The 144,179-nt window shown below is 40.5% G+C and overlaps 1 protein-coding gene and 1 long non-coding RNA gene across 4 annotated transcripts; one reads left to right on the forward strand and one right to left on the reverse strand.

Annotated features, from left to right (window-relative positions):
• The first annotated feature begins 39,703 nt into the window (after positions 1 to 39,703).
• Positions 39,704 to 107,236, forward strand: TMEM196 (transmembrane protein 196). 3 transcript variants are annotated; one of them, XM_089673170.1, is made up of 5 exons: positions 39,704 to 40,698; positions 86,858 to 86,914; positions 88,299 to 88,541; positions 97,823 to 97,874; positions 103,676 to 107,236. In XM_089673170.1, the coding sequence occupies exons 1-4, from the start codon at positions 40,528 to 40,530 to the stop codon at positions 97,838 to 97,840; spliced, it is 489 nt and encodes a 162-aa protein (XP_089529296.1). In that variant the 5' UTR covers positions 39,704 to 40,527; the 3' UTR covers positions 97,841 to 97,874; positions 103,676 to 107,236. The 3 variants fall into 3 exon arrangements, with proteins under 3 accessions (XP_089529296.1, XP_089529294.1, XP_089529295.1); XM_089673168.1 differs by lacking the exon at positions 97,823 to 97,874 and having other exon boundaries at positions 39,709 to 40,698; XM_089673169.1 differs by lacking the exon at positions 97,823 to 97,874 and having other exon boundaries at positions 39,709 to 40,680.
• Positions 103,341 to 106,967, reverse strand: LOC149465941 (uncharacterized). The gene is made up of 3 exons (XR_016312188.1): positions 106,393 to 106,967; positions 104,454 to 104,535; positions 103,341 to 103,892 (listed from the first exon to the last, which is right to left on the reverse strand). It is a non-coding gene; the product is annotated as an uncharacterized LOC149465941 (long non-coding RNA).
• Positions 107,237 to 144,179: the final 36,943 nt, after the last annotated feature.

Raw genomic sequence — 144,179 nt, forward strand, 5'->3', positions numbered from 1 at the left:
ATTCTCAATAAGATTTATAATAGGTCCTGCAAATCCCAATTCCCTTAGTACTTTAAAAAGCCATTGTAGACTGATATTGTCAAAGGACTTTTCAGCATCTAATGTTATTATGGCTGTATCTAATTCAGTATGTGATCTAACAAATTCCAGTGCCATGATGTTTTTTCTAATATTTAAAGTTGCCGATCTGCCTCTAATAAATCCCGCCTGAGCAGAATGTACAAGTTTTGGGAGCACATCAGCCAATCTAGTTGCTATTATCTTAGACAATATCTCAGCATCCAAATTTACCAAAGAAATAGGTCTATATGAGGCTGGGTCAGTTGGATCTTTCCCCTTTTTTCTCAGTCAGTTTAATATAAGCTTGAAAAGCAGTTGGAAGATAAGGGCCTCCTTGCAAAATTGGTTGGAAGACTCTCAATAAGGTGTCTGTTATATAATTTTGTGAGATCTTAAAGAATTCCGCAGTGAATCCATCTGGACCAGGAGCTTTATTATTTGCCATATATTTATATTTCAATAATTTTTATTGAGTTTTTCAAGGGTAAACACGGGAAAAACAGGGAAAGGATAAATGATTCAGTCATATAATATTACAATAGACAAAATATGATTGATCTTTTTGTTGTAATTCCATTCTTGGATGGATGAGGTGTTGGTCTTGTTTTAGCAATATCATCACAGGTATTCGTGTATATTTGATGAGCTTTTTTGGTGAGATTTCGGGGGGGGGTATTGGAGGGGAGGTGGGGGAAGATAGGAACAAGGGGGGAAGGATCTAACTGGGAAATTGAGGAGATACCAGTCTTGGTATGGGATATGATTTCGTCTCTTGAAATGTCGTCAGGGTTGTATAGAACATTTTGGGTGTTTTAGCCATCGGGTCCACTGGGTGTTGAATTTGTGGTAGGAGGAAGTGTTAATTGCGGATAGTTTTTCCATATGACATTGGGTGTTAAGGTCTATAATTAATGAAGTGATTGAGGGGGTATTATTCGTATTCCATAATCTAGTAATATTATTTTTTGCTGCAAAGAGTATGTGGGTAATAATTGTTCTGGAATGGGTGGAGAGTTTCCCTATTCCAATGTGAAGTAGTGCCAATAAGGGGTTTGGGACTATCGGAGATTTGTTTATTTCAGATATTAATTGGAATGTAGTATTCCAGAAGGATCGAAGTGACTTGCATGACCATAAAATATGGATTGTTGAGCCTAGTTTGCCACAGTGTCTCCAGCATGTAGGAGCATGTTTCGGATAGTAAACCGAGAGTTTAATCGGGGTCAGGTACCATTGGTTGAGTATTTTTAGATATGACTCCCAGTGGGAGCTACATCAGGTAGCTTTATAAGTGATGTTGAAGGTATTTTCCCAGCATTTTAAGGTGGTTTGGGTTGAAAGGATTTTTTCCCAATTGGTTAGGGAGGTTGCTAGTAAAGTGAACTGTGAGTTGATGAGGTGCACATAGAAAGTGGAAATACCTTTACTCGGGTATTGGGGTCTGGTGAAAAGGTGTAAGCTGTGATTGGTAGTATGGTGTTGTGGGGTAATTTATTTGTATGTAAAAAATGAGCGATTCTTAAGTATGTAAAATTTTCAGTAGTAGGGATATTATATTTGGTTTGGAGAGATTGGAAGGAGTGTAAAGATTGGTTGAAATGGAGATCTGCTAAATTTATTATTCCTTGTTTTGTCCATTGACATAGGTCCAAAGAAGGGATGTAGAGGTGTAGTATATTGGTTGGAGTAGGTACATGTTTAATATCTTTAAATTTAGTGGATAGAAGGTCTCGCCAAGCTTGCAGGGAAGCTATAATGCAGGGATGTTTTAGGTGGGGTTCTATGATTTTGGACGGTGGGGACAAGAGTATATTTTGGGGTTTAAGTGGTTGGAAGGGAAGGGTTTCCATTATGGACCAGATTTTTTCCTTCAAAGGATTCCACCAAAAATATAGTTGGTCTAAGAGGGCAGTCGTGTAGTAAGATTCGAGGTGCAGGAGTCCTGCTCCTCCTTTAATTGTAGGTCTTATTAATAGATTGGTGGTATAGGAACTTTGTAAGGATTGATTGTAATTTAGAGAAGAATGAATTAAGGATTGGTAAGGGGAGTATACGGAATATGTATAAGATTTTGGGTAAAATATACATCTTTAGTGTTGCCACTCAGCCTAGTTTGGAGAGTTCTGAGGTGCGTAGAGTGCTTAGTTCTTGGGGTAAGTTTTCAAGCAGTATTTTGTGATTTGCTGTGTAAAGGTGGACTGTTGTTGGTGTACGTTTTATTCCCAGGTATGGGATGCTACTTTTTTCCCATGAAAATGGGAATTGTTTGGCTAGTTGGGTTTGGAGTTGGGCTGAGATGTGAAGGTTGAGTATGGAAGATTTGGTTTCGTTGAGTTTGTAGTATGAAACTGTTGAGTAAGTATGTAGATGTGAGCGAATCACATGGAGGGATTTTTTAGGGTTAGTCACCATTAATATTATATTATCTGCAAATAGGCTAATTTTGTGTTCCATGTTAAGATGTGTGATTCCTGTGAATGTTCTGTCCTCTCTGAGTTTGGAAGCTAGGGGTTCAATAAGGAGTGTAAATATTATCGGGGAGAGTGGACAGCCTTGTATTGTACCGTTAGAAATGTCGAAAGGATCGGATAGTGTGCCATCTGTCAGAACTCTAGCAGATGGTTGAGAATACAGTGACAAGATGGCTGTCAGCAACCAACCTGTGATACCAAATTTTTGAAGCATGAGGTGTAAGAATTGCCAGTGTATCCGGTCGAACGCTTTCTCTGCATCTAAGGATAAGAGTAAGGAGGGGGTGTTGGTTCTTTCTAAATTGTGTAGGAGGGATATGAGTCTTCTGGTAGCATCTGGTGCTTGGCGACCTGGAATGAAGCCTACTTGGTCCGGGTGTATTAGGGTGGGTAGGTAGGGGAGAATTCTTTGGGATATGATTTTAGCATATCATTTTATATCAGTATTAAGTAGCAAAATTGGCCTGAAGTTTTTGACTAGTTGGGGATCTTTGCCAGGCTTTGGGATGGTCATTATAATAGATTGCAACATGTCTTTGGGGAATGAGCCTGTGGAGGCAGCATGATTAAAGAGTTTGGACAGGTATGGTGATAATTCTGTGGCCATGAATTGATAGTATTCATTAGTGTATCCGTCGCTCCCTGGTGATTTATTAATTGGAAGTGTTTTAATGATCGTTTCTATTTCTTTGGGAGATATTGGACAAGAGATGGAGTCAAGTTGGTCTGAAGATAACCGGGGAGATTGATCGTTTGGAGAAATTGTTGTATGGATGTAGTTGTTGGTTGGATGGTGTTAAAGTCATTTTTGAGGTTGTAAAGATTTTGGTAGTATACTGCAAAGGCGTTTGCTATGTCTTGGGGATTAGTGTTCAGGGTATTCGTAGATGGGTGTTTAATTGAGGCTATTTTGGATTTCAGCTGTTTTTGTTTAACCGATTTGGCTAACAACGAGCTGGTTTTGTTACCAAGTGAGTAAAATTTTGCTTTCATTTTTTGGAGATTCAGATCATATTTATGGAGTAGGAGGGATCTTAATTTATTTCTATCTGCTGTCAAGGACGCAGAGGTTGTTGGGTCTGGAGATTTTTTTTTTTTTTTATTCATTTATTTTGATTGATGTTAGGAGATTATCTATTTGTTGGGATCTTTTTTTGTTGATGAGGGCAATTAGTTTTATCAGAATACCTCTCATGTATGCTTTATATGTTGACCAGAGAGTGGTTATGGATAAACTGGGGGTGTCGTTAAATTCGAAGAATGTTCTGTGTGCATCTATAATCTGTTGCTTGTAGTCTTGGTTTTTCAGCAGGAACGAGTTCAGTCGCCATAAACGGGGTATCGAGGAATGTTGTTTGCTGTCAAGAGAGATTGTGATCAGAGCATGGTCTGACCACGTGATAGTGCCGATCTCGGAGGAGGTGATGTGTTGCAATGTCCATTTATCAGTGATGAAGAAATCAATTCTAGAGTAGGTTGAGTGGGGTGGAGAATAGTAGGTATAGTCTTTTTCTGTACTATGTTGGCATCTCCAGATGTCATAGAGATCGTTGGAGTGGAGAAATTGGTTGAAGGATTGTTTTGAAGATCTTTTGGTGGATGAGGAATCCAGAAGAGGATTGCTGATGCTGTTAAAATCGCCTCCGATGAGTAGTCTGCCATTTCTGTGTCGATTAATGGTGGAGTTAAGTTTGTTGAAGAAGTGGATTTGATTGGTGTTAGGGCCATAGACATTCACTAATGTATATGTAGAGTCGTTGATTTTGCAGATTAGTATGTGGTAGCGACCTTGTGGATCCGCTATTTCCGCAATAAATTGAAACTTCAGGGAGTCTCTTATGGCTGTAATGACGCCGTTTTTCTTTTTGGGAATCGTTGCCATAAATACTGTAGAGAACTGAGGAATGTTGAATTTAGGAATTTTTGCAGAGGCGAAGTGGGTCTCTTGTCGGAATATGATATCAGGTTGAGTAGTGCGGATTTCTTTTGTGAGCAAGGATCTTTTGAAGGGGGAGTTGAGACCTCGGACATTTAGCGAGAATATAGTAATCATTTTGTTGATTGTAGATGGTTTGAATATTGTAGTTTTGGTGGTTCGGATGTCAGAAAGAGGAGTGGACGTCCTTGTATTGGAGACAATGGAACATCAGGTGTGCGGTTTTGTAAGCATGTGATTGCTGCTTTTGTTGATTGAGAGTTCAACTTTGTGAAGGGGGTTATTAAAAAGGGCAATTTTAGCGAACAATGACTGGTAGCTTGGGGTAAGAACCAGGGTAATACCAGGGGTAAAAAAGCCTTGCAAACAACGCAAGTAACATGCGTAGCAGTATCTGCTACTTTGTAAAGTGGGGTCATGAGAAAGCATGAGTCTTCCGAGAGCTCATGCTTGAAACAGACTTGGATGATCAGTATGTTCGATCGATCGGGGGCCGATTGCCAGCTACTGCTTTAGAGAGTTGTGTCCAGGGAATTGAACGTGGAGGTAATATGCTTGATTGAAGGCTATGATCTTCATGTTTCCATTTGTTGCAGTTGGTTGGATGTTGACTGATGGGAATCTGCTGGTATAATGTTCCATGTTTTCAGTAATTCGATGCCTGCCTCTAGGGAGTTGATTGTGAAGAATCTGCCTTGGTACTTGACTTTCAATTTCGTAGGGAAGCCCCATTGATATGCGATGTTGTGGTTTCGTAGTGCTTTGGTTATGCTAATGAGCTTCTTAGGATTGGTTAGTGTTGCTTTAGAGAGGTCTGCAAACAATTTAATGTTTGCTTGGGCTGGAGGAATGGAGGTCGGATGTCTGGCTGCAATCATTATTTTCTCCTTTACGTGGTAAAAGTGTATGCGCGCCAGTATATCTCTGGGAATCGTCACAGGTAAAAATGATGGTTTGGGGATTCGATGTGCCAATTCCACGTCAGTGAGGGTGGAAATGAGATTTTTCATATATTGTTGTATGAAAGGTACAATGGCGTCTGTGGCGATGGTTTCTGGGATCCCACGGAATTTAATGTTGTTCCGCCGGGAACGATCTTCTAAGTCTGCCAGTTTGAGCTTGATTTGTTTGATGTCTGTTGTATGATCTGTGTGTGCATCTATAAGATCGTTATGAGTGGTACACACTTCTCCCAGTTTGTTTTCGATATGGCGGATAGGTTTCTCTTGGTTTTGGACCGTATTAGAAATTTGGGATAATGAGGCAGTCAGATCAATATGTAGAGTCTGTCACAGAGAAAGGAGCATGTTCTTCATGGAAATCTCAGTGATAGGTTGGTCAGAGGCAGGATAGGAATCAATCAAAGATGGAGCAGAAGCAGATAGTGCAGTGATTGAGAGAGAAGGTACAAGGCTGTCAGGGGGTGATCCTGTGTCCAGCCTGGGTCTGGATTTTGCCGGGCTGCTAGTTGTGGGAGACGGGGGGGAGAGGACTCACCGGGGTCTCCGGGGTAGAGCTGTCCCTTCAACCTGGGGTCTGGATGGTATGCAGCCTGGTGGTCTGTATCCTCTCCTTGCTGCTGTTGCTGAGCAGACAAGCCTGTCAGCAGGGGCCGGCGCCATCTTGGCTGCAGGGTGCCAGTGCGGGATAAAAGCTGGTCATCTTTGTGGGGTGGCCCGGTGTTTTCCTCCTGCGAGTCATAGCCCATATGGATGGCAAGGGGTTAATGGCCCAATTGAGCTGTTAATCACTCCCTGGTGTCATAGTGTGCCGCGATCGTGCTGGCGGGTGGACGGAGTTCTCTTCACTGAGCGTCCATCCCCGGAGCCACCGCGCATACGCCCCCCATTTGCCATATATTTAATAGTATTCGTTATTTCTTCCAATTCAATAGGTGCATTTAATATCTGTAGCTATGGTCTTGTTAATATAAGAAATTCTATATTCTTTCAAAAATCAAATGCCAAGCCATCATCAATAGGATCTTCCTCATATAGCTTCCTATAATACACAGTTAATATATTATCAATTTCAGTGGGGGAATTAGTCAGGGAACCCAAAGAGTTTTTTTTTTTTTACTGCTTTTATATGTGTAGATTGGTAAGAACCTTTATATAACCTAGCAAGAAATTTGCCTGCTTTATTTCCAAATTGTGAAAGAACAATGAAGAATGTGAATTCCTCACAGGTTCCTGTTGCTCTGCCCATAAATAGAACTGTCTTTTTGCCTCATGCCAACGTTTTTTGTTTTCCATATTGCGTGATTTTAATAATTCTGCGTGTGCCTTTCTGAGGTTGTCATTGGCCTTGTTATATTCCCACATTGTATGTTTTTTTTAATTTAGACATATATGCTATAATCCTGCCTCTCAAGAAAGATTTGCCTGTTTCCCAAAACAAATTCGGATTTAATACATATGCTGCATTTGTCAACTCAAATTTACTCCATCCTTCCCTAAGATATGACTGAAAATCTTCATTCTTAATCATAAATGATGGGAATCTCCACTGCCTAAAATTTCCCATATGTTGTCTGATTTCCAATCGTAATGATATAGGGTTATAATCAGATATAACCATGTCTTTTATCTCATCTGATTTTACTAAAAGTAATAAAGAAGACGAACCAAGAAAATAATTAATCCTAGAAAAGGAATTATGCGGGTGTGAGTGGAAAGTGAAATCTTTATCTAAAGGATGTGTTAATCACCATATGTCTGAAAAGACTAAAGAGATAGTCTGCTTTAAAAGCGAGGGAGCCATTTGTCCTGAATTAAAATTTTTCTGTAAACCTGCTTGGGACAGTGACCTATCTTCCATAACATCCATCACAGAATTGAAGTCTCCCCCAACAATATGTTCTCAGGAACTTTCAATAAGCACTCAATTTCTGTTTTCCAGGGGAAATGTTTTCCAGGGGAGTTGGGAGCATAAACATTCATTATAGCAAATTGATAAGAAGATATGGATAAATGGGCTGTCAATAGACATCCCGTAGCATCCACTTAGTATGAATGTAGTTTGTAAGCGAGATTTTTATATAGTAGTATTGCTACTCCTGTCTTCAGGCTAGATGTAGAGGTACCTATGACCTCTCCCACCCATAGCGTCTTCATGCGTTCTATATCTGAATCTAAAAGATTTGTTTCCTGTAACAAAACTATATCTGCACGAAGACATTTTAAATGTCACAAGACTTTCATTCTCTTATTAGGAGATCTCAATCCCTTGACATTCCATGATAATATCTGCATACTGTTAGAGAATAGTGAAAAACTTTTTCAATAGAGGACTTCCACCTACCATTAGCAACATAAGCATATATAATGTTAAACAACATATATCCCTGTAAGTTTTAAAATTTATAAATAGCAAGTATATCAATGACTTGATCATAAATACTATCCAAAAATAGACTGCATCCTGTGACATATAATAAAAAAAAGATAAAAAAATTGATGTAAACTGAGAAAGAAAACCAGAACCTTTAAGGCACTTCACTTTTTTCTGCATGGAAAAAATGAAAAAAAAACTGCTTACAGATCTAACCTCTCCAAAGCTACCACTGAATCAAAATAACATTATGTCACGTTGAATTTGGAGACACAGAGAACACAACTTTATCTCAATATTAGTGTAATGTTGATAAATGTTTATCTGGCTTTTGATTGTCCTGTCAGCCCAACAGGGCGAAAACGCTTAGCTGGAGTTTTCCAAGGACTGCAATGCTGTTTAGGTGAACATGTTATGCTTGGTAAAGGAGAATCTCCAATATTCTTAGAAGAATGAGATGGACTTTGAGGTTCACTTGTGAGTGATTCAATATAATCTTCAGCTTCAGATGGAGATTTAAAAGATAGATTATCACCTGTTAGGGATTGCACATATAATATAACCGGGTAAGCCAAAGTAAATTTTATACGATTTTGAAAAAGATTGGTGCATATTGGTGCAAAAGCTTTATGCTGACGCATAACTTCTACAGAAAAATCTGCAAACAGCAAAATGTTATGTCCATCCAATTGTAATGATTTATGTTTCCTGTAGTTTTGCAAAATGGACATTTTATCTATATAGTTAAGCAATTTCACCATCTAGGAGATGTACGGTCTTGTTGTTGATTGCCCACTCTATGTGCTCTTTCTATAGTACATGATTTATTGATTCCCAAGGCCTCAGGAATGCGTTTAGAACAGACGTCCAAAAGTAAATTTGATTTAAATGATTCTGGGAGACCAATTACTCTCAAATTATTCCTTCTGGAATGATCCTCAAGATCTTCCACTTTATCCAGAAGACATTGTTGAGTTTTATTTTGTTTAGATATAGTAAGATTAGCTTCTTGCAGCTCATCTTCTAGATTTGAAATTCTTTCCTCTGTTTTTGTGAGGCTTTGTGAATGCTCTGATATGTCTCTATGTGATTGCTCCAATCCCTGTGATACTGCTTTGTCCACTGCCTGTGTTATTTTTGGGGTTAACAGATCCACCACCACCTGGGCTATCTTATTGTGTGTTTTATCCTCACCCTTAGCCATTTTCAGTAGGGGCTCCCAGCACTTCCTCAGCTTTCTCTTTATCCAGCAGCCATCTTGGAATCTGTGTCAGCTGTTGTGTCTAAGAGCCGATGAGGGCGGGAATGAGATCTACCCCTCTTTCTAAATGAGAAACATTCCATCTATAGTCTGGGTGACTGCAGCATGGGGCGGTAAGTCAGCTGTGCATTAATCAGCTTGGTTCTTGTCTTGTAAGGGGCGGTATTCAGTGGTCTCTGGAGGAGCTGTGCAGATCACTTCCTATCCATGCAGCGCCGGAACCAGAAGTCTTTAAAGATGTTTTACATTTTCAGAAGAGACACATTATTTTACTTTAATTTACTGCAAATTTAGTTTTAAATCCATGAATGTGCAATGAGTGGACCACAGTAAGTTGTGTGATCACCTTTTGCTGGCCTCCATTTTAAAATGCTGGTTACTTGGTTGTCTTCTTGTCTTTAATAGTTTGAGACACTAACCTGGAACAAGCATGCAGGCCAGGAAAGTCACTGGATGAGCAGGGAACTAGTGGTTTTTGAAAGAAGACAACAATGGGAGATTTAAGTTAATGTTTACCAAATGCTTGGAACTCTATGGAAGTCTATACAGGTATGCATAACTCCACCTTTGCATATGTCAGGTTAGAGACAAGATATGTACTGTTGATGTTACTTGAAGACAGGTTTGAGAAACGCGAAGGGACCATTCAGATTTCTTGAATGCAGTTCACATCAAGAACAAGTATGTTACTGCAATGTTACATGCAATAGCGAGTTTTAATGCCATTCATTACCAATGGCACCCTAATGCTTCAATCCAATGCACCTCACATGTACATGTCTTGCATTGCAACACAACTCATATTAATGCACCACCATGCATTGTGGTCTGCTATGTCAGAAAAATATGATGGATGGATAAATGAAGTGAATAATTAATAAACTAATGACAGAGGTAGTGAGAGCTATCTTCTGATTAATTTGATAAGCCATTAAAGAGAGTACTGCCAATGTACAATCTGCACCAAACCAAACTGAAAATCCAAATGGTGGTATTGGGTGGCTGCTTTTTGCACTTGATCATTGATTTTTTCCTTAAGCCAGCTCATATAATGCCCGTCCTTTGCATTTTTAGAGTTGACCTGTTGTGGTGACCGATGTCTAACGTTACTGTTGAAGCTCATGCATCTTATGGTGCCTGCTAGTATCTGTGCATTTCTTTAAATCAGGTTCTTTAGTAAGTTAACACTTAAAGGTTGCAGAAGCTGCCTCTTTGAAAAGCTGCCAACCTTCAGCAGTATAACGGCAGTGTGCAGTTACCTATATAAAAGAATTCAATTCTTTTATACAGGGCTATGTCCCAGGGTCCAATCAATTTCCACTTTGCATCACTGGTAGGCATGCTTTACTTGTCCTCAAAATGTAGAATAGTCTTCCCAGTGTTATATTAAAACCTGGAATGCCAGTATCCTATGTGACTCACCTGCTGTCTACTCATATACAGTATTAGTTTATGTAGCTAATTGCATACAGGGCTTCTGTTAATTGTTTTGGTGTTTCTAATGGAAGAAATGAGGTAAAGGCTGATAAGCTACTCCTAAGAACTGCAAAATCTGAACTGCATTGATGCAGAGGTTGCAGAATACAATGTAACCATTCTTTTCACATTCTTCTGGTCAAACACTTAGTGCCCAGTCATACCGGTGCGATTTTAGGTGCAATTTGATACTTGAAATCACATCTAATGAATGTGAATGTCCGTGTCTTTACATGGTCAATTTGCTGCAGTGTGATTTCTTAAGTAGGTTTTGCATGATTTTTCTTCGTTTTTTTGCTATTTCTCCTACATAAAATATAATGTAAATCACACTGCAAATTGCAATAAATCATTGAAAATCCTAACAAGTAGCAATAAAGTCTTCAGAATCTGCAGCGGTGTGCCCAGTGACTTAAGTACACTTGGACATGCCTGACTAGGGTATATCTACTCATGATAGAGGAAATAAATGGATGTTGTGATTTGCTTGTAGTCACCCATGCTAAAGCACTCTATCTTCAACAAAATGTCTCAAATGCATTTGTACAATTTTGAGAACACTTATCAAAAGACTGTTCAGAAATTTCTCATGTTTGGTGAACTTAACATTGGCCATGATATTGTGAGTAAAGTGGGCTGGCCCAGAATGTACAATAACTGGCTTTCTGTAAAATACAGCATGTATAACTGAAATCACAAAGTACACTTTGAGTTGTCACCAAGAGCAACACTCTTAAGCTACTTGCATTCATTGACCCTAATGCACTCTTCTTCCCCTCAGTGGCATGTTTAGGATACAAAGTGATAATACTTTATGGATTAAATGTATTGATTATATTGATTTCTTTCACTGCTTATTTAGCTAACTTCCTGTGGATTACAAATGAATAACTGTGCACAACTGGATTATTAGATGTATAGTATTCAGTGCATTACAAAGCTACCTCAACATTTTCCTTTTTTGTAAATATATTTTTAGTGGATTACCTACACCTTTTCATTTTTATGTAGTTGTGCAACTGATGAAAATGTGTTCTTAGGTAATAAAGACTGTTCATTAATACCAATATAGATTTTTTGCTTAGAATACAAATATTGTCTTTTGAGAAATTGGTTCTGTGATTATGCTTTTTCACGTACTGCTTTTTGAATCATTTCTGCTAAAACATTAGGTCCACATCAACATTTGTGTATACAGTATACACAGTATACATACACTAGATTGCCAAAAGTATTGGGACACCTGCTTTCACACACACATGAACTTTAATGGCATCCCAGTCTTAGTCCATAGGGTTCAATATTGAGTTGGCCCCGCCCTTTGCTGCTATAACAGCTCCAATTCTTCTGAAAAGGCTGTCCACAAGGTTTAGGAGTGTGTCTATGGGAATGTTTGACCATTCTTTCAGAGACACGTTTGTGAGGTCATGCACTGATGTTGGACGAGAAGGCCTGGCTCGCAGTCTCTTAAGAGCTCCCTTTACTGGAATTGAGGGGTCAAGCCCAACCCCTGAAAAAAAAAACGCACATCATAACCCCCCTCCAACAAACTTTACACTTGGCACAATGCAGCCAGGTAAGTACCGTTCTCCTGGCAACCGCCAAATCCAGACACATCCATTGGATTGCCAGACAGAGAAGCGTGATTCGTCACTCCAGAGAACATGTCTCCACTACTCTAGAGTCCAGTGACGGCATGTTTTACACCACTGCAACTGAAGTTTTGCATTGCACTTGGTAAGGCTTGGATGCAACTGCTCGGCTATGGAAACCCATTCCATGAAGCTCTCTACGCATTGTTGTTGTGCTAATCTGAAGGCCACATGAAGTTTGGAGGTCTTTAGCTATTGGCTTTGCAGACAGTTGCGGACTTCTGTACACTGTGCGCTTCAGCATGCGCTGACCCCGATCTGTCATTTTACGTGGCCGATCACTTTGTGGCTGAGTTGATGTTGTTCCCAGTTGCTTCCACTTTGTTGTAATACCACTAACTGTTGACCTTGGAATATTTAGTGGCAAAGAAATTTCATGGATGGACTTATTGCACAGGTGGCAACCTATCATGGTACCACAACTGAACTCACTGAACTCCTGAGAGCGACCCATTCTTTCACAAATGTTTGTAGAAGCAGTCTGCATGCCTAGGTGCTTGATTTTATACACCTGTGGCTATGGAGGTGATTGGAACACCTGAATCCAATGATTTGAATGGGTGTCCCAATACGTTTGGCAATATAGTGTATATAGTCTGTAAGCTTTTTACTATTTACAACTTGCATAGCATTCCCTTGTACGTGCACAATTTTAAAGCTTAACATGTTGGGTATCTATTTACTCACCATAACATCATCTTTTATATTTTACAAAAAAATTATGTATTGTGTTTTTTCCCGAAAAATTGCGTTTGAAAAGCCATTACCTAAATACCGTGTGACATAAAAAGTTGAAAAACCCTCCAATTTATTCTCTAAAGCCTCTGCTTTAAAAATATATAATGTGTGGGGGTTGTAAGTAATTTTGTTGAAAAAAAAAAAGGATTGTTACATTTAAACAAAAAGTGCCAGAAAAAGTCTGGTCCTTCAAGCCCAGTAGACACAAGTGCGAGCCTTGCGGCCCGCATTTGCTCAGACACGGCAGCCTATTCATTTGAAAGGACTGCTGTGCTACGTGTCCCACACAAAAAAGGTTCATGCACCTTTTGAAAATGGCTGTGGGTGGTTTTGAGTGCAAGGACAGGTGCAAATCATGGGTTAGTGGATGTTTAGGGTTAGAGGAAATTTTTGAGAAACAGTTGTATTGTGATCTTTAGGAACTAGTTTAGTAATATTGGATTTGAGGTGAACTCACTACACTGTGTTTGCTGACATGTTTGCTCCTCCTTTTTTCTAATTAAGGATAATCTTTTCTCTGATTTGGAGTTCTGCCACAGCTCAATGATCTCATGCAGGCCAATGAGGCACACACCAGATTTGCAGGATAGGAAATGCAGTTGCAGTTATCTTGCCTTGCAGTATTTAGAAATATTATTATTTTATAAACTAAACTACATAAAAAATTATCAAAATAATTATGTTTCATCATAGAAAAATACAAAGCTTTGCTGTGTGCTGCTTGAAAATATATGTATATTTTGCAAGCCCTTTAAAAGCTAAGCAGTGATCTTGATGACTGACCTTCAAAACTGCAAAACTATAGTGTGTATTAAAAAGAAGGAATCAAGAGCACACTGATGCAAATGGACCGTCAACCTGCATGAATCTCTGCCACAGATAATATCTAATTACTGCTGGATACGTTGCCAGATTCGTTAAATTGCTTTCACTTTTTGGGCAACTTTACATTGACAATGTCAGAATTTAATGAATAGGTCCCTTTGTATGCTATAAAAAAGAATGTTCAACTGGGATTTTGTTTGCTGTATAACCAGCCTACAACCCACTTCTACAATCTTGAACAGCTGTCAGATCAACTGATCTCCAGCTGGGAAACCACTTTTACAGTGGTTTTCTTCCTCTTACACTCTGACAGCTTATTATGACTAGTGTGGAAATGTTATATAAAGGAATCTTCTTATGGAAATAGTGTTGATATCACAGAGTCACTACCCTGGCATGCAATAAAAAAAGCACAAGGTGCATGCGTACTATAAAATGGTCCGTGAGTCTGGGTGATCTTTTTTCTCTTAAAAATTGATGCATGTCCATTAAGAGGTTGTTACTTTATTATGAATCAATATACACGGGCCATTAAATGCTGGCTATGACCACTCTGGCTGAGACAGGTATTGTCAGTGCAGGGATATTGAGGATTTCAGACTCCATCACTCCAACTCCTCTTTTAAATCGATTTAGGACCATTTCTATACTTCAATGACATTCAGGTCTTGCTAGACTTCTGGCTCCTGCTTAAGAGCTAAAGGAAGGTCAGTATTTTTGAAACACAAAAGAATTTAATTCAACTACTTTTTGCTGACATCTTTGATTAAATGAAATGTCTATACAATTCATTTATGTCTTTGCTTACTTAGTAAAGAAAAGAGTGGCATATAATATTTCTATGAATGCATTCAATCCTATGTGAGCCCACAGGGATTTCTTATGTCACACACAACAGCATTTCTTTATTTCCCACTCTCTATCACAGATAGTAGCATGACATGGCTACCACAAAATACTACACCACAGCCCCCCCCCCCTTTTATAAATGTGCAGTTTCTTCAGAGTAGAGATTAAGATACAGAGAGAGAGAGAGATTATTTTAGAAGGCCCTTTTTATACTAAAGGATAGTACTGGCTAGCTCCAGAACTGCATTGGTGCTACCACTCTCTCCCTAGCTCCACTGACAGGACAAACAGGTAATGAGGAGAAGAGAGAGAATTAAAAGAGCTAAATCCAACAATGGATTTCAAATAATGCTTGTGGCTTGAGACTCTCCTGAGTTCAGATGCACAAAGTCAGATCCATAAAGTCATTGTTAAATGAGTTTGTTGAAGAGGAGCTTGAGTGGCCTTCACAGAGCCTTGAAATGGTAAGCCAATAATGAGGCATGTTTTTACATTCGACAATAGTACCTGAACTCACAAATGCTCTTTTTAGCTGAATGGGCACACAATGCCACAAAAAAAAAACACCCCATAATCTGGGAGAGCCTTTCTCAAAGAGTTGTATTGGAATATCCAACAAGCCTATATATGTAGGTGTGATGGTTAGCTGTCCCCAAACGTTTGACCATATAGTGTACATTTATATATTAAACCATGAATTTATGGTTTTAAAAAATACATACAAGTTCATATGTTAAACTACAATATATATTGGATTTTTACTTTGATCAAAATATTACAACATTCCTTTTTTTTAGATAAGAAAATAAAAAGAAAAAAAAGTCAGGATAATACTTCGCTCAGAAACAGCCAGTCTCCAATACTGAGTCCTGAACCATCATAACATGTAAATACACAACACTGTTAACTACACAACAAAACCACCTGGGTAGCTGCTGCTCAGTCAATATGAGAACATATCAGGCAGCTCCGGATGTGACAAAATGCAGGAACTTTCAATGCACAGGTCCGCACTGTGGAATGCACACTGGCTCCCATGCTGGTCTGGGTGGCGGTGATCTAAACTTAGCATTGTCAGGTGATTATGGACGCCAGGTTGGGCACTGAGTATTGCGAGCATGACATTTTTTTTTCTGTTTTAACAAATAATACTACACTATGAGGATTTTTTCTGCTTCATTCCTCTCCTACATGGGTATGAGATACTGACCTTATACTGACCCAGAGACTTTTCCAAAGACAGTGGGGCTGTGAAAGAGTGTTTTTTGACCTACCTTAGTATAAGCTTGAATGGTCAACATCTTTCATTGCGTTTGGTCCCAGAAGGGCACGAGCAACCATGAACGCAGTAAAGCGATTATAATTATTGTTGTGGAGTGGCTCAGATTGTTTTGCACATTATTTAAGAAGATAGTGAACACAAGATTTTTCTGGACCTTTTCTTTAAGCACTGGCAGTTTACAAGACACTGCTTAGCACTTTATTATCATTTTGAGTTTATTGATTAGATGGTACGATAGTATTGTGTGTGTTTAAATTCTTATGTTTACAAGGGGTAGGACTGGGGGAACACAGCTCTTATTTCTAATTCACATCATAGAGCGATGTGCAAACTGTTGGTGTTATATAAATCCTTTATAATAAGAATAATAATATGCATTTCAACTGCTCATTTATCTTTTTGCCTAGAGTATAACTTTAAATGGCTATATTAGGGATAAAACATGCCCTGTAAAATCTCTAGCTATAATAATGTATCAAGTTAAAAATCGAAAAAACAATGATGCTCCACAATAACATCTTTTAAACCATACAGTGGCATTTAATCAAAATGCAATCCTGATCTTTCAACTTCACTACTTGTTCCCTTTCATCAGTTCTTACTTGTGGCAACATATATTGATGTGGATATAAAATATAGTACTGCATTCTTTTCAAGAAAGGTTTACTGGGGAGAGGAGACATGAAAGCATGAGATGTGCTTATTTCTAACAGAAAAATGTTGTTTTATATACATATTTTATAACCCAATAATGTATATTGAGGCTACATATTCTAATGAGTTTTCATTCAAGTTTTTACATATGATTCATTCCATTCAAGGACCAAGACTACATCAGTCAATTTTTTTAATAAGGTTTTTTTTTCACAATGCCTCTAATATTGTTTGATAATGGAATTGTATTAGTTGAAAGGATATTTTTATAGTCCTGGTGTAAAGTTATTCAGAATTAAAAAGGCAAACATACAAACTTTATAGATCTTCATTGAGAATTATTTATTGAGAGTATTTAATAGGAGGTGACAGTAGGTATAGATATATAAATCTAGTCAAAAGGCCCAATCAAAAAATAGGATTTTTGTACTCACTGTAAAATGCTTTTCTTGGAGTCTATTGATGGACACAGCTTGATTGTACTAAGCAAACTAGGGTTTTTCTGCCACCCACAGGAAAACAGTAAGCATATAAAAACGTAAAGCCTGCCACTTTGAGACTATAACCCCTTGCGCCTTGACAGATGTAGCAAGCAGTTCAAAGAGGAAAAGCTAGAAAATGGGGGGGAAGAAGCTGTGTCCCTCTTTTGTACACACTGCAAGAGGAGGACTTTACAGTGTGTACAAAAATACCATTTTCTCTATTGTCCATTAAGGGACACAGCTTGAAGGTAGTAAGCAATGTAAGGATGTTCAAAAGCAGTCCAAAGGGGGGGGGGCACATCTAAACAACACAGATGAACCAGACCAACAAGAAAAAAACAAAACAATACAAAGGAAAAGAACATTCATTAAATAATCACTTGCAGAACCTTCTGTCTGAAACTACAGTAGTACACGTAAAAGAGGAATATTGATCTTGTAAAACAAAACGTGAATAGAAAACCTGGTCTACAGATCTGAGTCACAGAGGCTTGATGTGGAGTGAGCTTTAATGGGAAAAGGAGGCCCATTATCCTGAAACTCATAGGCCTGCACAACAGCCTACCAAATCCACTTAGAAATTGTTAAACTGATAGCCAAAGAACTTCTTTTAGATTAGCAAACAGAGATTCTGTTTGCCTAAAAGATGCTGTGACCAGGAGCCAAACCCTGACAGCTCTCGCAACATACAAATAATGAAGAAAAATATCCTTGGGATAAGCTGAAGCTGGACACAAAAAAAGTAACAAGTCTCTCATTAAGATGAAAAGCAGAGACCAATGTGGGCAAAAATGAGGTCCTTGGCCTGAAAAGAACCTTGTCCTTGTGTAAGATCAGATGTGGTGGCTTATAGGATAATGCTGATAATTTAGAGACCTGTCTAGCAGAAGTGATGGCCACAAGGAAAGCAACCTTTTGGGACAACAATCCCAAAGTTTACTGATGTACTGGTATGTAAGCACAAAAATGTATTTTATATATAGATTCTCTTTGTAGCAGATATTAATATAGGTAGACATTGTAACCACCCACAGAGTAACTGCCAAAATTCTAGGATAAGTCACTTAGAAAGTATGATGCATTTGTAAATTGGAGCAGACTTATATAATCATTGTGCAGCAGTATTAAGTAGGATGGTAACCATACCTACGCAACAAGCAAGATGGCAGTTCCTATGCACATTTTATTTACAGACAATACATAAAAATGCTATCTAAAATTTTATTGAACATATATAACTTTATTATACAAGGACAATGATTTTACATATAAATAAATAAGATCATGTTTAACAATAGATTCCATTTTACTGCAAAACAATAATGTATTCAAAAGATATGGAATAATTCTTGATTTTAAAAGACTTCTTTTTTGTATCTAATGTAAATTGTATATCTTTTCAGAAGAATTGGCTTAATTTTTGACTTGACTTTTTAATTGACTTTAAGCAAGTTCCAATACATTCACTCCCCTGCTTTTTACATTCAGGGACCCCAGTGGGCAGATTTCTCCATAATATCCTACTTCCAAATCTCCCATGTTACAGCTTTGGTTTGATCTTATGCTAACCACAATGACCTTGCAGATCAGCTTAGGATTTAGATCCAATTATTTCTATAAAATGTATATTAGGGGGCATGATTCAGATGAATGGCCACCAGGTCACTTTTAACATCCTGTTCAAAATAAGAGCTCTTTACTAAACATTCCAGCAGTCCATTTTTTGAAGCACCACTGCATTGTTTCTCCTCTAGCTGCAGCAAGTATTCAGCTGGTCAGATGGGTCAGATAGGTTGAGGACCTGCTACTCCCATCAACTTGTATGCCTTGTAGTGACGTAAAAGCCAGTGGAAAGAACCATACCGAGCATTGGGGGAGCAGATATTTTATGCACTCAAAGAGTGGAATGCCTGCTGTAGACAAGGAAGTAGCATAGCAGTGGCATTTCAGCAAGCAGGCCATTATAAAAGTAGTATAGAACCTTAGCTTTTACAGCATATGACTTGAATAAAGGTGACCCTGTGGAGACAGGGTCACTTTAAACACAACTGTACCTTCCCTGGATTAGGCAATAACAAGTTTGCTTTATAGCAGATGCCACTAAGAGTTAATAATGGCTTTCCTATGCTCGTGATCCACTGTCAGAGCTCATAGAAAATCTGGTACTTCAAGCAATGGGGAACATGTGCCCTCCCCTGATTCCCATGACTCGGTGTCTCAGGAACCAATTGCCCAGCCTGAGTGTTATCACATGGGGAGGTGGAACGTGGGCATAGCCCTGAGAACTTTTAACTTTGTGAAAGTCAAAACTTGCAGGGGATTTTTCAGTGGGAGTGGCAGATTGGAGCAATGGGACAGCATGGGAAAGGTAAATAAAGACTCAATGTGGAGCCTGCTGTCAGTAGATCCTGATTTTTATTCCTAGTCAAGGAAAAATAGAAGATTGCTTTAATACAAGTTGTACAAAGAAACACGTTAGGCATTCCAAGCCAAATGATATACACATATGCTAAACCTACATCTACTCTGCAGAACTCCATTAAATCACTGAAGCACTATGCTCCACAAACCATTTTGCAAAGTGCCCTCCGACAACCTTTCTTCCTAGATCTGTGAATTATTTAGTAAACACGGTGCATCTCATTAATTCCCCAAAGGAACAGTAGAAGCCACCATGTTGGAGTTATTTGTTGATAGTCACAACTCAGTGTAAACACTCACAGTTTAATAGCTCTCATGTTTAGGCTCATTTCAAGCCAATGCCATCAGGTGGCATTAGGTGGATTGTGTTTGGGTGGCACTAATTAGAGGGAATGGCAGAATATTTAATTGGCTTCATAAAACAGTAAGTTAAGAACAAAACATTTGTCAGTAATGTGAACACACTGACAGTCAGTCAATCAGATACTGACTACCAAACAATATTTTTAATAAGTGATGGTTTTGCATAATGTATATACACAATGGTTGAATTGTGGCTGTGAAAAGCTTTACCACTGCTTCCCAGTCTACTCCAGTTTGAGGTCTCAACACAAAAAAAGAGATTGTATGCATTACTGAGTGTTTTGTAGCCTCTAGGGTTTTGAAAATGCAATTTTTATATTGGTTATTTATGCCTGTTGGTGAATTTTGCTACTATTTTTATTTATGTATTTATTTATTTATTTACTTTAAGCATTTTTCATCTACTGAATATATTAGGTCGCACTTGCATACCTGCTAACTATTCCATTGGGTATTTCCAGTTTGGAAGTCAATAATGACTCCTTAGGTCAGCATAGATAATTATCACATTTTTCAAAGTAGATAATTGTGGCTTAGAATTTCATATTTTTATGGAATTTCAAAGAGTATGCAGAATAAAATCTATGCTAATTTAAACTTTCGGGTGTATACTTGAGTTGGAGAGAACTGTGCATGGTTCATGGCAAGCAAATCATAGTTTGGGTTGGGCTGCATTGAACAAAAAGTATATCATGGCTGCTTGGTAAGATTTTGACAGACATTGTCTGAAGCTGAACACTGCCTGTACTGGAAGTACCGTATTTCATGGGACTTTACGGGTGCTATCAACTGGTCCAAATTTCATTAATAATTGATATTTGGTATGATCCAATAAATAGTCAATTGTAAATTGTAATTATATTGTTTATGTGATTATTGGCCATATGGCCATCCAATTAGTTCTCTGTGCATAGGGGTAATCTCCTCTGGTCTCTTTGCATGTGCGCTGGCATGCTGGAAGTCCGCACCCAGCCGATGACGTCACATGCTGGCCGGGTGGAAGATCTAAAAGGTGGAAGTCTCCAGTGGCCATTTTGCTGGAGTCATGTGGGCAGCCAATGCTCAAACACACAGCCTAAGGGTAAGAACCTGCTTTTATGTGAACAGTAGAGATATTACTGATATTAGGTGTAATGCTGAACTTGATATTATTTCACTGCTTACTGGCACACTGACTTGTACACTGCACAGGCATCTCTCTAGTCCTGGGACGAATGTGTGTTTTTGGTGGATAACAATCAAATGAATATTAGTTTAATATATTTGAAGGCAGCTGTTATAAATAACTTAGTTGGGTAATTATTAATTCCTTCCGTTTCAGTGTTTATAAAGTCGGCTATTACAACCCAAGATAATTAGGTGATCCCCCGTGTGGTCTTATCTATTACTACACCATGTGAGAAATCATTAAGGAATTGATATTAGCAGTGAGGAATTTTTAATCAGATCTTACTAGGTGTTTTTCATATGTATACTTTATAATAGTATCATCCTACTATACCCTCTGTAATCACATTGAAGCTTGAGTCTTGATACCATCTTGCAATTTATATTTGTTTGCCAACTTAAGTTTATGTCAACTGAGGTAACATTCTGGATATTTTATTAATAATTGTACTATATGGATTCATGTGTTTAATATTGTACTGGTTACAATTTATTTTTTAAATGAATTCAGAATATTAGCAGTTATTGTTTTCTTTCCCCTGAAGAAGCCCGATTGGGGCGAAACATGTCATGAAAATACGTCTGTATAGCACTAGGCCAGCTATAGTATATAAGATAAGGAGTTTTACCATTCCCAATTAACAGATACATTAAAGGACTCCAATACATATGCCAGACTCCCGAACGACCCAACGTAAAAATATAAAAAAGAATTAGAGGAATTAATACAATGGGGTTTTAAATCCAGAATTTAAACTGAAAAGGAGAGGAGATATTTGATCCTGAGCTTCTGTAGATTACCTATTATATATACATTACCAAAAATTCACAAAAATGTCCAGTGTCCACCTGCAGAACCCATAGTTATTTGTATTTGTCAGTTACATCCAGCTTGGGGGAATATTTGGGTGGATTTCAAGTGAGTGTTGTTAACACTAAGGCCTATTTAATGTACACTAAGGATTTAGAACAGTCAATAAAACAGTTAGATCTTAAAGGAAATGTGAAATATTCTTAGTGACAGCAGATGTGGCATCACTTTACGTCAGTATAGAGCAGGGGTCTTGAATTAAAATTTACGGAGGTCCGGTCAGCAAAATTTCCTTCCAGCAGAGGTTTGAACCTCGTTCGCGATATAACACATCACAGTCCCCTGGTACACTATGAACTTTAGCATACCTTTCACACTGTAGTCACAGTCCTCTCTTTAAAAAAGTCCTACAGTGTCCTCTTTTCCTTTCACATCACTGCCCCCCTTTACATCACAGCGCCCCTTAACAAAACACAGCATCTCCTAACACAACACAGCACCCCTAAAATAACACAGAACCCCTTAACATGACACAGCACCCCTTAACACAACACAGCACCACTAACACAACATAGCACCCCTAACAACACAGCAAATATATAGCAAAGACAGGATGTCTCTTTGCTGGACAGGGATGTCCCTTTGCTGGATGGGGATGTCCTTTCTTGGACTGGGCTGACTCTTTGCTGGATTGGGATGTCTCTTTGCTGAAATTAATTGGGCAAAGAGACAGCCCAGTCCAGCAAAGAGACAGCCCAGTCCAGCAAAGAGACTTTGCCTTCCAGCAAAGAGACAGTCCAGTCCAGCACAGAGACAGCCTATCCAGCAGAGACAGCCCCATCCACCGCCACTACAGACCTGTCACAGTGTGCCAGCAGGTGAAGACGAAAGGCCGCCATTGTCCCTTCAGTGCAGCAGCCAGCCGAGGAGCCGTGTCCCTGTGTCAGTGGCATTTCCTGCTTGTTGACTGGAGCCGTCACTTGCACTCCTCCTGTTGGCCCTGCTTTAGTCATACAGCAGGAGGTGAGCTGCGGCCGCAGTCTGAATTAGCCCTGTCCAGACAGCGGTCGCCGCTTACCTCCCTCTGTGCAGCCTGGTAATCTTAAACCCAGCGGCCCCAAGGGTGGACACCCAGCGATCCTGGGAGCTTACAGTCTAAGAGGTATGTGAAAGACCAGGATGTACTAGACCATTGGTGTCGCCAGTTCACCAAAAGGTAGCACGGCACTAGTACTGTCACTCTGCTGCATATGAGAGTCATCAAAATTTACCAACAAGTGCTAACAGAGATCAGGCCTGATTCTGCGAACACTGTGGTTTTTTGTGCAATGTATCAAGTGACAGTGACCTACTGACACTGCACTTGCTGGGGGAGAAGGGGGGGTAAGCGTAGAAGCTAAATGCAGGTGCTGGCAGGTGCCGGGGCTGATCCCGCTAACGCTGTGTTTTTGGGGGTACTACACTAATGTGAACACTGCTATAGTGCTGATCTGATCAAAGATATTGATCCGTTCAGACACAATACTAGCAATGGAGGTTTATTGTGTATGAGCGTGTTCCTGGCAATCAAGCGATAAAATGTGATGACTGGTGTACTGATGGGCAATCTGCCGCCATCTGGGAGGAGTGTGAAAACCACTGGAGCACCAATCACGTATATATATATATATGTGATTTTGCGCACCTGTGCCGCCCTGTAGCAGTATTTATACAGTGGCTGGTCGGCAACCAGTTTAAAAAAAACATAAATAATAATACAAAAAAAAATAAAAATGTAAAAAAAATGAATAAATTATAATTTTTGGTTATAAACTAACTGGGGTTATTTATTTTTTTTACTAAAAAGATAACTAAATAAATGTTGGCCAAGATGTATGATGATATATTATTTATTTGCAAAATCTTATAACAAAAACACTTTTTTCAAAATTTTTGGACATTTTCATTTATATAGAAAAAAAAATAAAAATCCCAGTGGTAAATAAATACCAACAAAATAAAGCTTTATCTGTTTTAAAAAAATGCTAAAAAATTCATATGGGTACAGTGTTGCATGACCGCGCAATTGTCATTCAAAGTGTGATAGCGCTGAAAGCTGAAAATTGGCCTGGACAGGAAGGGGGTAAAAGTGTCTGGACTTGAAGTGGTTAATACAGAGAAGCTTTTCAACCAGGGGCGGACTGACAACTCATGGGGCCCCCTGGCAATAGGGGATCATGGGGCCCCTGTTTCCTTGCCCAAACTCAAAAAAGCCTATGACTAAAGGTACCAGGGGCATCTCATGGGGCCCCCTACTGACCCCAGGCCCTCAGGCAGTGCCCGAGTTTCCAAATGGTCAGTCCGCCCCTGATTTCAACTCAATATTTGGATAGAATTATTGGGATGGTAGTAGAGGTGCCTAGGGACAACATTTTAAAAGAAATATCTAGAGATCAGTGTAATGATAAACATCTCTGGAGTTTTATTTCCCACTACCATTTTCAGTATAGAGAGGTGGAAAATATTTTAAAAGGCACTGGCATGTGTTATTAATGGATAGAGTTTTGGGAAACAAACATACCACCTAAACCCACCTTCATCTATAGACGTGCTCCTAATTTTGGAGACATGGTAGAGAAGAAGATTTTGGACCCTCCCACTAAACATTCTTTGTTCCCAAACAAGAAGGGCTTCTTTGCATGTTGTGGATGTCAGGAATGTAGGGCAGCCAAAAATAATGTTAGAATAGAAGGAATTTTTCATCAAGGGTTACTGAAAAATCTTATCAAATATTAGAATTTATTTCTTGAGACACTACCCATGTAGTATACAACCTGCAGTTGTGGCCCATGTTGTCTGTAATATGTGAGCCGAACTAAACACCCTTTAATGTAACAACTGGCTTTTGGAATCACAATCGGGTTGACTTACTAAAGGTAAATAGGCTGCACACTGTAAGTGTACTCCAAGTGCAATTGGAAGTGCTCTGGAAGGGCACTAAAAGTGCAGTAGCTATAGATCTGAAGGAACATGCAAGGAAAATAAAAAAACAGCATTTTTGCTTGCACATGATTTGATGAAAGAAATCAGCAGAGCTTCACCCCATTTCAGAGCTTCCCCTTGGATCTAAAGCAACTGCACTTGCAGTGCACAGCCTATTTACCTTTAGTAAATCAACCCTAGTGTGTTACTTCATTTCAGGCAGGTACATTAAAAAAACCCTGAGGGTTTATTATTTTGGGTTATAGGTAGAATTTATCCATTATGGAGGGGGTCCAATATGGTCAGGGAACTCTCTAAATGGGAAACCATGTGGATACATCAGCTCCAGACTTAGGCTAGGCCTGAATGTGGAAATGGATAAAAATTGCTTCATTAGTGGTGTCTAGTGAGAAAGCATTTTGGAAAATATAAGTATGGAAATGTCTTTATAGTTTCAGTGTTATTATTATTGTGATTTATAAGTGGGATTGAGAGGAATAATATAATGTGTATATATATTTTAGATTATGTGAATTTTTATTTTCATTTTTATTTTTGTTTTGTTATTTCATTTATGTTGAGTTTTATATTTCAATTTTGCTGATTTTTATATGCTTATATTATTTTATAATGACAGGTTTTATCCATATGTGAGTTATTATATTATTATGGGTTAATTATTGATATTGATTTTAATGTTTTGTATAGTGCTATATTGCATATTAGATGGATTATGTATTTTGTATGAGTAGTGATGGGCCAAACACCCCACTGTTCTGTTTGTGGTCGAACATTCAAACCTTATAAAAGCCCTCAACATGGGGGGGGTGCTTTGGGGTAAGGGGGCTCCCCCTCATAGCACCTTGCCCCCATGTTGATGGGGACAAAGTCCTCTTCCTCACAACCCTGGGCTGTGGTTATGGGGGGTCTGTGGAGGATGCTTTATCAGAATCTGGAAGCCCCCTTTAACAAGGGGGCCCCCAGATACCGCCCTTCCCCCTTGTAAATGAGTATGTGATGCATCATATTCCTACCCATTCACCAAAAATGTGTAAAATGTGAATAAAAACAGTTTTTTACAAGTCCTTTATTTAAAAAAAAGCCCCAAAAAATTGTTTCATCATTGTAATCCGTCATCAGTCATGGTGTCTAGTGTTATCATGATGACGCCGACTTGCCGAAAAACCCCGACGCCCACGACCCGTCTGTACCCTCTGAGCAGTCACCACTATCTGATATTTGCCAGTCAGGTGTAAACAATTAGGCACAGCTTGCAGTGATGTCACCACTAGCTCTGCCCAATTGTGCTGTGATTCTGGGGCACGGCGAGCGGACAGCCCTTACTGTTCATGTAATGGCTGATGTTTGAGTTGAACTTACGTTCGAATCGAACATCAAGCCCATCACTATTTATGATGAATATACTTTTACAATATACAATTTAGGTGTAGTATATAGCTTAATATACTTTTTAGATAAGCATGCATATCACTATATATCATTGTGATCAATGTTTGTCAATGGTTAGGATTAGTATCATTACTAGCCACAAGATAGAGCTCTTTAACTTCATTGCTTCTAATGACATCTGGGAAGTTTGGGGTTAAAGATGAATGGCAGGAAGTTATAAACATTCCCTTTAAAGTGGAGCTCCACCCAAAAGGGGAAGTTCCGCTTTAAGGACTGCTCTCCCGTTCCCCATTAACCACTTGCCTACCAGGCACTTATACCCCCTTATTTACCAGGCCAATTTTCAGCTTTCAGTGCTGCCGCACTTTGATTGACAATTGCGCCGTCATGCAACATTGTACCCATATGAAATTTTGATCATTTTTTCTCACAAATAGAGTTTTCTTTTGGTGGTGTTTAATCGCCACTGGGCGCTTTACTTTTTGCGCTATAAATAAAAAAAGTGCAAAAAATTTGAAAAAAAAAAAGTTTCTTTGTTTCTATTATAAAATTTTTCAAACAGGTATTTTTTCTCCTTCACTGATGTGCGTTGATGAGGCAGCACTGATGGGCACTGATAGGCAGCACTAAAGGGCACTGATAGGCAGTACTACTAAGGTGGCACGGATAAGCGGCACTGATAGACAGCACTAATGAGGTGTCACGGATAGGCGGCACTAATATGCAGCACTGATAGGCGGCACTGATAGGTGACACTGATGATGGGTACTGATAGACGGCACTGACTGGCATCACTGCTGGGCACTGACTGGCGGCACTGACTGGAACAACCCCTGGGCACTGACTGGTGGCACTGACTGGCAGCACTGGTGGGCTGCACTGGTGGGTGGCACTGGTGGGCAGCACTGGTGGGTGGGCACAGGTGGGTGGCACTGGTGGGCACAGGTGGGTGGGCACAGGTGGGTGGCACTGCTGGGCACAGGTAGGTGGCACTTCTGGGCACAGGTGTGTGACACTGCAGAGTGGCACAGGTGGGTGCACTGCTGGGCACAGGTGGGTGATCTGCTGGGCACTGGTGGGCGGAGCTAGTGAGCGCACTGCTGGGCACAGGTGGGCGGAACTTGCGGGTGGCACTGCTGGGCACCGATCATCAGGGCACTGATCATCAGTGCCCTGATGATCGGTGCCGATCCACGCTCTGACAACTGCCGGTTCTCGGCAGTACTTTCCTCACGATCTGACAGCGTGAGGAAAGTGCAGCCGAGAACCGGCACTTGCATTTCCCTGTGATCAGCGTGTCATTGGACACCGCTGATCACGTGGTAAAAGGCCGCTGTGATTGGCCTTTTACCACATCACGTGATCAGCTGTGTCCATAGGACACAGCGATCACAGAGATCGCCGGTTGCGCGCCCCCTGGGGCGCGCAGGAGAGCGCATTCTGGGAGGACGTCATATGACGTCCACTCAGAACTGGCCGGCCGCAGTGTAGCCGTCATTCGGCTATCTGCGGTCGGGAAGCGGTTAAGGATTGGCACCTTTGGGGAGCGGGTACCCGAAGTTGACAGGTACCCGCTCCTACTTCCGGAAGGTGTCCTCCTTCCCTCCCTGTAGTCTTTTGGGACACGTGACAGGTCCCAGAAGACTACAGGACCATTCAAGAAGCGCAGCGCTACTCACGCATGCGCAGTGGGTACCCGGCTGTTAAGCCACAAGCTATCACAGCCAAGTGCCCACACTGAAGATGCTGGCCTCCTGGAATACAGGACAGCCGGTGAAACGAGCATCGGGAAACACACCACAGGACTGAGGGACAGGTAAGTGGCTGTTTTTTAAAAGTCAGCAGATACAGTTTTTGTAGCTGCTGACTTTTATATTTTGATAGGTCAAGTGGAACTCCGCTTTAAAGTCAACCCAATAAACACCCACCTTTTAAAGTCAGGTGACGAAACGCATCAAAGTCGCTTGCGGTCAGTGAGGATGGTCAGGTGAGACATTGTAGATTCTAAACACCATAACATTGCGGTATTATTGATGTTGGACATGCATTCATTTTATCTTTATGAGTATTTTACTGTTTTTTTAATGAATTGAATTTTAGTGGTATTGTCAGGAATGGACTCAGCACTGGTGGTGGGACTCGCCTGCCGTGTGGGCTGCAGTACCAGAGCTGACCAGCGGGTGCTCTCAGCACTGGTGGTGGGACTCACCTGCCGTGTGGGCTGCAGTACCAGAGCTGACCAGCGGGTGCTCTTAGCAGCCAGAAGCTCACAATCAGCCAAACCTGGGGCTGATTGCAGAAAGGTGTATATAAGGCATGACCAGGCCTGTGCTCTGGGCCTTGGTGTATGTTTTCCCATGAGCCTCTGTACCTGTATCCTGTGTTCCTGCTTCGTTGCTGACCCGGCTTGATCCTGATCTCTGTTGACCGTCTCCTGTTCTGACTACTGGCTCATCCCTGACTATTCTTCTGCCTACTCCTATGCTGTTTGACCTCCTGTTGCTGTACCTTGGCTTGTGACCCGTTTACTCTTTGCCTGCTGCTCTGTACTGATCTGCCTCCACCATTACCGACCCGGCTTGTCTGACCACGCTAACTACTCTGCCATCCATCCATCCTGCACGGATCCAGCCGTACCTGCACATACCTCTGGCGGATCCCTCTACCACTAGCAGGTGTACTCAGGGGCTGCGACCTGGTCTCAGTCCTGCGCCAAGTCCATCCCCACCATCAGAGGCTCTGGTGAAAAGGCAGACTGGGGCTTAGACTCCGCGCCCTGGGGAATCCTGCCCTGAGGACCGCTAGAGGTACCACCAAACGGTCATTACAGAACCCTACGGCCGGCCTGACCGTTCCAACTCTCCAGCCCTGACTACGCCTGTGTTCCTGCACCTCCTAAAGATTAGTGGCCTTGGTGTATGTTTTCCCATGAGCCTCTGTACCTGTATCCTGTGTTCCTGCTTCGTTGCTGACCCGGCTTGATCCTGATCTCTGTTGACCGTCTCCTGTTCTGACTACTGGCTCATCCCTGACTATTCTTCTGCCTACTCCTATGCTGTTTGACCTCCTGTTGCTGTACCTTGGCTTGTGACCCGTTTACTCTTTGCCTGCTGCTCTGTACTGATCTGCCTCCACCATTACCGACCCGGCTTGTCTGACCACGCTAACTACTCTGCCATCCATCCATCCTGCACGGATCCAGCCGTACCTGCACATACCTCTGGCGGATCCCTCTACCACTAGCAGGTGTACTCAGGGGCTGCGACCTGGTCTCAGTCCTGCGCCAAGTCCATCCCCACCATCAGAGGCTCTGGTGAAAAGGCAGACTGGGGCTTAGACTCCGCGCCCTGGGGAATCCTGCCCTGAGGACCGCTAGAGGTACCACCAAACGGTCATTACAGAACCCTACGGCCGGCCTGACCGTTCCAACTCTCCAGCCCTGACTACGCCTGTGTTCCTGCACCTCCTAAAGATTAGTGGAAGGTTGGTTTGCGCACTGTGCGTTTATATATATATATATATATATATATATATATCTGGGTGGCTAATAATAACCTGTATTATACTATACCTGAAACCTGCGTTTCCCTGTGTCAGTCCACACCTTTCTGGTCATTCCTTGATTCCTGACAGGTATTATGCAATTGGCTCTTTCTTATTCCCTTTCCTGTGGTGAAGTGATTTTGATAGAGGAATCCCTACCATTACATGAGCATTTGTTTGCTAAAGGGTACAGCCATTATGAGTGAAGAACCCTAATTGGGATTGTTATTCACCACAAGCAATTTTGCTTATCAATAATGAGATAAGCCATAATATCCTGTGAATGTCACTGGACTGGGGGTGATCAGTTTGTAGCATGTGGTGTTAGAGAAGTGGAGTTTGCTGATCACTTACAGGCAGGGCCATCTTTAAGGAGGGGCAAAAGGGGCAGCTGCCCTCAGCCTAGTCATTGTTGTGGGGCCCAAAGCAGCTATCCCATACTTGCCAACTGTACTGGTTTACATTCCCTTGTCCCTTGAAGTCTTTGTCACAGGCTGTGTATCTCAGTGTGAAGTGCTGTCACTTATGATGCCCAGCTCTGTCCTATTGCCATATTCATGTAAATAACAGTGGCATTCATATGTAAATAGAAGAGGCAATGTGGCATTCATATGTAAATAGCATCAACAGTCTGGCATTCATATGTAAATAGTGATGGCAGTGTAGCATTTCTATGTATATTGTACCCCCCTGGATTCCAGCCACCAACACCTCTGCTGGTGGTCAGTGTAAATTCCCCCTTACATTGGTGGCCAGTGTAGAAATGTATTGCTTGTTGGTGTAAAATCCAACATTACATTGGATGTCAGTGCAAATTCTTAATTACATTGGTGGTCAGAGCAAATTTTCCATTACATTGGTGGCCAGTGTAAATTTCCCTTTAAATTGGTGATAAGTGCAGAACTGCCCTTGCACTGGTGACCAGTGTAAATCCCCCTTATATAGGTCATCAGTTTTAATCCCCCCTAACATTGGTGGCCGGTGTAGAAATGTCACCTTCCATCCCCATCCAGCACTACCATTGATCCCATCCACCCCAAGCACTGCCATAGATCCCATCTCCCCCAAGCATAGCCACTGAAACCATCCCCCCCATCAGCACTATCACTCATCCCATCCCCCCAGCACTGACACTTATCCCGTCCTCCCCACCACTGCCACTGATCCCATCCCCCCACCACTACCACTGATCCCATCAACCCTCCCCCCAGCACTGCCACTGATCACACCCTCCCGCCCAGAACTGCCATTGATCCCAGGAGTCCTAGGAGTTTTCTGTCTATTGGTGGGTCCCCTAACCTTCTCAGTCCATGGTGTGCAGGCAGTGAGATGATGTGCTGTAACCTTCAGCAACCAATGAGACGTAATTAAGTGCTGTAACCTCTAGCAATCAATCAGTGAGTGGTAAAGATGTGCAGTAACCTCTAGCAACTAATGGGCGAGCAGCAATGATGTGCAGTACCCTCTAACAACCAATCAGTGAATGGTAATAATGGGCAATAACCTCTAGGAACCAACCAGTGACCAGTAATGATGTGTAGTAACCTCTAGCAGCCAAACAGCGAGCGGTAAGGATGTGCAGAAACCTCTAACAACCAATCAGTGAGCAGTAATGATGTGCAGTATCCTCTAGCAACCAATCAGCAAGAATAAATCATTCTCTGTAACCTTTAGCAACTATGCAATGAGCTGTAAAGTGTGATGTAACCTCTATTAACCAGTCAGTGGGCGGTAATGATATGTTGTAACCTCTGACAACCAAATGCAATTGCTGCCTGAACTGCTGAAGTAAACTGATTTTGAGTATAGCTGCTATTCATTGTATGTTTCAGAGCAAAATTTCATGAGGGGGCCCAATCAATAGTAAAGATGGGCCTGCTTACACGTTTGGAAAATCTATTTAATCACATGGTGTTTTGGCTGGAAAGAAGGACTTATACACAGCTATTTGGTGGCTTTATATATTGATTTCACAGCACGTTTTTTGTTTTTACTTTCATGAATTGTACTTTTTAAAATGTATTTAGTTATATATTATTTATGTACATATTATAGCACTTTAGCACTTTCTATTATATTTGAGCTACTTATATTTGGTGTATATGTGATCATGTTTTCAGTGTATATGCAATTAAAAACCAAATACATATTTTCAACATGTCTCAATAAATAAATTATGTATTTTTATATACTTTCCTGAGTCAATATTTATATACATTATGCACCCTTAAAATCCCATGAAATATGGTACTTAAATTTTTCATATTGAAGAGATGTGGTGCAATAATTATGTAGTCAATCACTCGCTATATCCATATCTACTGCCTGTACTGTGTTCGTTCTTCAGTATATTTTGAGGTTTTCCCATTTGTGTATACAGAGCAATCCTTGCTTTCTATGCTGCCTCATTTTACAACTGCACTGTACTTGCTATAAATCAGCACAGCATGCTAACATGCAATACAGGTATGTGTTAAAGAACAGGGCATTAGCCACTCAATAGCATTTCTGAAGAATCATAATAACCAAATATGTAACCAACATTGAATGTCATGATGCACCTTTTAGGACAGAATAGAAAATAACATTGGCACCACCTACACTTTTTTTTTTTTTACCATTTCTATAGCTTTCTCCCAATGGTCTATGTATCTGGCTTCTATGATTTCTTTAGAGTAAAACTGTCACTAAACTCAGTGGCAGCCTACCAGGCATGATATGTACCTTCCTTCCCCAATCCAGGGACTTTCCTCCGACATGGTCCCAGCTGGCTACTCTTCATACTCCATATGTACTTTTGACTGGCACTGCCCTATTCTTTCCTTTGGGTAAGCTACAGAATTCTTCCATAACTACAGATTACGCAAATAATAGAAATGGGTCAGTGTGCAGAGAGCAGAAACTGATGAGAAAGCTGGTCTTTGATTTGTCAAAGTAAACAATTTCTAGAGTTAGTCTTTTTACTACAATATTTCATTTTTAATTACATATTACACTTTCTTCTAAAAAAATAAATAAAAACATTTCTCTGGCTTTGACCAGGTGCATGAAACACGTATTATGGATTTTAAACCTTTTTGGTGCTTTACAATGTGACTTGTGATCTGAACTTGATATGCTTACTTGACATCCTTTACATATCAAATTGTTCAGTAGATGAGTGGGTGTGTAGCAGGACAGTGTGCTTACACCAACATTGCTTTTTATCAATCTTTAGAAAAAGATTGTTAACAGTGTACATTGAATAGACCAGACAATATGGGTAACACCGTTGAAATACAGACATTCCAAAGTTACAGGCTGCCTGATAGGTACAAGCATATATTACAATGTCTAGCTGACTGCAGCTGCAAACACAATGACATGCCACCCACAAATCCCATTACATGCTCCTGGTGGTAGAAACAATTATGAGTCCATCGCATTGCAGTGGGGATTTTCCATGTGAAGATCCAGCAGTAAAAGTGTATCTGTTCAGTGAAGTAGGCGCTTAAATAGCAAAATAGATCTGGTTTTCCCTTATAGTGATACTTCCATATTTATCAGGGGACTCCCACAGTCTCTCTCACATGAGTTATAGGAGAGATATTTGCTGAGCAGTCAGCCCTCTCTAGTTAGTTCTAGCATAAGCTGGCTGGCAGCTAACTGCCCAGAATTGTTGGCTGGGGAAATATCTGTGCATCCTGGGACCCTCTGTGATACTTATTTGACACTAACAGTTGTACTTTCATCCTTTGGTTCTCTGCATAGAAGAGGGACTGGGACCTGAACACAGGGAAAGCATTTCCAGCTGTCCAAGACACTCTGTCGTCTTGTTCTGAAGTTGAAAAATGTGCCAAAAATTACAAACAATGACTAAAAATGAGAGAGCCATTTACTTTATCTGGATATAAACTTTGGGCAAATACAAAATGCACAAATTAATGCAGCTCCATATTCATAAACATACCATTAAATGTTTGTTTTTTTTAACTTCAAGCAATGTAAGTACAGTGCCTGAATTTGCCCTGATATCTGCCTCTTGCCCCCTGTCCCTACTAAAGGATTTATGTTGCTGTCCATCCAGTCCTGAAATTTACACAATGCAGCTAGCATGGTGACCTGATTTTTCTCTGTTGCGCAACACACTTAGGTCATCTTCTTGCCTCCAGCTCCAAATGATTAGGTCATCTCTTCACTCTCTCTACCACTAAGCATAATCCTGCTGTGATTGGCTGTGCAGGTGGTGAGATAAGTAAAAAACATTTTTAGTAATTTAATTCATTTTAATCTCACATGGAAATTTGTATTAGTAAAACAATTAGGATTCATGAAATGTACAGTATATGCTACACAATGTAACAATGTGTGTAAACACACATACATTATACTGTATATAATGCATCAAATCTTCAGAAACTTTTTTTTTAAATCAGGTTTATTATATTAATATTTGGTTGTAATTCATAAGTGTGCTTTTCCTTCATTCTATATAATTTTCTGGGCTAAAGTGTGTACTATGAAGATGTTTGCCACATTTGCACCTTTATGCATGTCTGCTTTATTAAATAAACTATGCTTTTGATGGGGCTAAAATAAAAAAAGCACTAAGGCACTGAAGTCTATTAAGGAAACAGGAGTTTAGGAATTCTTAAATGGTTGGGTTATACTGCTGCCCTCATGAGGCAACAGATGTGGAGATCATACTAAAAGGCTTTTCTGAAGAGATCAATGTCTGAGTCAAGGCTACATGAAAAAAAGGGCAAAACCAAATTGGAAATTGCTATGATGAAGAAGAGGGCACCAAAGATCAACCTGACGCTTCAGATCAGGACAGATAATCATTGCTAATGGGAAAACTGCTATATGAAGGAGTGAGGGGCCTTAATCAGGGAATTGTAGAACTGGAAAACCATCCAGCAAAAAACAAGTGGAACAATACAGTACTCAAACTGAAAAAACAAACAAACCAACAAATAACATGGCCAACAAGTAAGGGTTGCTACTGGACCACGTCCCAGGCAATAACTTACCTAACCCTTGACTTCTGGGCAAGAAAATTGGATCAGACATAACAGCCATAACAGACCAACCAGTCAACAGCTGAAGGTTTAAACTGAATACTCCAATCTCCTGACTTCAGGGAATGGGAGGTCCATGATAAGGAGTGGTGTTACCTAATTAGGCAACCAATCTCATAAACAAATAAGCATGGATGTGAGAGCCCTCACAGAATAAAATATATACTGTATGTTGGGGGAAACAAATCTTAAGCTAGAAAAAAATGGAGAATAATAAACCCTGAATATTTCTTAGGTAGGATGGGCAAAAGCAGAGAAAGGGGTAGGCAGGGAAGAGGATATACTATACCCACCTGCAGTCCAATAATGTCAGGATCAGCAGGATGAGTAGGATTATCTTCAAACAGGTGTTTTTGAAATGTGATAGCAACCTCAGAAACCTGCCTAACCTGTCACTAAATGAATGATTCTAGAAATCATGCAGCATCTAACCATCCGCAGCCAAGAAGTGGGGAGTAAAATTACTAGTATTAATATTAGGAATATTCATCTGATAGAAAACAGAGAAGAGCACAGAATCTTGCCTTCCTTAAATCAGATGTATTAGAAGACTGCAGCTCAGCCACAGAAAGAAAACCTATCGCCCAGTGATTAGATCCCAAGATTGCATCCAGGCTTACACTCTGCATCAGTATAGATCAGGAATCTGAATCAGGATAGTCATGAGTGCATGATGACGAGGAAGTATAGGAACTTCCAGAAATGTACACTTTCTTTAAAGAAAGGAAAGAAAGACACTTACGAGCTGAACTCCACTTTCCCGCCGCCCTATAGCAGGTATGCTGCTACAGGGCGGCAGGGGTAAGCAAAATCACATATATATACATGCTTTTGCATTTCCGGGTAGGGGGCACGCACAAGATGCGTGCGCTCCCTACCTGCGCCGCCATTCGTGGCCTCGGCTGTCAATCACCGGGTCCTGGCTGGTAATTACCCGCCCGTGCCCGGTGATTACCGAGCATCTCCGATGGGAAGGAGGACTGTTTTGTTTACTAACAGTTCTCCTCCCTGTAAGCTCAGGGCACACTGTTTTGGATGGCTGTGCACAGCACAGACATGCTAAGCAGTGTGCTTACAGTGAAGCACACTGACACGGCCCCCTAGTAAAACACTCCCTGCACACAGTTAACGCTTTGATCACCCTCACGTTAACTCCTTCCTGCTCAGTGCCATTAGTACAGTGTCAGTGCTTTTTTTTTTAGCACTGATCACTGTATTGGTGTTACTGGGGATGTCAATGACACCAAGTCAGTTCCCCCTCAGTGTCAGCATGTCTGCTGCAGTCCCACAGTCCTGCTATAAGTCGCTTATCACCTCCATTACTAGTTAAAAAAAAAAATCCAGTATCTATACCACCATTTGTAAATGCTATAACTTTCCCGTAAACAATTTAGTTTACACGTATTGGGATTTTTTTTAGTAAAGACATGTAGCAGAATACATTTTGGTCTAAATTTATGGCAAAAGTTTATTTTTTTTAATTTTTTACTGGACATGTTTAATAGCAAAAAGTAAAAATATTGTATTTTTCTCAAACAATAAAAAACTCACAGGCAATCAAATACCACCGAAACAAAGATCAATTTGTGGGAAAAAAAGGACATTTGGGTGCAGCGTTGCATGACTGCACAATCATCAGTTAAAGTAACACAGCGCCGTAACGCAAAAAATGGAACGGTCAGGGTCAGGAAGGGGGGTAAATCCTCAGGAGGGCAAGTGGTAAATGCAGAGACCATCACTTTAGGAGATCTGGAAGACAACACCATGACACTAGGAAAGACAGCGTGGTAACAAATGACATAATCTATGTTGTCCAATGTAAATAGTAGGTCACATGGTCTTTCACAAAGCAAGTTTACAAAATATTACAGAGATTAATTTCCTGAAACATTTAAATGATGTCCAGCAGAGGTCAGGTCAGAATACCAACAGAAGGACCACACAAAAACTTGGAAATTGTCTGATTCAGAAAAACAAGCTCAAGAGGCTGGCATGAGCATACATCCATTATGGGAGTCTTCCCAAGATAAGGAGAAGGGGCCATCCCCTCCCTAGCCAATGTTTGGTAAATAGCATCCAGAATTTTATAGACCAAATTGGTTCCTTGAAGATTCCAGACTCTAGAATATGGAGAGGCTGAAAGCTGCTGAGAGATTGCATGCCAAACCATGACATTGCTCAAACTCTGAGAATCCAGGAAACTGTTTCTCCTAGTAGAAATATCCTAAGTGTTCCACAATCAGCATACCAGGTAGACACTAAGGTCAGTGTTATGAACAGGGCCAGGACCTGTTGGAGGCCAGAAAAGATCCTTGCTAGGGAAGGAAGCCATAGGGACAGATCCATTTTGATTTTGTAGATCAGTACATTCCACAGGAGCAAAGTTATCCTAAGGGCAGTCAAACATTTCAAGAGGTGCAACCACCTATGAGGAAAATGGACTGCTCTGTGGAAAGGTGTGCGAGTGTGATAACATTCCTAAGGATAGGCTCCTACTAGGGTAGGAAGTAGAGATCCTTGGGTGCAGGGTACCTAATAAACCTGGAAAAGTGCACAACAGGATTTAGTAATACCTAAGGGTGGAGAAGGGCAGCTAAAGAAGTTGCCTGACTGAAGGGTTTACTGTGAAGGCTACAGAGAGATGTTTGAGTTTCCAAACTGTATGGAGATAAACTACTAAGAGACCCAGCAGGATGAACAAACATACAGAAGTGGGGGTGAATCTTCATTCGGAAGGCCAGGCAGAGTGGTTGGAGGGCTTCTGGCTTTGACACCTGCAGGTTGAGTCAGTGTTAGGCTATGTTTGCATGCAAGGAACTACTGCAGTATAAGTTAAAGGTTGGAGTTCTTCCTGTGTTGAGGCAGGAGCACACTACCAGTGGCATTACTAATGACAGTGTCAAGGGCAGGTCTTTAGAGACAACTTCTCCTAAAGCGCAAGTGAAGCAGATGTTCTGTGAGCATATTTTTATTGTTGCAGGAATCTAATTAAAATTGCCTTACTTATATGAACAGACATCACCCCCGTGTGAAACACAAGATTAGATACTTTTAGGAAGCCCTCACAGATAAAGCAAAGGGCTCCAGACATTTGTTGCAAATGTTCCACAACACGAGGACTCAAGATTTTTTCCATATTGAATGAATTTTACAAATTAAAGTCACCAAAAAGCTCTATCATGTTGTCAGGTGGAGCCCAGGATTCTAAAGGTTATTTCCAGTCCTTGTAGAGGAATGTTTTAAAGTGGGTCCTGACTCCGAAGTGAGACTCTGCTGAGGCTGGAGTGTGCTTGGATCATCTTTGGGCAAATTGCTCCATTAAATGTGCACAAACTGACAAAAAGTCTAAAGTGAACATAAGGGCCCTATGGACAAAAGAGGATGTCCTTGACCTCATCAAGCAGAGCTAAAGAAGACTCAAATGAGGATGACCCTTTAATAATGGAGGTCTTAGGATCTAGGTTACAAGTGTCAGTTCTTTCTAGGATAAATTGCTTCAAGAAGTATTAGGGGAGCGTGGGCTCTTCTCACTCATTGAAACAGGACTGTACCCTGTGTATCTTTGAAAATACATGTTACACCCCATAACAGAAAACAACTAGGCCCAGAGTAACACAGTGCCTCACATACTCACATATCCAAGTAGCTGGAGCTAATGAGGGTTGCAGGTGGCCAGAGCTGACCAAGTCATAGACTGGATGGTCCACAAGGTGCCTCAGAAGGAGTAGTGGGATGATGTTTCCTCTAGGATGAATAGCAAGAGAAAGAGGGCATGCATGCACAGTACTAAGTTCCCTCAGCCTTAATATTTAGAAAGGTAAAATGATGGAGGAAGGGATTTTACAATGGTGCTCAATGAGATAGCTTGTAGTGCTTCAACCCAAATGGCTTTTCTAGCCCTCAGAGACTAGATCACACCAGAAGCACTGCAATGACTTTGGCCAAGTACATGCTTTGAGAGTAACTAACACAGTACCCACAAGTCTGGAAAGTGCCACATTGCTAAGTCCAGCACCCAAGGGTCACATTCCATAGTAGCTTTGCAATCAATGGAGGACTTTAAAGAGGCATTAAAGGTTTTTATTATTATTTAAAAAAAAAAAAAAAAAAGACATGTTATACTTACTATATTTGTGCAATGGTTTTCACAGAGCAGCCCAGATTATTTCCTTCCTAAGTCACACTGAGCTCCTTCAGAGCAAGCTGCTTGGTCTGGGGGCACTCGTGTGCTTGCTTCCAAGCCCCGCTCTGTGTATCCATAAGACACACAAAACGGGGCTCCAGGCTCTGATTGACAGTAGTGCAAGCCAATGTCTCCTGATGATGTTATTGAGCCAATGAGGAGCAAGTGAGCTAAGACAGCCTTGTCTCTTGTGCACATCACTGGATCCGAATCAGGCTCAGGTATGTATTTAGGGGGAGCTGTGGGGAAATCTACATGCAAAAGGGTTTTTTTTAAATGTATATTATATAGGGAGCGCTTGTTAGAGCACAACCTCTGTAGCTGTAGGATAAAGGTGCCAGATGAATATCAGGGATGGATTGGAGCAGTACCACTGAGGCAGCTCTTCTTAGAGTGAAATCAAGGCTCTAATGCAGTAACATGAAAAAGAGAGGAAGGCACTTCAAAGTGCAGTATTGACAATTTATTAGTAAACAATAGATACATTGCACTTACCAGATAAATAGTTAAAAAGACTCATGAATTAAATACAGTAAGGTAAAAAAAAAAAAAACTTTCTGCCTTTACAACCACTTTAAGTTTTTCCAGAGTTCAGCCTTTAAAACTCCTGTATCTCCCCAATGACCCATTTTTTTTATTGTGAGGATACAAAATTGAAAATAAAAAATACTTTAGCACCAGCAGTGCAAGCAATACGCAGAAGCCTGGCAGCAAAGAGGTTAATGAATTTGTCATCAGGTCTGCAGTGAGGACCCAGCTACTGATATGCTGCACAATATCCTTGTGCTCAGCGTGTCTGTCTGATAGCAGCAGCGGTGATAAATATCCTGCCCCCCCTACTGCCAGTAACACACAGGCTCTGCAATGTCAGGAGCTAGGCACACAACAGCTCTTTAAACTGGCCGCAGCTCTTCTTAATAAGCTGCTGTGGAGACGCCCACCTCTTTATGCAGCTCCGGCCAATGCCTAATCTTGCCTAATGGAATCGCCCTCCCTGCCTGATACATATAAACCTCAAAGCTGCAACCCTGACACTGGGGAGGGTACACTGGAATGAGTGTCGGTCTCCAGCTCAGGCATGAAGTCCTTGGAGCGCAAGCTTACCTAAGTAGCAGAAGAGCCAACTGGAAGCATTCAGCACCTTGGGCAGCGCAGTGACAGTTCAGCACCTTGGGCAGCGCAATGACAGTTCAGCACCTTGGACAGCGCAGCGACAATTCAGCACCTTGGACAGCGCAGTGACTTGGGAGCTTTCAGCACCTTGGACAGCGGGTTGGCCCTTCAGCACCCTGGACAGCGCGGTGAGAGGACGCGTTCAGCACCTCGGACAGCTCCTGCGCATCACAACCTCCCACTAGCTCGTCACCTGTGCCTAGGCTGCTGACAGCTCCTCACGGTGACACCCCTGAGGAGTTCATTTAGCGCACAGTGGCAATAATAAGTCTTCGGATCCGTGTTTAAAGATGACAGACAAGAAAAGTTTGCAGAGCAGCAGAGCTGGGAAACGCAAGAAGAAGCTGTGAGAGGTGGGGAAGGTGAATGGTGGCGTTTTTCCTGGCTGATCTGGAAGGAAGGATGACCGGAGAAGCATGTGTACCAGCAGTCAGATCATCGGCAGTCTCCTGGTGCTCTCTGTGCTGGAGATAGGACTGGGCTTGTCCAGCGTGGCAGTGGGAGCTGTCACCTTCATCAGGGTCAGGAACAGGACGGAGCCACCGCCGCAGCTGGGAGACTCTTCTCCGGTATGGAGCGGGGCGTGTGTACGTTAGCCATTTCACTACCTTTATTTCTATACCCTTGTGATTAGGTTAGTCATGCATCCTATTCCACATGGACATTCCCTAAGTCTCCTGTTGCTCATTATCATTTCGGTCAGTCGGGTTATAATAGAAAAGGGTAAACTTGCTCAATAGCTTTTACTGTATGTCTGGGTGCCCTGCCTGTGGCGATCCTTAGTATTGATATAAGTCTTCAAATTAAACCCTAAAACACAACAAATATGCAGCTTACCAGTCCTTAGATATGGCTGCATTGGTTTTCTTTTTTTTAGGCTTGTTCTCATTCATTTTTACCTGTTAATCTGGCCAGTGAGGGCTCCTTCACATATGCAGCTCAGGGGTGGTGAAAATAGATATTTAACCTCCCCCCCCAACCTAATACAGAAGGGGTTGTACACAGGGGCAGCTCAGTAGCTAAGTTGTTAGCACTTTTGTCTAGCAGCACTAGGGTCATTGGTTCAGATCCCAGCCTTGGCACTACCTGCATGGAGTTTGCATGTTCTCCCTGTGCCTGCATGGGTTTCCTCTGAGTACTTTGGTTTCCTCCCACACTCCAAAGACATGCTGGTCGGTTAATTGGCCACTGCTAAAATTGGCCCTAGCATGTGTATGTATGAATATCAGTTAGGGACCTTAGATTGTAAGGTCCTTGAGGGCAGGGACTGATATGAGTGTTTTTATATATATATATATATATATATATATATATATATATGTAAAGTGCTGCGTAAATTGATGGCGCAATATAGGCGCCTATAATAAATGTGGGCTGGGGGCTTGTTTACACTGGCGATAACCCTTGCCACTACTCTGACATTGTGGATTGCTTTTCAGAGGGCAGTTGACTGGAAGCTGGTAGGTAATATGTTGCCTCCTCCCTGCCTGTTTTAAACCTGAACAGCCCACATAACCACCCTGCAACTAACTGTGTGCATTGAGCATTGCTGCAGGGCAGTGGAAACCTGGTTTTAGTGATTTGGAAAATACTGAGCCCGAACATGACAGGGGGTATGATTTTTGCTACAGCTGTGAAGCAAATCATGACAGGCATGAGTACAATCTGCTCCAGCCGCTGTGTCATTTTACATTTATTATATTGCAGCTTGCCAATTCTTAGATGTGGTGGCTGCATTAGTTTTCTTTTTAGGCTTTCTTTCATTTTATTTTCACCTGTGGTCTGGCCAGTAAGTCTGTTCTTTTCAAAAGAACAATCTCTCTCGTTAAAACCATTTAACACTGACAGCGGTGCTTATAATGATCATGTTTTATTTATATAAAACCTTTATCCCCCCAAAAACTGTTTGCTGTAACTGTTTATAAAGTGTTAACTGGAGTTCAGCTTTAACTAGTTAGTTTATTTAAATCTGCTAATACACCTAGCACTACACTCTCCACTGACTACCAGTGCTGCTTTCCAAATGTTCCCCCTGTGCTCCTTCATCCATAGTGGAGGCACTCTAATACAGGAGGTGTGCTACTGGCCAGATCACCAGGTGAAAACAGAGGGGGAAAAGCCTAAAAATATCAAATTAATGCAACCCCCACATCTAATGATTGGTAAGCTGCAATATATTAAATTTTTGGGTTTGGGTTAAATACTAAAAAAACCCACTACTTTAAAACCATGTCTCAATCACCTATATTTACCACCCTCTAGCCACATGTGTAAACAAGCCTCAAATCTGTTGTTTTTCAACTTCCATTGATGGGGTGCTTACAGTGTTAAAAGAACACAAAAAGTATCCCTGTGACTGCTTGAAAAGTGTTAGCTGGAGTTCAACCCTAATATGTCCTTCTAAATCTTCTACTACATCTAACACTATGGGGTGCTTACAGTGTTAAAAGAACACAAAAAGTATCCCTGTGACTGCTTGAAAAGTGTTAGCTGGAGTTCAACCCTAATATGTCCTTCTAAATCTTCTACTACATCTAACACTACCCTCTTCCCAGATTGATAAAGTTTCTGTCCAAGGGAGTCTCCACTGCTCCTCCATACAGAGTGGAGACACCATAAGAACCCAGGAAATGCATTACAGGTGAGATCGCTAGTTAAAAATAAAGAAAAAAGAGCATAAGCCCTGATTCACACTGATGCAAATCTGATGCAATTCCGATGCATTCCAGAATGTATAAATTCACATGTCAAGAAAGATAACATGGCTTTTTATGGAGGTCGTTCACACCTATGTGTTCCAAATGCAATGCAATTTCCAAAAGGGTCCTGTGCATGTTTGGTGTGATGCAGTCCATTTTTGAGCCCCAAGAGAAACAACAGTGAAAACGCATAGGTGTTCAAGTGCAATGCAATTTCAGTGTGACATATACTTATTTCTAATGTCACAAAATTAGCCAGAACAGAAATCACAGCTGTGAATCACTGCAGAATCACACCACAACTGCTTCTAAAATCGCGCTTGAAAACACAGAAATTGCACCACATCAGTGTGAACCAGAGCTCAAAAATACATCAGTGTGAACCAGAGCTCAAAAATACATCAGTGTGAACCAGAGCTCAAAAAGAAAACTAAGGCAAGCCACAGCATCCAAGGATTTGTAAACTGCAAAATATTAAACATTTGTATTTGGGTTCAATATCACTTTAACAGTTTCTACATGACAAGTATATCCTAATTGTGTGATGTTTGCTATTGCTATTATTCTTACATCCAGATTGTTACTTAACCATTCAAGGTGTATTCTAGAAGTGTGCTTCCCAACCAGTGGCTGGTGATTCACATGGGCCTCATAGGACCCTCTGATATTGCCAGAGTAAATGCATCTTAGGAGGCATTGCATGACCTGAACATCAGAGCACTGTACCTTCTGCACAGGATCAAGTTAAGTTTGGCATGAATATTTTATACAATTGAATTAGGTGTTTGATGGTATTATTGTTTATATAATGTTTTGAGTAATATTTAATTTATCAATAGCTGGAAGCTTGTTTAGTAGGGAAAACTGAAGAGAGGCAACTTAAAAATATCATCAGCCCATTTTAGGCAGGCAAACCAATTAAGAAATAATTTCCTATTGGCTGCTGTAAATTAACACACCTTCAGATTACCATTGATCTTTATACTGCTTTACTATATGTATGTTGGTGTGGTCTACCTTCCCTTGTTGAATATGCCCAAGATGCCAGCAAGGGTTGTCAAACACAAAACCAGAATATTGTATTTTGTTTTTTGTGAGGGGTTAAAGTTTATCTAAAACCTAGAAGAGAAATTAATAGTTTTGCAGCTTACTGATCACTAGATGTGGTGACTGCATTACTTTATTCACAGTTTATTTCCCTTTATTTTAATCTGGTAATCGTGCCATTAACTCACTTCCTGTTCTAGGGTGACAACCGTACAGAGCAGCATTGCCATTTTAGGGCAGAGAGTGACTTAACATGGTGTTAGAACTACATAACACCTCCCTTTCTTTTGCAGAACAGGGGAAGTGTTTTGTAGTGCATGGAGTTGTCAGGGAATAATGCTAACTGATAAGAGTTCAGAGGCAGAGAATACTATAGGACAGGGGCGGACTGACCATTTGGAAACTGGGGCACTGCCCGAGGGCCCGGGGTCAGGCCCATGAGATGCGCCTGGTACCTTTTTCATAGGCTTTTTTGTGTTTGGTCAAGGACACAGTGGCCCCATGAACCCCTATTGCCCGGAGGCCCCATGAGTTGTCAGTCCGCCCCTGCTATAGGATATTTTCAATTTATACTATTTCTGGCTGGATGATCAGCTAATCTTTTTGCACTTGTCAAACAGATATAATACAACATTTTCAACTGTATACTTAAAGTGGTTGTAAAGGCTCAAGGTTTTTTACCGTCATGCATTCTTTGCATGAAGGTAAAAAAACCTTCTCTGTGCAGCATCACCCCCTGTCCCCCTAATACTCACTTAAGCCCCCTCGCTATCCAGTGATGTGCACTAGAATCTTGGCTATCCCAGGACTCCCTTTCCTTACTGGCTGACACAGCAGCAAGAGCTATTGGCTCCCACTACTGTCAATCATAGCCAGTGAGTCAATGAGAAGAGGGGGTGGGGCCGAGCCACTGCTTTGTTTGTGAATGGACACATGGAGCAGCGGCTGGGGAATGCACATGCTCGGGTGCCCCCATAGCAAGCTGCTTACTGTGCAAGCATCCGACAGGGAGGGAGGAGGGAGGGGCTAGGACTGCTACAGGGCGGCAGGGCTGCGTAAAATATATGTGATTTGCATTTCCGGGTAGGGGCCGCTATTGGTGACTAGGGATGTCAATCACTGGGTCCTGGTCGGTGATTCCCGGTCGGCACAGCAGAGAAATACAAAGCAGCATGTCTTCGTAGTAAAACACAACACAGCACACAGTTAACCATTTGATCGGCCCAGATGTTAACCCCTTCCTGCCTAGTGTCATTAGTACAGTGTCAGCGCTTTTTACTAGCACTGATCACTGTATTAGTGTCACTGGGGATGTCAATGGCAGTTAGTCAGTTCCCACCCAGTGTCAGAATGCCCGCCACAGTCCCGCAGTCCCAAAGTCCTGCTATAAGTCGCTGATCGCAGCCATTACTAGTATAAAAAAAATTTAAATTAAAATTGCAGTATATATGCCGCCATTTGTAGACGCTATAACTTTTATGTAAACCAATTAATTTACATGTATTGGGGTTTTTGTTAGCAAAGACATGTAGCAGAATAAAGTTTGGCTTAAATTTATGAAGAAATTTGATTTTTTACATTTTTTTTGGATATGTTTTATAGTAAAAAGTCAAAAATATTGTTTTTTTTTATTGTCGCTTTTTTTGTTTATAGCGCAAAAAAATAAAAAATACAGAGGTGGTCAATTGCCACCAAAAGAAAGCTCTATTTGTGGGAAAAAATGACATAAATTTCATTTATGTACAGCAGTGCACGACCACGCAATTGTTAGTTAAAGTAACGCAGCGCTGTATCGCAAAAAATGTCCTGGTCAGGAAGGGGGTAAATCCTCTGGAGGGCAAGTGATTAAAGTGGCTGTAAAGGCTCAAGGTTTTTTTTACCTTCATGCATTCTATACATGAAGGTAAAAAACCTTCTCTGTGTGGTATTTCCCTCATCCCCCATAATACTCACCTAAGCTCCCTCTCAACACAGCGATGTGCCCTAGAATCTTGACTATCCCAGGACTCCCAGGCTCCTGCTGCTGTCACTTATAGCCAGTAAGCCAATGAGAAGAGGGGGAGACGCCGAACCGCTTCTCCATGTGTGAATGAACACACAGAGCAGTAGCTGGGAAGTGCACATGTTCAGCTGCCCCTATAGATAGTTGTTTGCTTTGCGGGCATCCGACAGGAGGGAGGAACCAGGAGTGCCAGTGGGGGACCTGAGAACAGGAGGATTCGGGCTGCTCTGTGGAAAACCACTACAAAAAAATTAGGCCTTTAGAATCACTTTAACATAACAAAATTGAATAAGTAATAAACTGGATATTACTGTCAACAATTACAAAAACATTAACCATGCAAAGTGCATTCTAGAGCTGTGTTTTCCAACCAGTGGCTGGTGAGTCACATGGAGCCCATAGGTCCTTTTGATGTTGCCCAAGGCACTGCTTCTTAGGAGGCATTGTAAGACCTGCTCTCTGAACATCAGAACATTGTATCCACTGCATAGAATCAAGTTAATTTTGACATGCATATTTTATATAATTGAATTAAGTGCTTAATGGTATTCATTTTTAAAAATGTTTTGAGTGAAACTTTATTTATTAATACCTGGAAGCTTATTTAATAGCAAAGTTCAAAGAGCAATAATCCATATTGACCATATGTATATTTTAGGCAGGCAAAGTTAATACATTATTTCCTATTGGTTGCTGTAAGTTATTGGACTTTTACATTTTCATTGCTTTTTATACTGTTTTATGTTTACTTGTTTTATACTACCCTATAAAATACCCTTTTCATTCATTCTTTCTATCCATCCATCCATCCATCCATCCATCCATCTATCTATTTATCTATCTTTATTTCTTTCATTCTTTCTGAAGTGGTTATCAGATATGCTTTTAGTCTGAGAGCATTTATACATTTATGTCTGTAGTTCATGGGATCCTGACAGTACCAAACATGGCAATGGTATAAATCCTATATTTTAATTTTACATAACCTACAAAAAAGTGAAGTTTGATATTTTTAGACCACCCAGTTTCCATTTATGTTTTGCTGTTGTAACTTCACATAAATGTCTTGACAGGTCTGATACGTATAAGGCACTTGAAATGCTAAAGGAGGAGTATGTTACAGTTTATATGCAGAAAGCCATCTGCTTATTGGTCTGTTTGCTTATGTCATGCAATATGGTATCATTGTTATGTATTACCAGGTCAGGGCACAGGCAGTACCACAACCTGATAAAATATTGCAATACCATAATCATACGTGGTGGGTTTTTTGAGATCACCCTCTGATTAGATCCATAGGAGTCATGCTAAGCTAAGTGAACATGAACTACATACCTGTGAGAGCAAAAGCTGTGGTCTTATTTCAGCTGCTGACTATGTATTACCTCAGCTAAGCTTCCAGGTAATTCAGGTGACAAAAAAAATGTCCTCTATAACGGTGTACATGTGCTGATGTGATCAGATGTTCTATATTATATCTAAGTGGATAAGAACTTTGTAAGAATATCAGGGAGCAGCCTAAACATTTACCATTTGTTGGCTATTTATATGGAAAACATTTGCTGATGATCTATGTGAGTATGAGCACCTTATGTGTGAGAATCTGTATCAGAAATCTATTCAATACTGACCTGATTCAACAGAAATTAAGCATAATGTGTGTGTCCTTTTATTATCACCCATGCTGGTTTTCAACAAATGAATGCAATACATTATACGTTTGGTGGTGATCCAAAAGGAATACTCAGACTTCCAGCTGTTCCTCAACCCTGAAAGGTCTTCACTATAGAGTCCACTAAATTTTGTGTAAAGTAATAGTTACCAAAGAGACAGGATAATATTAATTATAAGTATAATTAATAAGATTATATTAACATTTTAATATTTGCAAAATTAATCTTTTTGGCCAAGTCACATAAACAATTTTGCATTGTCATTTTTTTTGCTTAAATAGTAGATAACGGAGAAACCTAAACATTACCTTCCACCCCCAGTGCATATACTTTTATAGGAGGGGTGTCAAGCTGGGGTGTTTGAGTTTATATAACATATGGCCATCTTTGAAATGTTTACACCATGCAAATGAGCGTTTCATCTCTATACTGTGCTTAAAGTCTTCTGTAGATATCTGTGGGTTTTACACCTTCATTCACATGAAGCTTCATCATAACACACTGTACCATGCATGCACTAACACTATTGTCTGCCATCTTGATTTACGGTTTCTAGACTGACCGGTGACATGTGCGACACCTATCAGAAATAGGACAGACATACACACAATTCACTGCTTGAGGTTTGAGTAAGCCATTGCTATTACACAACACAGTAATGTGAGGTTGAGGGTTTATGCTTATAGTGGGGGTCAGAAACCCATCAATCACGATCTACCTGTTGATCATGGACAAGTGGCAGGTAGATTGTGTCCCTTCCCTGCTAACTCCATTTACTGGAACCAATCCCTTGTATTTTCCTCCATAGCAGCTGGAAGCTTCTCCTCCTCTCCCTGCTGCCTCCCCCGCTGCCCCTCCTGTCTGTCCAGGTACCCATTCCTTCTGCTACAGGGCTCCCCTGTGTGACCCCCTCACTTGCAGCACTGCCAGCTTCTCCTTCCCTCCTCTCACACCAGTTGCTGCAGGGATCCTTTCAGGATGGAGAGCAAGTGAAGGGGCCGGTAAATATGTCATTTTCCTGCCCCTTCCTTTTCTGAATGAACAAAGGGATTGATTGGTACCGACCACTTGCTCTGTTCATTAATAATTGTTGCACAAATTAAAAAAAATAATAAAATAATAGAATTGTAAAAAATATTTAAAAATTGTACAAAATAATAAAAAATGTAATAATAAAAATAAACAAACAATAAAAAACTGCTGACACCAACCTCTGTCCTATTGACAATGTCCACTGTCCTACTGACAAAGTCCACTGCCCTACTGAATGACACCATCCACTGCCCTACAGAAACCAGCTTCTGCGCTACTGGCACCATCCTCTCTCCTGCTGACAAAGTCCACTGCCCTACTGACTGACACCATCCACTGCCCTACAGACACCAGCCTCTGCCCTACTGACACATCTGCTGCTTTACTGACATTGTCCACTGCCCTACTGATGTCATTCACTGTTCTACTGACACTGTGCAGTGCCCTGTTGACACACACTCCACTGCTCTACTGACACCATTTTCTTCCCTACTGACACCATCCACTGCCCTGTTGGCATGCTCCACTGCTCTACTGACACTGTTCTCTGCCCTAGTGACACCATCTACTGCCCTACTGACACTGTTCACACACTATCCACTGCTCTACTGACTGACACTGTGCACTTTTAAGATAGGCTAAGTTTGTATTTTTGCAGTGCCATTTGTTATTTGTTTTATTGTATTTTTAAAAATTTTCCTTACTATTTAGTTAGACCTTGCTAGTTACTTTCTATAGAAAAAAAAAAGGCTGGCGAACCCTGATGGTCTTTGATCTCTTTCATGTTGTTCAGTTAGATCTCCACCTCTGAAAAGTTGCATATCCCCATGCTATAGTATGTGCAACAATCTACAATAGTGGGTATTCCCAGTCATTGCTGGCAACATTTAAGAAGTGGCTGGTGGTACTGGAGAGGTAGACGAGGAGAAATAATAGTAAGCTATAGGCACCAGTGGACAGGGCAAGAAGAGGGTTTGGAATAGTTTTTAACTACAGATTTACTTTAGAGAGAAAACAAAGTATACACCTGACTTTAAGAGCCCCTTCACACCTGAGTTTTTTGCTGTGCAATTTCCAAAGCGTGACAATGCTTAAGATGAAGAAAACCATTATTCTTAATTGGTCCATTTACCCTCGAGCATTGTATTGAGGTCGCCTTTTGCATCTTTTGGGGTAGAATGGCATGTTTTTCGCCCCAAAGATTTTAATGTAAATATCTCAATAATGGTTAAAAAAATGTGTTTTTATCTGCGTTATTCAGGCACTCCAATTTAAGAGTATACAGGGCCAAAAAAAATGAATATGCTCCTGTACTACAAGTGGTGTGAAAAACAGCTACTACTCCTGTACTGCAATTTGTGAGATAAAAAAAGCCTCTAAATCGCTGGTTATGTTAACTCTACGTGCAATGGGGGTTAATAAGTTGCTTAAACTGAGGGAGGGGGGTTTAGGTAAGGAGCAATAAATATGTAGGTAACACTTACTTACTGTTAAATAGAAAGGTCTTTAATTTTACAGAAGTTTGGGATACATATATATATATTTTTTGTTTTGCTATAATTAGGAAGACAGGAAGACATTAAGAAACAAATGAATTTTCTTTACTTTTACACAAGAAACCTTTGTGTAATTATTTCAGTCCTGTGATTCAACCCCAGTACAAAAACAATGAGTGTTTGATGTCTACACACTATACAGTATGTACACATATTATCCAGAGCCTCATATGTATTTGTTCAGACCTCAGGATTAGAGGTACTAGAGGAATATTTTTTATTTTTCTAATTAATTCACTTTATTTACAGCATTTCATTTATTTTTAATTTTCTTTCCTCAAGAAAGAGCTAGATGTGGTCAGCAGGCCTGATCCAGGTTACCCATGGATCTCTGCAGTAACAGATCATTTATAATATTCATCTATTGCTTGGTGTTATCAGCAAGCACATTTTGCCATGACATGCTGCTGAAGGGAAAGACAGGGCCAAGCTGTATCAGCTTTGCCCTGCAAAAATGTGGCTCAAAATGACTCCACTGAATTTCCTCTTTAGGCACAATACAGAAAAATGTGCTACAGAGCTCTCTTATTGAGCACATTGTAGCAGCATCCAAACCTGAGGAGCTGGACCCCTTCCTCCACAGACAGTCACTGGTTCTAGCATGCAAGTACAAGTAAAGCCTAACTGAATAACATTTAGTTTGCTAAAGCACTGGGTCCCATAAAAATGCCCTTCTTCATTACCTTTTGTTGCCTCTCAGTGCAGCTTGATCTCCTGCAGTCTCTTTCCAGCCAGTTCTTGTCTGCAATGCCACCAATGGCTGCATGGTATTTCTCCTGTTGGGTTATATGATGGTGAAAATTAATGGATCATATTTTGTGTAATGTGTATTGAAATAGCCCATTTTCAGACTCCATCAGGGGCTAACGTGGCATGGTGGCAATGCAGAAGCACAATTAGGACAATTAAGAGACTAATGTAAATGAATCATTAAAAATATTAAATATGACTTTGGAAATCACTTTAACATGTTAAAACTTATATGAATTTTCAATGATTCAGTTTACATCTACTTTAACAGCCGCCAGGACTGCTACAACTGCTGAGACCGGGCACCGTTTTAAAATGCTGCTGAGAAAAACAAATGTTATTGAATTTATTCAATATGGTGCCCAAGAATCAAGTGGTTAAACTCAGTGCTTCATTAAAATCTAATCTTAGAAGGTTATAATTATGAAGGCTTAAATTGCCTTTCAAAAATACTTATTCGGTGCAATTTTCCTAAACATGTGCCCATTAAATTTAACTAAATCATTATTTTCAGTGGAATTATCCCAAAAAGATTTAATTTTTTAATGAAAAAAAATAGCTTAAGCCTAAAATAAATGTAACTGTGTTTATGAAAAGCATAGGTTACTCCAAACTGAAAATAATGTGCTAAGGAGCTCAGCCTATGGTCCCTGTATATGTGAGTTCTTTTTTTTTTTAATGCAGACATAGCTATAGTGTTTCAGCTCACCCCAGTACTCAAAGTCACTTATAGCTGATAATAGGGAGACCTAGGAACACCATGCTGAGTAGACCATGTATTCTCAACTAGATTGTATGCAGCTTTCTGTCTCCCAGCTACACAAAAAAGACAGCTGAACAGCACAGATTGATGTGGCAAAGGTCTATAGTTGCTTCCAGAATAATATTTGAGGACCTTTAAAAAACTAGCTGCAGAGTTCATAAAACTCAGACTGAAGTAACCAGACAAAACATCATAGCTGCTCAATAAATTAAAGTTCATGTAAGCTTTAGAACCCCAGCACCAGCTTTCACAGCCAGCCAGTGGTTCTAGCATTAAAATAGATGTGTAGACATATCCAGTATGGACCATCTGACCTCAGTGCCCAACACTGACAGATTAATGTAACTGTCTGTGACAGGTACAGAAATCAGCCAGAAGCACTGGAAATTTTGGTCTATGACTCCCTTTATGAATTCCATAGTTTATTAAAGAACAGGATATCAGAAGCAATTGCCGTTTGTTAAAATAAAATGCTTATTTTCACTGTTTAAAAATTATTTCTGGAACTTTGACATACATACCATGAAGTGCCTGCACAAAGTCCTTTACGGCAGGATCAACTTTTATTTTAATCAAAGCTACAAACTTAAAACATATTAATAATGACTAAATTACAGTAATATGTTAAAGTGACAATAAATGATTTCCTTTTTCTAAAAAAAAATGCATACATATCCACTATATAAACAGAAACTAAGGATTCTGTGAAAACTCAGAAAAGAGAAAAGGGAGAAGGGGGAAGGGGATCACAGAACAATGGGGACTTTAAAGGTGCTAAATGACGCTACATAAAAACCCAAATATATGGTATAAAAGCAAGTTTATTTATACAAATTAAAACCAGATAAATCTCTTTCAAGCTGTATACAAACAATCCATATCAGCTACAGTGCAAACCAATGGATCGATGCGTTTCACCCAAAAAGAGAGCTTCTTCAGGATCCACTTAATTCTATAGCTTTTGGTAATATTGTAGCTGATAAACAATATGGTTAAAAAGTTGTATAAATCACAAATAGCAAGCAATAATAATGATAAAAACATCTACAAACAATATCATAAACAAAGCACAGTACATCATATGTCAGATTATCATGACAACGCCAAAGGGGAAATGAGGGAAGGGAAAAAACAAAACAAAAAAAACTCCTCAAACAATCAATACCTTTCAGTGGATCACGTTATATAAACAGCTTGAGGGGATGGCAAGGTAGAGGGGACCACAAGGAAAAAAAAAAGTAATTAAAATGAAACATACTTTACCCAAGTGAGACAAATCAAGAAGATTCCATGAAACCTTCAACCAGAAAAAAGAGGAAAGTGTCTACCATGTGAATGACCTCACAGGTATCATAATCCACAGAGAATGCAGTGGGTCAAGAGCTTCAAAGCCCCTAGGGTCACAAACCTACATGGTGTAAGAGATGTATAAAAAAAGGATATGCAAATATATCTGTCATCCAAGATTACCAGTAAAGGCCCATGTGATGAGTCATTAAAAACGCACCTTCAAACTAAATGCACCTACTTTCCCCCATAAGCAAGCCAAAAACAGATGAACACCCCATCATGAACCCGGGGACACATCCACTACTTAATGGCCCTGTGTTATTTACTGTTTTTTTCTGACTCCTTGTAACATCCTCCTTGAGTTTTCAAACCTCTCCTTTTCTCCCCTCACTTCCATTTGTTGGAAACAAGCAGTGAACATTATCAGTGGTCTTGTGCATTGCTCTATGCACACTACAAATCCCACAATACATACCCTGTACAGGAAGTCGAATCACAGCAGCAAAAAAAAAAAAAAAGAAATTTGGAGGAGGCTGAGAGCTATAGAAGGTACTTTTTGACTATGAATAATACATCCTGGAATGTATTTTTATATTTTAAATTACTTTCAGTGTCACAATAAAACTTTTATGAGATATTAGTTACGTGGATTACATATACTGTACATTAATGCTTGCATAGGTGGTTTACAGCAGGAGGGATACTTGGCTTAGTGCTCAAAACAAAATTCCTCAAAACTTTGTCTTACTAACTATTAAAGAGTATCTGTTTCAGGGAATAAAAATAAAAAGGTCTTGGGTGCAAACTTTGCAAATAAATGTGGAAGCTGCACATATCCTCAAGGTATCCTTTTACTACCTAGCATAGCTGAGTGGCATAGAAATTAGGAAATACTCCCCCATTGTCACCTGGGTTGGATTGTAAATAGAGTAGCAGATAACATTTTATCTGTTTGTTTTACAATATGCTTGGTGTGTGCAAATTTAAGGATTTGTATTCCCATGTGAAAGTTTGTATTCTTCAGGTGTATGCACTATATGGAGAAATGGGCCTCCAGCCTAAACGTAGCCTTCAGCTAAGTTTGATAAGCGTTCATTTAATTTATGTACCAAATTTCCCACTGTTTGTGTTCTTGTAGATTTGCACCTTGATTTGGAGTTCCCATAGTATACTTTGAAAGATATTGAACTGAAACCTCTTTATTTGTTCATAAAAACAAATAAGACAGGTTCTCTTCACTTTCTAGGTAGGGCTGACCACTGGAGAATTTTGTATTGGATCTTTAATTCAAGTTTTTTTATTTCTTATAGCACGTTTATAAATATTCTGCAACATACATGAAAATGGCATCTTTTCTATAAAGTACTTTTCAATGTTTTACACCTTTATTGCATTGTCGTGTGCATAATTGAATCAATGAATGACATGTTTTCTTTAAACAGGAGCCACTACTGCTTACTTGCAAGCTACATGTGTGCTTGTACATTTTTTCTGATGACTGCCTGAATGACTAATGCTTTATATTTATGTATGTTTCAAATGAGCGCAATGGAAAACATAATAATGAGAACAAAATGACCTCCTGAGTTGAACTATTTTTGTTATAAATAGTTTTCTTTTTTTTTGTACCCAAGCAACAAAGAAAATTACCTCTTCCTTTCAAGCACCTTACAACATTAGGTTTTTTGCAGATAAAGTCTTCATACCAACCCACAAAAAAACCCTCAAAAAGCAGTTTCATATTCAAGTAATGATGTCACTAGCCCTGTAGTAGATTCTTTGCAGGAATATATGGATAATATACCCCAAGAGGGGAGCTAAGGGGGATCACCAGAGTCCAGGCTATCATGGATGGAGAGGGGTGGGGAGATTTCCTCAAAGACCCAGGGGAACCTTAGCTCACTCAATGCAAAACTTTTCCAAAAACACATCAGAGCTCCACTTTAAAGACCAACTCAGGCCAAAAATTAGATTTTTGTACTTACTGTAAAATCCTTTTCCCAGGTTTTAGGTGACACGTGTCAGTTCCTTGCAGGTATACAGGGTAAATCAGAAGGAGAGTATGGGTTGAGGTTACCCTTTGCAGCTGGACTATCTGCATGTCATACAGAAGATGTTGCACCATGTGGTAGATTAAAACTGGGCCCAAAATAGAGCAAGGCCTTGCATATACACCAAGTTCAGAGTTAGGGTCACACCAGAGTCTATGCCACACCTCTGGACCCAGAAAATACTCTGAGGATAACACAGTACTCAAAGGTCTAGAAACCACCATAAGCCTAGTTCCCTAAGGATACATTCTTGGCTAACCCAGTAATCTCCCAAGACAGCAGGGTCAGAGTACAGCTTCCAAATCTAAGGATATGCCTATTGGGATAGTCATGTTGAGACTAGCTCAATCGATGGTGTTGAAATCTTGAATGAAGTCACCAAGGAAAAAAAAACATTATTAGTGGTGTATCAAAAGTCTTGGATGAAGTTATCAAACAAAAAATTACCATGAAATTAATATAGAGCAGATATATACAGTCACCACCCACTTTATTAGGTACACCTTGCTAGTGCCAAGAAAGAATCCCCCACACCATTACACCACCACACCACCACCACCAGCCTGAACCATTGATACAAGGCAGCATGGATCCATGCTTTCATGTTGTATATGCCAGATTCTGACCCTACCATCTGAATGTCGCAGCAACCAGTCTGCCCATTCTTCTCTGACATCAGCAAGGCCACAAAACTGCTGCTCACTGCATATTTTCTGTTGACCATTTGCTGTAAACCCTAGAGATGGTTGTGCATGTAAATCCCAGTAGATCGCCAGTTTTTTAAATACTCAGACCAGCCCATCTGGCACTAACAACCATGCCACGTTCAAAGTCACTTAAACCCCCTTTCTTCCCCATTCTGATGCTCGGTTTGAATTTCAGCAAGTTGTTTCGGCACATCTACATGCCTAAATGCATTGAGTTTCTGCCATGTGATTGGCTGATTAGTAATTTGTGTTACCAAGCAATTGAACAGGTGTACATAATAAAGTGGCCAGTGAGTGTATATACAGTATATATGTACAGTATTTAGAATTTTTCAGTAGACATGAGGGAAATAGTGTGCATTCTAGACACTAGGAGGAAACTTAGACATGATGTGAACTGGCTTCAGCATTTTTGTTTGCCAATGTTCCAAACTCCTGTAGGTGAAGTGTAACTGGACAGTTTTATATTTCCTGGGTTTCTGTATCCCTCAATGGCCAAAAATAAACTTGCCTTGTTTTGGACAAAGTGGGATGGGGTTAGAAGCCCTGCCATATTTTTACTGCAATCTTTGACCCCATTGGAGAGATGTATCCTCATTTATCTTTGCACAGGGAATAATGGGAAATATCATCAGTAATGACATGAATAAAACAAGACACTTATTTTTTAATTAAATGGGGAAGTGCCAGATGCTATCTGCCTTGTCATTTAATACTGGTTGTGTCTTCCTATGCCAGTCATTTCTCATTCTGCTTTCACAAAACAGAGAGTTAGTCTATCAAAGGAAAGTCCGGGAGGCCACACTAAAGCAGATATCTACTTTATTGCATAGGAAAGCAACTTTAAAACACCATACTGTATGCCAGTGGGGAAAAAAAAAAGGTTCACGCACAAAGTGATTAAGCTCTGAGGTTAGCGCGATACACGTGAACCTTATTTCCCCCCACTGACATACAGTATGGTGTTTTTAACCCCTATGGGCACTAAGCACAGTGATGGGTGGTGCTCTGTGTCCTTGGGACACAGCGGATCACCAATCACAGTAAAGAGCCAATGACACAGGCTGTATCATGTGATCAGCTGTGTCCAATCACAGCTGATCGCATGTAAACAAGGAAATGCCGGTTATCGGCAGTCCTCTCCTCACGCTGACAGCACATGAGGAAAGGAGAGCCAGTAAGCGGTATTTCTCAGAGAGGACATCTACACTGTTCTTTCAAGCACTGATGTTCAGTCTTTTTTAGTTTGTTTAGCAAAAAATAAAAAAACAGCAGTGATTAAATACCACCAGAAAGCTCTATCTGTCTCAAAAAAAGGATAAAAATTTTGTTTGGGTACAGTGTTGCATGACCGCGCAATTGTCATTCAAAGTGCTACAGCGCTGAAAGCTGAAAATTGGCCTGGGCAGGAAAAGGGTATAAGTACCTGGTAGGCGAGTGGTTCAGCTGCTTTTCTATACAATAAAGTGGATATGTGCTTTAGTGCGGCCTCCCGGACTTTCCTTTGATCTATAGCACAGGTGTGCGAACTGGGCCAGCACACACGCTGAAGGATTGTGAAGTGCGGGAGTGGGGAGCCTACCTGGAGTAACTCTACCTTCTCTTTCTAAAGAATTATTTGAAATATCCCCACACAGGTTCCTAGACATAAATTAAAAAAATGGTTTTAACCTTTGTCCACTCAAACTAAATCAGCACAATGGCTGCAGATAGGCTTTAGGTCCCCTTATAAATGATAAGTTCATTGTATATTGATATTGCAGATTTCACTCATGGATAGAGACAGGTGAGATGCTTCACAAATTACTATTTTATCCTTTTAATAACCAGAGAGATTACCAGAATTTGGAACTCAGGAACTGCAGAAATGCATAAAACATAGTCCCAACTGGCGATGCTCATTTAGGGAATACACATAAAAACATAGCTTGTTTATGTGGACCTAGCATCAGATATAGTTTTTCATCTTTTTATGTACTGTTGACAACCCAAAATATTTTTTCACCTTCGCTTTCAGTGATAACATTAAACAGGACAAATAAATAGAGTGAATCTCCCTAACGGGGGGACACAGACAGCAAAAAAACATGACAGGCATTCTAATCCCTCTCCACTCTATCTAAAATGAAAGAAAAAAGTTACTTAGTCCTAAGTGCATGAATGCTAAGTAAAGTGTAATGCTTGTAAGGGGGGCAGGGACTATGGCTAGAGCACGCTTGTTGGAGGCGCCATGCTATAGACCCCTAGGGGTTCTTTGGGCTACTCCAGGCAGTGTGGGCAAGGTGGAGGCCATGTTCAGGTGAAATCAACCTTAAGGCAGGCCTCTGACTCAGAGATGAGCTGTGCATTGTGTGCAATGGATGTACATACTCAGTTTCAGTAAAACATGATGTCCCATGTCACTGCCCACCTTGACTGCGAGCTGTTGCATTTGGGATGGACACTGAAGATCCTAAGTCCACTCCACCCATCCAGCAAACCTTGTCACCTCACTCACAGTGACAGAACATGGTCCTGCCGTGCACCTGCGCTGTCCTCATGTGTGCAATTTATTAGCTTCACTCTCCTCTCTCCTGTACCAGGTGGCTAGGCTCAGGGTCACCGTAATGCTGGCCCAATCCCAGTTGCTATGGGAAACCAGCTACTGGGGAGGAGGCCAGAACATCGATCCCTTCACTATTGGAGGAAACCAGGCTGCTATTCACTTCACACCAGTCCTATTGGTTACCTGTAGCAACTACTCTCTACCTTACCTCCGATGTTGAGGTAAACTCTTGCGACTGACTTACTTCATACCCCGTATGTGCTTACCTGACTCAAGGTTTTTAGTGTATCTGCCATATGACTCTCATGCACCCCTTTAGTACTTTCAGACCAGGCTTACAAAAAGTTTAACAAACGTTACTGAAAGTTCTTTAGTGCAACACATTCCATAACATCTTAACTGTAACTAACTGTCCTGTTGATGGCTGCCCATGCCTACGTTAACATCTTCACGCAGGCTGTATGCAATTTCTTGGTGGGTGGGCCTCTTGGTGGGTGGGCCTTAATGTGGAAAGGCTGCATATATGCATACCTAAAGATAAACAGAATTGTGCCTAAAGCGTGCGCTGTGCATGCTCCTGGCACAGTTACCGGTGGCTAACAGAAAGCTCTTGAACTCTACTTGCGATCAGGAACTTTCTCCTTAAAGGGCCCAGAGGCACTAGCACCATGGGGTTAAAAGGAGATAGTCCAACACTGGTGAGAGTCCATACTTGGCACTTCTCTGATAAGTTTGGCATCTTTGGTCAGACTGCAGGGACCAGCAGTCCCCCTCCACAAATCAGGCAAAGCATTCCCAACAATCCAGAATCAGGCATGGACACTGATGAAGTACACAATGAAGAAGCTCAGAAAAGATGGCCCTGGTACTCGGCCTTCACCCCTTATATTAGCAGCACAGAGTGGACAGGCTGAGTCCTAAAAGCCTGGTGGACCTGATCCCCTTGATAATATCTATTGAGACAAAACATACATAGGGTCGGGCAAGAGATTGTGCTGACATCACCCATGCCTGTCTGGAGCCGGCACAAGCAGTGTTTACGACTTACATGCTCATTTGTCTTTGAAGTTTGTAAGTGTTTTTTTATTTATTTGAATAAATAAGTTGTATGTTATCACACTATCTGGAGTATTATCCTTTTTGTCCTAGCATACATCGGATCACAATAACGGAGGAAGGGAGGAGGAGAGATACCGAAATCTGTGACATCTAGGATGTTGCAAGCAAGATATGTCCAGCATCATGCTCTGTTAGACCACCTATAATCTGGGGTCTATCTATTCAGTAAGGAGCACTGTGTTTTTTGTGGTAGTGGGCACGAGAGTCTTTATTTCACTACACACATGGAGGATTATTGTGGACACAGCTATTCATCAAATTCAGGATATCACGTATTGCATATTTGTATTGGTATTTTTTGAGTGCAGCTGTTGTTTCACTGTTTGTACACCTGATCACTAAAATCTCATGTAGCCCTGGTCAAGGCGTACTATAGACTACAGCTTCACAGGCCAGGCTACTGCGGACAGTGTCAGACATGCTGCAGCTGTTCTCCCTCTCCTTGCATGCCAGTGAGGAGAGGAAGAGAGAGGGAGACAAGACACTGAACATTTCCAGGGCTGTGTGCAGCCATAGAAGGCCAACAGAAAGTCCTGCCCACCACCCGGGAAAACAAAAGGAAGCTGTACTGTAGTTGCTGGGTCCTGGGAAAGGAGAGAGCATGCTTAGAGGAGCAAGGACTTAGGTCTTATTCAGGCTTCTGAGCCACAGTTTTATTACCCATGGTCACTGATCTGAACTGTAAAATAAGGACTGTTCACATGCTGCAGGTGCAGCATTTTTTGCTTGGACAAAATGCACTCTGAAAAGCAAAAGGGTTTGCAGTGTGCAGGTGCTGACTCAGGAAGAACTTGGCCTGGTAGCAAAGTGGGAAGAGATTGCCAGGAAGTCTGCTAGGCAACGCTCACCCACCAGAACCAAGATCAAGCATCCCTATTGTACCAATGAGTTCCTCAGGCTCTCTGCTTCCAGTTCTTGCAGTTCACTACACGGAGTCATCTGTCAACATGCCTCTCTGAGCTCGGAGAGTCATGCTGACAGTGGAAATATCAAGGACTGGATAGAGACAGCCAAAGGGCTGGATGTGGCCCCGGGGCTGCAATTTGCCCAGGTCTGATTTAAAGGAACAGTTTTGCCACTTGGGGCATTATTTAGGAGCTTACACAAAGGTTTGTGGAACTCATATTTGAGTGCTTCAATGCCAGACTTTAGCCCAAATGCACTGGTCAGTGGGAAAGGGTTTGCCGAAGATTGTTGGACCACTGTCACTGTTTTTGTTCCCTTAGTCAGGACCCCTCTTATTATAGGGATTAGGGGTAAAGTCATTGGTCCGCTTGTTATTTACTAAGTCACACATTATTTTGTAACTGTTTCCATATACAATACTTGTTAAAGTATACATTATTGCTTTTCCATCTTTTGAGTGTTGATTTATTGTATGTTGTTATAATAAATATTCACCTTCAGCCTTGGTATGTCAGAGGGCTTGCCATTGTTGAGAAAGTAATTGACATCCAGAGTCAGGGGACCCAAACATCCACCTCTCCTTTGGGGGTAACCGCCACTCTTATAAGCTTTACCATGTTTATCTAATTTCTTAAGTAATTTTAAATATTTTTAATTCTGCATATTGTAATAAAATAATACCCAGTGATCTTGCCATGAAGGTACTTGTCCAGGAATTTCCTGCTAGGTTAGCAAAGATCTGCCCCTGTCTTTGAGCTGTTCTCCTGGGTGATCACTCTGTCACATGGGTTATGTAGACTACAAGGGGTTGTTTCAACTCATTATGCAGCCATGGTCCCCTGTTTTCACCAGGAATTTTGCCCTGGGAATTAAATGCAGCCCTTGCTGGACTGCATTCCTGTAAACAGGGAGTGACTTCAAAGTGGCTTCATGAGATTAACAGCAAAAAGTGGAAACAAGTATTTTATTTAAAAAAATGCACAGTGATTTAGGAAACAAAATATTATCCAGGTAGGTTTTATACACAGCTTTTATTATAATGTATACTTTACTTTGCATTATAAAAATGCACATACTTATGTTGTGCGATTTTAGTGTTGTTAAGGCATGTCTTTTGTGTGTTAAGTTGGCCAAAATTGTAAGTTGATACAGTATAGTTGATTTACACTGTTTCCCATAATGCACTGAACTGCAGTGCACATATAGGAATAGGGCATGGCTGCTTTTTATGACAACTCTGTGTTTGTCTCAGTGAACTGTATTTTACCCCTGGGAAGTGCTTAGATGTGAGCACAGCCTCAAATGCTACTTGCAGTTTTGCATTTGTTGCAGTGTGTTGTGTCACACGTTAATATACAATGTTACTGACGCACCAAAGATTAGGCATGAAGCATTTTCAGCAGAATAATGCAATGCATGATAGTTTCACGTATGCTTGAAAGGTGCAGGGGGTTGCCATTTAGAATGAAGGGCACTACATCACACCAACACTACATTACCTATTGCAGGAGGGAATATGTTGTTCTAGGGAATTGACTACCCAATTTTTTTTCCAGTAAGCTCAGAGACACATTGCAAGATATAAAAAATAATGTGTGCATGCAGCTTGAGCTGCCAGGTGCTGAATGCAGGCGACCAATTCAAGTCTATGGGGATGCAATGGCTTGTCCAATTTGTGACAGCCATGCAGGTGATGGTGAGAGTTTCCTGAACACACACTACACTGTGTACGTTCAGGGCTACTCACCCACACCTGCACACCTGTCACAAATTGGGATGAGCGGCTGTGTCTGTGCAGCTGTTGCATCCACAAAGACTTGAATGGATTGCCTACATGCAGCACCTTGCAGCTCAATCCACAAAAACATGGCCCATTCACAGACTACGGGCTTCAGCACCCATGTGAATGAAGCCTTAAAATCATAGTAAAGATATAAATATGGGACAACAGCCTGCAAAATGTGTAGTAAATTCAATGCTATTAGAATTAGAATATTCTAATAGCACTGAAGTCTAAATAAAAAATAAAGCTGTACTGGAGAAGTTTCCATAAGTTAGTTCAGTTATATAGTGCACTGATTTAAGTGTACAGGCTGTGGTATAATGATATGTTTTGATGCACTGCCTTTACACACCTACATACATAGCTGTGAAGTCAGATTGCACTGGCCATGTGTATATCAAAGTTAACAATTGAAAAAAATTAATGGGGGACTCAGCTTAGTGCTTTGTGGTTTGAAAAGACCCAGAGCTATGCTATATAATTTACTGAGCAATGCACTCTGCAAGCCATCAGCCACTGGATTGCTCCCACCTCAATTCAATTACAATATGTCTTGATGAACAGGCAATATATATATATATATATATTTCTTACTTTTTGGACATTTCATTGCTCGTTGATATTATTGTCTCTCCTGTCTGCTTCTCTATAAAACACACTGCAGCTATTTAAACTGCATCTTTTCACAGGATGTTACTGTAAAAGGAAAAAATTTCCCAGCAAAACTGAGTTAGCATAGAAACAATTATATTTTGCTTTGCAGGTAGTAAAACTGAATGCCTGAAATGACTTAAAATGTTCAGTTGTACTCAAAAGTTTACATACCCTGGCAGAAATTGTGAAATGTTGGCATTGATATTGAAAATATGACTGATCATGCCACAAATGCTCTTTTATTGAAGGATGATGATCATATGAAGCCATTTATTATCAAATAGTTGTTTGGCTCCTTTTTAAATCATAATGATAACAGAAATCACCCTTAATGAGTTTGTTAGCTCTTATGTGAAAGCACTGACTACGCTAGATACTGAGCCATGGGGATCAGAAAAAAACTGTCAAAAGTCCTGCGTAACAAGGTAATGGAGCTTTATAAATATGGAAAAGGACATAAAAAGATGTCCAAAGCCTTGAATATGCCAATCAGTACTGTTAAATCACCTATTAAGAAGTGGAAAGTTCGGGGATCTCTTGATACCAAGCCAAGGTCAGGTAGACCAAGGAAGATTGCAGCCACAACTGCCAGAAGTATTGTCTGGGATACAAAGGGAAATACATAGGTAACCACAAGAAAAATACAGGCTGCTCTGTAAAAAGACAGTGTAGTTGTTTTGAAGGAGCACAATATGATGACACTTCAACAAAAATGAGCTGCATGGTCGAGGTGCCAGAAAGAAGACTTTACTGCATCAAGGACACAAAAAGGCCTGGTTAGGCATGTCAAGGTGTTGCCAGGCATATTGTAACCGGGCTTTTTTGTGGCATTGGTGCAGTAAAAGCTTCTTTCTGGCACCTTGACCAAACAGCTCATTTTTGTTCAAGTATCACCATATTGTACTCCTTAAAAACAACCACACCATCTTTTTCCAGAGCAGCCTGTTTTTCTTTTGAGGTTGCCTGTGGGTTTTTCTTTGAATCCGAGACAATTCTTCTGTTAGTTATGGCTGCAATCTTTCTTGGTCTACCTGACCTTAGCTTGGTATCAAGAGATCACTGAACTTTCCACTTCTTAATAAGTGATTTAACAGTACTGATTGGCATATTCAAGGCTTTGGACAAGTTTTTATGTCCTTTTCCATCTTTATAAAATTCCATTACCTTGTTACGCAGGACTTTTGACAGCTCTTTTCTGATCCCCATGGCTCAGTATCTAGCCTAGTCAGCGCTTCCATGTAAGAGCTAACAGGCTCATTGACTATTTATATATACTGACACTAATTGCAATTTAAAAAGCCACAGATGTGTGTGTCACCTTGTGTGTCTGTTCCAAGGCCAAACATTCCAGGGTATGTAAACCTTTGATCATGGCCATTTGGGTGATTTCTGTTATCATTATGATTTAAAAAGGAGCCAAACAACTATTTGATAATAAATGGCTTCATATGATCATTATCCTTCAATAAAAGAGCATTTTTTGGCATGATCAGTCATATTTTCAATATCAATGCCAAAATTTCACAATTTCTGCCAGGGTATGTAAACTGTATGTCAAGCCAACATTTAAAAAAAACATTTTTAGTGCAACTCTGAAATACCAGCACATTTCCCAGTGTTTGATTCCTTTACACATGTATCAAGTACAGAGAATAACTGTTTATGTGCAATATAACATAGCGTATGGGGTTCAGTGACCAGAAGAATGTAATGTAAAGCTCTTATCTGAAGCAATAGTAGGAGCAGGAATACCCTTTACATTGGTGGTCAGTGGTCACAGAATTGTTATCAACTAGAGAAAAATGCCCCTTACATTAGCAGATAGTGAGAATAAGACTGTCACTGGTCAGTAGGAAAAAGACTACCCCCTACATTGGTGTCAGTGAGAGGATGGCTGTCACTTACATCGGTGAAATATGGGAAGTGAGACACCTGTCCCTTATATTGGTGGCTACTGGCTAGTAGAAATAAAATTACCTTCTATATGTCAGTGTACATGTCAGGTAGAGTAGGAATGGCCCTTACATTGGTGGTCAGTTGACACAGTAATGCCCCATTTGTGGTCAGTGGGGGGAAGAATGACACTTACTTTAGGGGCCGGTGTGGAAAAAACAGCACATCATTTGTGTCAATCAGAGGAAGACTTCCTCTTACATTGGAGGTCAAAGGAAAAAAGACTGACCTTTACATTAGTGTCAGGAAGAGAAAATATGACACTTACATTAGTGGTAAGTGCAAAGACTGTCCCTTGCTTTGGTGTCTTTGGTTTTAATGGGACGCAGAATTCCTCTTACATAGGGTTGAGTGGGAGGAAGAATGGCTTAGTATTGCAGCCGGTCAGGGGAAGGATGCCCCAGCATTGGTGCCAGTGGTTTTCTCCACTGATCTCCACATCACTACTTTATTCTGTAATGACATAGGTGTTAGTGAGTGTGACGATCGCGGAGTCAGATCCCCAGCCCTTCCCACCAAACTGGTGACCAAAGGACTAGTCAATCTAAAACCGCGCTGTCAAGTGCATAACAATGCCACGCCCAGCTGCACCCTGCACACAGATTTTCCAGCTAATGGACCACAGTCTGTGTACCGGCAGCCTGGAAGCGATTGTTATTGGGTCAGGTTAATTACACAATTAACCCTTCACACTGCCACCACGTCCCTTTTGTACAGAGAAAGAAGAAACGCGACAATATTAGCAATAACACTATGATGTTTGAATAATCATCTGTATACCACTGTGACCGCAGGCAGGTTATACAGATGGTTAAACACACAAAGTAGCACTCTTCAGCGGCAGGAATTCATAATTTGCATTAAAAAGCTTTAGAAACAGTTTAACATTTTCAGAAAGAAAGATTTATTACTAAAACGTCAAAAGGGTGCAATAAAAATATTTACAGAAAAAAGATGTAGCCAATATCTATATATAAATATACAGAGAACAATAGCACAGTAAAGAGATAACAGAAAGGAATTTAGAGGGTTAGAGTACTTGCCAGTGTAAGCAGCTTCAAGTTTCATAAGTCAAAAGGATTTCTTGTCTCTACTGTCAGTTTCGATGTTAAACAGGAGACTCTTCTTTTCTCTCTCACACACACCACTCCAAGCATAACAGCCTTTTTCTAGGATCTCAGCAGGTTGTCTCCCTGGAGCAGTGAAACCAATTGTCTCTTTTGGGGAGGGAAGTGTAGGTGGAGCCCTAAATTATGACTAGAAACTCTCTTAGCTGCTATTATGATTCATAACTCATTCTCGGGGCATTTGCCAGCCTGGGCACTAGTATATTAATACTGTGCCACATCTGCGGAATGGTTAGAGATGAAACATGTCATATCTACTTGAATGGTTCAGGAGATATAATTTTCTGCTCTCTTACATGTGTCAGATAAGGGGTGCAACATACCAGGAGAATGGTCTCAAATTGAGATGTCCGAATATGGGCTCCATGTTTAGGTAATTATGTCCTACGTGAAGATATCAACTTACAGTGGGGATCGAAAGTTTGGGCACCCCAGCTAAAAATTTGTATTAATGTGCATAAAGAAGCCAAGGAAAGATGGAAAAATCTCCAAAAGGCATCAAATTACAGATTAGACATTCTTATAATATGTCAACAAAAGTTAGATTTTATTCCCATCATTTACACTTTCAAAATAACAGAAAACAAAAAAATGGCGTCTGCAAAAGTTTGGGCACCCTGCAGAGTTAATATCTTGTACTGCCCCTTTTGGCAAGTATCACAGCTTGTAAACGCTTTTTGTAGCCAGCCAAGAGTCTTTCAGTTCTTCTTTGAGGTATCTTTGCCCATTCTTCCTTACAAAAGTCTTCCAGTTCTTTGAGATTTCGGGGCTGTCTGTCACGCACTGCTCTTTTAAGGTCTAACCATAGATTTTCAATTATGTTGAGGTCAGGAGATTGTGAAGGCCATGGCAAAACCTTCAGTTTACGCCTCTTGATGTAATCCCCCGTGGATTTCGAGGCGTGTTTAGGGTCATTATCCATTTGTAGAAGCCATCCTCTCTTTAACTTCAGCTTTTTCACAGATGGCATCAAGTTACCATCCAAAATTTGCTGAAATTTTGTTGAATCCATTGTTCCTTCTACTCGTGAGATGTTCCCTGTGCCACTGGCTGCAACACAACCCCAAAGCATGATTGATCCAACCCCATGCTTAACAGTTGGACAGAGGTTCTTTTCATTAAATTCTGTGCCCCTTCTTCTCCATACGTACCTTTGCTCATTCCGGCCAAAAAGTTCAATTTTAACCTCATCAGTCCACAGAACTTGTTTCCAAAATGCATCAGGCTTGTCTATATGTTCATTTGCAAAGTTCAAACGATGATTCTTGTGGTGAGGACGTAGAAGAGGTTTTCTTCTGATGACTCTTCCATGAAGACCATATTTGTACAAGTATCTGTACAAATAGTATAGTGGAATAGTGTACCACAACTCCAGTGTCTGCCAGATCTTTCTGGAGGGATCGTGCAGTCAAACGTGGGTTTTGAATTGTTTTTCTCACAATCCTGCAAGCTGTTCTGTCTGATATTTTTCTTGGTCTTCCAGATCTTGCTTTAACTTCCACTGTTCCTGATGACTGCCATTTCTTAATTACATTCCGAACAGAGGATATTGACATCTGAAAACGCTTTGCTATCTTCTTATAGCCTTCTCCAGCTTTGTGAGCGTCAACTATTTTCAGTTTCAGTTTTCTAGACAACTGCTTAGAAGAACCCATGGTGCTGATTGTTGGGGCAAGGTCAGATGAGTCTGGGCATTTAAAACCTTTGAGATTGACATCACCTGGTCTTCCCAGACGATGATTGAGAACAATCCATGACACTGGCAGGTCTCAGCTTGGCAAAGGGGGCAGTGCATGCTATAAATTCTGTAGGGTGCCCAAACTTTTGCAGACGCCATTTTTTTGTTTTTTGTTATTTTGAAAGTGTAAATGATGGAAATAAAATCTAACTTTTGTTGACATATTATAAGAATGTCTAATCTGTAATTTGATGCCTTTTAGAGATTTTTCCATCTTTCCTTGGCTGCTTTATGCACATTAATACACATTTTTAGCTGGGGTACCCAAACTTTCGATCCCCACTGTATATGAAAAAGTGAGTTTTTAAAAGTAAGTCTGTTTTTAAGACCCCTTGGAAGGTCTTTTGAAGTTCAGTGAGGGACTTGGTTTACACTTTTACGATATCCCAGATTGCACGACGAACAGACAGCTAGGCACCTAGCTGGTGAGGTTTTATAGCCAGGACGCCCTCCCACTGGGTTTCAATGCCTTTTTGAACTCTGCATCAAACAGACCACATGTCACTCAACAGAGAGGGAAGGGGATGAGGAAAGAGGGAGAGAGAGATATGATTGTACAAGATGGACAGTCCTTTGCCAAAATGGAGGTTTGTATCCGTCTCTGTGTGCACGATTGCTACAGTGAGTGCTGGGAAGGACACATAAGATTGACATTCTCAAAAGTTTCTATTTCCCTGCCAACATCAGGGAAGTCTTTCTTCACAGGTACATTAAATTATGTGCAATGAGCTTATGTGACAGAACTGATTTAAATATACTTTAACAACTACAGATGTATAGTGGAACCTCAGGATAAGACCATAACATATGATTGCAGTAAAGTGTGATTGGAAAAGAAGTGCAAGATATGTGTCAACCAGATTGTCCATTGCTGAAATCAAATTACTGAGAAATCAAATTATGTCACAAAAGATTATGAACAGTTTAGCACAGGTTCAGTTATAATAATAAGTAAGTCTGGATTGTATATGAGCAGAATTATGGAAAATGGAGTTAAAGTGGTGTTTTTCTTCAACTTCTCAGGCTGCTACCAAGAGCTTTTATCTGCTACTTTTCTGATGGTTTTCAATATCTGGCCTGAATAACTCTTTACATATTTCTTATAGCTACACTGTTAAGAACAGATCAGTGGGGACCATTTGGACCCCTGACTACTTTTTATTGTTGAACATGTCACTGATCTTGATGAACATAATGGCTTTTCTAGGCATAAGGAAAAACAAAACAGAACAAGGAACACATATAATAACTGCAGTATAAAGCTAAAATGAACAGAACCTATTCCAACTGTTAGTGAAACTTCTTACTGGAAGGTTTGGGATGAAATACAAGAAACAGCACACAAAACAAGCAATATACTCAGCAAAAGGCTGGAGGAGACAAGTCAACTTAATAAATAGGAAAGTTGTCAATAACATCCAATCAGGAGTAGGGACGACAATCATTAATGAATGATAAATCTGACAAGGCAAAAGGTCAGGCATGTCAGGGGTCATACAGAGGACCTGATAGTGATTGATTTTATATAGTCCTTGTCACCTGTGTTTGTTTCAATAAGGACATATCTAATAGCTAAGAGCATAATGACCTAAAATATTCCCACCCCTAAACAAACCAAAAAAAAAGAGGAATTAAAAAACAAATGTAGAATAACTGACTTTACCACAGGTCGCTTAACTTTAGTGGTGATGTGATACCTATAAAATAACAGAATATTACTCCTGTGCAAAAACAAAAATAATAATAATAACGTAATACATATATATATATATATATATATATATACACACAGAAACACACAAACATTTCAGAAAAGTGCTGCACTCCCAATCATCTCCCACACATATACAGTTGGGGGGTGATTTAATAAAATGGGTGCACACAGAATCTGATGCAGCTGTGCATAGTAACCTCTAACTTCAGCTTGGTCAATTAAGCTTTGCCAATAAAACCTAGGAGCTGATTGGTTACAATGCACAAGCAGGACCAGATTTTGAGTGCACCAGTTTTAGTAAATTCCCCCGTGTCAATACAGGAATACACAATTTTTTAAACAAATAAATCAAATATGAAAAGAAAGTCCAACTTTAAATACACCAATAATTATCTTTCAAGAACTTCCTTAAAGTGGAGTGCTTCACCCAGAAAGGAAAACTTGAAAAAACACAACAGTGATTCCACTAATCTGTGTCATCAGATGTACTCTCTGGAACCCAGTAGTTACTGCATTAGGACCAGTCAGCGCTTATGTACATAAAAGGATAAGCCACTCTAAAATGGTTGGAGCGAAACCCTCAAGGGTTAATCTTTCTCCATGGCTCCAGGCATAGTTAAATCAACTAAAAAACTGTGAATCCAGTTTCAAAGAAGGGCTCCACCATGAAATTCACTGCATACAGTGTCACCAGGTGCACTCTCACCTTATTGCATAAGTGAAGGTACACCTGGTGACACTATAAAATATACCTTGTATTTGTAGAGAAGTGTTATGTTCTCATTCTTTGGAACATGATGCAAGAAACCCGTGATGCTTACGCGTTTCCAGAAACGCATTCAAAATGAACTGACCTTGTGATTTACAGCGGGTGTCAGTGTAATGTTAATGACACCCCAAATGCAGATTGCAAACGCATTGCATTTGCCTGCAACAGATCACATGGTAGAAAACCACCATGCGATCTGGTTTTAGTGCGTCTCCAAAAGTAGTGCATGCACTATCTTGGGGCAAGAGACGGTGTCAGTTAAATGGGCTCAGACTACACTGCATTGAATCGCATGTGAATTGAACAGGAATGTGATGCACGATTCATAAGTGATTTATAGTTTGAAGCCAGACCTTCACCCTAAGCTTATTTCCCTCTGACCCCCCCCCCCACACACCATTCTTCTATCACATCTGGATTTGTGTACATACTGTAATATGGGGGAGCCCAGGGTATATATACAGTAATACAGTATACATACTGTGTGTGTATATATATATATATATATATATATATACACAGTGTATGTGTATATATGTGTGTGTGTATATATATATATATATATATATATATATATTACGACAGTATCCTTCCCCTTCCCCTGTCCTGCCCTGACCTGGCCACTACTGTTTATAACAACCCGCTGTCAGCCACTCTTGACTCCTTAGCACCCCTAACCACACGAAACACTAGACCCCAACCGCTTCAACCCTGGTAGAATGATCACACCAAAAATCTCAAGCGACGCAGTTGAGCACTAGAGCGACTATGGCGCAAAACCAGATCCCAACAAGCGTTCACCCGATATAAATTCGCCTTCCTCACCTACACTTCCTCCCTCCACGCTGCCAAGCAAGCCTACTTCGTAACCCTCATCAATACCCTCTCCTCCAGCCCTCGCTGGCTCTTCTCTACTTTAAACTCTCTGCTCTCTCCGCCCCCACCTCCACCCAGCACTTCACTCACCGCCCACGAGATTGCTAACCACTTCCAAAGCAAGATCGATGCAATTCGCAGGGACATCACCACTGCTCAGACTTCCGGCCCAACCTAGCATCCCTCACACGAAACCCACCTCAACCCTCATCTTCCTCGACCTCGCCACTGTCCAGACCTCCACCCCGCCCAACATTCCTCACATTAAAACCCCCTCAACACTCCACTCCTTCGACCCTGCTACCACTGAAGAGGTCACTAAGGTCTTCTCTGAAGCTCGCCTTACCACCTGCCCCCTTGACCCTGTCCCCACACAACTCCTACGATCACCCTCCTCCTCCATCCTCTGCTCCCTCACTCACATCTTTAATCTCTCCTTCTCTACTGGCACATTCCCCTCCCCTCTGAAGCACGCGCCCATCACTCCCATACTTAAAAAACCCACCCTGGATCCCACCGACCTGAACAACCTTGGACCCATCTCCCTACTGCCATTTTCATCCAAACTCCTTGAGCGCTTAGCCTATAATCGCCTAAGCTCCCACCTCACCGACAACAACCTCCTTGATCCCCTACAATCTGGCTTCCGTCCCCTACACTCCACCGAAATCGCCCTACTCAAACTCACAAACGACCTGCTAACCGCCAAAGCCAATGGCCACTACTCAGTGCTACTACTCCTTGACCTCTCTGCGGCTTTCGACACAGTCAACCACCCCCTCCTCCTCATAAAACTATACTCTTTTGACCTCAGAGACTCGGCTCTCTCCTGGCTCTCTTCCTATCTATCACAACGCTCCTTCAGTGTTACTTATAATGCTGCCACCTCCCCCTCACTCCCCCTCTCTGTTGGGGTCCCCCAAGGTTCTGTCCTTGGGCCCCTTCTCTAGGTAACGCTGAAGGAGCGTTGGGATAGATAGGAGGAAAGCCATATAAATACTGTATAATAATAATAATATATATATATATACTGTATATACTGTATATATATATATATATATATATATATATTTTTTTTTTTTTTTTTTTTTCTTTTAAAAAATTAGAGCTTTTGTGCTGTAATAAAGCACTTCTGACTTCTTCAGTACTGGTCCACACCAGCTGCTGCATTGCAGCGCAGCAGCTGGTGTGTAATGTGAGCCAGCTGAAATCAGCACAGCGAAGATCACAGCGGATCTCACTGTTTCCTTTTTTTTTAAAAAAAAACGTTTATTGAGATGTCACAAAGATATCTCATAAAGTTCAGTTGTCGGCAGTCGATTGCCTCTCACCATGCAGTGCACTGGCGCCCACACATCACCACAACACGGTGGTGTGGACCGGGCACATAGGAGACCAGGCATTTTGCCTTGTTCATGTGGTGGGACTAGAGGCGGCTCTTTAATTAGGCAAATTAGGCGGTTGCCTAAGGCCTCTGGCTCGCAGCCTAATTTGCCAAACACAGTGTTTCTCAACTGAGGTTCTGCAGCAATCTACCTGCCAGTCGCAGGCAGCTGACAGGTAGATCGCTTGGACACAGATGCAGGGAAGCAGCTGGCACACTACTGGTAGTGCACTGTTCTCCACTGTCCCCTCCTCCCCTCCTGTCCATCCAGGGGACTTGTATGTGAGATAGGAGGAGGGGTCAGCGAGTAATACTGCTCCACTAGAGAACTGTTGAAAGCCGCCTCTGAAGCCAGGTAGAAGAAGAAGGAAGCTGGTACAGTAGAGTAACCAGTTGTGTTTCCCTAACTGTGCCCAGCAGTCTTTCCCATACAATGTGCCCTGTCCCATATAATGTGCCCTGTCCCATGTAAAGTGCTCTGTCCCATGTAACTTGCCCTGTCCCATGTAAAGTGCTCTGTCCCATGTAATGTGCCATGTACCATGTAAAGTGCTCTGTCCATGTAATGTGCTCTGTCCTATGTAAAGTGCTCTGTCCCATGTAATGTGCCCTGTGCCATATAATGTGCCATGTGCTCTGTCCCATGTAATGTGCCCCGTGCTCTGCCCCATGTAATGTGCTCTGTCCCATGTAATGTGCCCTGTGCTCTGTCCCATGTAATGTGCTTTGTCCCATGTAATGTGACCTGTGTTCTGTCCCATGTAATGTGTCCTGTCTCATGTAATGTTCCCTGTCCCATGAAATGTGCTCTGTCCCATTTAATGTGCCTTGTGCTCTGTACCATCTAATGTGCCCTGCCTCCATGTAAAGTGTTCTGTCCATGTAATGTGCTCTGCCCTATGTAAAGTGCTCTGTGCCATGTAATGTGCCCTGTCCCATGTAAAGTGCTCTGTACCATGCTATGTACCCTGAGCACTGTCCCGTGTAATGTGCTCTGTCCCATACAATGTGCCCTTTGCTCTGCCCCATGTAATGTGTTCTGTCCCATGTAATGTGCCCTGTGCTCTGTCCCATGTAATGTGTCCTGTATCATGTAATGTTCCCTGTCCCATGAAATGTGCTCTGTCCCATTTAATGTTCCTTGTGCTCTGTACCATCTAATGTGCCCTGCCTCCATGTAATGTGCCCTGCTACCATTGAATGTGCCTTGCCCTCATGTAATGTGTCCTGCCTCCACATAATGTGCCCTGCTCTTGTTTAATGTGCCCTGTTCCCACATATTGTGCCTTGTCCTCATGCAAAGTGCCCTGCTCCCACATAATCTGCCTTGCTTCCATGTAATGTTCCCTATCCCATATAATGTACCCTGTCCCATGTAAAGTGGTCTGTCCCATGTAATGTGCCATGTACCATGTAAAGTGCTCTGTCCATGTAATGTGCTCTGCCCTATGTAAAGTGCTCCTGTCCCATGTAATGTGCCCTGTCCCATGTAAAGTGCTCTGTCCCATGCTATGTACCCTGAGCCCTGTCCCGTGTAATGTGCTCTGTCCCATACAATGTGCCTTGTGCCCTGTCCCATGTAAACCAGTTGTGTTTCCCAAACTGTGCCCAGCAGTCTTTCCCATACAATGTGCCCTGTCCCATATAATGTGCCCTGTCCCATGTAAAGTGCTCTATCCCATGTAACTTGCCCTGTCCCATGTAAAGTGCTCTGTCCCATGTAATGTGCCATGTACCATGTAAAGTGCTCTGTCCATGTAATGTGCTCTGCCCTATGTAAAGTGCTCTGTCCCATGTAATGTGCCCTGTCCCATGTAAAGTGCTCTGTCCCATGCTATGTACCCTGAGCCCTGTCCCGTGTAATGTGCTCTGTCCCATACAATGTGCCTTGTGCTCTGTCCCATGTAATGTGCCCTTTGCTCTGCCCCATGTAATGTGTTCTGTCCCATGTAATGTGCCCTGTGCTCTGTCCCATTTAATGTGTTTTGTCCCATGTAATGTGCCCTGTCCCATGTAATGTGTTTTGTCCCATGTAATGTGCCCTGTCCCATGTAATGTTCCCTGTCCCATGAAATGTGCTCTGTCCCATTTAATGTCCCTTGTGCTCTGTACCATCTAATGTGCCCTTCCTCCATGTAATGTGCCCTGCTACCATTTAATGTGCCTTGCCCTCATGTAATGTGTCCTGCCTCCACATAATGTGCCATGCTCTTGTTTAATGTGCTCTGTTCCCACATAATGTGCTCTGTTCCCACATAATGTGCCCTGCTCCCACATATTGTGCCTTTTCCTCATGTAAAGTGCCCTGTTCCCCTATAATCTGCTTTGCTTCCATGTAATGTGCCCTGCTTCCCCCTCATGTAGTGCTCCCTCCTGAGCCCCTGTAACCTGCCCTGCCCCCCCCCCCCCCCCGTGCACCTGCACACACACTGTTTATACCAAGTTAAAATTCAATAGGTACATATTAATATTTATTCTTTTATTTAGTGCCATTTCTAAAAATAATTGTTATTATCAACAGCTTGCTGCTCATACAATGTTCCATGAGCTGTAGATGTGTACATTATTTCAGGGGTTCACCGGGATCCTAAACTTTGTGCTAGGGGTTCCTCAAAGGTAAAAAGGTTGAGAAACACTGGCCTGATGCATTACCTTGGTTTTGAGGGACAGAGGACCTTAACGATTATGGTGAATACTTGTGAGCTATTATGAATCGAGGTGTTCAATAAGTTCTACAAGTGTATGGGGTGCGCTGGCACTTGCACTGACTCACTTAGCTAGTGTGTATAAATGATAGAAAAAAGATTGCGCCGCGCTCCTATATATTTATATATACAGCTTAAGCTTCTAAAGTGTATCAAATAACAATATTACCAAATATGAACTGTGACTATACCACTAAATGCATATGAAATAATACATATAGATAACATGCATGGTGAATAATCCTAAAGCAATAGTGCCTTAATGGGTGCCACGGTATAAACCTATGTTGCACCTATATATAACTGTGTATACTCTATATTAATAGTGCAAAAGCATATGTGCACGTGCTAATATTAAACAAATATATATACAGTCTTTAAAATGAATGTGCAGGTGGATATTCTGTTCCTTTTCTCCGAGTGCTAGATGGTCTCCTTATATGCTCACCTCTATATTTGCCTGAATGAATCCAGGCAAATACGCTTTTTATCCTTCCAGGATAGATGAAATAGGATGATGCCTTTGCTCTAGCCGTCCTATGAGGTGGACATGCATATGGATGGATCCTCCTGTTATCTCCTTTATCTCCCTGTGTATCTATGAGTACACTGAATAGCTCTCTTGGGATCTCCCAATTCCCCTCCTGGGGTTGTTTCCTCGTTCACTCCTCCTTATATCAGCTCATGGGATGTTTGGTCAAAACACTCCACTCTCCATTTTACCAACCTATATGAACCTAGCCTTAGACAACTGATAGTGGAACAAGCATTTTTTTTTTTAAAGATTTTCCTTGTCCTCCTGTTTCAGTGACAACTGTGACATGTGAAACTGTAACATTTTTTAGTTTTTGCTTTTTCCTTCATTTTCTGTCCCAACAACAGTGATCACCAGGACACGTACAGCAGTAAAACCCTGACATTGGTTCTGACCTTCCACATTCCATCTAAAAAAAAGTTTTGTCCTTAGATGCACTTTAAATATTTTAATTGGTCAGTCTAACAAGTAGTAGTGTACTGTATATATATTTATATATATTGTACAGGACACTAGGAATGTGTCCTGAGCAGCAGGTACATCTGAGTTGTGGTCCCTTTAAGGGTGATAGTTTGGGCAGTATTGCTGGTCCTGAAGGGTTTAAGCCTCAGCCCAGGAAGTGTTAGGGTCCAAGCACACTGGGGTTAAAAAACATTGGTTCCCTTGGCATTTTTTTAATGGGAGTTTTGGGGAGTTTAGGAGCATTCAACATTTTTTTTCTGCCACAAAACTGCTTTCAAAAACGCAAGACAGAAAGTTTTTTTTTCTTCCTCTAAATGCTGAGCTTAAAATATGCATGGACACATAGGATAACTTTAGCTGCTTTTACTGGCAAAACTCCAAACTCCTCTAGAAGCAGCGCTTTATTTAAGCCATTGTGCATGGAGCCTAAAAAGGCAGCAGGAAGGGTTCAGCAAGAAAGAGGCTCACAGGCTGTGAGTAAAGCATGGGCTCTTGGACAAACTGAGACACTGGTTGCTGACCCCCTTGTGGCCTGTCTGGCACCCTTACCACAAGGGAGCCCTAACCCCAGCGTGGGCCAGAAGATTGGTGGTAATCCTGCTGTATAGTTTTGTTGTGCCAGGACTTTGGACTGTTAACTTTTTTTTTACTGAAGAAAGCTATTTTTGTTTATCTGTTTCTCAAATAATTGTGCTCTGTAGCTTTTACCAACCCAGCCGGCTGTCATTCATGAGTTACCAAGTTCACACTATTTTATATATATATATATATATATATATATATATATCTCAACAGCATGTTTAAAGTGAAACTAACTATATGTGGATGGCAAGAGCTCACTTACCTCCCAAAGGGGCCTCCTGTGATGTTCATGCTGTCTCCTGGCACCCACTACATGCTAACATTGTGCACTGAGCTGCATGCATGGCTCAGAGTACATCTAGAAAAAATTGCTTTTATTTAACATGAGCCATACAGAGTCTCTTCTGCAATAAAAGCCTACCTACCAGCAATTTTTTTAAAAAGGGCTTTTAGTTCCACTTTAGTTGTAGACCAAGTTTCAATATAAAAACAGCTCTGTGGAAGTATGGAGGTTGTGAATGCATAGCAAGGAATCCAAACTGCTTGACTGCCATGTTAACTAACTGGATCAGGAGTTTTTAATTTTATGATCTGCTTGATCCAGGATAGTGTCTCATACAATATACCACAGAATCAGTATAGCAGTCAAGCAACTAGCATTTTCATAAGGATCTAGGCAGGTGCCGTCTGTTTTCTCCACTTTAGATGGCGCTCAACCTGATTGCTACCACAGCCTGGAGATAAAGTCAGGGGAAGCCTGGTTTCTCTATGGTTTCCTGGGTTATGGAAGCAGAGTTCCGGTTGGCTACGCAGCATCCAGGTGATCCTTGGTGGCCATCTTGGGTCAGCAGAGCCTTTACAGGTCCCTACCTACAGTTTTTGGAATGCATCTGAGAATTGGGTAGTGTTGGGAGAGAGACCTCATCTGACAGGGAAAGTAATTAGCAGCAGAGAAATGTACCCGATGAGTAGGGACAGGCTACTGACCTGCTATCTTGAAAAAAAGCCTCCCTTTTGGGTCCAGACCATTGGTGCACCTCTTTCCACTGCATCTCTGTATTTGATTTGAACTGTGAGTGTTTCCCTAGGTGGCGTTCTCCCACTGGGGTGTTTGTAGCTTGGCATTCTTTCCAATACAAGTTCCAAGTTTTATTGCAATCAGACTCTGTGTCTGAACTGCCGCCACGCCATGCTGTACCTTCCCACAAGGAGATTAGCAATGACAGTCTAATCATTTCTCTTAGAATAGGTTTCCTTTAATAATTTATATTGCCATATGCTTGTCTCTAAAAGCCTTTTTTTGCTGTGAGTTAACAGAACTTTCTTGTGGGCGCACATTCAGGTAGGGGTGAAGCTACAAAAAAGAATAGGAAAAGTTAAACAGGAAACTGCTAAAACCACCCCGCCAGGCATGTGTATGTAAGTATAAAAAGCCATTATTCAACAGAGCCATAGATTGGATAAAGTACAGCCCTTAAAGCATTTAAAAATAGTCAACAATATTTATAGTCAACTGCCATGCAAAAGACAGTACAAAATTAATGGATGGTATATAAACGCACAATAAACCTGTGGAATGGAAGTAATGTTGCATATATTAAAAATTCATAAAGCGGAATCCATCAGTGGTTTGAATGCTTTATAAGAGACTAAACTTATTGCAAAGGGCAAACTATAAATCTGTTATAGTGTAGGCAGCAAGGATAGGATCAGATTGCTGATCAAAGTGTATCTGATTTTGTTGTTGTTGTTTTGAATAGAATAGTGAGGAGATTTACCTTTTTTTTGCTTGTGGCGGTGGCCACTGTCACCTGGACTGAGGTGAAGGAAAAATGTCATTACAGCAGGAGACACTTTTACTAGTGACAGCTGTCTAAGAAGGCATTACCTCACTTTGGGCAGATTTCTCACTTGCTGTTGTGACTACAGAACAGGGGCAAGGGGAAATTTCCTAAACAAGACACAGTTTGCAAAAAAAATAGATAAAAACATTTTTCAAAGTACACCCTATCCTTTTGTCCCACTGCCACTCCCCTACTAGTAATTGTTGGCCATTCCCAGCTGTCAAAATGGCAGATGGGAATTGCTGTGTAAATACAGCAGCAGTTATAGCTGTTGCTGTAAAAAAAACAGACTTTCTGACACATTGATTATAAATACTGTTCAGACCCTGGATTGGTAGATACAAAGTAATGATATTATGTCAGCCTGAATAAAAAGTTGTTTTTTTTAATAATAAAATTAGCTGCTATTTAACTAAATATTGTCCTTTAGTTTACCCTAATCAGCCCAAATTAGCACTTTTTCCCCATAGCTCTTTTTTTTCCTAACTATTAATATTTTTTTCATTAGTTTTGTTCATTCATTTTTTTAATGTTGCAGTGTTGCAAACAAAGTGTATAATTGAAAAAATAACCTAGTCAGTGAGTTTGTTAGCTCTCACGTGGATGCACTGAGCAGGCTAATACTGAGCCATGGAGTGCAAAAAAGAACTGTCAAAAGACCTGCCTAACAAAGTAATGGAACTTTATAAAGATGGAAAGGGATATAAAAGGATATCCAAAGCCTTGAATATGCCAGTTAGTACTGTCCAGTCACTTATTAAAGAGGTGGAAAGTTCAGGGATCTCTTCATACCAAGCCAAGGTCAGGCAGACCAAGAAAAATTGCAACCACAACTGCCACAAGAGAAGAATTGTTCAGGATAGAAAGAAAAACCCACTGGTAACCTCAGGATAAATACAGGCTGTTCTGAAAAAAGACTGTGTGTTTTTTTTTAAAGGAGCACAATATGACAATACTTGAACAAAAATTAGCTGTATGGTCGAGCTGCCAGAAATAAGTCTTTACCACGAAAAAGCCTGTTGCAATACACCTGACAACAGCTTGACATGCCTCACTGGGCTTTTTGGGCATCTTTATGGGAACTCGACCATACAGCTTTTTGTTCATATTGTGCTCCTTTAAAAAAAAAAACACCATCTTTTTACAGAGCAGCCTGTGTTTCTCCTGAGGTTACCTGTGTTTTTTTCTTTGAATCCTGAATAATTCTTTTGGCAGTTGTGGCTGCAATCTTTGTTGGTCTACCCAACCTTGGCTGGTGCAAAGAGATCCCTGAACTTTCCACTTCTTAATAAGTGATTGAACAGTATTGACTGGCATATTCAAGGCTTTGGATTTCTTTTTATATCCCTTTCCATCTTTCCATTACCTTGTTACACAGGTCTTTTGACAGTTGTTTGCTGCTCCCCATGGCCCAGTATCTAGCCTGCTCAGTGCATCCACATGAGAGCTAACAAACTCACTGACTATTTATACACAGACACTAATTGCAATGTAAAAATTCACAGATGTGGAAAATTAACTTTTAATTGCCATTTTAACCCATGTGTGTCACCTTGTGTGTCTATATAAAGGCCAAACATTTTAGGGTATGTAAACTTTTGATCAAGGGTATTTCGGTGATTTCTGTTATCATTATGATTTAAAAAGGAGCCAACCAACTTTATGATAATAAATGGCTTCATATGATCACTATCCTTAAATAAAAGACAATTTTTGGCTTGATCAGTCATAGTTTCAATGTAAATACCAAAATTGCACAATTTCTGCCAGGGTGTGCAAACATTTAAGCACAACTGTATGTATTACTTTGTTATCTTAACAAACAACCTATAGAAGAAATGTAAAAATTGCCGTCTGCCTTGTGTATACAGGTGTAAAAGCTGAACAGCTCCATCACTAGAGCTCTCTTAATGAACTCACCACTGCATGCTCACTCCCCCTCCCAAGGACTACAATGTGTTCTGCCATTCTGTGCACTGACATGCATAGGAAAGTGGAGATGAACAGGATCTGTGACCCACCTGCCATCCAGCCAACCTTCAATGGTGGACATCAGAATTGTGCATGAGATTTGGTGAAAGTGCACACCAGCAGTGATGGGAAATGTAGTGTGACCGGTGGCCACAAAATAGGAAAGCGGGTGCATGCTCACCCACTGAAAGTTAGGGGAAGGAGCTGTGCCTAGAAGATGCACATGTAAGGCAAATAACAATTTAAATGGATAGCATCAAAAATATTTAAACTGTAGAGCTCACCCCATTAACGGCTGCTGAATTTGATGGGTCCCCCTAAGCTCTGCATGGCCAGGCAACACACATTTTCCACACATTCACACACAGAGTCTATAAAACAGTCCTTAAGCTTGGTTTTGTTGTTGTTATTAGTGGTTAACAACTCAGATGGGTCCTAGCGGTATATGGGATGCCAAAGGAAATGTAAAACTCAAGGACAACTTCTTACTGAAACACTGTACACTGTACAAAAATGTGGACCAAAAAAAGTAGCAACTGTCTCTTTAAGGAGCACTGATGTCTGCTTTAGTGTACCTCCTCAGACCCCATATGGATCCTTCCTCTTTCACCCGGCTGTCCTGAGTGTATCCCTGGGCAAGGGATTCCAAGATCTGCAATTAAGTAATCCCAAATGAGAACTAGTTGGGTATTGCACATGACCACCTTCTCTCTCCCAGGGAATGTGGAAGTACTCACATTGTCCTGTCCTGTTAGCTTGTTGGGTTGCAGCTGCTTTCAGGTCTTACACTGGGCTGGCTCCTTCCATGCTGACAGGATGTCTTCCTTGTGGCCCCCTCCAAGGCTCCACACTCCAGCACCTTCTCTCAGTCCATATTCCACCCAACTCCCCCTGCTGCAAGGCTCTACCACATTTAAGGGTTGCTCTTAGTCACCGTGCCCGGCCTCCTATTTGGGGATTGGCCGAGTTCCCTTGATCATGCAAATCTGGGCTTACCCCTAATGCAGGTAATCAGACACTATAGCTGGCTTCTGTGTTTTTCACCTATAGCAGCCCCCTTTCTCATAAGGCAAGCAGGCCTACTCAGTTGGCCCCAGGACTTATACACAATACTATAGTGCCTGGCTACCACACAAGGGCAGGCACAAACAGCACAGCAAACAGGTACTTGCAGTTGGCAGACAGACAGAGTGGTTCAATGACAGTCCAGGTACAAAGTAGGCAAGGTTCAGAATAATCAGAGTCAAATCCATAGTCAAAAGGCAGGCAGAGTTCAGAGAACAGTCATTATCTGATCCGAGGTTGTCAATGAGGGAATTTAAGCTAGCAGGCAACAGGAAGCTTGCAGCACATGTTAAAACTGCAAAATCACAATTATGAGACTGCAGGCTTGGCTGGCTTAAATCAGGTTTGGTCCTCTCCCAGAGACTAGCCACATCAAGCACCTTGCAGATGGACAGACAGGGAGAAGATATCACAGCCAAAACCAGAACACTGGAATAAGACCAGCAGCTGGCATGAAACAGGAGCATTTACACGCTCCTGACAAAAGAGGGTTTAATACACTTTAAAAATTTATATAATAGGTAAACTATGATTTCACTGCTTATCAAGGTTGGTAAGGTCTACTACACAGATGAAACATATTCGCACTTTGCATGGTACAAAACAGGGTTTGGTCTTTAAAAGCAAGACTGGATGAAGCCCAAAGTAGAAGGTACAGTTGTTTTACAGTACTAGAGTTGCCAACATATGTGGCACCTCTCTACAGTTAAAAAGGCATCCAATGTTTGTCTGTTTACGTTAAGCCTAAATAAAAGAAGAATGAATATTTATGATCCAGTAGGCATATTTTTGGAGACTACTGCTAAAACTCATTCAATAGTTGAGCTGGAGCTGCATGACTGATACTTGAGAAGCTGCCAGTCCATTCAGTTAGTGAGAAGAAGCTGGGATCTTCCCCATGCAGAAATTGGAACAGAGGGAAGGCTAAAATTAAAGGTAGCATAGAGATGTGCGAGAGAGGGTAAACAGGGATCTACTACATGCAACTGGTCAGAGGAAAGCTTCTGAAGAGGAAAGAGAGCAGGACTGAGATCATCACACACAGTGTGTGCAGTACTCCAGCTATATGCCTCCTCTTCTTACATCCCTGGATGAAGGAGATCAGAACTCTTAAGGTAATTTAAAGATTACTACTTCCCTGTACTGGAAATGTGCACTTGAAAAGACAGATACACAATGGAATTGTATGCATTGTTTATTCATGTAACATGGCCCTAATGCACAAAAGATTAACATTCAGTGAATAATAATGTAGTCTTATTCAAAGAAGATACCCCAACTGTAAACTATAACTTCTACATCCGTTGCACTGATGTCGCTTTTTATTTATATATCTTTAGAGAAGGTATGACTTTATAATGAATCCATAATGATGACATGACCACTTACTATCAAACATAAAGTGAGTAGAGGGAACTAAGCAAAAAACAGGAATAAAGGGTCTGACCCTCTATGGAATGGTGGGAAAGCTCTCAAGGTCAGGCCCAAGGGGATTGGGTGAGGAGGGTGTCAGAGATTAGGCACCAGTACCTGCAGATATTATCCTGTCTGTGCATGATTCTGGAGGTCTCACATTTCATCTTCCTCTTAGTCTCTAATCACAAACGCCTGTGGTTTGGGGTCCCATATACACCTGCTATTTTACCTTATTTTCCAGTTGTGTGATATTTACCCTGCAGAATAAATAGATCATTCACTTTCCTTTACATCACTCATACCATCATGCTATCTGCTTTCTGCTCATTTGTTATATACTGTTTGAGCAGCAAGTCTGACTATTCTAGAAATGTATGTTATCTATTTAACATGACAAATATGGAGATTATAATGCATTTTTCTTCACATTTTAGACAACAGTATTTATTTTATTGGATATATTGTATTTCAAATTAATATTTTTTACTTTAAAGTCTAAATTTACCTTTTTTTTTAGTCTAAAATCCAGCTCCCCTATGCACCAATATACCATTAATGTACCTCAGTTGCAAAAATATAAAAAAATATACAAGCTTTCTTTAATCTGGAGAACAATGCCTTAACTTAGCAGTTGGTAAATTTCTTAGAAAGCTTTTTCACTTCCTGGAATGTAGACAGAGGGCAGAGGAGGCAGTAAGACCTGGAAGCAGATTACCAGCTGATCTCATTAGCACACACCCTTCACCCATCAACTATTTTTTCACAGCATCCCCAGGAACTCTCCTCATGTGCATTTGCCTGGCTACCCCAGCGTCTCTACAGATGGGCTCAGGCTGGATGCTAAACTCCCTGGGCCCCCAATTCAGCCCACAGGACACCCCTGATGTAATGCAAGGGCCTGCTTGATTGGATGCAGAGTAGTTTGATTGATGGTGTATCCTCCTATTATAAAAGTTTGGTAAATATAAAGGAGATCTTACTGAGATTGTACAATTAGATTGTATAGTGTATGGCCACATTTATACACCTACAATTAAATAGTTGAACTTTCAGTGTCATTAATTGTTAACAGCACACCAAACACACAAACACACATGTTGCCACATGCCAAAAAAAGGGTGAGAAATGCAACAAAAGCACATGCAGCACACGCCATGCCAAAATGTCCCATGAGCTTCTTTGCGACGTGAAGCACAGCCCATTGAAATCAATGAGCTGCCCTATGTGTATCACTGGTAAAACAAGCCAGATAGCATGCGCTTCCTCTACTCTCTGTGTGAAAGGGGCCTGAGAGTGAAATTGGGTTGTTTACACAGAACAATGAGGCTCCATTCACATCTGTGTGTTTCTGAATGCATGGCAAACTGCACAGAAAATGCATGCTTTGCCATGTGTTTCAGAAACACACTACAAATGTGCATCACGTTTGTGTTGTCATTACATGTTAAAGGCATCCCAAATGCGGCAAACACACCATGCGCCACTCCAAAAAAAGGTCTAGAGCTTTTCTGCGGCGATTGTTGCGTGTATGGCAGCCTGTTCAAGTGAATCGGCTGACCTATGCGTGATGAGTGAAAACGCTCCAAAGCACACAAAAAAATTCAAGTGGTAATATGACTTTTCACTATGTGGACCAACTGAGTGTCTCTATCCACTCCCTCCTATGTACTTGTATAAAGATGAACATACACTATGCGATCTAATTGTGCAATCTCTGTAAAATGTCCTTTAGATTTAACAGAACTATGGAATAAGAGGACACACCTGAACCATCTATTCAACTGGTATCAAATCAGACAGGGCCTTGTACTACATAGCTAATGGGAGGAAGGTAGTATTGTAATGAGGGAGGTGTGGTCCTGAGTGGTGAACACACCCTATCACACACTGTTCTGTGATGTAACAAGGAAGTGAAGGCTTCTGGGAGGTGGGCTACAGGAAGTGAATGCTGAGATATCATCGACAGGAAATGATGCAATCTAAAAATCAGTTCAAAATCTCACATAAACTGACAAAAAAATTAAATGAGGTACAGTAAGTGAGAAAGAAGCACGTTGGGATGGATGAGCCAGAAATGGCATTGGAAAATGCTTCTATTTATTATGAAAAGTGAAATTCTGCCTGAAAAGGTGAACTTATCGTTTAAAGAAAAGAAGCTATATTTCATTTTACTACAATTTCTCAAAGGCCAAAACTTGTAGATACAACAGGAAATGGAAGGAAAAGTGAAGGAAATGCCCATTTGTTGCTATTGGGAGAGTTACCATCTAGTATTTTCCTCATTTTTAGTTCCAGGAACAACTGTCACCAGGACAAATATAGATGGTGGATCACCCCAATGAGGTACAGACAGCAATACAAAATCCACATGGAGTTTTAATCTATCTATGCTCCATATACAAAATCAGAATAATAGAACATTTTTGAATTTAAAGAACATCTCCACCTAAATCAGATTTAGTAATTTTGGGTGGAGTGTGGTTTGGGTGTAATCCCTTACTGAATCTATATTACGCAATTCTACAGCTAAGATGGCCATTAGAGAATGAAATCATCCTGTCAACCAGGCTACTTATAAGAGGGTCACCTAGTGTCCAGGTTGTTAAGCCAATTCCTAAACTGAGGCCCACAGTTTAGCTTTGCAAGGCTGGCGAGTTGAGGCTTTGACTCCTCACATCAGTTCTATGCACACATAGATTCTTAGTATTTCTTGAGCCCTAGGCCTGGTCAGGAATCATTAATTACACTTTTCTCTTAAGGCCTCAAACTCCCAGTGGTTACATGTCTAGTCTATAGGGGATTCTGTCCAACACCTGAGGACCATAGGAATGAGTTTCTAGATTGCCATCGTCAACAAACCAGCACCTACTCCTGACCCAAACTGGTTGCTAGATTACTCTTTCACCTTAGGTATTGGCTGTACTGTTTGTCACGGAGACCTTACAACCAGTGCAGCATATTTACCAGCAACATCACTCATCACACCAAGCTGTTGAGAAATGGTAATTAGCCAAGTTTCACTTCAGATTATCTTAGCTGAACACATCAACAAGGCATTTTTTGATTTAATGTTTCTTTTACTGATCAATTAAAGAGTTTACAGGGTATACAGCAATTTAAAGTTTATGTGCTATAGTCCAAAAGCATGGAAAGACAAAGTCCAAACTTGTGGTACAGTTTCAAAAACACGGCTGCCAAATTTTCACAACTGTTCCAATCGGTCGAGTATCTTAAAAGTGATGCTCATGGTGCTGTATCATAAGGACTGCTCCAAACTGTACTCTCCCCAATTTCTTTTGTTCACCCAAAGCCTACCTGAATACCCCAAAAGGGAATGCCTGCTAGTCTCTCCATTGGTTCATCTCTACTCCATTGGCAGGCACTTCTTTCCAGCTCTTCTCTGCCTGTAAATAGAACATGACCGGTCCTTTCCCCCTGACATACAGGAGACTATCCAGTAAGGCAACATCAGCTAACAGGGAATAACCCCCTGTTGCATACTCTGTTTTCAAAAATAAATTTCTCAGTATAATCCTATGGGGAGTCCATCAGTAGCTCAACTGAAAAGCTGAGGTAAGTCTGTCACAGCTGTTTTAGAAGTTCGGAGAGATCTCCCATACAGAAGTACAGACCTGGTGGAGGTTCAAAAACTATCTCACTTCATGCAAGATAGAGCAATAAATATTGGGTGGCATTGTTCTTTAAAATTTCTGCTTAACATATGCAAATTAAAATGTGTTGAATGTTTTAGGTACACTCTAAACTTCTGTATCATTAATTGTGTGCCGTACACTGTGAATCTTGTGAATAGTTGACAACATAAAAGCTACAGCATTTTCACAGAGAGTACTTTCATAACTTACATGGACATTTTCAATTATGTGAGTCAATTTGCGGTAAACTTCTTCACATAATAGCAAAGATTCATATCCCCTTCTTCTAAATTCTGCTCCATATGTGCAGGATCCATTCTGTTCAGCAAAGGATGATTTAGGAGTTTATGGTTCACATTTGTCTTTTCATTGCAGTTCCTGATATGTGGAGTGTGCGGCATCTTCTGTGCGAAAAAGAAATCTGGACTCATAGTAAGTGCCGCTGTTTGAAAGCATGGTTATAAAATAAGTAAATTAAACTGTAGTTAACTTTTAAATGATGCCTGCAATAACCATGCAGAATTAGACAATATTAATCCACCTGCCAAAGGAAGAATTGTGTGGCATAAAAGAATAATTTTACCAAAACTGTAAACACAATAATACTTTCAGTACTGAAGCACACTATGAAATAGAATGTTTATAACTAAAAGAAGAAATTCATGTACTTAATAAAATATAGTAAAAGTGTGCCTGTTCCAGAGTGGGCAAAGTTGGGGATGTTCCAAGCAATGCTAGAGAAGTGTTATATACAGGAGTATCAATAAGACGTAAAAACACAATTTTGTTGTGAACAAAATAAGGACATTTTCTATGTGCAAGAGGAGCACTGGAGGCAGGAGAAAACCTAGGTTAGTTACTACCTGAGGTGGCTGTTTTTGCTGACACTCAGGTTGCCAGGTCGCTGGAACAGCAACCTATGATACTGTGGCTGGGCCAGCAGATGCCTGTGTCATAACAACTTATGTCATTATGACATCCTAGCAACCTGCTCAATTACACTGGTCTTATGTACACTCCAGCCTCAATGCTACCCCCATTGAGTGTCTCCTTACCGTATCTCATTGGCATCATGCCCCTGGAAGGAGGGTATGACAGCAGGCAATATCTGTAGAACAGAACTGTTAAAGGGTATGACAGTGGGCAGTACCTGCAGGGCAGAAGTGTTAAAAGGTACAACAGAGATTGGTATCTGTAGGAAAAGCATGTTAGAGGGTATAACAGTGGGCAGTATCTGCAGGCCCGGAGTGTTAGATGGTATGACATTGGGCTGTTCTTGCAGAAAAGGACTCTTAAAGGGTATAACAAAGAAGTATCTGTGGTGCAGGAGTCTTTTAGGGTATTACAGAGGATAGTATATGCAGGAATGAAGTTTTAAGGGTATGGCAATGGGCAGTAGCTGCAAGACTGGAGTATTAGAGGGTATTACAAAGGGCAATCTCTACAGGACAGGCCTGGAGTGCTGGAGAATATGACAGTGGGTACTATCTACATGATAGGACTGGAGTGATAGAGGGTATGACAGTGAGCAGTGGTGCAGAAAGCTTAGGTAATTCCCCCCATAATATCTAAGGGTGTCCTTCACCAAGATAAAAATCAGCTATTCAATAAGTGCAAAGAAAATAGCTAACAATGTTATGTTTTGTAATTTCAGCAGCTCCTAATTTGTATGCAATATTTTTTTATTTAGACTTGAGTTGTTTTTAAATGCTATTATTACTGACCTTTATATGTTCTCTGGCAATATAAGGGGTAGCTGTTAATTTTTGAGCAATGCACAGATGTGTTATTATATTTCATGTTTTTCACCTTCTAGATGATTCTTTTTTCTGCCTGCTGCATCTGTGGACTCATTGGAGGCATCCTGAACATTCAGTTCCTAAGAGCTCTGTCCAAGAGGTCCTCCTTGCACCTTGCCTCCTTGTCCCTTGCATGTATAGGCATCAGCGGATGCACCATCTCCACTTGGCTTACTTGCCGCTTGGCCAGTTATGAGCAAAGGAGAATGTTTCTAGAAAGAGAGCACTCACTTCATCACTCTCATGAAATGACAGAAAAGGTAATGAAATATTAGATCTTTGATAGCTGCATTAAACAATGCTCTGACAAATTCCATTTGTTGTATTAAATATGGGGTAAGTGAAAAGTGCTCATTTATTACTTTTTACTCCTCAGAAATTAACAGCTGGAATCAGAATGGTTGCTGCAAACAACTTGATAGCTTTCTTTTCCTCTTGTTTTTACACCTCTCAACCTGGATATATCATGACAATATCAGTGACAGATAAATAAACAAATAAATGCATAAATTATTAGGTACTTATGCTCATGACACCGGCGATCTGGATGTACTTTGATAGATTAGATGTGGGTATCAAAACACACACACACACAATGTATATATATATATATATATATATATATATATATATATATACATATATATACATGCACACACACACAGTATGTACCATTTTTAAAGAGAACATGAGTGAGCAGGCAAAACACATCTCTATTATTTCTTAAGGGATTCATATACAACTGCAGGTCATAACAGGAAGGCACAATTATAAAACAAAACATGGCAACAAGTAAACACATGAAATGATCCCTGTTCAAAAGTCTGCATACCCTTCATTCTTACTGCTGTGTACTGACCCTTTTAGCAGCAATCCTTTGTAATGGTTGTCTATGAGGCCCTGAATTCTTGCAGGTGGTATAGCTGACCACTCATCTTGGCAAAATGCCCCCAGGTCCTGAAAATTCTTTGGTCATTTGCATGCACCACACAGTTGAGATATCCCCAGAGTGGCTTGATGTCATTGAGGTCAGGAGACTGTGATGGCCACTTCTTTACCTTTTTCTGCTGTAACCACTGGAGGGTCAACTTGGCTTCATGCTTAGGGTCATTGTCCTGCTAGAAAGTCCAAGAGTGTCCCATGCACATCTTTTATGCAGAAGAATGCAAATAGTCTCCAGTAATTTATGATAACATGCTGCATTTATTTTGCCATCTATTTTGACAAAATCCCCCGTGCCTTTAGAGCTCACCCCTCCCAAAACATCAGTTAGCCACCACCATGCTTCACAGTGGGGATGGTATTCTTTTAGCTATAGACTGTGTTGAACCCTTTCCAAATGCAACGCTTGTGGTTGTGACCATAAAGCTCTATTTGGGTCTTGTCACTCCAGATTACACTGTGCCAGAAGCTGTGAGGCGTGTAAAGGTGTTGTTGGGCATATTGTAACTGGGCTTTTTTTGTGGCATTGATGCAGTAAAGGTTTCTTTCTGGCAACATGCAGCTTATTTTTGTTCAAGTATTGTCATATTGTGCTCCTTGAAACAACCACACATCTTTTTCCAGACCAGCCTGCATTTCTCCTGATATTACCTGTGGGTTTTTCTTTGTATACCAGACAACTCTTCTGATAATTTTGGCTGCAATCTTTGTGGGTCTGCTTGACCTTGGCTTGGTATCAAGAGATTCCCTAATTTTCCACTTCCTGGACTGACTGAACAGTAATTACTGGCATATTTAAGGCTTTGAATATCTTTTTATATCCTTTTTCATCTTTATAAAGTTCCATTACCTTGTTATGTAGGCCTTTTGACATTTCTTTTCTGCTCCTCATGGTTCAGTATCTAGTTTGCTTAGTGCACCCACATGAGAGCTAACAAACTCATTGACTATACACAGACACTAATTGCAATGTAAAAAGCCACAGATGTGGGAAATTAACCTTCATTTGCCATTTTAACCTGTGTGTGTGTCACCTTGTGTGTCTATATCAAGACCAAACATTCCAGGGTAAGTAAAGTTTTGATCATGGCCATTTGGGTGATTTCTGTTAACATTATGATTTAAAAAGGAGCCAACATAATAATGATAATAAATGGCTTCATATGATCACTATCCTTAAATAAAATCCAGTTTTTTGGCATGATCAGTCATATTTTCAATGTCATTGCCAAAACTTCACGATTTCTGCCAGGGTATGAAAGCTTTTGAGCACAACTGTAGTGTCCTGTGAAAGGAAAAGTTGTGTTTCATTATCATTATTGTTACAGTAAAACAATTCTTTTTATGAGTGGAGACAAAAATTTAGTTTTTGGCCATATTTTCTTAGATAATTTAACCACTTGCCCTCCAGAGGATTTACCACCCTTCCTGACCAGCCCATTATTTTGCGATATGGTACTGAGTTACTTTAACTGACAATTGCGCAGTGATGCAACGCTGTACATAAATTAAATTTATTTCATTTTTTCCCTCACAAATAGATATTTATTTCAGTGGTTTTCAATCATCTCTGTGTTTTTTATTTTTTGCTTGTTTTTTTAAACAAAAGAGGCTGACAATTTAAAAAAGAACAATATTTTCATGGTAAAAGATGGATTGCGCCGCGCTCCTATATATTAATATATTCAACTTATACTTCTAAGGTAAATATCGATTTCAATTTCAATGTCAATGCTTGTGACTTGTGGCTATAACACTAAACATATATAAAAATATACATATAAGTGATATACATAATAAATCCTAAAGTGATAGTGCCTTAATGGGTACCATGGTATAAAACCATATTGCACCTCTATATTGCTGTGATCACTCTATTCACATTGTGCAAAAACATATACAAATTGTGCACGTGCTTATAAAAAGTAAATAAAATTATATATAAAGTCTTCCAAAGTAAATGTGCAAGTGAATTTTCTGTTCCTTCTTGCCGAGTGCTAAATGGTCTCCCTCTGTGCTCACCTCTATATTTGCCTGAATGAATCCAGGCAAATACGCTTTTTATCCTTCCAGGATAGATGAAATGGGATGATGCTCTTGCTCTAGCCGTCCCAGAAGGTGGACATGAATTAAGATGGATCCTCCTATTATCTCCTTTTTCTCCCTGTGTATCAATGAATACACTGACCAGCTCACTTGAGATCTCCCAATTCCCCTCCTGGGGTTGTTTCCTCGTTCACTCCTCCTTATGCCAGCTCATGGGGTGTTGGTCAAAAAGAAAAAAAGCAGACCATAGTGTCTTATCCTTGTACATAAAGGGGATTTATTTCTGCCAATTAGGATATTGCTCAGTGGCATACAGCTCATGTGTGATCCAAATAAGCATAGATGGCAATCAACAGGTAAAAAAACACTCTGCAGCTGCCCCTGCAGTGCTGTCTGCCTGCGCTTGTGCTCGGATCACCTCGCTTCTCCAGTGCAATGTCGTGACGTCAGAGCCCCTCCCCTACGCGTTGCGTCACAGGGTCATGTGACTTCATCAGGGGGAATTTGATTGGATCCAATTTGATCAATTTGATCAATTTGATCAAATCAAATTCACCCTGATGAAGTCACATGACCCTGTGACGCAACGCGTAGGGGAGGGGCTCTGACGTCACGACATTGCACTGGAGAAGCGAGGTGATCCGAGCACAAGCGCAGGCAGACAGCACTGCAGGGGCAGCTGCAGAGTGTTTTTTTACCTGTTGATTGCCATCTATGCTTATTTGGATCACACATGAGCTGTATGCCACTGAGCAATATCCTAATTGGCAGAAATAAATCCCCTTTATGTACAAGGATAAGACACTATGGTCTGCTTTTTTTCTTTTTGACCAACACCCCATGAGCTGGCATAAGGAGGAGTGAACGAGGAAACAACCCCAGGAGGGGAATTGGGAGATCCCAAGTGAGCTGGTCAGTGTATTCATTGATACACAGGGAGAAAAAGGAGATAATAGGAGGATCCATCTTAATTCATGTCCACCTTCTGGGACGGCTAGAGCAAGAGCATCATCCCATTTCATCTATCCTGGAAGGATAAAAAGCGTATTTGCCTGGATTCATTCAGGCAAATATAGAGGTGAGCACAGAGGGAGACCATTTAGCACTCGGCAAGAAGGAACAGAAAATTCACTTGCACATTTACTTTGGAAGACTTTATATATAATTTTATTTACTTTTTATAAGCACGTGCACAATTTGTATATGTTTTTGCACAATGTGAATAGAGTGATTACAGCAATATAGAGGTGCAATATGGTTTTATACCATGGTACCCATTAAGGCACTATCACTTTAGGATTTATTATGTATATCACTTATATGTATATTTTTATATATGTTTAGTGTTATAGCCACAAGTCACAAGCATTGACATTGAAATTGAAATCGATATTTACCTTAGAAGTATAAGTTGAATATATTAATATATAGGAGCGCGGCGCAATCCATCTTTTACCATTCATACACACTAGTAAGTGAGTCAGTGTAAGTGCCAGCGCACCTTATACACTTAATAAGAAGATTTTACTATATGTTACTTATTGAACACCTCGATTCATAATAGCTCACAAGAATTCACTATTTATATCCAACAATATTTTCATATTTTTAACTTTTTGCTATAAAACAAATCCAATAAAAAAATAAAAAAAAATAAAATGTCTTCATAAATTTAGGCCAAAATGTATTTTGTTACATGTCTTTGCTAAAATAAAAAACCCAATAAGTGTATATTAATTGGTTTATGTGAAAGTTATAGCATCTACAAATGGCGGTATATATACAGGAATTTTTTTTTTTTTTAACTAGTAATGGTGGCAATTATCAACTTATAACGGGATTGCAGGACTGCGGCGGGCATTCTTACACTGGGTGGGAACTGACTAGCTGCCACTGACATCTCCAGTGACACTAATACAGTGATCAGTGCCAATAAAAAGCACTGACACTGTACTAATGACATTGGGCAGGAAGGGGTTAACATCTGTGGTGATGAAAGGGTTGACTGTGTGTTAGGGAGTGATTAGATTGTGTACTGTTGTGTTTTACTAAGGAGACTTGCTGCATTCTATCTCTCTGCTGTGCAGACCTGGTGACTGACATCCCCAGCAGCCAATAGCTGCGCGGGTAGGGGGACGCATGCACAAGGGGCCCCTACCTGGAAAATGCGAAATCACGTATATTTACATTATTTTGCACAGCACAGCCACCCTGTAGCAGTACATCTGCTATAGGGGGCAATCGGAAAGTGGTTAAAATAATTTGTTTGAATAAATGTCTGTTTTTACCATGATGGCAACCATACTTCAGTGCCTAGAAAAGTGGGGTTAAAATGGTCAGTATGAAAGAGAATTACCTTTGTCCCCCTTATGTTCTGCCCCCCTCTGTTGCAGTGTTTGGATCACTAGCACTGCCCTACTGGCAGACTGGTTATAGTTAGAGAGTGGAGCTAGAGGAAGAGTTCATTGGGGGAGTGATCGAGAGTCCAGTGAAAGAGATGCAGGGTAGCTGCATCCTTGGGCTTCCATTGTTTTTGCTTCCCTGTTCTTTCCACTAGGCTCTGCTGGAAACAGCATTCTCGGTATCATGCTTGAAGATTGGGTTTTTAGACTGCACTAAGAAGTTTGAAGCCATTACATTGTGCCTTTTGTACCATTCCATAATTTCGAAGTTGTAATGTTTTGCTAACCAAGTAAAAGGAACAGCTTATGGCTGCATGTGTTGTTATTTATAGAGGATGCCTGTGTGTTCAAGAGTCAGCATGTGAAATTGTTACATTCTCCTAATATGCTTAACTGGTAATAGCCACAGTGTTCCAAATGATTTGGTACAGAGAAAAACCTTGTAAATTCAAGAACTGTAGGTGGTTAGCTGAGAAGAGGTCTACCCTCGCTAGACACAGGTCAGGTGACTTGGGCCCCATGACACACAGGACTCAGGTGTGCAGTCAGACTTTGAGCCCTAGCATGGAACCACATGAAAATGCAAGGCCTTGTGAGTAAGTCCCTGCCAATGGGTTTGATACTTCTATGGTCCAGGGGGATGGCATTGTGGGGTTTTGAATTCACCATTTGTTCACATAGGAGCAGACAGTGGAGGTCTGTGTTGGGGTCCTGAGCCAGGAATGGGCACAATGTCCTAGCCCTGTACCTGTAGCTTGCTAAATATAGTAGTATAGTTGGCATGATCAGTTTTCTGGCATAACATGGCACTAATGGGAGTTGGGAAGATCCTAAAAGATTCTAGAATACACTGAAATTGACTAGAAGTTGGTTGGAAGGAGCTGGTGTGCGATCTCGTGTCTGTGATTAGCAATGGCTGAACTTCATAAATGAAGGCTTGGGCACAACCAGAAAGGCCTTGGCAGTTGTATTTACCAGGCCCTGCAGTGGCATTGGTTAGTAGTCTGAGATTTGTGCCACTGAAAGGTTATGCCCTTTGCAGCCAGGCGATGTCTGTCTCTCTTACCTCGTGCCTGAATGTGACCAGGTAATTCCAGCAGTGTCTCTGTGGACAAGGAGTAGTTTCTGCAGTGCTTTCTTGTTCAGCCTGTTGTTGGATCAGGCTGTGCCCCAGGACTTGTGAATTTTGGTGAATTGTGGAAAAATGTCCTCTAAGGCAGAGAGCCAGTGATGTCCCTGGGTCTGGATGTGTTAAAGCCAATTCCCCCATACCTGTTTGGGATGAATCAGGGGACCCTGAAGAAGGAGAACATTGTGGCTAGTGCCAGTGCAGTGTCTGTACAGACTACCTTTGCTGGAGTGCAAGGGTCAGGAGTACATACTGTATCACATAGTGCTGATGTCAGTGGTGGGTTTAGGAATACATAATGCAGAGAGCAGGGGTCAGGTGTGTGCAATGCATGGAGTGCAGGGGTCCAGGGTGTATAATGCAAAGAGCTCAAGGGTCAACAGTATGTAACACACAGACTGCTGCAGTCAGTGCTGAGTTTAGGAGTTAATAACACACACAGAGCAGGAATCAGGAGTACATAATGCACAGAATGTAGCTGACAGAACTGTGTAATGCACAGTAAGGGTCAGAGGTAAAAAACAAAAATAGTTTAGGAGTCAGGGGTGGGTAACAAGCAGTGTAGGGGTTATGAGAGTGAAAAATTCCCCCCACAGGCCCTACTATCCCGCACTTAAGCCTTTCAGCAAAAATCAACAATCTTCCCCTCCAAAAAAATCCAACACTAATCTGCAGGCTCACGTCAATCCTTCTAGTAGAATTCCTCCCAAATTCCTCCTCCCAGCACAAATGTTCCCCCGATTCCTCCCTCCAAGTATAAAACCCCCCCAAACTCCCTCCCAGCACAAATCCTCCAATAAGCCCCTCATTAGCAGACCCCCACAACCACTGCCCAGGGTTGTGGGAAGAGGCTCTTGTCCCCATCAATATGGGAACAAGGTGTTGTGGGGGGTGAGCCACCCTACCACAAAGAAGGGCATGTGGACCGCTATGGTTCAGGAGGGGGGGGGTACTTGTTCCACCCCTTATCTCACCTGACCTGCTGAGCTGCATGCTCAGATAAGGGTCTAGTATGGGTTTTGGGGGGGACCCCATGTCATTTCTTTTTTCTTTTTCATTGCCAGCATTCTTTGTTTACATTCAGCTGTCAGTGGGGAATCCTGGCCCTCTTCCTGGCCCTCTTCTTAACAACCAGCTATTTTTCACACAGAATTCGGATTGGTCGATACATTTTTGACCAATTTGATTTCTAATCATTCTGAAAATTTGGAATTTGTTAGAAAATGAATAAACAAAACAAATTTTAATGAAATTCTTTACTATTGTTATTTGGAGATTTGGATACATCTGAATCTACGAATAGTCAAAAATTAATCTGAATTATATTCAGACCAAAACGAATTGCACATACAGTATCTACTCTTCAACCCTCCCAGAAAAAATTCCCCCACCCCATCCCAGCACAAATAGCCCCCCACCTTCCTCCTAGCACATATTCTCTGCCTACCTCTAGCACAAATCCTCCCTCCCAGCAAAACAGATCCCTCCCCACAATCCCCTCCTCTGGTGAAAATTCTCTCCTCCCCAAGTCCCCCCATCCCAACACAAATACTCTTCCCCTTTAGCACCTCCTCTCCCAAACCTCATTCCCTTTCAGCACAAATTTCTGTGACCCCCGCCCTTCCACAAATCCCCCCTCCCAGCACAAATCCCCCATTCTGGCACAAATCTGACCCCTGCCACCTCCCCCACACCTTCCAAAATGCATTCTCTCCCCTCCCAAATCACCTCCCAGAAAATGTTACCCCAGTTAATAGGGCCAGCGCAATTCCTGTAGCACAAATTTTTGTTACCTGCACCCATACCCTCCCAGGTTATTTTGTTCCCGTGGTGCAATTTTCAGATCTCAGATACAGCGCTGTTTGCTCCAAAGGGACACCCCCCCCCCTTGCCCAGCTCCTCCTGTCACAATAACACACATCAGTGCTGAGGGAATCTTCCACTAGGCTTCCTCGGCTCTGGCATGCATCAAATCTGAGACAAGAAACAGAGATGTGACATAAGAAGCTGGACAGATGGCATCTCTCCCTGCTGACTTGCTGTCACAGTGTGTGATCATTGTAACAGGGACACTGGGCATGTGCTCTGCATCACTATTGTGCCCCTGAAAGATACATTAGTGGAGCCAAGTGCCAGAACTTGCTCTGGCACTGGGCTCCGGGATTTACCCCTGGGATCCATGGGAACCCAGGACATTGTTGAAATGCCAGGATGGTCCCGTGTAATCCAGGATGGTTAGGAGGTATACATTATTGCATTTTTAAATGTAAGCAGTGTTGCACGGCAGTGCTCATGTGCTAACAAGGAACTTGCTGATAGAAAGAAAGAGCAAAGTGACAGAGATGACCTTATCAGTCTGTGGCTTCTTCTTTCACTGTCCAATCACAGACCAAGGGAGCAAAGGAGACCTGTGTTACTACACTGCAGCAGATCCCCCACCCTGCCAAACAGGGCTGTGCTGTGTAGCTGTGTAAATTTCACAATAGAAATGGCAGAAATACAAATCCTTTAGCTGGTGAACAGTCACCATATACATATATATTTCATCCATGTATATAGCTGCTTGTCTGGAGTTCAGCTTTAATTATTTGCATGATTTGCACAAGAATGTTCACAACTATCTATTGCCTATGGAGATCCTTCACTTTGAGCGTAGGGATGCCAAAATTCCTACTTGATAGTAAAGGACCGCTTGGGGTTTTCTGGTTAGTGAGAAAATAATCAGTTCATAAAACAGGCTAAGTGATACATTTCACATTTTGTTTGTGCATGCAGATTTATCAATGTCCAAGGTTATTTTACTGACCATGAATTGCATTGGCTGGATTCCTGAACTGTGCAATTTTCCTTGGATTATACACATCAAAATGCAAATATTCAAGTAAATTTGACTGCGAATGACTGATCCTACTGATTTGATCACTATTGTTGGGTCATTGAGTAAACAAAAATAAGAAAGAAATTTTAAATAAATATCAGCAAACCTGTACAGCTAATACTTTTCATTGTTTACAAATTATAGGTTGATAGGACAACATAAGGTTAATGAAAATAAGTGACATCCTCCTAATAAGGTACAGTGGCAAGTCTATTTGGGTTACATGATTTTCAGAAACTCTTCTGGGTGGGGGGGGGGACATATGCAGGAACCTACTTAAAGAATGCGGACTACAGGGACAGCGGGTACAGTCCAAATTCATGAAGATGGTGCTATGTGAAACCATGTCGTATTAAAGGGGATGTTTAGTATTTTTGTATATACTGCATATTCTTACTCCTATTTTCAGTATAACAAATATAATTAAAACATGTTTTTTATGCTGAATATGTATTAATTATGAGCGTATATTTTATATTTACATTTCTAACTAGTTTATTGAGCTGTAGAATCCTTTCACATATTTACCATACTGATTTATTGAAATAAATGTATTGTCCACAGAACCCAATAGCTCAATAGTTTATCCCTCTTACTTCCTTTTCCTTGCTGGCAAACATTTGATCAGAGTTACAATCTAAAAGCAGCTTCTGCTTTGTTTTAGCTTTAGAAAACCCATAGTGCTCTGTGAAATCAAAAACAATATAAATGTTTAGAAACTTATAAACATTAAAAAAGCAGATATAACTGACCCAACATATTTTTAGTTTTCCTTTAACCTTTTTGCAACTTGTGCTGTTATGAGTTTTTTGCACAAAAAAAATATTATCTAAAGATGTTAAAAAAACATTAAAATGAATGTTAGGGGACAAAAATGCAATATAAAAGAGAAGGTTGTGCCAGGTAAATAGATACTCAACATGTCAAGCTTTAAATGTGTATGTGCCAGCAAAACAACAATGAACTTCAGTACCCTATTTTTTCAAAAGGCATCACTGTAAAAGCCCCCTACAAATCAGTTTCCAGTTAAAAATCAATAATGGTCATAGAATTATTGCTTTCACACCAGCATGCGTGACAATATAGAAAACCCAAGTCCAAAAAATTTGGGATGCTGTGTAAAATCTGCATAAAAACAGAATGCAATGATTTGCAAATCTCATAGACCCATATTTTATTCACAATACAATATAGAAAACATATCAAAAGTTTAAGTTCACCTTTTGTAAGAAAAAATAAATAAATACACATCTTTTTGCAGGTTAAAAAATGTGCATTTATTATTTTTTTATATTGCATCCTGTAAAGCAGATCATGGGTGCAATGCCAGGATTCTGCAGGGCCTCACTCAGCTGTCTGCCCATACTTCCAATAGGGGCAGGCAGATACTGAATGGCAGGACGAATCAATGAACTATGATCACTAACCAGCGCCCTAGCAGTTCATTGAGAATTTCAAGCCATCTGCAGCAATGGTAGTCTATTCATTCACAGGAAGCTGTGAATGAATGGTGTGGCTAGTTTACCCATCGATTTCTGTACAACTAGCTTGCTGGATAAAAGCCATTTGATCAGCCTTCATGTAAGGTTTAAATTACTATTAGAGATGAAGAATGAAGGTTTTTGTTTACCAACAATTTTATCATATTCGTATCTAGATTACCTTCTATAGTGCCATGTAAAAGTATGTGAACCCCTTGACATTAACTTACTTTTTGCAGTGATTTGCCATAAAATGTGATCTGATCCTCATCTAAGTCAACAATAGACAAACATAATGTGGTTAAGCTGATAACACATAAACAATTCTAATGCCTTGTGGCTTTATTGAGCACACCCATTAAACATTCACAGCATTAACAACTGGTCAAACCTCCTTTGTCAACAGTGACCTTAGGCAAGCGCTTTCGGTAGCTCTGGATCACACCGACGTTCAAGAGGAATTTTTGACCATTCCTCTTTACAGAACTTCTTCAACACATTTTTAGTATGTCTGGTGTGAATGGCTCTCTTGAGGTCATTCCAAAGCATCTATATCTATATTGAGTTAAGGTCTGGACTCTGACTGGGCCACTCCAAAAGGTGCATTTTCTTTTTCTGAAATCAGTCTGTGATGGATTTACTTTGATGCTTAGGTTACTTGTCCTGCTGCATCACCCAGCTTCTCCTAAGCTTCAGCTAGCTGACAGCCACCCTGACATTATCCTGTAGGATATTTTGGTAAACTTGGCAATTCCCCTTGGTGATGGCAAAGGTCCAGGCCCTGAGGCAACAACATTTTAAAGAGAAACAGAGGATGCACCAGTCTAGTGCGTATCTTCAAAACTTGACTTTAATAATAAAACTGTGGTATTATACCCACAAACCAACAGGTTGCCAGGTTACCATAATAACACAGCAAATTCCAGTCCACAATACATTGCAGCACATCCTAGAACATATGGAATCCAACAGGCTAACGTGTTTCAAGGCCTTGCCTCTTCCTCAGACACAATTGGTGATGGCAAGAGGTCCAGGCCCTGAGGGAAGGAATCAAGCCCAAATAATGATGTTCCCTTTACCATACTTCACCATCAGGATGATGTTTTGATGTTGGTGAGCTGTGCACGTTTTCCACCATACATAGTTCTAACTTTTGTTTCATCAGTCCACAAAACATTTTCCCAGTAGTGTTGCAGTTTGCAAACAGGCTCCTTGGCAAACTTCAGGTGCGCAGCAATTTTTTTTTTGAAGAGCAGCAGCTTCCTCCATGGTCTTCTGCCCTGGACACCCTGTCTGTTCAAAGACTTATGTATGATAGATTTGTGAACAAGGATGTTTTCCAGTACCAGTGATGTCTGGAATCTTCTTTATTTTATTGAGGATTCTGTGTTGTGCCTTGGGAGTCATCTTGGCTGGGTGCTTACTTCTAGGAAGAGTAGCCACAGTAGTAAACCATCTACATTTATATACAGTAAGTCTAACTGTCAACCAATTGATGCTTAAACACTTTGAGATTGCATTACTTAGAGATTGCTTCCAGATTTATGCAGATCAACTACTCTTGATCTTATGTCTACAGAAAGCACCTTTTTATGAGGCATGGGTTACATCAGCTTATGCTTCTTATGAACAACAATCTTAAAAGTTTGTGTTTCTTTTATCAATCAAAGTAGCTCTAAACCACTCATCCAAGTTCATTTCATTAACTGGACTGCAGGTGTGCAAACTACTGACTCCAATTAGCTTTTGTTGAAGTAATTAGTCAATGGGTTCACTTTCTTTTTCCTCCAGCACTGTAAATGTTTAATGGAGTGTTCAGTAAAGACGTGATAAATTAGAATTGCTTGTGTGCTATCATCTTAAGCATGTTGTGTTTGTCTCATGTTGCAATTTAGATGAGGATTCACAATTTTTTCTTGCCACTGCATATAATAATTAAATTATAAACAAATTTGTGATAAGAAGATTGTTAGATTAGATGTAAATCCTAACTAAATAACATGTAGTTTGCTAAAGTTTTGTGTACCATACGCAATTGCCATTTTTGTAATACTTTTTTATTTTCATCATTTGTTGCATCTCAGTGTTGTTAATCTCAGGCAGCCCCTTTACTTCCTATCTACATACATGTATTCCAGTGATGGCTGCAAGGCATTTCTCAGGGGCAGTTTTCTAATGGTAACAGTGGACTATGCGTGAGAATGCATATTGAAACAAGCTCTTGTAGTCTCCATTGGAAGCCCATGTGACAGGGTGAAAAGGTAGGAGCATGACTGGGAGACAAGGAAAGAATAATGTTACCCTATAACACAAAGAGCTTAAACTAGGTTCTTCGTTGCAGAATCATTAGGTAGTATTCTAATCAATGCTGCAGATGTAAAATGCTGAAAATTACTTCCAGAATTACATTAACAAGTTAAAGATTTGAAGATATTTTAGTTATTGAGTTTACATATACTTTAATCAATAATTTCTAAATAAAAATTTATAGAGTCAGTGACATTGAATGACATTGCTGCTCTTGCTTTTTATGTAATTTTGCTGACAATGGGCATGCATCAGTGAAGAATATATATATATATATATATATATATATATATATATATACACACACACACACCTTTATTTCAATAACAACAAAAACTTTCCTGATCTGAATATAAACATCCCAAGATCAGCATTACCATTGCCAGCAGCAATAAACTGTGCATGTCATTGTGCAGCATATTAATTATCTCTAATGGAACAGAAATAGAAATGACATGACTCATACTTTTCATTGCTGTGTAGTGGAGGCATTGTCCATCACAAACACAAGGAATTTATTTTCTGCCAATTAGAAGTGAAATTGTATGCTATTTGTAAAAAAGTAAAAGGCGACCATGGAATAGGACAAAGGATATTTCCTGGGGAGAGTATTGCATCTAATCAAATCTCTTGAACACTTAATGCAATTGGTTGAAAGTGTTTATTTGTCGAGATTAATGGTTGAAATTTGAACGGTAGAAGCATTTTTTCTGCAAACAGGGAATAGCTCTATAGGGCTTGTTCACATTGCCTGCACGATAAACGCTCTGATTTAGCGTGCAGGCAGCTGTCAGGTCTTGAATGCAGTGAGCCACGGTGAGGGGATGGTGTGATGTGCATTTCAGCAACACTTTATTCAAGTCTCGGCACAACACCATGGTGTGTGTTATGTACCCACCTGCTGGGCCTTGATGAGGCACTGTGACATACACATATATTTGTGAATGTTGGGCAAGTAACAACTCTGTATTTAATGCAAATTATTAGGTAGTCTAATTTGTGTTTTTTGGCTAGCTAGCAAGTGTGCTGGTGAATACATTTTCTCTTGTTTGCTCTGGTCAAAGCCCTTCCATATGCATAGGGTTGCCATCTCAGCCCTTTAAAACCAAAGGCATAATAATTACACAGATTCTGGGGCTAATTTATTGCAAATAAGGCACTAAGTGAGTTTAATTACCACCTTAATCAGCCACAGAACCTGTGTAATAATATGTGTTCGGTTTTAAAGGGATGAGGTGGGAAGACTACATATGCATCTTACTTTAAAAGCTAGGTATACATTGTAACAAAGGAAAAAGGAGAGGGATGGGTGCTAAAGAAGGAAATATTGCCAAGAATCATACAGATCTACAATCATGAATATATGAATATTTAATAAAAATAAATAATAAAATCACAATATAAGTTCAACAAATGTCCATGATGTGAACTGTATGTAAGCACCAGTGGCAGCAACCTCCAGAGTAAAGCTGAGGCTCTGTAAGCTGTATGAGAAAAGAACAAGAGGGGTGCCAGACTAAGTACAGTATAAAACAGTTCCGTTTATTAAAATAAGCAAATTGGAAACTCACTATAAGGCAGATGAGATTAGTCATGTAAAATCATATGGGAAGGTCCCCAGGGTGATGCAGCTGATGAAATATTCATCCAAATCCAGACAGGAGCAGCGATAGAATGCCATCTTTGCGTTTCACGCTGGTTCCAGCGGCACTTGGCCACCTGCCGCTGCTCCTGTCTGGATTTGGACGAATATTCCATCAGCCGGATCACCCTGGGACCTTCCCATATGATTTGCCTAATCTCATCAGCCTTATAGTGAGTTTCCAATTTGCTTATTTTAATAAATGGAACTGTTTTATACTGCACTTAGTCTGGCACCCCTCTTTGTTCATTTCTTATACATTGTGACAGCTGCCATTTTTATCTTCCTTTCAAAGCATATAAGGTTTTGTGAAAGGTAATTGTAACACACTTTTATAATAATCACTACAGGAAGTTACTAGAGAACAATTAGAGTATCTGATCATGACAATCTCCTACCAGTTATTAGAAATTCAGATTATGTAGATTTTTACTACATCAAGAGGTTACTATGTAAATTTAAGGTGAAAACTTCAACAGTCCATATCAAATGAAAACTTATTTTCTATATTACATTTATGACAATTGCTGTTCAAATGTGAAATATTTTTTGTCTTTGTTTTAACAGGAAACCATTGAAAACATCAGCAACGGAGGAACACAACTTGTCTTTAATGGACGAGTGTAGAACAATTTTGTATGTTGCATAATGACCAATTCAATTTATACAAGAAGAAGTGAAGAGTTGTAGAACAATGTTTCTAAATGTTTCTAAATTATCCAACAACGTATCCATATATTTTAGCACATTGCCATCCACTAACAGCAACCTTCAAGAAGCATTGCTGTAAAAAAAAAAAAAAACAGGATTAAAAATGTGTTCTTATGGAAATAGGAGACACTTGAAATTATGCACAAAGCCATCACTAAGCATGCTACTTTGGAAAGCACAGGGCTTCTAGTGATATATTTTGAATTTCTTTCACATCAACAAGTTTACACACAGTATAGCAAGTTGAGCAAATTAATGTTTCCTGCACATTCTAATCCAACCTCAAGAGAAAGTATTGTGTATGTATTATGAGATACCAGTGTAATGCCAATTCATAAATTCTTCAATATGCCTTAAGGACCAACTTTTCATCCCCAACTGGAGCCACACAGCCATTGCCCCAAATAAGGTGCTTTGAAGGTCTCCTACTCACTGCGCATGTGTACTATGGCCCTATTCATTTCTCTGGGAGAGCTGTACTCATGTTTGCTTGTAGCCATCCAATGAATTACTATCCCTGCAATTTCTTAATGCAAACCTGTAGGAATTTTAAAATTAACAATATTGCATCAGGAGAGGCGTGTGCACACACTTCCCCTGAAAAATGTATTTAGCTAATAACTAAATCTCTTACGGTTGCACTTTGGTTTGTTCCTTTCTGTGTTCTCTTCATCTTCCTAGTGGCCAGTAATGCTCCCTGTAATACTTTGCAGCCCCTAGGAAAGAAACGAGAGCAGTAAGGGAAGCTTCAGCATGTACATTAGAGATCTGTTCACTGTATGAAGAATACTGTGCCCTGAATTTTTGGCTAACCATGGGAGCATGTGCAGGCACCTGGAGTTGCCTGCATAACCATCCCAACTCCAGGTGTCTACCCTATAATGTACATCTAAAGTTGCTATATGACAGTCTAAACAAGTACCAAATCCAGTTACTATGTGATGCACAAGCCTCATACAGTAAACACAAAACTTCCTTCCCTGACTGAGCCAAATCTTCCTTCATTTATGTCTCACATGCTTCCCCTCCCAGTCACTGCAGCTCACCAACATAGTTATTGCTGCCAATCCAGAAAGCAGTGGCCATGACTAGGTGTAAAATGGCAATCTGTAGCTGATAGCTACACCCCTGCAACACTTTTTTATTCCACTACAGAGCAACCAGGCACAGCCCACATGAGAGTGGCAACTCTGCTTTGAATTTAGTAGCAGTGCAGCATTGTTGCCGAAAGACATTAGGTTGACTTCAGTGGCAGGTTCAGCAAGTGTTTGTGGAAACTTGCAGGGGAGTAAGAGAATACTGTGCAGATACACATAAATAAATGCAGCAGCACACATTTTTTTAGTGGAGAGCTATAGTTCTAGGTCAGATATGATTGGGTATACTTTAAGAATATCTGTGTATGCAGAGGTTTAGGCATTATCTGGAAGTGTCAGTGGGGCACAAATATTAGCAATCCATTTTTTCCTGAAAATACCTAAATGCATGTTTTCATGTTGCTGTGTTTGACTCTATTTCTGAATCTGACCAAAATGAAGCTGTCCATAGAAAGGAGAACACAAAGAATTCCTAATCTGCGACAATTAATAATGTTCTAGTCACATATTTACCAGTATATGGGGGGGAGCTTTAGTTTCCCAAAGCTGTTTTCCATTTGTCTATTTTTGTCCAAACCTCCACACTAAACAACAACCTTCTGCACAGGGACCCACATCATTGTTTGCGAGGATGTTGCTGGTTACCTGCACCATAATGACAAATGATACTGTACGATCCAAAAGTGTCATTGGCTCATTGGCTGCTAGGACCCAGGGTTCTGCATGTCTTGGGTTTCCTGGACGCAGGTATACATATATATATATATATACACACACACACATATATGTTTATTTACACACAGTATATCCCCAGAAGTAATTACTTATCCCCTCCCCCTATCCACATTCGCGTACCACTTCAAGGGCCTCAACTTCATTCTAATATAGCACCTCAGAGCCTCTGCCCATTCTGCTAGTAGACAGGACTAGGTTGTAAAGGCTCAATGTTTTTTACCTTCATGCTTTCTATACATTTCTATAGGTAAAAAATCTGTGTGCAGCAGTGCCCTCAGCCCCCCCTTATAGTTACCTGAGCCTCATCGCGAGCCAACAATGTGAACAACAGCCTTGGCTGTCCTGAGCCTCTGCTTCCTCATTGGCTGAGACAGCAAGTGGGAGCCAATGGCTCCTACTGCTGTCAATCACAGCTAGTCAGCCAATGAGGAGAGAGGGGGTGAGGCCAAGCCATGGCTCCATGTGTGAATGGACACACGGAGCAGTGGGTGCCTCCCTAGCAAGCTGCTTGCTGTGGGGGCACCCCACAGGAGGGAGGGGCCAGGAGAGCCTGCAGGAGACCTGAGAAAAGGAGGATCCAGGCTGCTCTGTATAACATGTTTGTTATTTTTTTTTAAATGAACCTTTAGAATCGCTTTAATACCAATAGAAGGAGAGGGCCTGTATACAGCATGGGTCAAAAAATCCAGGACCTCCACAAGGACACAGGAATTTAGTTGAAGACTAACACAGTAGGGTTACCTCAGATATGGAAAGACCACCTTGTGTGTCTGCTGAGATCAAAGACATAGCTTGCTTGTCTACCATGGATCTGAAAATGAAAATGGAAGGTTGGTATTCAGTTTGTGAAGGCATATTAAGTTGTAGTATCATGTCTATGGCCATTTTGGGCCCTAAACTATGCAAAATTATTATTATTAATAAATTGTAAAAAGCCAAAACAAATAAAAGGCTACAAAAAGTATAATTGTAAAGTGTTAAAGTGATGGTGTAAGAATGCATCTACTTAGCAGCTCAGTATGCTCAGTTCAGATGATTACATATAGCAAAAAGGATGACTATGGTAGCCTTTCATTACTGCTTGGTACTGTCAATTCAGGCAATAAGTGTAGAAGCAAGTGGTTTTTATCATTTGAACTGATATGACTAGAGTATTAATCAACCACTTAATTCATTGCAAAAAAACAGATCAAGCAAACTGTTATTTACTCTCTGTCAGTTTTGTCCAACAACTGCACATCAACATGGCACCATTATAGAGAAGGTTGGCATATTTAGGCAAAGTAGAAATAGCTTACAAATACATTTATGTGCACGCACAACACCTTTTTCTACAATTTGATAGATTGTAACATGAGACAAATATAATGAGTATAAAGGCAAAATAATAAAAAAAAATCTATGACAGCCGATGTATAAATGACAAATAGTGTATATAATGTATCTATAATTTATGAATTAGGTATTGTACATTTTATAAGTTATACTATTGCAACTATAGATCAAATGTGTTTCTTGATCTACTAGTTGAATAATTTTGTTAATAAAGCAATACTTAGAACTGAATGAATTTTATGAAAAGAGATACAATAAACTAGAATTTAAATACTATAATACAATGTGTCTTTGCTTTCCTATTTTTTTAAACTTTTAGAAGGGCTACAAAATGAAATACTGTTTATTGTGATTGAACATGGATTTAGAGAGAGGGACTTCAACTGTTTAGTTATCACTGTTTATAGGGTTTTTTTTATGTACTGTGTACCCATTATGCATTAGTGTGGAGGCAGTACCAGGGGTAACCTTATTTTTTAAAGGGGACTACCAGGTTCTGATAACCCTGCTGCCCACAGACCCCCCCAGAACCACCAGACCAGGGCTGTGGGGAAGAGGCCCTTCATCAAAGGAACTCAGAGGGTCTGGTATGCATTTTGGAGGGATTCTATGCACATTTTTTTCCATTCTTGCTGTACAATGTACTACAGCAAAATTGACATTTACAAAGAAAAAATTATACAGTTTAAATTGTTGCTAAATTGCATTTCATTGCCATCTTCTTTAAAAATCAAACAAAACAATAAAAGCACACAGACCCTCCAAAGTTCCCTCAAATATTTTATAGAAAGCCAGAATGTTATTTGGCAGCAATTAAAAACCATTTTTCCTAAAAGTCAGTGCTTTAAAAAAAATCACTTCTCATGGCCAAGTGGAATTTAAAAAAAAAACTTTTGTACTGGTATACGGTTGTGTTCAAAATAATAGCAGTGTGTTGAAAAAAGTGAATAAAGCTCAAAATCCTTCTAATAGCTTTTATTTCCATATACACAAATGCATTGGGAACACTACACATTCTATTCCAAATCAAAACATGAAGAAAAATATATCAAATGTGTGTTGTTCCTCTAATAAAATTGAAGAAAAGTGAATATTAGACTGTTCAAAAAAATAGCAGTGTTTGTATTCTTCTTTACAAACTCAAACATTCACTATATAAACTGAAAAATGTTTGAAGATTTTGCTTTCCTTTGAATCACTTAATGAATATTTAGTTGTATAAGCACTGTTTCTGAGAACTGCTGTACATCTGTGTTGCATGGAGTCAACCAACTTCTGGCACCTGTGAACAGGTATTCCAGCCCAGGATGATTGGACTACATTCCACAGTTCTTCTCTATTTCTTGGTTTTGCCTCAGAAACTGCATTTTTTATGTCACCCCATAGGTTTTCTATTGGATTAAGATCTGGGGATTGGGCTGGCCACTCCATAACATCAATCTTGTTGGTCTGGAACCAAGATGTTGCACGTTTACTGGTGTGTTTGGGGTCGTTGTCTTGTTGGAACACCCATTTCAAGGGCATTTCCTCTTCAGCATAAGGCAGCATCAGTATTCTGATGTATTCAAACTGATCCATGATCCCTGGTAAGCGATAAAAAGACCCAACACCGTAGTATGAGAAACATCCCCATATCATGATGCTTGTGCAACCATGCTTCACTGTCTTCACAGTGTACTGTGGCTTGAATTCAGGGTTTGGGGGTCGTCTGACAAACTGTCTCCGGCCACTAGACCCAAAAAGAACAATCTTACTTTCATCAGCCCACAAAATGTTGCGCCATTGCTCTTTAGGCCAGTCAATGTGCTCTTTTGGCAAATTGTAACCTCTTCAGCACGTGTCTTTTTTTCAACAGTGGGACTTTGCGGGGGCTTCTTGCAGATAGCTTGGCTTCACATAGGCGTCTTCTAATTGTAACAGTACTCACAGGTATCTTTAGACCTTCTTTGATCTTCCTGGAGCTGATTGTTGGCTGAGTCCTTGCCATTTTGGCTATTCTTCTATCCATTCGAATGGTAGTTTTTCACTTTCTTCCACGTTTTTCAGGTTTTGGTTGCCATTTTAAAGCATTTCCGATCATTTTAGCTGAGCAGCTTATAATTTTCTGCACTTCTTTATATGTTTTCCCCTCTCCAATCAACTTTTTAATCAAGGTACGCTGTTCTTCTGAACAATATCTGGAACGACCCATTTTCCTAAGAATTTCAGAGAGAAATGCACTGTAACCAGCATGTACAACATTAGCTGCCTTCCTTCCTTAAATAAAGGCAATAATTGCCACCTGTTTTTCAAAGAATGAATGATGTCACTAATAGAACTCCACACTGCTATTATTTTGAACATGCCCCTTTCAATTGGTAATTCAATTACACAGAATCAGCAGCATGCATGTCATGACTGTTGGGTCTGTTGGATTTCTATTACTCTACTACACCTGCTAGTAAATTATTTGCCATGTAGAAATATCATTTCTACCAAAAACAGTGATTGATCAGGTTAGTGATGTCTGACTGCTATTATTTTGAACACAAATGTATGTTCCCCAGGGCAGTACCCACCTACCCACATGATCAATTTTTTATAGCCCTTTGCCAATTAGCCTAGAAAATGGGCATTTATGATTTGATAGATTTGGTTCCCACTGATTTCAGTGGAGTTCAGGTTCAGCATCTGAACCCTGCTCAAACCAAACCCAGGACTGTTCAACTTATCCATAATTGACACACACTTCTAAAATTCCTCAAGCTATCCTGCAAGCTAAAATTGCTGCAATATCACTTTTCACACTGCCACACACAACAGACACACTCCTCAGTGTAACTTGCCACCACATGCAATTAACAGCAGATTGGTCTGGTCTGCTCGGAAACCATACTCACTCACACACACACACAGATCCTCATCACTGACATTAATCTGTTTGCAGTTAGCAGCCATACAATGCAATTTCATATAGATTACCAACCAGCCTATATCAAACATACAGACACTGGTAACACAGAGCGCCAATCTCTCTAGGAGTATGAATTCTTAGCTAAGTACTCATAATGCACTTTACAATTTGATATCCCTTGGCGAGCAGTGCATAGAAATATGTACAAAGGAAAACTTAAAAAGAATACAAGAAAGAAAAAGGGCATGCAGAGATTTGCCTATATGCTATATACAAAAAAGGAGAAAAACAGAAAAAATATTACTGTTTGGGCAGTATTGCTTTATCCCAATGTCAGGAAAATGCAGAAATTGCATAAACATTGTGTCTTTGAATATATTCTCCCAGAAGAATACAACCTTAATTTTTTCATTAAATTTATGGAGGTATGGCTTTGGGACAGACTTAACCATATTTTCAAATTCTAAATTGTGAACATTTGTCTTAAGCATGCTGACAACCAGATTAATAAGGGTATCTGTCTACTGCTGACCGCTGAAATCATAAAATATTTGTGATATCAACTCACTTTTATATTTTAATATCACAATATGTATTTTCAGGGGACATATATTTTTAGTTACAGTATTTTCTTAAGTTTACCTTAATGATACCTATCAGCCATTTCAAACTTTTGCAAATCCAGCCTAAAAACACTTGCATTTGCTAGCCAAAATATCTACTTCTGTGTGCCATTATGTTCCTGGTTTCATTTTGCTACTTAAACCTAATCGTCCCAACCTCAGAGGTGAGCTCTGTCTCCAATGCTAAGGCCCAGCATATGTGTCAAATGACTGGAACCTAAAGACAAGGAGGTTTTGACTGGACCAGGGAATTAGAAGCAGGCATAGGTTAGCTCGTTGGAAGAAAATGTAAATCCAAATCATAAAGTGAAACCCTAAATAATGCTTGCTGGGTTCCTTTACCACTCATTGGCAGTGCAGGCTTCTCTGCTGCATGGACATTTTTTTTATTTTTCTTCCCTTGGTGAAGAACAGCCCAGGGAGAGAAAGGGGAGGACACTGAAGGCCAAAATTGGCTGTTGCTGCAGTCAAAGAGGAATCTTCCCCTAGCAATGGGGCAAGGAGGACATTCTAATGCTTGGGCAGGTAAGGAGAGCTGTGATTGGCTACCAACAGGGAAAGAACTCTGAGATTCATATGATGGACAGGAGGCCCTGGAAAGTATGCACAATGAGCCAGAACCCATGGGATGCTGCTGAGAGATCTGGGAGACTGCTGCTAGGATCCTGGGGAGAAGGCTCAGTATTGCTGCTAGAGGCTGTGTGCTATGAGTCATGATTATGTGCTGCTATAGCTATGTAGGGGTTTGCCTGGTGTCCGAGAAGAAGAGACCATGTGCTGTGTTGCTACCTTCAAGAACCTAAGGCTGTTGCAAGAAAAAGCATAGAACCATTGCTGCCGTGAATCAGAAGGCTTCTGTTCTTAGACTGGAATGAGTGCGCTGGAGAATTCACTTGTTAACATCTCTGTGCTTTTGTTGTAGTATGCTACTAACCATTCCTGATTCCATGAACTGTGGCTATTTTCAGACCCTTTGAGTGAAGACAACCTGGAAATGCTGTGGGTCACCAACTTGAGAGGGAGGCACTGACAAGACCTTTCAGTGTTCCCTGGGGGACCATCAGGGACCAAGGACTGCATCTCTGGTGAGAGCCCTCTGGTCATTTTTTTATGCTTGTTTGCTGGACCTTTGTAAATACAAATACCTTCAGAAGGGAGGGGAGAGTGATTCATCAGAGTATGGGTTTCAATGCCAGGACAACTGACTTAACACCACACTGGCCAGAGGCATAGGAGTAGACAGGGCCTCTTGCTTGTAGTTAGAGGTTTTGCACAGAGGCAAGCCATCCAGTTGCAGAGTGTGTTAATGTGCTGTAAACTGTTTGACATTGCATTGGTTTACCTAACCCTTTTTTCTTTTCAGGGCTTTTACCCGGCTTAAATAAGCCCATTGAAACTGTTCAGGTGTGTCAGTGTCATTCAGGTCCAGATCACTGGTGCAGGGCAGAAGGGACCCAAACAAGTGGCTTCTCCAGGGTAGCACTACATAAACAACTGTTAAAATAAAATTTCAGATACACACAGAGCAAATTGTTTTCAGTCAGTCCTCTTGATTTCTATGTGTTGAGAAAAAGGTTTGATGACTGGAAAATGTGCTTGAGTATTTGACAACTATATATCTCCCAGTCCATACAGACATACATGCAGAGGTGTATTTTGTATTGTACATTCAGTTCTCTTGCGTAGGCTTGAAATTGTTGAATACATGGATCACAGTGGTGTATATCTAGCTATCAACAATTTAACATTTAGGAGTATTCATTCCTGTACAAGCACAGCAGAGTATTCTCCACATGAAACATTCTTTTATTACTATGCCTTTAAAATATTTCATAAAATCTGAAGCATATCAATAAAAAGGAGGAAACAAGATAAAGATTATTTTCAAATACAGTAACCAGTAGCAGCTAACCAGCATTAATTTTTACTGGAGCTAGGTCCAGTGGAAAACACAATCACCAAAGGGCCCAATACAAGAACCTTTTTTGGCCCTTCAATCACGTCCAACCCAAATACAAACATTGTGTATAAGTAGATACAGGTGAAGAATAACTTTTGCAATGCCCTAAATTCTCTCATAGCGCATAATATGCAACTGAGAGAGAGTGAAGGAGGTACATGCTGCCCATCACCACTTGGATATTTAAAAGAAGGAGAATAGTTAGACCTTCATGACCTGTTTTATGGAATAAGCAGTACTCAGGTCTACATGACAGTGGAAGATGTCTCAGGACTCACCCAACCCACATCTAGTATAAATGGATCATTTAACACCAGGGGGCTTTTGGACAGTTGTGCAGTCTGCACAAATGCTATGGCTGCCTCTGATTAGGTCATGATGCATATTTCTAGGGTGAAAACCTGGATGTCCATCCAAGCATTGGAAGTTGCGTGTACTTATGCCACTGAGATGCCTAAGGAATGACACATAGGGTTTGATTTACTAAAACTGGAGAGTACAAAATCTGGGGCAGCTCTGCGGAGAAACCAATCTGCTTCCAGTTTTTTTTTTGTCAAAGCTTAATTGAACAAGGTGAAGTTAGAAGCTGATTGGCTACCATGCACAGCTGCACCTGATTTTGCACTTTCCAGTTTTAGTAAATCAACCCTATAATGTTGTTCTCTTCTGTTTTATTTATTGTATTGGAAATATACAGGTTTGATTTTGTTTTAGATCTTTTCCCACCAGTTCCACTAGAGATACCACCATGCTAGTGAAATGCAATAATAAAATTATTAAAGCTATAATGGGCCAAGATATGATCATATGTTTTCATCTCACATGCAGAAAACAAAATATCAGTCCATAAAATTATTCTTAGCATTAAATAGAAGGTCTACACATTTCGAATAAGTAATATAAATTTCAAAGCATGGTAGATTTCCAGTAAGCACAGTGTGACAGCTCTCTAGATAAACACATCAGCGTTCTTAGCTGTGGGTCATGCAGGTAATTTATGTATCTCTATGTTTCATCTCCCCATGGACCATTATGCTCTGATTTTTCGATGAAAAATTACTTGGCATTAAAATACACTTTTGTACAGTAATGTCTGACAAGTCACACTGCTAGATTAACCACCACGGAAATATTGAATGCAATAATTAACATTAAGGAAATATATTTTGTCTCTTTATTTCATGTAAGAAATAAAAAAGCAAACATTATACTGACAAGAGAAATTGCTATGTGTTATTTCATACACATGAGGTCATGCTGAAAGAGCAGCTTAGGGATTTAGCTAGTGGGAGCCCCCAGGTGAATTAGATGAATGCTAGGATAAAAAGAGCCATTCACATTGTAAATTTATTGTAAATGGTTGCTGCATGCTGGGTCCTTTCTATTGTTTTAACTATAAAGTGTATGTGTTACATACAGTTGTGCTCAAAAGTTTGGCACTGATATTGAAAATATGACTGATCGTGCCAAAAAACTTCTATTTAAGGATGGTGATCATATGAAGCCATTTATTATCATATAGTTGGTTGGTTAATGATAACAGAAATCACCCAAATAGCCCTGATCAAAAGTTTACATACCCTGGAATGTTTGCCCTTGGTACAGACACACAAGGTGACACACACAGGTTAAAATGGCAATTAAAGGTTCATTTCCCACATCTGTGGCTTTTTACATTTCAATTAGTGTCTGTGAATAAATAGTCAATGAGTTTGTTAGCTCTCATGTGGATGCAATGAGCAGGCTAGATACTGAGCCATTGGGAGTAACAAAGAACTGTCAAAAGACCTGCGTAACAAGGTAAAAGAACTTGATAAAGATGGAAAAGGATAAAAAAAAATCCAAAGTCTTGAATATGCCAGTCATTACTCTTCAATCACTTATTAACGCCAAAATGTCACAATTGCTGCCACGGTATGCAAACTTTTGAGCACATCTGTATATATGGCCTTATGGACCAGGGTTGATTCTTATCTAATACCTGGGCAAAATCTCTCAAAGGACTTGTAATCAAATAGATCAGCATGTCAGAAAGATCCTGAAGTAAATTTGATTACTTGGGTCTCTAGATGTTATAGCTTTACAGAAGGGTTTATCAGCTTTGATTTGATTTGGCTATTGCAATAACCAGTGGCATGCAGAATTCATCCCTTGACCCAAGCCACTAAAGTAAATTGACTTGGCAGCTAACACAATGCTTTCCGCACCATTGCCATTTGTATGGGAACACAGACAGCAATAAAAACCCAAAGGAGGTTTGAACTCCTTACCACTCTATGAAAAAAAAAAAACCTTAGTTTTGACTTTAGTTATTAGGTTGAGCTGTATCTCCTTGGGTTTGGTGGATTCGGAGAACATGACTAATGGGTACTGAATCTGAACCTCATTTAAGTAAATGGGACTCGAACATTAAAAAACACCATTGGAGATTTGTATTGGCTAATAGAGTAGGCACTGTCAAACTGGCATGGGGTGCCAGATTGAGGGGTGTAACTTGTATGTAGTGCAGAGTTGAGGGGTGTGCTGTGTATGGAGTGCAGGATTGAGGGGTGTGCTATGTATGAAGTGCAGGGTTGAGGGGTGCGCTATGTATGGAGTGCAGGGTTGAGGGGTGCGCTGTGTATGGAGTGCAGGATTGAGGGGTGTGCTATATATGAAGTGCAGGGTTGAGGGGTGCGCTATGTATGGAGTGCAGGGTTGAGGGGTGCGCTGTGTATGGAGTGCAGGGTTAAGGAGTGCTCTATGTATGGAGTGCAGGGTTGAGGGGTGTGCTGTGTATGGAGTGCAGGGTTGAGGGGTGTGCTGTGTATGGAGTGCAGGGTTGAGGGGTGTGCTGTGTATGGAGTGCAGGGTTGAGGGGTTCTCTGCATACGGAGTGCAGGGTTGAGGGGTGCACTGTGTAGGAAGTTTGGGTTACACTGTGTACGGAGTGCAGGATTGAGGGATGCGCTGTGTACAGAGTGCAGGGTTGAGGAGTGTGCTGTATACGGAGTGGGATGCACTGTGTATGGAGTTTGGGTTGCACTGTGTATGGAGTGCAGGATTTAGGGGTGCGCTATGTATAATGTGCAGGGTTGAGGGGTGTGCTGTGTACATCCAAGTTCTCCCTCCCCCCACAAATACAAAGCTCTTACATTTCAGAGCTCACCCACTGAAAACACAGACACACATACACACACACACACACACACGCATACAGATACACACATACACAGAAACACATACACACTCAGACACACACACACACATGCACACACACACACACAAACAAACACATACATACACAGACACACAGATATACACAAACACATACACACACTAACACACACACACACACACACACACTCTCACATATACACACACACTCAGACACACACACACACAAACACACAGACACACACACTCACATACACAGTTTTCACAGTGGGGCTGCATAGGAGTACTTACAGTGTGTCCGTGAAGGCTGCCGGAGAGGAGGAGCTTTTGCTTGTGTGGATTCCCTGCCCCCTCCCTCCTCTGCTCTAATATAGAGATCGATGTGTAGAGCAGGTAGGGCTGTGAGCAGCCGCAAGGAGAGGAGAGCATTGTCACTTGAAAATACAGAAGCAATGTTTCTGTATTTACAAGTGACAGAAGTGAGCAGTGCCAGAAAAATCAGGCTGAAAAAAAACCCTGGCGGGAAGCGCAAGCTTGGGGGCAGCTGCTTTGGGCCCCACAACAATGACTGGGCCCTGGGCAGCTGCCCCTTTGCCCCACATTAAAGACGGCCCTGTATATAGTGGGGATCAGTATAGTCCAGAATACTAGTTAAAGTGGAACATTTAGTCAGAAAATGAAGTCCTGCTAGATCACCTCAGGCTGGCCACTTTTGCAGGTATGACCATATAAAACATCAAATATAAGTGTCAATACTGTTTAAAATCTAATAATACACTGTCTCACCCTGCTCTGCACATGTTCAGTTGCTCTATATTTTTAGGCACTGTGCCAAATGTGTGGAGCCTGAAGATTTAACGCTGCTCAGGGGCTCTGGGCTTCAACAAAATGGCTGCCTCCAGCAAGAAGAAACAGGAGCAATTCTGGAGGCATGTAAAGCACACACTAATTTTAGTAGCATAAAATAATGTGGAATGTACGGAATGTTTCTTGATAAGGAACAATATTTTTTGACTGTTAAAAATACAGCATGATGGGTAGGAAAACCTAAGAGTAAATCTCAAAAAGAGTGGACAGAAACTATAGATGAAAGATCTTGCTGTTGGAGTACCTATACGAAGCCAGGGCCGATCCAGACAACCAGGTACCTGTGCTTATTTTTCATGCATTTACACACGTTTAAAACATATGTAAAATATGAGATGTATCATCTTTTTAAATGAAACCACTCTCTTACAGCATCAGAAATACATTTTCTTTTATTTTGTTGCTGGTCAATGATCAATGTTTTCAGTGTCCCTCTCAGATACACCTGGAGCAGTGGGTGGTAGTGTGTCACCTTTGGTGATGTCACTTGCTTATTCAAAAGTGCAGCTCCCTCCTAATCCCATTAGTTGGATAGACTCGTAGGCACACCATGCTTTTGCATGACAACTTGTCACACAGTGAAAGAACACGTTGAGGCGACTATGTCACTGCTAAATCGTAAGGCTTGAAATTAAAGCACCACACCACTGCTAAGAAGTCCAGATACAACTTTATTCCATTTAGAGTTGAGGGAACAATTCAGTCAGTGGCCAATGTGTTTCGAGGATCTAATTGCCCCCTTCATCAGGGCTTGACTGACAGCAAAGTGAACAAACAAGTGTGGTAGCCAAACAAGCTGCTGATCAGGCCTGTGTTTTCAATTCACACTGGAATAAATATGATTGTGGGTCCAGTTCACTTCTGGTTTGTTCACTTTTTGCCAGTCAAGCCCTGATGAAGGGGGCACTAAGACCTTCGAAATGCGTTGGCAATTTCTTGAATTGTATCCCTGACTTTTAATGGAATAAAGGTGTATCTGGACCTCTTAGCAGTAGTGTGGCGCTTTAATTTAAACTCTACAAGTCAAGGAGACTGTGGAGATCCTTTGGGGTGTAGAAGCCACCTGCCTAGGAACCAGATCATTTACACCAACATTAATACCCTAAGATAACAATACCAGTAAAATAAAGCAACAGGTCCAGTGCTATCTTTCCTCAACTGTAGAAGAAGATTGTAAGGTAGTGGGTGAGCATTGCCACCCTGTAATAGGAAGTTTAACCAGGAAAAAAAGAGCTACAAGTTGCAGGTGCAGTATAAATATAACTTTTGGGTTTACACACACTTTTAGCCAAGAGACCCATCACTAAATACAATGAATTAAAGTGTTTGACAAAGGGGTGGGGTCTGTGTTAATGGATGCAGGCAGAGCAGCTTGGGATCGAGTGTGCAGGTGTGCCACAATAGGAAGCAGCTTCCTATGGTAGTACACCAAGAAGAGGACGAGCAACGAACACCAATGGGAAACCTCAGAAGAGGAGGATCGGGGCCAATCTGTGCAATTCTATCACACAGAGCAGGTAAATATAATATGTTTTTTATTTTAAAACATAAATAAATACACTTTACAGTGACTTTTACCTTTATCTAATCTGAATGATCTTGAAGTTTGTAAACTTCCTTTGTGATGATCCCCACACATTTACCTTCTTGAATTTTGTGACAGGTAGTCACTTTGTCCTTGTGGGTAGGCACTGCTGGGTCACACGTCACAGAGCCTGCCTTCTGAACTACAGAGGTGCTGAGAGGAGGAGTCGCAGGTGGCAGGGTCAGTGCAGGAATCACTGCTTGCAGGCAGCAAGGTACCATGGGATATGTAGTCCTTAGAAATTGAAAGTGAGCTTCAGAAGAGAAGTTGCAAAGCATGCAAAGAATCCAAGAGGTTGTGGATAGAGGTGGCCAGCAGACAAGCAGTACTCAAGACATGAAAGGACATTTTTCATGTAAGCTTGCTTGTATTGTTATTATAATGCTAATTTGACTCCTTTAATGTTAATATTGACAACATTCCATATTTTGCTACATATTTATTTTTAGACGTGAGCTAAGATCTAAAAATCAGCTCTAAAGATGATTCACAAGCCCATTAATTTCCCTTCTGATTTACAAAATTTGCTTTTTTGTGATTTTAAAGGGTTATTTCTTTTTTATTTTCCTCAAAGGCAGAGCAACACTTCTTTTTGTTGCTCTATAGCACCAGCTAGTGGACCTGGAAGGTGATGCTAAGCAATTTGTGGCCTTTCAGAAGAGAAATATGTGAGTCAGTGAGAGTCAGTGAGAGTTCAAATGCAAACAAGAATGAAAGAAAATTTTAAATTGAAAAGCCACAGTTATTACCAATCAGAAGCCAGTGGAATTAGGAGGAATTCAATAATATGCAGGAGTGATTTTAACTGAAATTGCTATTATATCTCACAATATATTTCTCATAAGAATGTTAAATTCACAAACAAATACCACATAGGAGTGAATTCTGTAGTTTTTCAAATAATATGGAAATTTAAATGTTGACTCCCCTTTTTTCACGAATCTGTATCTAATTGCCACCTCAAAAGGCTCTTTAATTGCTGGGCCTTGTACTTCTCCTTGATGTGGATGGGTTCCTTATTTGTGGAGATGATCAGATTCAGCGGTCATAAGATGTAGGTACTCATAGGAAGTGGAGAGAGGGACCAAATAACATAATTCCGTTTTTTAAAATTATCAGGCAAAATAAATACAACGCACTCACGTGATTAAAATGAATTCCAAGCATATAACTATCCAGAAACAGCGCAACAGTGTGCACTCCACTGACCCGAAGTGACATTACCAGGGCTCTCATCAGCTGATGTATTCCGCCCCTCCTACTGGGCGTCTTCAGAGGATTGAGCCTAGGGATCGCGGTAACCATATTTAAGCAACGCTAAAACACTACCTAGTACACCCATCTGTCTACACCCTTCACTGTATCCTATACCCGGAAGTAAAACCCTCCACGGACATGTTTAAAATTACTGGGTGCACTTACTAATATAAACAAATTAATACTGTCATTCCTGAGAAACCACAATATCAAATCCTTAAAGAACCGCACTATTAAATGTACATAAAATATTCATATTTATACATAACTTATTAAAATTACATATAGACTTGAGGTTTCTGTCAGGAATGGACTCACCGCTGGTGATGCTGGGGCTCACCTGCCGTGTGGGCTGCAGTACCGGAGCTTGCCAGCAGGTGCTTTCAGCAGCCAGGATCTCACTCCTGCAATCAAGCCATCACCTGAGACTGATTGCAGGAGCTGTACTTAAGCAGGGCCAGGCCTGCAATCAGCGCCTTGGTGTTTTCCCATGAGTCCCTGTATCTTGTTCCTGTGTTCCCGATTGTCCTGTACTTCTGACTGCCTTGTTGCCGACCCAGCCTGATCCTGATACTGTTGTCTTCTCCTGCTCTGACCCTTGGCTCGTCTTGACCATTCTCTGCCTGATCCTATTGCCTGACCTCCTGTTGCTGAACCCGGCCTGTGACCTGATTATTCTTTGCCTGCCGTTCTGTACTGTCTGCTCCGCTGTTACCAACCCGGCCTGTCTGACCACGTTATACCTCTTCACATCTGGCCCTTACATGCTATACGCCATTGGCGGCTACCTTTACCACAACTGGTATTACTCGGGGGTCGCGACCTGGTCTCAGACTGCTTCAAGTTTTCCTGGAGCTCCTCCTGCCTTCTGGAAGCCACTAGAGCTTTCCAGAACATAGGTGGGAACTAGGCAAATGAACAGCAGGAATATGGATTGAGCTCTGGCCAATTACAGATGAAGATGGCCCTATTGCATGCTGGGTGCTGGTACTTATATTCTGGGAGCACATGGGCTCAGTGTCCTTCCCATACCGGATTTCACCATACCAGGGTCGAGCCAGGCTTGCCTCCCCTGGCATTTGCTGCCAAGAAGCCTCAGGTGGGCGAACTGAGAGCCTGAAACTAGAAGTAACGAATGGGCCTGGTTCTTCTGAAAGAGGGGCAGTCTGCTGAGGATTTGTCTGGTATCACTGAGAGGTGCTGCTGGTTGTTCTACAACAGCCTTAGAGTATAGATATTGTGGGATATCAAGGACCTGGAGCTGCTAACCCCCCTCTGCTGTCCTCTAGTCAGCTAAGGGCCCAGGTAAAGAGATCAGTGACTAGTGAACTGAAGAGCTCTGTCTACCTGTCACATGCTGCAAGAGATTTTGCTCAAGCTTCTTTATTACTACACTGCCATTACAGGAGACGTCTGCCATCTGCTCCCAGCAAAGGACTTCACCTGAGGCTCTATCTTAGAAAAGCTAGTGTGAATAGTTTTGTTTAGAAGTATCCTCCTGCAAACCCCTAACCCTATCAATTTCCTCTAAAATAAAACTAGAGAACACCCCTAGTCTGGTCTTTGATCCAACGAGCTAAAAGTGTATGCACCTGGCTGGAGGAAAATACCTTGTGCGTGGCTGTCAGCTTAGTAGTGGCGAATACTCAGGCAATACCCAAGCAGCTCCTAGGGGGGTAGGGTACATTTTATTTTAGCAAAAAAAACTGTTAATATCACTTTAAGTTACAGCCTGGTAACTGTTTAGAAACAAAAATGTATCTTTAACTACTACATATTATTCAGAGAATAAGAAGGCAAAATCTTTACAAGGGATATACCCTAATAACTCTGCTATTTCTCTGTATATATCTACTGTACATGTCTCTGTGGTCCTCATTTCCAGCATCCCTTGAAGATGTTTTACAGCTGGTCAAAATAATGTTTGCCAAAAAATCTTAAAAGATCTTTGTTCTCATCAGGAATCCATCATTATGACAAGTCCATGTTCACTGCTTTCTGCAAAAAGTTCATTTTTCTTTTAGAAGTGATAATATATGACTTAATGTGCTGCTAACATTCCGATTATGCTCACACACTGTTTTATTGTATTAACAACAAAAAGCTTTGTGTTATTTCTCATAACAGCACCTTGAAAATGTCAAGTCACATAATAGGTTCTGTTCCCTGTTGCACAGTATAAGCCTTAAACTGTGTGATAACATATATATATGTTAAGCCAGTAGTTTGGATTTGGCCCAAAATGCGTGCAACCATTTTAGCTCTTTAAAAGCAGGGAAACCTTAGCTATTTATCCTCCAGGCTAAGGAACAAGCCTCCTAAAGATTCAGCCTACATACCTGTATTTCCATTTAGTGAAGTAGTATAATGTAAAGTAAGTATAATAGAAAAGTTCTAGTGAGGCCTAAACTGTGTAGAACCCGTACCAAAACGATGGTAATGTGTTTTACTGCACATTACTGGAAAGTACTAGAATGTGCTGTATATGTTCATGGCCATTCATTTTTTGGTTCGGGAGCAAGGCTGCATGGGTGCCCCCCATGGGAATCGGCTTTCCGCGGGGGCACCTGCCAAAGAAGAGGGGCTAGGAGCATCAGTGGGGGACCCCATAAGAAGAGGATGGGGGCTGCTTTGTACCAAAGCATTGCACAGAGCAGGTAAGTATAACATGTTTTTTATTGTAATTTAAAAAAAATTAAGGTTTAAAACTCAGCTGCAGAGATTTGAATGCAAGCTGCTTTATGTATTTTGTTACCCAAAACTAGTGCAAGCTCATTTTTCATGAGTTAGGGCTCGTTAAAACTTGACTTTATTTCTAACTCTTGCCAAACGCCCCTATAGCGTTTAACAAGTGTTAGACGGGCGTTTCTGAAGCGTTTTTCACGCTCCGAAAATGCTCCTAAAACGCCCTATGTGCGGTTTTGAGTCGGTTGATAGGCGTTTGCCAAGCGTTAAAACCGCACCACAAACTCCTATAATGAAGTTTACAGTAAATGGTATTAACGCTCCGCAAACGCCTCTCAACCGCACCGCAAACGCTGGCCAACATGTATGCCAATTACAATGAAAAATATTTTAAAAAGTGCATTTTATTCTACTAGGGCCATTTTATGCAAAAGGTATCTTTAAGGCTCTTTAAAGACCCATTCACAGTGAATGGGCTGCCTTATTGCAAAACATGTCACTGTACAAAAAAACATGCACTAAAGCATGTGAATACAACCAAGAATAAGCACATCTATGTGAAAAATATAAACCTTTAACTGCTATGTTACTTCTCATAACCTGCCTTAATTGGTATTTACAGTACATGCCTTCTGTAAAGTGTCTGGAAATATGTGTAAAAGAAATGAGCTGAGCCTGGGGAAGAAGAGACAGATATGAAATATTGCTAGCAAAACAAATCTTGTACTATGAGAAAACTGCAGGCTGCTTTTGCCTAACTGTAAATGTTATTTGACCCTCTGTTCATAGCATCAAGACAGTGACCCAAAACAAGTATACAGCAAACAAAGTCAGAGTGAACTGCTAACAGAAGGGGCTAAAGCCAAACTAGTGTAGCCCTCTTTTGGAGGGGGTTATGAGAAATGGCCATCCCAAAACAAGATAGTGTTTGATAGTAAAGTTGGCAGTGCCTTCACCCAGGACAGGGATTCTGAGCAGAGGGAATTCCCTTCCCGGGAAATTAACCAACAATCTAATGCAAGTAATTGGGAGCTGAGGAACTACTGCAATCAGCATGCAACTTTAATCATCAGTATATAGATGTGCGCAGTATGGAAATAAAACAAACTTTATATAAGAAAATATTCATAATAGTACATACTGTACATCTAATGTACAAACAGATATTATCAGCAAAGGGCCCAACACGAGTCCTGGTGGAATCGTGCACATATATATTGGTATAAATAGTTGTTATTAAACATACCTCCTGATGAATGTTGCAGCAAAGTACAGTTGCAGGGCCTCTGAGGATGATCGCGTTGCAGTGTTCATCTTTGTGCCGAAACCTGAAGACAGAATCAGTAGGGATCCTCCAACAGTTGTCCAACCAGCCTGGAACACAGATTTTCACCAGCAGAAACCGTGTGTGGCACTAGAACTCACAATCAGTCTATCTACTCCAGCCCAGAAGGGACAGGGTTAACTAAAAGACCAGGAGCTTCATATAAACTATATTACAAAGGTTCACCTATTAATATACTGGAAGGTGACCACTACACACATACAGTAGCACAGACTGAGCTATCTGGCACTGTATATGTGAGATAATAACAGGAGAACTGTAAGAGATACTGTAAGTCAGTCACAAGGATTTAGATAAACACTCAAGAAGCTATGACCAGCTGCAGCTTTACCACTTGCCGCCCGGCCTATAGTGAAATGATGGCTGGGCGAGCCTCCCGTCCTTCCGGGAGGGCGTCATATGACGTCCTTCCCGGATCGCGCATTGCGCGTGCCTGCAGGGCCGCGCTTTGGTGAGATCTGTCACTGGCCATATACCTCGGACACGGCCGATAACAGATCTGTGTACTGGCCCCGTTGCCAGTACCATGTGACCTGCTGGTGACCAATCACAGCAGGTCACATGACAGTTGTATACTGATGTCATTCAGCTGGTCCAGACTGGGGAAAGATCCTGACATTAAAGTCGGGATCCACCCAGATCCCTGGACCAGCAGCTGGCACAGCCCCTCAGCAATCCGCTGAGAGCCTGTGCCAGCCGCTCCTTCCCCCCCACAGCCCACGACTCCAGTGAGCACTGGGGGGGGGGCAGAGCAGAGAGCAGTGACTGACAGTCACCGCTCTCAGTTCAGAGCAGCAGGGAGAACTGAGCGATCAGCAGTGTCTTATTACTCAGTTCTCACCCTTAGAGTCAGTGTGGAATCTAGGTAAGTATACATTTTTTAAAAAATCCCAAACTTCTCTTTTAACTATTAGGATTACTTGCCTATTAGTCCTTGCTTCTGGCCTTTGTGAAATACAGCAGCTCCTGTGTGCATAGGATCATGTGGCTCAGCTCTCTGTGTCTAGTTCCTGGAAACTCACAGTCCTCCAATCTAGGTTTCTGACTCAGCTAGCAGGGTCTGTAGTCAACTAACTCTGTGGCAATTAAAGTGGTAGAAAACTTTTTTCTATTTAACTTGTACCTAAAGGAAGGCCTACCTGTAGGTGAGTTAGTCAGGAGATATTCACATCAACTGCATACACAGTGTAACATTATCATGACTCGGCCATTCAAGTGGAAACCCATGCAAAGATGGAAGCATTGTGATAACTCTTCTCCCCTCTCCCCACTCTAAGAGGAGTGGGAGACATTAACTCCTGCTGCTGTCAGACAAAACCTTTGAGCAGAAAACGGGGTTAGGTCCAAGCCAAGCTGTGTGTCTGAATAGATGCAAACAGCCCAACTTGGGATCGAGCACACATGAGTGCCCCCATAGGAAGCAACGTCCTAAGGGGACACTTGGTGGAGGGGAAAGATCAGGAGTGCCTGTTGGGGACCCCAGAAGTGGAGCATCAGGGCTGCTCTGTGCAAAACCATTGCACAGAGCAGGTTAGTATGACATTTTTATTATTTTATTGAAAAAAAACTAAGTGTTACAATCACTTTAACAGTTTAGGACCTAGTTAATGAGAACTGGATCTAGTCAGTCACCAGCCCAGCTACTGAGAAAGGGGATGCTGAGCTAGTTCAGACATTCTTGCAGTCAGCCATGACACCTTCTCCTCAGGAACATCTAAAAGGATAGAAATATATATTTTTAATTAGGTATGCATTGTGAATGAAACACATAACAAACAAATAGTAGGTATTTTCTCAAATTTGACTGCAAAAGTAGAAAAACACTTGAAAGATGATATCCCCATGATCCCATGCTATGTTTGCAGACAGGCACTGAGTTAGTCTATAGAGCAAGCAAATCTTTAAGAAGATTCATTCAGTCCCCTCTAGGCAAAATAACTGGTTATTCTGAAAGAACCAACCCTAATTCTATTAATTACTAATGTGTTCCCCATACTCCCCTACTGTTCCAGTTCTGCTGTGTAGTAAATTCATGTGAACAAAATTCTATCCCCTACACACATACATTTGTCACATTGAATATTGAGTAAACTGCATTCAGTATTTGACAATGTCTACTGCAGGGACTAATAACTTGCTGAAAAGCATATTCACACTGTTACCATACGTAACCTCGTGATAAATGGTCCATAGAACTGACTTTTTTTTTGTATCTGAAGAACTGCTGATGCTGTTACTGTGTGCATTATTCTTTTAGAGCAATGTCTACATTCATTTGGCAATGTTTATATGAGGTATTAGTATTAATCCCCAATAGAATAGTCTTGCATCTGAGACTACACCTTATAAAGTAATTTATACATTTCTTTATCCATTTGTGAGAAACTGAATCCATCACACGTGACTAGTTAACCGTTTTCCCACTGCCCTATAGCAGAAATACTGCTACAGGGCAGCAGGGCTGCGCAAAATCATGTATATATACGTGATTTTGTATTTCCGGGTAGGGGACGGGTAAGACCTACTAGTGCTGCCATTGGCGCCCTCAGCTGTCGATCACCGGTCCCGGCTGGTGATTCCCTGGTGAGTATCGCAGACGGAGGAGAGACCTGTATGTAAACAATACAGATCTCTCCCCTGGCAGCTCCAGCACATTGCTTTGTATTGCTTTGCATAGTAGAGCAATACAAAGCAATGTACTTACACAGTAAAGCACATACACAGCACACTGTAACACAGCACAGAGTTAACCCTTTGATCGCCCCAAATGTTAACCCCTTCCTGCCCAGTGTCATTAGTACAGTGTCAGTGCTTTTTATTAGCACTGATCACTGTATTGGTGTCACTGGGGATGTCAATGACAGTTAGTCAGTTCTCCCCCCAGTGTCAGAATGCCTGCCGCCGTCCAACAATAAGTCGCTGATCACCGCCATTACTAGTATAAAAAAGTTTTACGTATAGGGATTTGTTTTAGCAAAAGTCATGTAGCAGAATACATTTTGGCCTAAATTTATGATGAAATTTGATATTTTACATTTTTTTACTGGACATATTTTAAAAATATTGTTTTTTTTTCTCAAAATTGTCGGTCTTTTTTTGTTTATAGTGCAAAAAATAAAAACCACACAGGCAATCAAATACCACCAAAATAAAGCTCTATTTGTGGGGGAAAAAAAGACATTAATTTCATTTGGTTGCAATGACCGCACAATTGTCATTTAAAATTATGCAGTGCTGTATTGTGAAAAATGGCCTGGTCAGGAAGGGGGGTAAATTCTTTGGAGGGTAAGTGGTTACGTTACTCTGCTATAATGGTTAGGCTAAGTGGATATCACAAAACAGGGGAGTATTTTTTTTAATTCCTTCCCTCCTAGCCCCCACATCCCTTTAACTGGGCTATTACACCTGGGAATTGGGAAAGTCTGCTTGATCATGTGACCACTGTGATTGGATGTCACAGTGGTCACATGATCGGGAGCCGGTCTTGCTGGCTCCTGATCATTACTAGAGACTGGGAACAGTCTTTGACAGCTCAGTCACTGCGCTGGGAACATTTAGTGAATGGACTCTCAGCACTGAAACCTCTGCCACCTATGGATGCAAGTTTGTGACACGTGGGCATTACAGCCCACCCTCTCTGCTGCACATATGCATTATTTTGATGGCAAGAGGTTAGAGCATAACTAATACTAGGAACAAAAATTAATACATTGCAGCTTACTTGGCCTTAGATGTGGTGGTTGCATTAGTTTTTTTCAGGTTAAAATCATTAGGAACATTTTTAGCAAGGGCATAAAATGCCTGATGATCTTTCCAGAGATGCCGTGGCCTTGTCACTTCCAGTGAGCTGACCTGAAAACATGAAACAATGTTATCTTATTTCTGTAAACTACTAATCTTCCTATACCCGATATAATGGAGATCAACAAAGGTAAACTCTGTAGACACTGTGGAGGAGTGAGCATAACTTTCCTGGAATATGAAGTGTTGCACTTGCAGTATTACCAGGTAAGAATAAAGGAAAAGAAAGCAGGAAAAAAAGAAATCCAATGCAGCCACCACATATAAGGACTGACAAGCTACAATATATTCCATTTTTATTTTTGGACTTAGATACCCTTGAAGCCAGGATTTTCTTTCTGGAAGTGGCAATATAATTAAAGTCTAGCTAACACTGAATGATGGTTTTCTACTGAAAACAGTACATGTATGGTTATGTATGAGGAGATCCACCATAAACTGGGAAAATGTACCTGGATTACCTTCATGATCACAAAAAAACTACTGTCGGGTTCTATTTTTATTTTACTTGTATCACCCTACAATATTGTACTGAATGTGTTTTTTGTTGTTACAGCACTGTTTAGTGCTTTATAATACAAGCTGACTATGGAAGACAGCACAGTGGTACTTCACCTGTATGATGTTTTACAAGACCCAAGGAAGAGGCCTTATACTGTTCTGTAATTTAAAATTATTGCAACTAGTGTGTATTGAGAAGCTAGGCATAACATAGGATAATTGGTATCATTTCTACATATCCCATGTGACCTCTACAGTACATAACCTGTGATCACTGTGTGCTCCTACCAATGAGCAGCTCAGGTTATTTCTACTCCGGTCACATAAAAGCAAACAAAACAGCATGAAATTGACACCACGCTATTCAGACATGAAAAAAACAAACACAAATGAAAGAATGAACACCATGTAAACCCAATTGTATTGGAGATTGGAACCATGTTAGCTATGAAGTAGATCAAAGAGTAGTGTTTTTTCATGAGCCAAAATAACAAAAGTAATGCAGTGCACCATTATTTGAAGATGCTTTTTTCTGGATTGTATCATTACAAAACAGTTCTACAACAGTACAATTAAGCCATTAAACGTCAGCTCACAATATTTCAAATTAGAAATCTTACAAAGCCTTAGTTATTTGGGATCTACACATTTTAGTTGCGCAGTATGTCATTTTACAAGTGGTTTGTATCTTTTAATATGGTGCAAAGGAAAAGGGAGAGAAGATAGGAATTGGTCAACAAGAACAGTCTTATCCACTTTTGGTTGTGGTATCCTCCAAACATTTCAGTCTAGGTGCACAAGATTGCCGCTGTTCTTTCAGAGCCCTAGTAAAACCACTGCCAGAGTAACAAAATGACTAGGAATAAAATCTTTACTATCTGGCCAACCCTAGAAGCCTGAGTAAAAAAAGTTTCTATTATTTTTAATGCAGTTAACGTGTCTATAGACATGAAATGAGAGATATCTGATCCGATCAGTAGAAGTCAGTCTTAACCCAATCATTAAATTTAATATAAGCTTGAAAATGTTAGGCCTTGTTCCAAGGGGCAGCCAGGGGGTGGTAAAAACAGTCTGTTGATTTGTGTTTTTACCACCCAACCACCATCCACTTAAACTGTGCAATGGCGGATGGAGGGAGTAGTACATATTGCCATGGCTGCAATGCCTTGTTTCATAGTGCAGCAAACATTATACATGACAGTGAATATGGCCACTCCACAGCCCAAAGTCCAATTCATTGTGGATCAGTTTTCAGAGGTGTGGTAGAAAGTGCCACTTGTAGGAACAAAAACATAATGATATTTCAAAAGTTCTTTTTTATTTTTTTTCATTTTTTCAAATCTGCGGCTTTTATTAAAATGATACTGATATCTAAAACTTTTAAAAATATAAACAATCATTAATCCTAAATGACTGAAGGCTTCGGTCATTCTGTGCTTCTGCCTTAGGAATGACTTTTACAAATATGCAAAAAATATGCTTAAGGGGTGTCCTGAAATTGTACATGGTGTTACAAAACAGTATGATTCTCAGCAACAGCTATACATGAAATACTCAAGATGTCTGAACACTATATGTTATATTGTCTGAGTTTCAGTTTTTAAAGTGTATGTCAGGCCAAAAGCTTTTTTCCAGTTTGCGTAGAGTGGGAAAGGAATAGTTATAAAACAGTCATTGAAAAAAATCTGCCTTTTTCTATCCATTTGAGTACATTGGTGTATTTAGGTTTTGTGCTGCCCTAGGCAACACAAAAATTGTCTGCCCCTCATGGACACTGACCAACACAACCCCCCCTTCCCCCTCCCGCGGAGAAAGCCTGACATTGACCAACAACACCCCTGCCCCACACTTGTCAGAATAGCCTTCTACTACCCCACCCCCTTCCCAGGGCGATAGAGAGACACTCATCTTCACAGCTCCGGACATCGCTGGGAATGAGAAACAGGCTCTACACACACCATCAAGCAGCCCGTAGCCTCTCTGTGATCCCACCTGGTTCCCATGGTGCGCTTGTCCCTTCTTTCATCCCTTCTTCTGGGGGGAGGTGCTGCCCCCCTGAAAAAAGCCACCCTAGCAAAGTCCATTGTTTGCCTTGTGGTAAATACGCCCCTGATTGTAATGCCATTTGGCATGAAGAACCCACCAATCACATTTTAGTGGGTCATGAATGAGGTTGGTTGCATTTCTAGGGGCCTACTTGGATGATATTTTAGTGTTTGTTCCTACCTTGGAAGAACGCGTTGTTCATCTGTCAAAAGCCCTAGACAAACTGTCAGCAGCTAATTTTATTGTCAAACCCAGTAAGTCATGACAGAGGGCATGACAGAAGTCCAATGTTCGGGACACCAAATGGGAAAAGCCATCCTGGTCAACTTCTCAAGCAAAAAATACAGGTTATGTCAATCTTGGGGACAGCTGACTACTGTAGAAAATTTGTGTGCAACTACAGTACCCTAACTAAGTCCTTGGTGCATCTAACCAAAAAAAAAACTGCCTAACCAGCTATCCTGAGTGCCAGAGTGCAAGAATGCCTTCCAAGCCTTGAAATGCTTTGTGCCACAGGATCAAGATTTCACCCATCGGTCTCCAGTACAATCTGATGCCTTTATCTATGGCTTAGGTGCATTCCTGAGCCAGGTGAATCAGTCAGGAGAGGAACAGAAGAAGTAGCATATGCCATCGTCGATGAGTGCCTTGCAATTGTGAGGGTACTGCAGAAGTTGCAACACTATTAGCATAGCTGCAACTTTATTGTGTTCACTAACCTCAAGCCACTCGGCGGGTTAAACTGAGTTGATAGGGAGAATGGCCAGCTTCTTTGTTGGAACTGAATTCTCCAACAATATGATTTTACCATAGAGCACAAAAAAGCAGTACCCATACAAACTAGTTGTCCTGGCAAGCGGAGCCAGCAGAATTAGTTTTAAAGGGGCTTGCAGCTCTTTCCATGCAACCATATAGTGGGGAGGTGTGACAGTAAATAGAGTCCCTGAAACCCAAAACTGAGTAAAACAATGGATAGTCATACTAAACATGTTGTCACTCTTTTTTTTATAAAAAGTTCATAACTTGACAACCAAATGATAAGACTGAACAGTTCAGATTTCAGGGCAAGCAGATTATAATATAACCCATAAAAATGTTATGACACAATGTTGTAAATCTATAGAAGTATCATAAATTCTACTAAAATAGCTTTAGCAAGACAGGAGGTAATCTAAATGTGGTTTAGCTGGTCTGCACAGTCCCAGGTACTATATAAATTATTGTATATTGCTAATGGCTATCACAGGCAGTACGTTTTAAAGTCTGACAAGCAGAACACTGCTAACCAGAGATCGTTTAAGAAGCCTATTGTAAAAGAGTTGTGAAAACATTCCCTGGTACAGTGTTTTCATAAATAGCTGTAATTGGCTGCTGTAAGCCCTGGTAGAATCAATCCACATTTGTAGTCTGGCTTTATCTAACTGGAAAGTGCCTTTTTCATACAAATCAACTCTTTTAAATCAGTTCTATTTCATAACTCCTGATGTGATAAAATTACATTAATAAAAAGCATCTAAGGTACACAAGAATTACCATCATTTTAACACTGTATTATGAGGTGCAGTTGGTGGATACCATCTCCTAAGAACAATCTGCATCAAATCCATATAAAAAAAACTGACATAGTGGGAGGGTTTCCTAAAATGAGATGCCCTATACAGTGGGGCAAAAATGTATTTAGTCAGCCACCAATTGTGCAAGTTCTCCCACTTAAAAAGATGAGAGAGGCCTGTAATTAGCATCATAGGTAGACTTCAACTATGAGAGACAAAATGAGAAAAAAAATCCAGACAATCACATTGGCTGATTTGGAAAGAATTTATTTGCAAATTATGGTGAAAAATAAGCATTTGGTCAATATCAAAAGTTCATCTCAATACTTTGTTATATATCCTTTGTTGGCAATGACAGAGGTCAAACGTTTCCTGTAAGTCTTCACAAGGTTGGCACACACTGTTGCTGGTATGTTGGCCCATTCCTCCATGCAGATCTCCTCTAGAGCAGTGATGTTTTGGGGCTGTCGCTGGGCAACACGGACTTTCAACTCCCTCCAAAGGTTTTCTATGGGGTTGAGATCTGGAGACTGGCTAGGCCACTCCTGGACCTTGAAATGCTTCTTACGAAGCCACTCCTTCGTTGCCCGGGTGGTATGTTTGGGATCATTGTTGGAAGACCCAGCCACATTTCATCTTCAATGCCCTTGCTGATGGGAGTTTTGCACTCAAAATCTCACGATACATGGCCCCATTCATTCTGTCCTGTACATGGATCAGTCGTCCTGGTCCCTTTGCAGAGTAACAGCCCCAAAGCATGATGTTGCCACCCCCATGCTTCACAGTAGGTATGGTGTTCTTTGGATGCAACTCAGCATTCTCTCTCCTCCAAACACGACGAGTTGTGTTTCTACCAAACAGTTCAATTTTGGTTTCATCTGACCATAAGACATTCTCCCAATCATCTTCTGGATCATCCAAATGCTCTCTAGCAAACTTCAGACGGGCCCGGACATGTACTGGCTTAAGCAGGGGGACACGTCTGGCACTGCAGGATCTGAGTCCCTGGCGATGTAGTGTGTTACTGATGGTAGCCTTTGTTACATTGGTCCCAGCTCTCTGTAGGTCATTCACTAGGTCCCCCTGTGTGGTCCTGGGATTTTTGCTCACCGTTCTTGTGATCATTTTGACCCCATGGGGTGAGATCTTGCGTGGAGCCCCAGATCGAGGGAGATTATCAGTGGTCTTGTATGTCTTCCATTTTCTGATTATTGCTCCCACAGTTGATTTGTTCACACCAAGCTGCTTGCCTATTGCAGATTCAGTCTTCCCAGCCTGGTGCAGGTCTACAATTTTGTTTCTGGTGTCCTTCGACAGCTCTTTGGTATTCACCATAGTGGAGTTTGGAGTGTGACTGTTTGAGGTTGTGGACAGGTGTGTTTTATACTGATAACAAGTTCAAACAGGTGCCATTGATACAGGTAATGAGTGCAGGACAGAGGAGCCTCTTAAAGAAGAAGGTACAGTCTGTGAGAGCCAGAAATCTTGCTTGTTTGTAGTTGACCAAATACTTATTTTCCACCATAATTTGCAAATAAATTATTTCCAAATCAGCCAATGTGATTGTCTGGATTTTTTTTCTCATTTTGTCTCTCATAGTTGAGGTCTACCTATGATGCCAATGACAGGTCTCTCTCATCTTTTTAAGTGGGAGAACTTGCACAATTGGTGGCTGACTAAATACTTTTTTGCCCCACTGTAGATGGTCCACAAAAAGCTGCTGCAATTAGCAGCTGGAGCTTTTAATTTTCTATCATAAAATATAAGCCCTACTACTCTGCTATGAAACAAATCAACTATTTTTATAAACTCTTATAATGTGAAAAGCAGCTGTAATTAAATATATATATAATATTCTACCCACATACATGACCAGTACTAAGGTTCAGATATGTGCTACAAATAATAAATGCAATATTGCAAAATCCACATTATTTCTGTTTAACTGTGTTTCATTCACCACACAGAAAATATCCCTGTAAATAGTTCCATCATCCTAACCAGGTAAATTATTCACCACATGGCAGGTCTTCTGAACTCCACAGAAAATGTGCTTTAACTTGTTATTTACCAACACCCTCAGAAATGCTTAATTTATTTGTTTATATGTAAATGGACAAAGTACACTTTTTGTATTTATTATATTTTTCATATTATTTTTAGAAGTGCATTTTATCTGTTTTCACATACAATGTATTAGCTATGCTTTTAAAATCATGGGGCAAGCGGCATTCACATATACTAATTAACAGTTAATTAGTGTGTACTGGCGATCTGGTATGCAGTACATCATGAGCGGGTTAATATTAGTGTGGGGTGATGCTCTGGCACTGTGCACCTTACAAATGAGTTGACAAAGGAAAGCGTTCCCCATTGTGTATGGTTGCTTGCCAACCAGTTGGAGTGTCCCTATATCAGAGTGATGCTCTAATTGGTCTCCAGCTTCTGAAGAAGTCCTTACAGAGGTGTAACATGTAAAGCAGGGTGGTATTTGTAACATCATCATGCAGGTAGGTTGAGCTGCTCGAAAACCAGTCAGGGTGATGGCAAACAGAAAGAGGTGTAAAAATCACTGTAGATGTTGCTTCTTGCCGTATGAAGATACTTTTGTTTTGTCCCTTGAGATATAAATGCGATTTTGTTATGTTCAACAAACATTATTATAGTGGAGAGAATTAGATGTTCCTTTTTCTTTCATTTGTGAGGAAAAGTCAGTTCTGTCTGGAGGCAGTGCAATGGAGGTGGGAGGTTGCGTGCCAGAGGAAAGTTACTGATATTACCTTCCAGTGCAGTGGCTTGTTGGATGAGATGTAACACTATCCCTTTCAGGTTTTCAATGACCTCCTGTAATGTAAGAAGTTCATTTACGAGGGTAAGTGTGTGACTATTATAACATGGGTGAAGGTGCTGGAGACCTGAGGTGGTGGTATGTTTACATTGAAGAAGTTATTATAAACACTTTTTTGCTCTTTTTTTTTAACTGCGATTTTTCATTAAACACTTTTGTTGCTGGGTGCACATTCTTTATCATAAGTACATTGGGTATGAAAAGGACATGTTTCTTCATTACTTCACAGTGCACACATATATAGATTTATCATTATATCCAAAAATATGTGCTACGAACAAATTCAGTGTTGCAAATTCACAATCTTTCTGTTTAACTGTGTTTCATTCACCAACCAAAAAATGTCTCTGGAAATGGATTAATCTTTAATCAGATAAACCACATGACAGCTCTTCTGAACTCCCCAGAAAATGTGCTTTAACTGTGTTATCCACCAACACTTTCAGAAAAGCTTGCTCCCCAGATGTGACGGACCTCAAATTATGAAGGTCAGATGTGCACTTTCACCATTATCTCCAGATCTCTCATAAACTATCATCCGGATAAGACTATGCATTTATTTCATAAGGGATCTCTTTTCCATTATTCTAACTTTATCTTCATAAATACTTTAAATGTAGAAAGCATATACTCATAGAATACAATCCAATAGTGCAACACTACTGTATATATACATATATATAAATATATATATATATATATATATATATATACAGTTAGGTCCATATATATTTGGACACAGGCACAATTTTAGTTTTTTCAGGTATTTACCAAAACTTATTCAAGCTATAGTTATATAATGGATATGGACTGAAAGTGCCCACTCTCAGGTTTAATTTGAGGGTATGTACATCCACATTGGAGGAAGGGTGTAGGAATTACAGCTCTTAAGAGTAGCCATCCCCCCTTTTTCAAGGGGCCTAAAGTAATTGGACAATTGAATATAATCATAAATAAAATGTTCATTTTTAATATTTTGTTGAGAATCCTTTACTGGCAATGACTGCCTGAAGTCTGGAACCCATGGACATTACCAAAGTCTGGGTTTCCTCCTTTCTGATGCTTTGCCAGGCTTTACCTGCAGCTGTCTTCAGTTGTTCTTTGTTTGTGGGTCTTTCTGCCTTTAGTTTTGCCTTCAGGAAGTGAAATGCATTCTCAATGGGGTTAAGATCAGGTGAATGACTCGACGATTGCAAAATATCCACTTCTTTTCCTTCAAATGCTCCTGGATTGCTTTTACAGTGTGTTTTGGATCATTGTCCATCTGTACTGTAAAGCGCCGTCTAATCAACTTTACTGCATTTGGCTGAATCTGGGCTGGCAGTATATCTCTAAACATTGCAGAATTCATGCGGCTGTTATTGTCTTCTGTCACATCATCAATAAACACCAATGACCCAGTGCCACTGGAAACCATCACTCTGCCACCACCATGTTTTACAGATGACGTTGTGTGCTTTGAATCATGAGCTGTTTCAAGCCTTCTTCACACTTTTTTCTTCCTGTCATTCTGGTAAAGATTAATTTTAGTTTCATCCATCCAAAGAATGCTTTTCCAGAACTTGTCTGACTTTTTTAGATTTTTTTGGCAAAGTCTAATCTGGCTTTTCTATTCTTCAGGCTTATGAATGGTTTGCACTTTGTGGTGAACCCTCTGTATTTGCTCTCGTGAGATAAACTTTGACAATGAAACCCCCACCTCCTGGAGAGTGTCCTCCACTTGTTTGGATGTTGTGAATGGGCTTGTCTTTACCATAGAAAGGATCCTGCGATTATCCACCACTGTTGTCTTCCGTGGATGTCCATGCCTTTTTATGTTGCTGAGCTCACCAGTGCATTCTTCTTTCCTCAGAATGTACCAAACTGTTGATTTGGCCACTCCTAATGTTGTTGCCATCTCTCTGATGGATTTGTTTAGTTTTTGAAGCCTTACAATGGCCTGTTTCACTTGCATGGACAGCTCCTTTGAACGCATGATGTGGGTTCACAGCAATAGATTCCAAATGCAAATACCACACTTAGAATCAACTCCAGACCTTTTACCTGCTTAATTGATGAAGAAATAACTAAAGAGTAGCCCACACCTGGCCATGAAACAGCTTTTGATTCAACTGTCCAATTACTTTTGGTCCCTTGAAAAAGGGGGGTGGCTACTCTTAAGAGCTGTAATTCCTAAACTCTTCATTCAATTTGGATGCACATACCCTCAAATTAAACCTGAGCGTGTGCACTTTCAGCCCATATACATTATATAACTACAGCTGGAATATGTTTTGGTAAATACCTGAAAAAAATCTACAAGTGTGTCTTTGTCCAAATATATATGGACTTAACTGTATATAGTTGTGCTTACATTACACAAGTGCACCAGAACAAAGGAAAACAGCTGGAAAATAAAGTAAGGCTGTCATCCATATAAATGGTGGACCGTGGTCTGGAACTGGACAGAGAGACAGTCCTGTCCAGACTGTAGCTATGCCACGGCTGGGTGTCCTCTTCCGGGCCTCTCACTCAGTCACTGATGTCATCCTCACAGTAAGGAGGGTGTGAGGAGCTGCAGATCGGGACTGAGGGGTGGGAACTGGTGATTACCCAGCTTGTTACTATGTAAAGACTTCTGCTCTCGGCAGCTCCAGACAGAAAGCGGGAGTCTTTTCATATTAACAAGCCAGGCAATCGCCCACTTGTTAACATAATAACTTGGACAGCTCCTGCTCCTCAGTTCCGATCTGCGGCTCCTCCCAACCTGCTATGAGAATGAAATTGGTGGCTGGCTGGAGGCCCAGGAGAGGACACCCCAGAAAGATTAGTGCCTATGCTCTGCCTAAGGTACCATAGGACTATGCAGGGGAAGGCTTGCACTAAAAGGGGCACTGTATTATGTTAAGGGGTGCTGTGTTGTGATGGGGGCGCCGTGTTGTGTTAAGGGGTGCTATGTTGTGTTAAGGGGAACTGTTGTGTTAAGGGGCACTGCGATGTGAAGGGGAACTGAGGACATTGTTGTACTTCTTTAAAGAGGGACTGTGATGCAGAGGGAACTACAGTGTGAAAGGTATGCTAAAAATGATAATGTACTGGGGGATTGTGATGTGTTATATTGCTAACGAGATTCGGACCTCTGCTGGAAGGAAATTTTTCTGACCGGACCTCCGTAAATTTTAATTCAAGACCCCTGATATAGTTTCACCACAAAATGAGAAATCCTGTCTGCCTTGAGTACTATTATCAGTAAATTCCGAGCATGTTCTTACATGCATGTTAGGTACCATGAATCTGTGCAATAGCTTCATCTGCTTAACCCCATGCAATGCATTTCATCAAATGAGGATACTGCTGATGAAGTAATTTGGTTAAATGCATAGAGTGAGCTTAAGCAGTTGACATTTTTGTGTTACGGTAGTGCAAAATTTGCCAGCAGCAAGACAATTTATATGACCAATGCCAGGTTCAAATTTACTTGAAACAAATAGCACGGTCTGTTTTTACTACAAGATTAAAGATTTTGTAGAGGATATATCAGTGTATTGGCCAGTAGCAGGACAGTTTAATTGGAGACAGTGGGCCTAACTGGTATATCAATAGTGATGGGGGGATGTGAGTATAATCATCTGAGGTGGTTTAGGTACACACTGTTTTTGAATTCAGCTTTTCTTTTTCTTTCAAACGAATGGCAGCGTGCTATGAACAAAATGCAGCCCCAAGAACAGATGGTCAATAACGAATAATTGTTTTGTTTTGAGCATCCCAAACTTTTAAAAAGTACTATAAAAAAAATTAATAAAAGCCCACAAATTATATAAAAAGACCCCTTTTTTAAGGGAAGCATTGCAGAAATAAGCTGTTTATCCGAAAGTAAAGACATTATCAACATACAATAAAACCAGTATATCCACAAAATAAATAGAAACCCCAAAATAATCACCCCCAAAACAAAATTTTATTTTTTTATAGAAAACCTTGTAAAAAAACTTATATGGACAGGACAACAGCTAAATTCAATGTCAACCACAAAATAAAAAGAATGAAAAAAAATCCCCAATAACAAGAACAAAGAGGAAGGCATAAAGGGAGTTGGTTGCCCAAAGATCCAGCAATCAGAATTAAAATGCAGTTTTTTAAATTACCCCAATCTGTCTCTGTGCAGTTTTCTAGTTTTCCCTGTTTCCCCTACAAAAACCTCCAGTTCGCTAACACTTTGACTGCTCTATGTCCCCCCCTTTTATAGCAAGGAGACTTGCTAAACCAAAAGCTCCCTTATTGGCCATTCTAAGCCTGCTGGTCATATTTCAATTGCCATGCAGTGCTTTTTGGTTATCTAGATATCATAGGATTTTCCTCAAACCCATGGTTATGTCAAACCTGAACCTTGTCACTAGCTGTGAAATATCCAAGGGTGAGCTCATCATTAAAACAAATTGATATTTACAGAAAATGTTGGTTTTGGTGGCCTGTTGTTCCCTTTATTTATGGAGACTATGTTCCAAGTGAAAAAGATGTTGGTTTATTAAGATCTATTTCTAGCCATAACATAAACCTATAAAAAGGCAAAATGCCAAAGGGAACTAAAAAAAAAAATTCTTGCACTGAACATAAATGAAAACATTCCACTGAAAAAAATGCAAGGAAAATATAGCAAGAGGACAGGAAATTAGTATCAAGTGGTGTTACTATTTTTCTTCGGCTACTTCCTCCTGGGATGGCTTAATCTAAATGCACAGTGTTCTACTTCTTATCAGCAGTATGTATTGCAATATCATTTTACCTTATTATAATTCATTTAGAACAGGGTTTCTGTTTCAGAAAATGAAATGTCTTTTTAGCCTGGAAGAGGCCACTAGGTACAGAAGTACAGAAAAAAAAAACATGAATTACCGTACTCATTACAGGATCAGGCACTGGCTGTGAGATAATGTAACTTTTCTGTAGCATGTAGAAATCTACACTGCTTTAAACAGAACTGTGGAGATAAAGATGACATGAGCACAGTGAAAGCAGCACAAACTAGTATCTCTAAGTAAATTGGTGATTGTTGAGTAGTCAAACAGCGCCAAACTAAGAAAGACTGAGCATTTACAACTGACTAACTTCGTACTTGTGGTTACTGTGTGATTTGTGTGCCAAAAAAAAACATTTTAAAAAACCTTTTATTAAAGAAAAAAAGAAAATGAATGCAAATAATTATTTTTATAGATATCTCTGGAGACATGAGGGTTGGGGAAGGGGGAGGGGGGGGGTATTTTTTTCTTCTTTACTTACTGTGTGATCACCAGCCTTTTTTTCAGCTGATCTGGATGGGCATCATGACCTATCTCTTGGCTTGGGATAAACAAAAAAGAGAGCATTTTCATTTCTCTGAAGTTTCGTTAAAAAAATGTAATTCTTTCAAAATGCACTGGAGTGAATAGGTAAGTGAAATCAAAATAGTTTTTGGTGGTTCTATAAGGGTGAAATGAGCTTTAAATGGCTCCAGAGTGTTATGAAAGCTCTTTTTCATTATCTTTGAGTTGTATGCCTCATTATTTTATGTCTCTTTTTACACAGATTAGCACACGCCAAAAAAACTAAAATAAAAAAATCTAAAGTAATGGCACACAAATAATCTTCAAATATATACAAAAAAGAAAAACACAAGTACAAAGAACAGTACATGAAATTTGTGAAAATTGTTTGTTTTCACCTAGAAAAGGAAAAAAACTGAGGGTATACACATCAGCAAAATTTTGCCAAAGACACAATTTATTTATCTGCAATCACATTGCTAATCCCTTATCTTGATTTGGGATTTTAATAGATTTTTTTTTCAATAAAGTTTAATAATTTCACTTTGGAGGAGTGGGTTGGGGAGAGAGCAATGGTTATTTTCATGGGAAATTAATTAAACTTTGTACTCTCACATGACGAGTGATATTTAGCATTTTGTGTTGGGAAAAGTTTGATACAATTTGTATATTGGACTTAAGTGAGAATATGTTAAACAGCTTGTTGCTGACGAACAAAAAATGCAAATACCAAGCACAACAAGGTTCCAGGGGATATATGGATAACCACAGTGGGGGCAGCTCTAACAACTCACCTGAACAGCAATGAGACATGAGCACAAAACAACAAGTAAAGGAGCACTTCCAATCTTATGGAAGTCAATAGAGTCACAAGTCCAGGAACAGATAACATCCAAATTCACTTTAATGTTGGGATAAAAAGACATGTAGGAGTGCCCAGATTGATACATCACCAAGCCGATGGAGAGGAGAAACACATATTCCCTGAAGCTGAAGGATGATACATGATCCCAGACCTAACAGTAGGTTGCTCAGCCTAGGAGCCTGAGGACAGTGGGAGAAGGGTCCAGGATCATGTGCCATCCTTCAACTTCTGGGAATATAGGTATGTGTTTCTTCTCTACACTGGTTTGGTGATGTATCAGTCTGAACAATCTTACATGTCATGCTTTTGTAACCCAACATTAACCCTTTGGCACCAATATCACACAAATATATGGCCTCGCACAAATTAGCTTATTTCCGTGGGGCTGCATATTGGCATATCTTTCTTCATGCTGGTGTGCTGGGAGCATACTGGAAGGTGCGCTGCCAGCACAAAGACGGGTGTCACTGAGAGCCCTAAATCCCGTGCTAATGATCTGGACCAGGAACTTCCAATTCTGGATTATCTGATTGCTGTGATAGCCTCTGATTGGCTATCACAGTGATCAGTCCCTATGAAGCCCACCCCCGTGTTTTCTTTCTCTGTGAATGGAGGAGAGAGATACATTGTATCATTGTAGTGATAAAAAAAACAACAACAGTGTGTAAAAAAAGATAAATAAATATTAAAAAAAGAAAAAATACCTAGACCAAGGTTTGATCTAGGTCAGTGCCAGGGTTAGTGTTTGGGTCAGGGTCAAAGGTCAGGATAAAAAAAAAAAAATTTAAAATTAGTGTCAGTTAGTGTTAGTGTCAGTGCTTTAGGTAGGACAAAAAACAAAACAAAATGCGGACTATTGTTTCTAGGCTCTACTACGGGTATAAACAACAAATAACATACACATATGTGGTATTGCTGTGATCGTCAGGAGCTGTAGAATTTATTTTGGGTTGTTCTTTGGTAGTAGGTTATGGCAGTAACAAGAAACACACAGCTAAATTTAAAAAATATTTTTTTTTCCTTTCATAATAAAAAATTTCAGGAAATATCCATTACCATTTACCACCAAATGAAAGCCCAATTTGTCCTAAAAAAACAAGGTATAATCCACCTGGATACACAAAGTAGTTGTGATGATATGTACGGTTTTATTAACACATGTCAAAGTTGCACAATTTTACTTGGGTATCAGATTTGTTGTACCCTTAGGTGTGAAGGGGTTAAAGTGACTCTATTGACGTCCACAAGGTTGCAAGTACTCCTTTACTTGTTGTTTTGTTGTTGACAAGGACCATGATTAGTTCCAGCCGCTTTAGATTGATTTGTGTATAAGAAAATCCTCTTACCTGCCAACTCCTATTCTACACTAAAGGCATTGTGAGAGAGACATGCTTTAGAGGGTGGAGTTCAGGTAGTCCATCGGTCTCTGCACCTGTTCAATAACAGTACTTTGTGGCTACTTTGATTCTTTCTACTTTTGCTTCAGGCATGGAAAATGAACAGCTAGAGGAGGAAGCACCCCAAAATTATGCAGGAAAATGCATCTATTTTGTATTCTCTATTTACGGATACTTTCTCTTAAAATGTTCTATGAATAACTGATGCCTGTTGGTAACCTGAATCAGCTCAGTTTTGTTATAAAGGTTTCCTACTGCCACTTCTCAAGTTTTAGCCAGCAACCAACAGAGACTTCTTTAAATACCATCATGGCTCATTTTGGTGATTTACAAATTTACATTTGAGCAAGTTTGACTGGCTTGCTCATTATTAGTCATAGAACGTTCCTGGGGCGATAGACAGCAGTAACTATCCTACTAGGGGGTCAAATATTGCCATACTATACTCAAAGCTTAATAAACTTTGTGTAGACCTACACTTTGAAGTGTAAAAAAAGAAAAATGATCCTTTCCAAATGTTTAATCTCCAGTAGACATCATCTTCTACACATCTTTATCACCTGTCAGACTTGGATGGTATAAGTGCTTTTCTGACTGTTGACTCATAATGAAATGATGGATTTTATGGAATATATATATACTGTATATAGAGAGAAATTCTCTTCATCCCCCTTTTTATTGTAAGGAAGTTCATGCCCATGCTCAAAGAACTGTGCATGCATGCAGAACAGTCACCAGAACACTGAGTGGTCATCAGCACCTGTGACCCCTGACCAGACCCTGCTTGTTCCTGTTGTATATCAGCTTTGCCTTCTGACTATCTCGATCCCTCTGGTACCTGAACTTTAGCTTGCTTCTCAACTCCACACTTTGCTTATCCCTTTGGTTCATCTTCTGGATGTGTAATACTAACCTCTAAGCCACGCCCCCGATGTCTGTAGGACTAGAACAAACCTATGGCCATTATTGTTGCTTGCATCACATGCTAGTGTAGGTTTTGACACTGTCAAATCTGAGTGGTTTTAATACGTTTTGTACTGAATAAATGCCTGGATGGTTTTACACTATGGGGATTCTTTTTTTTTTCCTTTATGGTCCCATTCTGAGTATTTGAGGAGTCAATTGTCATTTGAAGAAGTTTCAATCAGCTGGTGTACACTTCTGCAGATCGTTGCTCCCAGAGCTTAAGCAGTTGTAGCTGTAATTTTACCAGCATGGAGCTCTGGTGAATGCATTCAATTAATTTGGTGGTGGATTCTCACTGTGTTTTTGGGTCACATTATACAATAACTTTGGCTGTACTTCTCCTTTAACATGTAAAGGACACCAGAAGTGTTGCATGAAATACTTTTTTGCCACCAGCTGCATGTCCCTGACAATGTCCTTAGGACAACAAAATGTATAGGACAGAGCTTGGTGAAGTGAATGTGCTGTGAGAGAACTTGTTACACACCTTGCTTCTGTTTATTAGTGCATGGATGTAGTACACCCAGGGGTGGACTGACAACTCATGGGGCCCCCGGGCAATAGGGGATCATGGGGCCCCTGTGTCCTTGCCCAAACTCAAAAAAGCCGATGAAAAAGGTACCAGGGGCATCTCATGGGGCCCCCTACTGACCCCAAGCCCTTGGGCAGTGACCGAGTTTCCAAATGGTCAGTCCGCCCCTGAGTACACCTTTTAATTTATAAAATGTAATTTTATACTTTTAAATAAATGTTCTAAACTGTATTAGTTTTGAAGCGTTTTGTACTTACGGGATGCCAATCTATTAAGCCTGAGAGAGTGAAATACAGCTTTTCATCTTGAGAAGGATACCAACCTCTCATTTTACAGTACATTTGACCTTGTTATTTTTATATTTACTGTAGTTAAGTTCTATCTAAAAGGGAGAGTGCGGAGCCAAGAGTTGTGGAGTGGTGCATTGAGGGAACACACAAGTAGAATCACAGAAAATGTATATAAACACTGTGGATGAGAAAGTGTCACTTGAATGAGGATTGCACTTGAATTTGAGAATTATTTTCTGAAAGACTGGACTTTATGTCTTAGTATTAATTTTGATGGATAGAGATGTTATAGAATAGGAGGCGTATGTTAGAAATATTTAGAGTATATATATATATATATATATATATATATATATATATATACACCTACACACTATATTGCCAAAAGTATTGGCACGCCTGCCTTTACACGCACATGAACTTTAATGGTATCCCAGTCTTAGTCCATAGGGTTCAGTATTGAGTTGGCCCACCCTTTGCAGCTATAACAGCTTTAACTCTTCTGGGGAGGCTGTTTAAGTTTAGGAGTGTGTCTATGGGAATGGTTGACCATTCTTCCAGAAGCGCATTTGTGAGGTCAGGCACTGATGTCGGACAAGAAGGCCTGGCTCGCAGTCTCCGTTCTAATTCCTCCCAGAGGTGTTCTATCGGGTTGAAGTCAGGACTCTGTGCAGACCAGTCAAGTTCCTCCACCCCAAACTCGCTCATTCATGTCTTTATGGACCTTGCTTTGTGCACTGGTGC

The sequence above is a fragment of the Staurois parvus genome, unplaced genomic scaffold (assembly GCF_062004578.1).
Source record: "Staurois parvus isolate SC_StPar_1 unplaced genomic scaffold, SC_StPar_1.0 ptg000136l, whole genome shotgun sequence".
In the NCBI taxonomy this organism is placed as follows: domain Eukaryota; kingdom Metazoa; phylum Chordata; class Amphibia; order Anura; family Ranidae; genus Staurois; species Staurois parvus.

Coding starts and splice junctions, on each gene's coding strand:
- TMEM196 (XM_089673168.1), top strand. CDS start 40,528: ATGTGTACCAGCAGTCAGATCATCGGCAGTCTCCTGGTGCTCTCTGTG. Junction 86,915..88,298: donor AAAAGAAATCTGGACTCATA/GTAAGTGCCGCT, acceptor TTCACCTTCTAG/ATGATTCTTTTTTCTGCCTG. Junction 88,542..103,675: donor CTCATGAAATGACAGAAAAG/GTAATGAAATAT, acceptor TTGTTTTAACAG/GAAACCATTGAAAACATCAG.